At 38.8% G+C, this 144,179-nt stretch overlaps 2 protein-coding genes and 1 non-coding gene across 6 annotated transcripts; 2 read left to right on the top strand and 1 right to left on the bottom strand.

The window, feature by feature from the left end:
• Positions 1 to 10,034: 10,034 nt before the first annotated feature.
• On the top strand, positions 10,035 to 17,706 carry LOC131960589 (microsomal glutathione S-transferase 1-like). The gene is made up of 4 exons (XM_059325840.1): positions 10,035 to 10,101; positions 11,775 to 11,904; positions 14,790 to 14,881; positions 17,338 to 17,706. Exons 2-4 carry the CDS (start codon positions 11,788 to 11,790, stop codon positions 17,582 to 17,584), a joined length of 456 nt encoding a protein of 151 aa, XP_059181823.1. The 5' UTR covers positions 10,035 to 10,101; positions 11,775 to 11,787; the 3' UTR covers positions 17,585 to 17,706.
• A 14,766-nt stretch (positions 17,707 to 32,472) lies between these two features.
• trnay-gua (transfer RNA tyrosine (anticodon GUA)) lies at positions 32,473 to 32,578 on the top strand. Its single transcript has 2 exons — positions 32,473 to 32,509; positions 32,543 to 32,578. It is a non-coding gene; the product is annotated as a tRNA-Tyr (tRNA).
• A 37,951-nt stretch (positions 32,579 to 70,529) lies between these two features.
• On the bottom strand, positions 70,530 to 142,881 carry lmo3 (LIM domain only 3). 4 transcript variants are annotated; one of them, XM_059325837.1, is made up of 4 exons: positions 142,371 to 142,881; positions 134,333 to 134,546; positions 84,122 to 84,247; positions 70,530 to 71,594 (listed from the first exon to the last, which is right to left on the bottom strand). In XM_059325837.1, the coding sequence occupies exons 2-4, from the start codon at positions 134,536 to 134,538 to the stop codon at positions 71,489 to 71,491; spliced, it is 438 nt and encodes a 145-aa protein (XP_059181820.1). In that variant the 5' UTR covers positions 134,539 to 134,546; positions 142,371 to 142,881; the 3' UTR covers positions 70,530 to 71,488. The 4 variants fall into 4 exon arrangements, with proteins under 4 accessions (XP_059181820.1, XP_059181821.1, XP_059181819.1 ...); XM_059325838.1 differs by lacking the exon at positions 142,371 to 142,881 and adding an exon at positions 140,115 to 140,713; XM_059325836.1 differs by lacking the exon at positions 142,371 to 142,881 and adding an exon at positions 139,522 to 140,001.
• Between the last annotated feature and the right edge of the window lie 1,298 nt (positions 142,882 to 144,179).

Here is a 144,179-nt window from a genome sequence, read left to right as displayed (position 1 = left end):
GGTCTAATCCCTAAGGCCCAATGGATTACTTGCAAAGTGTGAAAATTAATTCATTTCAAGATCTGAAATCTGAAAAGTTGTTGATTTCCATGACTTGATCTGTGAATTATTATGCCCTATAATGAAAGTGAGTATACTGAATGTTGAAATTGCACTTGTTTTATTTCTAATACATAGATTGTGATGGTTTTCAAAATGTACTTTTACACTGAAAGAGCACTGCAAAAAAGGTGTGTCTAAAAACAAGATAAAAACACTAAATCTGAGGGAAATGATCTTGCTGCGTGGACAGATAATTGCACTTGACAAGATTTCTTAAATTAAGATGATTAAATCTAGAAATAAGCATGTTGAACACTTAAAATAAGAAATTAACTCTTAAAACAAGATAAATTATCTAACACTTCTTAATCTAAAGTTTTTTTTATCTTTGTAAGAAACCAATAATTGTCAGTGCACTCTGCTTGGGCCAGTGCATCGCTGCTTGCAGCTTTAATTTATCTTGTTTTAAGAGTTAATTTCATCATTGTGTCTTTTTAGTGGTCATTTTTACATCTATTTTTGGTCATTTCACGTCTTTTTTGTCCATTTTGTGTCTTTTTAATGGTCATTATATGTCATTTTTTGTCAATTTGTGTCTTTTAAGTGGTCATTTTTACATCTATTTTTGGTAATTGTGTGTCTTTTTTGGCAATTCTGTGTCTTTTTTGATCAATTTGTGTCTTTTTTTGGTCAATTTGTGTATTTTTTTTAGTGATTTTTACATCTACAGTCATTGAAACATTCTTGACCAACCAACACCAACCAAAATCATTATGAATAAAACCATGGAAAATGTCTAGATAGACACACCTTTTTTGCAGTGAGAGTATAATGTTTTTACTGGTCGAGCCCACTTGAGATCATACTGGACTGTATGTGGCCCCTGAACTAAACTGAGTTGGACACCTCTGATGTATAGGCCCTGTGAGCAATCTCGCCATCTGACAACTCGAGGCAGCTGTGTGACTGCAGAGCTGGTCCTGTGAGGGTCAGCTCCTGTGCATCACATTTCATTAAAAAAAAATAATTTCAACTTTTCAGTTTACCTCAGCTCAAATACAAACACTCAGACACTTTAGAAAAAAGTATTAAACCCAAAACATGATCCCACGGTCATAAAAGGACAAAATTATAAATTTGATTGTATTAACCTTTAATCTTTAATCTGGCTTCAACTCAAGTTTTTACTACTTTCATACAGATTAAGTCGCTTTCTTGTCATGTTCCCTGTATTTCATAATGCTTTTATTTTGTGTTCCTGTTATTTTTTGTCTCGTTTTAGGCCACGTTTATACATAGCAGTGTATTTAGAGAAACGAATATTTCCCCCCCTCCGTTTTCAAAAAAGTTGTCATTTACATCAACCTGCATGAATACGCTGTCGAGCACCATTATAAGTATGCCAAACCTATTATATGGGCGGCAGTGTAGGGAGAAGGATAAAGCCATGCAAGCCAATCAGAATCCTCAGAAACAACAACAGCGAATAACACGAGCGACTTCCTGTTCCTTTCAAAACAACTAGATAGAATGAGCGTGAAAACCTAAAACCCCATTTCTCCCAGTTGACACGACAACACATAACCGGAGTTTTTCAAATTCTCCACTTTGCTCTGAGTTTTTAGAAATTATTGTTTTCTATAATAGAAACGGGGTTTTCGTGTAAATGAGGGGCCAAACCGCATGGAAATATCTGCGTTTTCCCTTTGTGTAAACGGGGCCTCAGTTCTCTTCACTCCCTGTGTGTTTCCTGCTCCCTTGATTACCTACACCTGTCCTAATGTGCCACACCTGTGTCTCAATGGCTTTATCCCAATGTCAAGGAAGGATCCTCAAATGGCACTACGTCAAAGGACAACTACGTCATCGACATCTGCTGAAGGACTGTCCCAACGTCCAGGATCCTCCAGAGGACAGAGTCCTTCTTTTGCCCAAATTCCAAGGATGCTTATGTGTATCCTCCCCGCGTACTCTCAAAAGGGGGTCATCCCTATGTTCCCTGGGCCCTATGCTCCCGACCCTTATTCTGGAAAAAGAACCCTGCTTCCATTAAAGCATGGGTCTCAAACTCACGGCCCGCAGGTCAAATGTGGCCCTTGTGACGATATTTATGTGGCCCTCACCTTGATATGAAAGTTTAATGTGAGTTTTATATGAATGGCACTTTACCATGTTGTGTGTGGAAGGTCCCTTTTATTACTTTTTTTAAATAATTCTGTGTCATTTTTGGTAATTTTGTGTCTTTCTGGTAATTCTGTGTCATTTTTGGTAATTTTGTGTCTTTTTTGGGTCATTTTGTGTCTTTTAAAAAAAATATTTTATGTCTTTTTTGGTAATTCTGTGTCTTTTTTGGTCATTTTGTGTCTTTTTTAAGTAATTTAGTATTTTTTCTGTCATTTTGATACTGCCTCTAGCGGCCCCCAGGTAGTTTGAGTTTGAGACCCCTGATGTATTTAGTTATTTAGTGTAGATAGCTTTCAGTGTTTTTCTCCTTTGGACCGACTGTTCTTTGCTAGATTCAGAGTCAGGAGTTTCATAGCCCTTTTCTTTCACTCTGTGAGGTTTTCTTTGCTGCATTTTTGAATAAAGAGACTTTAAGTTCACCTGCTCTGAGTCCTGACTTGAGCCCGGCCTGACATGATGCTTTCTACTGAGGTGGTCATATCATGATGTCTAAATCATAGTTAACTGACTGCATTCCTGTCTTCCTGGTTCAAGTATTGAAGTATAGTCATAAAGCACGCATAGCAACAAAATATGACCTTGTAATGGCAAGTATAATATTCCACAGATCAGGCATAGTGCACATTACCTGCTCCTTCATTCACAATTATATAACCACCTTCAATTTAATCCGAAAAGGACATTTTAAATTAGTGGAATTAAAAATGCATTAAACTTAACACACTCCTCATATGCACTAGTCATACACACTCCTGATCCCTACTCTCTTTTGAATAATTCACATCGTTCAAAGATCCAAATTTATTTTTAAATAAATGCACAAATAGCAATCCTCAAATACTGAACTAATTATCTCTTTTGGCATTGGAAGTGCATTTTAAAAAAATGCCAACCTTAAAAATATGTAGCGAATGAAGTGGGATAATAACTGCCTATTTAAGTCATAATACAAAAAAAATATTGCTGACTAAATCAAGTGGCTATAAATGGCTTAAGGCTTGAGGGAAAGTATTACTAAGAACTAAGTATAACTGATTTAGGACTACATGGCAGTCAGTGGGACCCCAAAGCACAAGTTCCATAATGCTTTAGCTTCCTTTGTTCAGTTGTTGTGCCAAAATAGGACCATATCAAGAAAAACAGGTCCCAAGTCAGGGACCAAGTCCAGACCAACAAGCCCCAAGTCAGGTCCCAATTCCAGACACCTGATTTAAATGTTATTAAACATGGGCGTCATAAGCCGTTTTCAGCCCCTAAGTATAGGCAGGTAGTAGCCTGCTCCACCTGCTGGTAGGTCTGGTAGGTCTGGTAGGTTGTTATCAGCCCATTAAATGTGCAGTTATATTAAGGAAACTGAGGCTCCGTTTACACGATGACGGTCTGAACAGAAGACGCAAAAGTGCCGTCGTGTCTTCACTTTTTATTCCACGTTTAGACGAGCGTTTTCAGGAGGAAATCTGCGTGCATACGGTGACGCAAACGTGTGTGAATTGGATTGGGTATGCATGCCAGGCGGCATCACTTAAAGTGATAAGAGCATCTTTGGGCATGTGGAAGTTTTCACGCCACACATTTTCATCAGCTACTCCTTCCACAAAGTTCTCCACCATCCACTAGATCTCCCAGGTCTCGTCCAAAGCCGTCTGGCTCACCTCCCACCAACTGAGCTATGGCTAAGTCACTTCCCCAAACGTGATGAGCCAATCACAGTGCGCATAGCTAACCCAATACACTCGGACATTCTCTGTTTCCACGTCCATTGAAATGCATTGGAGTTAGTCAGTTTTCATTTGTTTTTTCATGTTTTTTCTTGTCATTTTAAGTTTAGAATGGTCAAACGCTGGGCCACAGGGCGGATTTTCTACCCTTTCCCAAGCCACATCTCAACCCAGATAAGTGTCTGCTCTGGATAAAGTTATGCGGTAGACCACAACACCAACTAAACGTGGATAAAATTAACAAGGATGTCTACATCTGTTCTAAGGGAAGTCAACAACGCATTGTCACTCTGCTAGAGATGTTTAGATGTTAGAGATGTTAAAGTTATCTGTAACACTCCTCCTACTGTGACAGCTGCCATAGCGCCTGTCACTGAATGTTGACTGTTTGTCCGAGTGAGTGGAGGGGGCGGGGCTTAGCCATAGGTTAATTGGTGCATCCAAAATGTGATAGAGGTTATTACAGATCCTTCTCTGTTCAGGAATGCTATCTGTACATATCCTGTACATTTGGTGGAAAGACTCCTATAAGTTTATTAGAGCTGCCAGAGCAGCTTGAAGGTCCGACGCATGGAAATAATCCCACATGTTTCTTTATTTCCCTGTACTGGAGCATGTATGTGATGTAAACACGTACGTGACGTGAGCAGATCTGGGCAGAGTTTTGTGTCTTGGCAGTGTAGACGGAGATGCTACGGTGGAGCGGATTACAGTTTTACAATCTGGAGGGTGGTTTCACATTTTTGCATTTTTAAGCCCAAAAATGTTGTCACCGCCGAAACGAAAGGCACTTCCCATAAAATATTTTGTCATTTTTACCCGCAAACATCCTTGTGTAAACGGGGCCTGAGAATGGTAAATGGTAAATGGAGTGCACTTATATCGCACTTTTATCCAAAGCGGTTTACACTACACACTACGCTCATTCACCCATTCACACACACATTCATACTGTTGGCCGAGGCTACCAGGGCACACTGGTGCCACCTGCCACCATTGGGAATTCATTCACACACTGATGAACGCAGCATTGGGAGCAATTTGGGGTTCAGTATCTTGCTCAATGATACTTCGACATGTAGGCTGCCATGGTCGGGGATCGAACCACCAACCTTCCGATCAGAAGACGATCGCTCTACCATCTGAGCCACTGCTGACAAAAAGACCAAAATGTCCCTGGGGACACTGCAAGGGTGGATGGGATCACACACACAGTCACCCCCTCCCCCTCTGTCCGAAATCTTGGCGTCACCATGGATCCAACTCTCTCCTTCAAATCTCATATCAAGAACATCACCAAAACATCCTTCTTCCACCTCCGCAACATCTCACGTCTTCGCCCAATCCTGTCCTCCTCCGCTGCAGAAACACTGATTCATGCTTTCATAACCTCCAGACTGGACTATTGCAACAGCATTCTCTACGGCCTCCCCTCCACCAACCTTCAAAAACTACAATATGTCCAAAATTCAGCTGCCCGTTTGCTCACCCAATCCTGCTCCAGAGACCACATCACGCCCATCCTTCAGCACCTTCACTGGCTCCCTATCCAGCACAGAATCCACTTCAAGATCCTGCTCATCACCTACAAAGCCCTCAATAACCTTGCTCCCCCATACCTCACAGATCTGCTCCAATGTCACTCCCCCACCCGCAACCTCAGATCTTCAGACGCCAACCTACTGACCCCCATCACCAGGACCAAGCACCGCACCATTGGCGACAGAGCCTTCTCCACTGCTGCCCCAACCCTCTGGAACTCCCTCCCTATTCACATCCAATTCCGACTCCCTCCACGCCTTCAAAAACCAACTCAAAACCCACCTTTTCAAAATAGCTTACAATACCTGAACTCATAATCTCTCATCTCTGTTTAGTTATTTTCTTCTGTATTTTGTGTTTGTGTGTGTCTAATTTCCTGTCATGTAAAGCGTCTTTGAGTACCTTTAAAAGCGCTATAAAAATGTAATGTATTATTATTATTATTATTATTATTATCAAGTTGTCCTTGTAACACCTTAACTTCCAGCATTTATGTGCATTTATTTTACTTTTTAAACTGTCTTTTGTGATACCTAACCAGGAAGATTTTTGCCCTAGCCTTTCAGAAGTAGTTTTGTAGCATAATCGAGAGAAAATTGTGGCCTTTTAACTAAACGTAGTATTGAATGATACCAACCTCCTCAACCTGCCATCAGGTGGAGCAGGCCCTTACTTACCCTTTTGTATTGGAAATGAAAACTGCTGATAACACCCATTCAATGGTGTGATAACATTTGAAATAGGTGGTCCAAAACCAACAAGCAATAAGTAATAAATGATCATCTCTGAGCTGAATGTCTTGCATTTTGCAGTCGTGTTTTGTTGATCACAGTCTTCCCAACAGAATGTAATCATCTGAGGAATCATCTGTTGTCTCTCTGCTGCTCTGACTGACAAACAGTCCTGTTTGTGCAACCTGACTGGCAGCTGTTGGACTGATTAAAAGTGTGTCTGTTGTCAGTTAATTAGTTGCATACTTCGTTATAACATCATTTTTCATATCTTTGAGCTTGAGTTAGCCACAAATTGGAAACTCCAGAACAATTTTTTCAAACAGGACACATTTCTGTTTGATTAGTTGCCATTTGATGTGCAGTTTGATGTTGTGTAGCCAGACTGATCATTGATCTTGTTCTTAGACAATGAATTTCTGGCAGGTAAGGAATTTTAATGGGCCATCTTGTAGTTTGAGAAGTTCTATGTTGCGGCCAAAGATTACAGAGGTCTGCATCTTCAGCCATCTAGACTGCCGTACAAAGTCTAACTGCAGTAACTACATTTTTGATCAAATTTGAGTTATAGCTAAAAATCAATTCCTTGATGTTTGTTTTATCTTGTGACAACGTTTTAGATTTCAATTTGGCTTTATTTCAGATAAATTTTGATATAGCAAACACAACACATCCAACTCAAAACCAAGCAGTAATTACACTTACCACGGTCTGCTTTGGCTATAGATACTAATTTAAACATAAAAATAATAGAGATTATAAATTTATTTGAAAGGGAAATTATTATCTAGATAGTGATGAAGTAAAAAAAGTGAGACAAAATTATATTAAGACTAAAATATAACATTACTTTATTAACTCTAAAATAAGCACAACACTTAAATACAGTCATAAGACCATCAATTTCAAAATGTTTATTCACTGAAAACAAAATATAAAAGCTGAAAGAAGATAAAAAATATTGTATTTACTGCACTCTGTTTTTGCATTACTATCAGAACCTTTTTTCCCCTTTTTTAGCAAAACCAGAGTGCACTAACTACATTTTTGGGTTCAAAGGTCAAATAAATCATCAAGATTTTTGAGTGTAAAAATTACATCATCAATACATGTAGAACTTATTTACACTTATCTACCTATAACCCATTTGGCTGGCCAGATAAAACACATTGAAAAACTTTAAAGCAGTTTTTCTCAGTTTTACCTTTTGCCTAGTTACTGCAGTTAGACTTTGTAAGACAGAATAGATCTACTCCATTCTTTAAAGCAGGTAAGTGCGTTTAACAGCTCATAAACAGTTGTAAATCCTGCAGTTCTGCAGTTTCCAATTTATTTCTAGCTCCTGTGGTTCCTGTTATTACCTGTACATGACCTCAGTTGGACTTTTTAAAGTAAACCTGTTTAATTACTTTTTTTTATAGGTTCCCATGTTGCTGTTTTGCCTCCTTTAAGTATTCTACTTTGCTTTCTTTTTCTTAGTTTGGAATTGGGTTTGCAATTTAGTCTGTATACCTTTTTCTTTAACCTTTGTTTATTTTTGCCACTTTCCTTCAGTCTTCCTTGCCCTCTTCATAGTATATTTCTTCTTTTTGTTAGTTTTGTAGTGTTTTTTGTTTGGTTTATTTTGTTAGCCAACTGGGAGTGTTTTATATTTCTCCTTTGTTACAATATTTCTGAGAAGCTGGATGCTACATTGAGTGGCTGGGCACCGTGGTGAGGTCTCCCCACAGTATTCAGACTGTTCTTTTTGATTTGCTGTGAGCTTTGCCATGCTGCACTATTGGTGAGTATGTGGTAGCACCCCTGGGCGCTCTCCTGTATAGTCCGCCACTCACATGTAACACCTGCTGGGTTTTGTTTTATTTCCTCTGGATTGCTAAATTTGAACAATTACAATTTCATGTTTTATGTTAATCTTTTAGCAATTCCAGTTCACCCCAGTTTAATTGCACATTTGACTTGTAATAAAATGATTTGATTATTTCAAGCCACATGTGTCTATTGCCTGGAGTGAACCTGTGAGCTTTGAGTCTTCCTGAACACCCTAAAATTCTTAGAACTGGATTTCCTGGGGCTACATCCCCTGTGGTGTTGTCGGTTCCCTCATCCCTCGTTACACACCCTCGCCACAAGGAAATTATTCTATTATAGATATTGGTTTAATTGGTTATTTTGCATACACAACTGCAATGCTCAAATTGACAGTCTCTTAGAACTGGCAGAATTCAGCAGTGATTAGGCTAGTGTTTGGCTAGCAAGTTCCATGGCACCTCAATCGCACACCAGGGTTGGGGTTATTCCTCATCTTTAAGAACATATGAAGTTTTTTAATGTTTCTACACTGACAGGAAGTCGGGCATGTTGGATTTCATTAAGATCTTAAAAACCCAACAACTTTAAGGATGTTCAAACTAGTACTTTTTCAGATCATAGACTGTATATAAACAATGGACGTAGTCACCATGACGTCACCCATTGGTTTGTGGCCCGTTGGAAGCCTCGAGTTCAGCGTTACACTCGTCGCCATCTTGCGTCACCATCTTGTTTCTGACACGCGGAGCAGACCATATCTGGACTGTGGAGGAGCGAGAGGGATCTGATCACTGACTACAGCCTCTCTACACCTCAATCTGACTGAGAGAAGTCGCTGCTAATTCATGTTAGCATTAACTGGAGCATTAACTGGGATGTTAGTTTTGGCTAGCAAAAAAACAAAAACAAAATGTATGTTACTGACCTCAGAAAACTGAGCAGCGACTCCTTGGAGTGTCTGTTAGTCCAACCAAACACTGAACAAGACATTTTTACTGAACAAAACGTTCAAATAAACTGTCATTAAGTGAAAATACAGTGAAAGGGTCAAAGTTATGAGACCAAACCGCTACACGTCCTTTTTAATATCTATATAAGGTTATATATAACTGTATTGACACGTTGCCGTGGATACGCATTGCTCTGCTTCTCTCCTGATGACGGCTCGCCTTGTTAGTGACCTGTAGCCATGCCCCAAATCATACGATTCTTTATCTTCTATTTTCTTCTAAATGGGGCCATTATTAGAACTATTAACATCAAATTGTCTTGAATAAGATTTTTTTTACTAGTGATTGAGACCGTAGTGTTGTCCTGAAAAACATTTCCGAGGTAATAAATCAAGTGAGGAGTTTTCTCATTTTGCACTGAAATTAATGGACAGAAATGTTTTTACAGCTAAACTTAGCACACCCTGCTGGAATTTTGGGGAGAATGCAAATGCCTTTGAGAAGGAAACTCAAAAGGACAAAGCAAGACAAGCTGTGGCAAGAAGGATATAAGTGGCTGGTATGGTGACGGGGTCAAACACGCTGGACCAAGACAAGGGAAAACACAGACTATTGGAACACGTGGAGGGAAGGGAGCACTAGGTGAACACAATCGGTAATTAGGGGAGACTATTAGACAGATGACTCACTGGGAAGGGCAAGTGACCTGAAACGAGAGGAGAGTTACTATTTCAAAATAAAACAGGAAATAACAAGACCAGAACACAAAATAAAACACCACCTCACCGTGGTGTGACATTGCTGTGGTGAGGTGGGAGTAAATAAACTAACAAGATCAATAGAACCTCAGCATGTCAACAACTTTTAAAACCTGTTTTACAAAAAAATCATCTTTATACAAGTTATTCCAGAATGTTTTATTCATTATTTACACTGCATTGAGTGTTTAATGCTATGGCAGAATTTGGTCCTCACAAGTGGAGAAACACAGTAACAGTAACACCTCCAGGAAATTGTGTGTGTAGTTGTCCCGCCTCCTTAGTCTCTCGGGGAAGGGTCAGTTTGTTTTTCATGCAACAATTCCAGACTTACTCCACTTCTGCAGAGTCACCACAGCAGGAAGTAAGTTGAGCTGCTAAACTCTCAATGATACTGTATAATTGTGGGTTTATTGTTTTTTTTGTGTATGTGTGTTTCATTCAGACAAGATTGCTTTGAAATGCACAGTAACAAACTCAAACTTGAGTGTTTAATGTTGCTCTGGTTTTACCACTGTAACAGGGGTGTGTCTGTTTTCCTTATCTGTACACATCCAGTGCAGTATTACACACACATACATGCTCTGCTTCTGTACTAATACTACATTGTTGTCGAAGCTTTGAGACTTTTTGGAAGCAAATAAGTGTATTTCCTAAAATGTTAAACTATTTCGTTAAACTTTAAGCTAAATGTGTTTCTCTAAATATGACTCTTATCTAAAATGAATTCATAGACACCATAAAATGACATGCTTTTTAAATGAGCCTGTTTTTTTCTACATGAAAATTCAAAATAATTGTATAAGTATCTGTCTTATGGAACATAATTGGGCCAAATTGCTTAATTTCAAAATGCTACACTGCAAATGATTTGGTTCTTACCAAGATAAAAAAAACAATCTTAGATTTAGAAGTGTTATATAATTTATCTTGTTTTAAGAGTTAGTTTCTTATTTTAAGCGTTCAACATGCTTATTTCTAGATTTAATCATATTAGACACACCTTTTTTGCAGTGCACCCAAAGATTTGGGTCAATTTGGTGATTTTATTTTATACCGTCTTATACGCACCAGCTTGGATATTTATTCAAGCAACATTTCATATATTTTTTTTTTTCTTGCCAGCTTTCAGGAAGCAAGAATCTTTTATATCTGGTTATGAAATCAGAGACATCAGCACATTCATTGGTTTTAAATGTAAAATAAAATCATGGCTTAAATCCACTCAATCATGCACCTACCAACTATAAACTCAAACATTAGCTCATTATTTTGCAATCTCTTTAGTGTTGTATTTTAACATTGTTTTGTGTTGTGTCTTAATACTGTGACTTGCTGTTGTCATGTGTTGTATTGTGTTTTTTAAGAGTGTGAAACTTTGTTGTTGCTGTTTGAAAGGCTTGTTTGTTTGTGTTAGATTTATGGGTAACACTTTACAATAACCATCTAAGCTGTTAATGCTATTAATAAACTAATAATAGTTATAATGTAATTGTTTCCTAATGGTAAAGTAACTATCAACTTACATTAATATACCATCTATTTGGCATTTATAAATTATAGTTCAACATTAATACATTTTCTATTTACCATTCTAAATGGCCTATATACGGTTTATAAATGATTAATTAATAAATGATTAATAAACTGTCTGTTTACCATTTATAAATGGTTTATTTACCATCTATAAATGATGGTTATTGTAAAGTGTTACCGATTTATGTTATTTGTTCCTGCCCAGGGAATACAGATGCTAGTTTAGCTAGTAGCTAGTAGCAAATTTAGCTAGTAGCTAATTCTGGTACGGCTGAGAGCCATGCACTGTCCCTGTTAAATAAACGAATACATAAATAATTAAATGTATGCTATTTGTTTACTAAAACTGCATGTTTCAGTAATGTGCTGCCCACTGCTCCTTGCATGGTGTGTTCACTTGTGTGTAAAAAAATGATGGGTTAAATGCAGAGGTTGAATTTCCCCATTGTGGGATTAATACAGTAATCTTCTTCTTCTTCTTCTAAATGTATTGTGATTCAGTTCAGCAGCAGAGATGGACACCCTGATGAAAGATGAGGTATTCAAGGCTTTCACCACCTATGCAGCTATTGTTGTTCTGAAGATGTTGCTGATGGGGCCAATGACTGCATACCACCGCATTACCAAAGGGGTAAGTAACAGCACCAGTGTCTAGTAGTACATCTGTTAAACCAACAAGACTGTTTGACTGTAGTTTTCATCATTGTATGAACAGGGCAGAAAGCCCCAGGAGGTGTTTAGCTCCTCACTTCAAAGCCTGTGAGATTGTGTTTTAACAGGAAATGAAAAAATCCAATGCCTATGGCAGTTATAACTGCCCCCCCGAACGACCCGAATGAACCCAGCCTACACTCAAAAAAATGTTTTGTTGAATGAACATCATTTTATTACGGCAAGTGGTTGCACGAAATAATTTTATCTGAATCTAGATATTTTTATTATGTTGACTGGACTTGTACATTTTAAGTAAATTTAAATAAATTATATTATGTAATTCTTTCTCAATTATTTTGAGTTCATTTTACTCAAATTTTCTTAGTAAATCCAATTAAAACCACTCTAAATGAACATAAATAAATTGTGTATGATTTTTAAAATTATATTGTGCTCTTTCAAATCAATTGAAATGTTTAAATTGCACCTCTTTTTATTAGGTTGATTCTAATTAAATATTTTTTAGCTATCATACATGACAGAGAACCACAAGATGTGTAGACCACCAACTTTAATATGATACAAACAATACAACACAAGAAAGAAACACACTGCTCAGATTCTGTCAACCATAATCATAAGGATGGAATGTCAAAAAACTGACAACATTTTTTAAATTTGGTTTAACTTAATTTTTTCTAGCTACATTTGATTAAATAAAACAAGATTGTCATAATTCTGACAATATATGTTGAACTTACATGTATTTTATAAGTGGAGTTAAATAACACATAATTTCTATTAAAATATGCTTAAATAATATATTTACTAAGGGTCAAAATCACTTTTATCAGGTTGTAATGGAGACTTATCCCCTTTGTGCATGGTTGTCTGCCACATGCTGTCATAAACTGACTTTCTATCCAGTAAGCCACATTTTTACTTCCCACTTAGATAGATTTTAACTGTACATTATAACTGGATAAAGGATTTTATGCTTCGGATGGCTGGATCTTAAGTAATCAGGAAAACCAGCTGAATAAACACTGGCAGCAGCTCGTCTTGCAAAGCCTCTGGGACGTCCTGATTCCACCAAAGAGCCAAGGAGAAACACTTCTCCAGTGAAACTGCTTTATTCAGTATTTTCACTGGTGTTAATCAGCAGGTCCGTTGCTTTTAGAGAAGCGGAACTCTGCACTGCAAAAAAGGTGTGTCTAAAAACAAGATAAAAACACTAGATCTGAGGGAAATGATCTTGCTGTATGGACAGATAATTTAACTTGACAAGATTTCTTAAATTAAGATTATTAAATCTAGAAATAAGCATGTTGTACGTTTAACCCTTGAGGCCTCTTTAAAATTAATTTATTTAGGAATTTATTACATTATCAGGTTCTACAGTCCCTCTCATACAAGTGTCAAAAAATGTGATACATAAATATATATGTTTTCACTTTCACCGCATCAAACCTTTTAGCAGCTTCAGACCTAACATAGATGTAAAAATGTTTTTATTTTATTTTTTCATTTTTTATCTTTTAATGACATTTTTGTCATGAGAACCCCTGATTTTTCTCAAGGGCAAAAACACAAAATATGCAATATTTTAAAAAATAAGGTGGAAAGTGGAATATTTGGGGTGAGGTTATTACAGCCTTGACTAGGTCAATAATTGATGACTTATATCAATCCCAACACACCAAGAACATTTTAATGGTGTTCATCTTTTTCATTGCCATGCATTGCAAGGTAAGAGAAGCAGGCCTCCATTGAAACTGTATGTGATTTAGCTCTGCTGCCCCTGGTGGTTTGGGGGGGGTCATCAGACCTAAAACCTATTTTCCATGTGTTTTGAAGGGAAAGGCTTAGATTTATTAGGTATTCATGGGAAAAGCATTATATTATGTCAGGATTACAGTGTATGAAAAATATGCGTTTATAATGGGAGTCAATGGGACCAAAAGGGGCCTTAAGACTCAAAGTGTGAGAGTTATGTGTATCTCATGATTTATACACCTTGCAAAAGAGGCATTTTGGATTTTTTCAAATTATAATTAATAACAAACCCTGGCCAAGTTTCATACAATTAGCCTTTAAACTGACCGATATATTGAGAATCAAAAACACAAAATTATCTGAATGTACACGATTGGTCCCTAAGGTGCCTTGAGGGTTAAAATAAGAAACTGACTCTTAAAAGAAGATAAATTAAAGCAGCGATGAACTGGCCCGAGCAAAGTGCACTGCAAATTATTTGTTTCTTACCAAGATAAGAATTAGATTTAGAAGTGTTAGATAATTTATCTTGTTTTTAGAGTTCATTTCTTATTTTAAGCAATCAACATGCTTATTTCTAGATTTAACATTCTTAATTTAAGAAATCTTGTCAAGTGAAATTATCTGTCCATGCAGCAAGATCATTTCGCTCAGATTAAGTGTTTTTATCTTGTTTTTAGACACACCTTTTTTGCAGTGTGTGGATAATTCGGCTCCCGTTAGAACCTCCCAAACAATGAACACAGAAAGAATCCTAACCGGAAGAAACGGACTGCAATGACTGCTGTGGTGCTGTAGACAACAATTCCCAGTATTATAAAGTTCTTTTGTGAAGTGACCAAACTTTGTCTTGACCCGTGGCGGCATACAATGACATATTTTGCATTTAATTAGACTGAATTATTATGGAATGCCCTGCTTAGCCTGCTGCCACTGTGACCCGGCCCCAGATAAGCGGATGAAAATGGATGGATGGATGAATTATTATGTCCAATGAACTGTTTTCTGTATTGCTTTTGGATTTTGCGATAAGTAGCCTTTAATCCTAACTTCTAGAATAAACAATGTATCTAATGTCTCATTTAGGCTTTTGCAAATGAGGAAGATGTGGCCAGGCACTCTGCAGATCAGAAGAAGAAACAGCTGAGAACTGATCCTGCTGTAGAGCGAGTTCGACGGTGAGATGATCCAACCCAGTCGCCACAATAAATTTTGGCATTGTATGTTTCTACAAACCACAGATAATCTTTAATGTCTTGACTTTTTTAACCAAAAATGTTACATTTGAATGTATGTTTGACCAACACAACAAATTGTAAATGCGTTGATCACAGAATTACCAAAAAAGACAAAAAAAATATTTTAAAAAACACAAAATTACCCCCCAAAACATACACAGAATTAGAAAAAATGTTAAATTTGGATGTATGTTTGACCAACACAACAGATTGTAAATGCATCAATCACTGTTGTAAAAACATGACAACATAACAGTTTTAGGCTTAAAAAACATTTATTCCAGAGATAATGTCCAATAATACACGACATGTGCACCAATGTTATTATAGTTAACGAAAACTAATAAGTAACTTATTATTATAAGTAACTGAAACTGTATTTTGTGGTTACAATACTAACTAAAATTATAGTGAAAATGTCCTTCGTTTTCGTCTTTGTCAACTTTTTTCATACGTAAACCTTTTTGGTTGATATGAAATCTATTTCATCCGTCTGGTTTTATAACTTAACCCTTAATAGGGCACTCATTGAAATACTTGCAAATTCCAAATTTCAACCCTAGAGAATATTGGAGGATATTACATACTGACAGAATGTGTAAAAAACAACAACATATGGACCCGGGGGAGGGGCGTAATATTTTGTGAAATAAATTGTGAGAAAAAAATGTGCAGATTTATGAGATTTAAAGTGGTGAATCTGCGAGAAAAAAGTTGCTTTTTTCCCACTTTTGTCTTGTATTTGCCACTTTAAATCTCTTAAATCTGCAACTTTTTTTCTTGTAGATTTGCCCCTTTAATCTAGTAAATTTGCAACTTTTTTCTCGAAATATATATATTTTTTATTTTTGATATCCGCTGAAGTTAGCAAATACGGTTCTTCGGCCGATAAAGGGTTAATAAACTAATTGGGGCTGAGATGGATCAGAAAAAGGAAATAAAGGAAACATTTATTGTGACCTTATTGAATCTGGCACCCAACAAATACCCCATTACAAAAAAACCTAAAACTAATAAAAACTAAGCCTCCATAGGTGTGTGTAGCGAAAAACGCATAAAGTTACCTGTGTGTGCGTGTGTGTTTGTGTGTGTATGTAATTAAAATCACATAAAGTTACCTGTGTGCGTGTGTGTTTGTGTGTGTGTGTGTGTGTGCGCACGCGCGTGTGTTTGAAGCATGTGTATGCATGTGTGAGGAGTGTGCGCGCTTACGCGTGCGTGTGTGTATCTGTAACTGTAATCACATCAAAGATCAAAGGCAATCAGAGCAAAGATCAAAGGCAATAAGAACAGAGCAATCAACAGAATTAACTGCCACCTGAATGTTCCAGAAGAGTGACAGCAGAGGTGGACAGACTGGAATTTCTGGCCTCGAACAGAAAGCATTTTTGGCAAAACCATAATACCTATCATTGATCCGACTTCATTTGAGCGTCCTGAGTTCTTCCTGAACGTCTACATATGTTTTTTTTTAAGAAAAATGAAAAAATAGCTTTGTTAGGCCAAATGGCCTAACAAGATAAATTAAGATTATTAAATCTAGAAATAAGCATGTTGAACCCTTAAAATAAGAAATTAACTCTTAAACCAAGATAAAAACACTTTTAAATCTAAAGTTTTTTTTTATCTTGGTAAGAAACAAATTATTTTCAGGTCACTCTGCTCGGGCCAGTTCATCACTGCGTGGAGCTTTAATTTATCTTGTTTTGCTTATTTCTAGATTTAATAATCTTAATTTAAGAAATCTTGTCAAGTGAAATTATCTGTCCATGCAGCAAGATCATTTCCCTCAGATGTACTGTTTTTATCTTGTTTTTAGACATACCTTTTTTGCAGCGCATTATATAATCTCTGTAATTAAACCTTATCAGAAAAGTTCTAAATCAGGGGTCTCAAACTCAAATTACCTGGGAGCCGCTGGAGGCAGTATCAAAATGACCAAAAAAGACACAAAATGACCCATAAAAGACACAAAATGACCAAAAAAAGACACAAAATTATTTAAAAAGACACAAAATTACCAAAAAATGACACAGAATTACAAAAAAGACACAATTATTTAAAAAAAAGACACAAAAATACCAAAAAATTACACACAATTATTAAAAAAGACACAAAATGACCAAAAAATTACACAGAATTACCAAAAAAGACACAAAAATATTCAAAAAATTACACACAATTATTTAAAAAAAGACACAAAATGACCAAAAAAGAGACACAATTTTTTTTTAAAAAGACCAAAAATTAATTAAAGGGACAATTGGCCCACGGGCCGCGAGTTTGAGACCCATGATCAGATGAATGACTTCCCATGGATAATATGCTGTAAACTAATGGATGAACAACAATAGTACTATGTTAATAGAAACTGAAGGTTAGTATTTGTTGTCCAGGTGTCACCAGAATGACCTGGAGAGCGTGGTCCCGTTTGTGCTGATGGGCCTGCTCTACACCCTGACTGGACCAGAGCTTTCATCTGCTCTGCTGCACTTCCGGGTCTTCACCGGCTCCAGGATCTTCCACACCATCTCCTACGTGTGCACCCTGCCCCAGCCCTGCAGGGGGCTGTCCTGGATAGTGGGCATGGTGGCCACCCTCTCCATGAGCTACAGGGTGCTGAGCACAGTTCTCCTCCCTTAGAGCCAGTAGAAGACCAGCAGGCATCTTCTACACAGCTCACATACATCTAGGAGCTTGATTAGTCTTTACTGGGAATATTGTCATGGATGGAAAAGGTGTTTTCAATAAACCTTTTTATCAAGTTTGAGTCCAGCTAATTACTTCTCAAGGTGATGGAACAAGGTACTGAAACTCCAATAAAAAGGAATGACTTTAACTACAGCTGTTAATTCAGGCAGTGGAGAAGGTCATTAATATTAAAAGATTTAAATGCACCATACATTGCTGTAGATACTACTTCTAAGTAATTAAAATGAGCACAACCGTAAACATCTCCAGCAGTAAAATGTAACATACACATTAATATAGCAGTGATATTAATCCAAAACATCATATACACTACAGGCCAAACATTTGGAAGCAAGATCAAATTTGTACAAAAAAGTTCATCATTGCTATACATTGCAACAAAATAAACATGATTAGTATATAAAGAGTCACTTATTAGAACACATTTTGACTATAATTATCAGGTCTTTGTGTTTTTATTGCTTAGACTTTGTGTATCCTTCTTTCCTTAATGTATAAATCTGGACTCTTGTTTCTTTACTCAGCTGCTTCAATTTGAGCCATTTCTGTGGTAGTTTGTCAGAGATATGAACACAGTTGAGATTTATTGGGATTTTTGTATCCAAACTCTCAAAAGCCAAAGAGCTAAAGTGAATAATGCAAACTATGATTTGTTTTTTGACTTTTGCACTGAAGTTGTGACTCTTCCAAATCTTCTCAACCCTAAAATATATTTTCTTTTGTTAACATTTATTCAGCAATGATCTGGTAACATTAATGTATACCTAAAGGTCAATTGAGGAAAATGGATTAATTCAATAAAGGTCAAATATAATCATGCAGTAAACACATCCAAAAATCCAAAGAATCCATACTGGTTTTAAGATAGCCACTGTGAACAGAAAATTTAAGTTGCTGAATGCAGGAGCTTTACTTCAAGTGTAGTATTAGTAATCTTACTTAAGTAAAGGATCTAAATGCTTCTTCCACAACAGGGTAAATTGTTACTTTATTGGCATTATGATAAAAAACGAACCCCCCAAAAACGTAAAACTTAATGTGAAACTATAAATGTATTGCGCCTTTAAAAAAAGACACAACATTACCAAAAAGAAGGCACAAATTACTAAAAAAAGACACAGAATTACCAAAAAAAAAGAGATAAAATTACCAAAAAAGACACACAATTAAAAATTACCAAAAAAAGACACAAAAGTATTAACAAAGACACAAAATTACCAAAAAAGACAAAATTACCAAGAACATAAAATTAACAAAAAAAGGACACAAAATTAAAAATTACAAAAAAAAGACACAAAAGTATTAACAAAGACACAAAATTACCAAAAAAGACAAAATTACCAAGAAAAAAAGACATCAAATTACAACAACAAAAAAAGACATGCAGGCATTTTTCCCAGGCGTTTTAGGCCTAAATGGGTTAATACCAGCTTTTACAAAATGCCTCTACCACTTTTCAAATGAAAATCCACACTCTTGTCCACTCCTTATCTCCTGAGTTGTTACGAAGCCAACGGGCCCTGATGGTGGGGGCACACTGCTCACAAGGGGTCAACATGTCTGCTATGGAGCCTTGTCCACACGTTCTATGAAAGTCAAAGTGTAATGTCATTACAATCTTAAAACCAGTTCTAACAGGGAGCCAGTGGAGAGAACCACGGCTGGGCTGATGTGATGTCATTAAATTCAGTGAGAAGTGACAGTAACACCTGTACACTGTAAACCAGCTGACACAGGAAGTGTTATTTCAGGTCAGGGTTGCTCTGAAAGATTACACAACCCCAGGATACATTCACGTCATTCTGATCTTTGGACTTGTTTTTTGCTGAATCACTGTGAACAGCAAAAACCAAGGGAAGATACACATGGTAGACACTCAACCACACACCACTTGTTCTTAAACTATATTCTGTTTGTTCTTCATGCTGGACCACAATGTGGTCATGTATTTATTATTGCACAATGTTTAACCCTCTTGGACCACTCAGGACATTTTCAGCCATATTTTTCTGAACTTTTGTTTTGGCAATCATTTTGGCTGTAATACTGCAAATGGCTAGCCTGGGTATACCCATACTGCCTTGCGCGCTCGATTTCATTTCAAACTGCGAAAGGGTCTGGTGTCTACGGCCGTTTCTTAGCCGTGTTTTAGGGATCCAATCACAGAACGGGGAGGGACGGCAAGACGATGACGCGTACTATTGGACAGATGGAAGCTTGTAGTTTTGTAGTTTTCTTACAGATCCAACATGGCTGCAGCAGACGCGAAGCTCTCTTGCGATCTAGCTGTAGACAGTGTTCTAGATAGTTTAGAGCCAATGTTTATTTTAAAAGAAGAACAACGTTTCCTGCCCAGAGACCTGCAGCAGCTCGTATATTGCCCATAAAATCAATGGATGTGTGGCTGAATGACATGAGGGGGAAATAGGGTGTAAAAATAAATAATCTTGCAGAAAGCAAGAACTGGAGAAGCAAAGCAGCAAGCAACACTCTCTCACAGACACACACACACACACACACACACACACACACACCTACACTGCCGGTAGACTGTGAGCAACCAGAGTCAGAACATGCTGCAGAAAAACGTTGCAGAAGCAGAAATCAGCATTTTAGTCTCAAAGTAGAGATGGGCTAGTCTGGCTATGTAAACATCGATGTCTTTCGCTCTACATACGTCATCTGGTATAACTGATATGATTGGCTACATACAGACGCTTATGATAGACATTCATAGCGCCCAATAAACGGCTCTGGAGGATCGTAAACCACGCCTCCTCTACGGAGAAATGAATAGGTGGTCTCCAGACTATATCTCATTTGTCTGGTGTTAGCAAATGGCATGATTTTTGGAAGGTTTTTTTCCTGATATATTTTGAAGTTCAAATTTCGATTTCTCTAATGGGTCTATAATACAGTGTGTACAAATTCACTACCCTTTCAGACCCTTCGGGCTGAAAATGTCCACTTCCAAAAAATTGCTATAAAAACTTTACAGATTAATATTTTTTTCAATTTTTTTCTGCATAAACCTCTTAAACAAATTCCGCCCTGCTCAAAACTACCAAAGACTCAAAGATTTTGATGATTTTAACCCTTTGAATACCAGTTTGATTACATAATGTCAATGTCAAAGACATTTTTTTTCCAAATAATAAATAATTTTTGGCTGGGGCATTTGTTTTTTTATTACAGCCTTGGATATGTCAAAGATTAGAAATAAAATAGTTTTGGATGTATTTTTAGTTTTTGTGTAGTGTCAGATTTAAAATGTAAAAACCCCTTTATGGCCACTTGATGGCAGACATGTCCACTGAAAAAACGCTATAAAAATATTACTGATATATATATATATATATTCAACTTTTTTGGGTTAAGTCTTTCAATCAACTTCAGTCCTGATCAAAACCATCAGCAAACAATTACTTATATTATATTATATGGAAAATAACTAAATTTTTGTGTTTTTTTTCATAAAGAACAGTGACAGCATGCAATCAAACTGGCATTTGAAGGGTTAAAATACCAAAAATGTTTAAACATTTGGTAGTTTTGAGCAGGACGGAAGTTGTTTAAGAGGTTTATGCAGAAAAAAGTAGAAACAATGTATCAATCTGTAAAGTTTTTATCGCATTATTTTGGAAGTGGACATTTTCAGCCTGAAGGATCTGAAAGGTTTAAATCAGAGTGACCAGAGTGTTAAACTTCATCGGCTTTGTTGTATATACCGCAGATATGTGGGGAATAAATAATGTGAGCACAATATAAATAAAAGCTTCTAGCATAGCGTTTAAAGTTTTCTTCAATTTAGTAAAAAAAAAAGAAAAGTATAATGCACCAACTTGTAGTTTTGGTCCTATGAGGCTCTGGGGTGGCTGTCCATTTGTCCAGGTGGTCCTCCAGCTGAACTTGCCTGCTTTTGGACTATATATATACATATTTATACCAAAAAAGCAATGTAGTAATGACATATTGAACACATTGTGGTGTTAACCCTCTGGAGTCTCCAAAAGCGCCAAAGCATGGCTTCTTCATCACATCCAGACTAGAAAACAAAGCAGACCAAACAAAGACACAAAATGACAAAAAAAAAGGACACAAAATGACAAAAAAAGACACAAAAGGACCAAAAGAAGACACAAAAAGACACAAATGACCAAAAAAGACACAAAATGACAAAAGAAGACACGAAAAGCCATGAAAAGGATTCAAAAATGGACAAAATAGACTCCATTGAGTTAAATGTTGAAAATATGAACACACTTTGGTTTAATGTTGCTCTGCAGATCACAGGTCAGCTTTCTTTCCATCAGGCGATAATATATATTAATATTTACTGTATGTTGTAACTGAGATGATGTAGTGTTACACACATTTGATGATGTTCTGACATCACACAGAATACACATATTTGGTAATATGTATTTGCGTTCTCGTGTGATTTTTAACGGAGTCATCACTGAGCAGTGATCCTGAACATGATGCTCATGTACGGCTGGGCGATATCGCCAAAATCTTCTATCCCAATATAGGTCATTTTCAGTCACGATACATATCACAATATAGCATGTTTTCTGGTATGTTCTATAAAAAAAGCAACATTATAGTTCGCTCCAGCTTTGCCCACAACTGCAAGGATCAGAATGTAAAGTGAAATCTAATTGACATAAAACTTGCCGTAAGGCATTTGGGCCGCTGGTTTTTGACATTGAGATACAAACATTATAGGAAACTATATACAACAAGTATTTTTATATTGTTTCAGTGATTGCTTGTTATTGTGGTATGAGTTCAGTATTTTGCCCGAGGATACTTGGACATATGAAAATTTGGTCAGCGATCGAGTCAACTGAGCCACAGCTACCATAGACATAATTTCGATAATAATCTCAATATTTGCTTTTATCACAATATGATGCCAATGAAAGACGATAGGAGAGAGCTTTGGTTGTGGCCCGATGTTTGCAAACCTACAAGACAACAAACATGTTTGAGCTACAGAAGACAGGAAACTGGTTTGCTGACCAACAGATAAATTAATACATTGAAGATTGAATAAGTTAATTCAAAATCCCAAATTCCATTTAAACCCAATTCAGAAAACTCACAGGATAATTTACAAGTACCCTGTCTCCAATTTTAACATTAAACAATTTTAGAAGGCTTGCAAAAATGTCTGCAAGGGGACTGAAAGTTACACTAAAAGAAGAAAAAAAAGAAGAAATAAAAAGGAAAACCAACATTTTTTCACATTTTGTTATGTTTCAGTCTTATGGTAAAAATGTTAAATTATTTCTTCCCCTCATCAATCTACACTCAACACAAAAATGACTCTCCACAATTAACAGGATTGTGTCTGAAAACAAAATGATTCCAACTCTATGGGCGGTGTATTTAAATGTTTATTCCCTAATTTTTCACGAGATATCGTATCTATCCCTAAAGGTTTTTTTTAAAACCCCATTTGTTTATTTATCTTATGGTGGGGTTTTGTCTCTTTTCCCTTAAAATAACACCTGCTGTATCTCTGTTTACCCTCTGGAGTCCACAAAATCGCCGGAGCACGACTTCTTCATGACATCAAAACCTATAATGAAGCAGCATGGAGCACTGCTGTCAGCTTTTCTCTAACGTTTTGGCTTTTCCACAAGTTTCCATGTCCAATTTAGTGCGTCAACTCTTTTTCAGCAAAGGTAAAAATCACCACAACCAAGTGTAAAGTGTTATTTTTCCTTTTTTGTAGATATTTTTAAATTCTGCAGTGTGCATTCAGCATTTCTAATGTAATATTTCACGTTCAATGTTTTTTTTGTGTATTTTTATGTGTGTATTTTGTTCTACGTGATTTTTCTATGTTCTATGTGTTTTTAGTCATTTTTTGTGTGTGTTTTTTGTAAAAAAAATGTGTTCATGTGTGTTTTTTGTCATTTTTTGTGTTTTTATGTGTGTTTTTGTCATTTTTTGTGCGTTTTTTATGTGTGATTTTTTTGTCATTTCTGTGTGTTTTTGTGAAAAAAAAAAAAGAAAGAAAGTGTTTTTGTGTGGTTTTTGTGGGGTTTTATTTTTGGTGTATTTATGTCTTTTTAATGTGTGTTCAAAATATTGATTCAGTAAGTCAAAATGAAAAAATGATCAGGTCATATAGGTGAGGTTGTGCTGAAAAAAAAAACCGACGACTGGTTCATACAGACAGAACAAAAAGGAGTCAAAATAGCCCCAAACTCCAAAGGGTTAATATTACATGTCTTAATATGGCTATATTCAGGCAGCCACTGTAAATGGAGACTTTGCGATACACTGTCCAACCTACATTTTATGGCATGTAATTGCTTTTGTTATCTACTTCCAGATGTTCTGTGGTAGAGTGAATAGTCGGTGCTGCTCATTTATTCACTGTGACTTTTTCAACTGCGTGTGAATTGGCTGGATATTTGCTCCTCCTACTCAATGTGGATGCAACTGAAGACACTCCCTTTTTGATGCGTCTGTCATATTGAAATTTCAGTAAAATATAACAAAATGTTCTTTTTTTTGCATCGTGGTTATGAGTGTGTGGATATTTTTCTTCTCTCTTTTTGAATCACATCTCAAACCTGACATATTCTCTCTATTTCCTCCCAATATAAGAAGACAAAGTATTATTAAAGGAGCTATTGGTACTTTTAATAGTATTATACTGTGAATGAAAATTATAATGTATTTTACATCCTGTCATCTGTATTTTAATTAAATGAGGAATAGCCTCATTTTTCCATTAAGAGTAATTTCCCACATTTGATTTAAAGTTTTTAATTATAGCAGACTGAAAATCAGTGTGTGACTTTTATTTTATCTATATATTTTTTAAATATTATAATACATTTTTGCTTCATTATTCATTTCCTTTATTGACTGGAACACAGATAAAATGAATCATATTTTGATTACCTCAGCAGCTCATGTCAGAATGAATAATGTGTAATAATGTGCTGCCAACTGATAAAACAAACACAAAGAATGGAGCCGTGTGAGAAGGAGCTAAACACTGGCACGTATTAACCCTCTGGAGTCCACAAAATAGCAGGAGCATGACTACTTCATGACGTCAAAACCTATAATGAAGCAGCATGGAGCCCTGCTGTCAGCTTTTCTCTAACGTTTTGGCTTTTCCACAAGTTTCCATGTCCAATTTAGTGCGCCAACTCTTTTTCAGCAAAGGTAAAAATCACCACAACCAAGTGTAAAGTGTTATTTTACCTTTTTTTGTAGATATTTTTAAATTCTGCAGTGTGCATTCAGCATTTCTAATGTAATATTTTATGTTCAATGTTTTTTGTGTATTTCTGCATGTATTTTGTTCTGCGTTTTACTAATTTTTGTGTTTTTGTATTTTTTGTGTTTTTATGTGTGTTTTTATGTGTGTTTTGTGTGTTTGTATGTGTTTTTGTCATTTTCTGTGTTTTTTCTGTGTTTTTTTTGTCATTTTTGTGTGTTTTTGTGTGGTTTTTGTGTTTCTTTTTGTGTGTGTATTTATGTCTTTTTAATGTGTGTTTTTGGTGTTCAAAATGTTGATCCAGTAAGTCAAAATGAAAAAATGATCAGGTCATATAGGTGAGGTTGTGCTGAAAAAAAAAAAAACGACTAGTGGTTTATACAGACATAACCAAAAGGGGTCAAAATATCCCCAAACTCCATAGAGTTAAAAAAAAAAAAAAAAAGAGCTGTTTCTGAAATTCACACTTTATGTTTTACAGCAGATGTGTCGCTACTGTCCTACATTCACAGGTGAAGGAGTATTCACATTTAGATATGTTTCCTTTTTTAAAATTTATTTCTATGAAGTCATTCATTTTTCAGTATTCTTAGAAAGAGAGAAATACAGGAAAAGAACAAGAAAGGAAAGGCACAGATGGAGAAAATATAAAAATGCAAATATATATTATTGGGTGAAGCTTACTTGGAACATTAGAGGGGAGCATGTGTTATTGGAATGTGACACTTTTATAGGGATGGTTGCTATTAAATAATTACTGTATGATGTATGTATGACACTGTACGACATTGTATGATGTAAATACTCCTTTTTTAAATTTAAATTTAAATGTATTTATTTTTTATTGTGCAACAATACAATACAGTGACATAGACAGACAGGGAGTGTGTGTGTGTATGTGTGTGTGTGTGTGCGTGTTTAAGTTATAGATCTAGTAGTTAAGTATTAATACATCATAATAAATATTATGTATCATTATTAGGAAGAGAAAGCGATACTACTAAAATGTAAATAGAATAAAAAAATAAAAAAAAATAAAAAAAAATATATATATATATTATTATCATTATTATTACTATACTCCTGACATGATAACTTTTTTACTTTTGCTAGTTTATGTTGGTAATCAGTCAAACTATGATGCAGTATGTCATGATTGGAATAAATATACTCGTCATTTTATGTGAATATATATTTTTAATTCTATTTATGTATGTTTTAAATGTGGACCGAGCTAATGGTCGAGCTAATGGGGATCCTTCTAAATAAACAAATAAACAAATAAATTACATAGGGAGTGAAGAATCATTGTAACAATGTGTACATTTCAAGAGGTAGGTCCTAGGTTTAGAGATATTTCAGGCATTTTTGTTCCATTTGGGTAGAGGTAATGCTTGATATATATAGAATAAAGAAGCTGACTTTCTCCTCTAGACTAAAAACAGATACTTTTATAATCTACTGGAAAAACTGGGTTGATTTTGTGTCTCCATTGAGAGCAGACTTTGTGCAGTAAGGGCACTGTGTATTGTAGATTATTGACCCCCTTGGTTCAGGCTACAAACTTGTTCATTGTTCATATGTTTATCTGATTTGTTTACCCTCCAACGGGAGAAAAAGGGATAATGCAGGAAAGGTATGAAAATAAGGACAGGAGTGGAAAAAGGTTTCATTTTACTTCACATTTATTCCACTGTAACTTTACTTGAGAATTTGTGCCTAACTATGTCTCTGCTCCGTGGTGGAGAAGTATGGGAATACTCTATACTGTTGGAAAATTGTACAGCAAATGTAAAATGTCGATGGAATATTGATATGTGGAATCAATAAAAAATCAAATCAAATCAGTTTTATTTATATAGCCCAAAATCACAAATCACAGATTTGCCTCAAAGGGCTTCACAGACTGTACATGGTACGACACCCTCTGTCCTTATAAATAATAAAAAAGATAATAAAAAAAAAAAAACAGGACAAAAACATTGTCACACTAGTGCGCATCAACACTGAGTGAGCACATCAAACAGGACTAAGACATGTTTCTGTTGTATTTGTAGGAGACAGAGCAGAGACGGGTGTCAGTCTTCCACTAGAGGGAGACATTTTAAAAGTCAACTGAGTTCCTCATTAGGAATCATTTATGGACCAGGTGCAGCTCATAAAAGTGCTTCAGCTCAAACAATTAACTTAATTTGCTTTGCTAAAAACATTCCCCTGCATATCCCACAATGCAGCTTTTATTTCATTCCAACTGAGCACAAACACACTAACACATTTAACAAAGACTAAATGCAGAGAACAACAACAGCTTCAGTATCATTTAACCCAATTTGTTCACATTTTGATCCAGAATAACTCTCACCAGCAGATTCCCACTTGTGTTGTTGTTGGGAAGTAAAGTGTACTGACACTTAAAACCAGTGGTCATAAAACCAGATAGATGAAATAGATTTCATATCAACCAAAAAGGTTTACGCATGAAAAAGTTGACAAAGATGAAAACGAAGGACATTTTCACCATAATTTTAGTTAGTTTTGTAACCACAAAATACAATTTCAGTTAGTTATCGTTTTTAAAAACTCTTATAATAACTTTGGCTCAAACATATTTTCAAATTCTGCAGTATGCATTCCGCATTTCTAATGTAATATTTTATGTTTAATGTTTTTTGTGTATTTTTATGTGTGTAATTTGTATTTTGTTGTACGTTTTACTAATTTTTGTGTTATTGTAATTTTTGTGTGTTTTTCTGCCATTTTTGGTATTTTTGTGTGTTTTATGTTTTTTGTGTATTTAAGTCTTGTTTTTGTGTGTTTTTGAGTGTGGTTTTTGTAAAAAAAAAAAGTGTTTTTGTGTGTTTTTTGTGTTTTTTTGTGTATTTATGATCAGGTCATATAGGAGAGGTTGCGCTGAAAACCCCCCAAAAAAAACAAAAAAAACCGACGAGTTGTTTATACAGACAGAACAAAAAGGAGTCAAAATAGCCCCAAACTCCAAAGGGTTAATATTACATGGCTTAATATGGCTATATTCAGGCAGCCCACAACAACAGCTTCAGTATCATTCAACCCAATTTGCTCACATTTTGATCCAGAATCATTCTCACCAGCAGATTCCCACTTGTGTTGCTGTTGGGAAGTAAAGTGTCCTGACTTGTTTAGATGTGTCAGCTGCTGATATGATGAATGCCTCACGCTTCACATGAAGGTGACTGGCTCCGACACAGAGCAGTGAAACCCATGGGTGGGCATTGTAAATAGTGGAGTGAAATTACCATGAAGGCTGCTTTGGGCGGTTGCTCGTCTGCATTGTGTCCTGTCCCTGTATAAGTAGAAGAGTTTTATGGGAGCTCATTTGTTCGGGACCCTTGGCCCTCCAGGGTCTCTCATTCCTCAGACAAGCCAGGCATTTCACAGCTGGGGTGGGGGGGGTGGGGTGGGACACCCCGACCACCTTCTATAACTAACAACCACAGACACACCCAGGACGCCTTACTAATGCTGCATGCAGCGTAGCTGGACTCTGTCTGCTACATCTCCAATGAATTACACTCTGCTCATATGCAACTGTTTTGCATTAGCACGATATGTTTCAGCAATTCTGCCTGGATTGTGTTTTTCTAAAATAAGACTGAATATTAATATTGAATGTATTTGCGAAAAGGTTGGTGCCTACACTTTTCAGTTGGACATTTTGTTAATATCATACATATAATAATAACTTAAGCAGTCTGTCCTCATGAAGGTTTCGTATGATTTCATATGAAAAGTAATAAGCACTGGAATTTGTGGATATTCCACACAAGCAATAAAAGTAAAAAGTGTTTGTGTTAGAGTTTCACAGTTTTTCTCAGTGGCTTTGGTGCATTTACTTACATCACTTTTAACATTTACACAACACTTAGTTCAACCTCCACAACATTGAGTCATTTGTGCTCATCATAGTAGCAGTTTCTCATTCCTTTCAACAAATACAACAGTCATCAAGTGCTTTCATACAACTCTCTGCTGTTTTATAACATTATCATTGCTTATGTCATTGCTTATGTCAGTCAAAATTAACTCTACTTGTGAATGCTGAATAGTCATTCAATACAACACTAATAGTCATCATTTCATTGCTTGAGTCATTACATACAAAAATGTTGAACTAGTTGTCAAAATCTGTCAAGCTAATTTTATAAATTTTTTTCAATCTTTATTTTTTTTACTGACAATGTCTCCAGAATTGGACAATTTCTCTGAGGTGAAGCTCAGCTTTCACTGATGAGAAGGCTGTGTGAAGCATTAGTTGAACCAATGATAAGCCACTTCTCTACAATCACTCAGAGCTGAATCCATAAACCATAAACACTTTACAACATATATGAACCAGCAGGACATAGTGTGGACCATTTCTACAACACTGTGACACTGGGCTGTCACAGCTCTACCCAAAGGGACGTCATGTTTGTTGTAAATAAGGCTGTTTTTTAGGGATGCACGATATTGGATTTTTTCCCGATATCCGATATGCAGAATTTTTATAACTCATTTAGCCAATTACCAATACCGATATTTTTTCCCCGCACAACTAATACCCACAATCAGAGCAAATTTAGCCAATAACCCAATTGACATAAGTGGGAACATGTGAAAAGTGCAACTGTACAGTAATTAAACCCAAATTGAATAAAACAACATGTACCTTACAGACTGCTGCTTAAACTCAAATTTAACTTTAACTCTTTATATTTGCAAAACAGTTAGTTCAACCTTCACAACATTGAGTCATTTGTGCTCATCATAGTTGCAGTTTCTCATTCCTTACAACAAATACAACAGTCATCAAGGGAAGTCATGTTTGTTGTAAATAAGGCAGTTTTTTAGGGATGCACAATATTGGATTTTTTGCCGATATCCGATATGCAGATTTTTTACAACTCATTTAGCTGATTACAGATACCAATATTTTTTTCCCGCACAACTAATACTCACAATCAGGGCAAATTTGGCCAATTTCCCAAGACTCTCTGCCATCTCTCTCGACAAAGTAAACTTTCTTCCTTATATACAAGATTTCAGCCTTACATGATCAAAGAAAGGAGAAAGTTACAGGTGAAGTAGCGTCTTAATGAGATTAACATACAGGAACCGGACATTGCAAAGTAGTGAGACACATAAGCTTCACAGAAACAATTGAAACGTGGATTGGGAACCAGTTCAGTTAATTGCCATGCAATACATATGTTAATCCCCTGCAGTTGGCCTGTCTGCCCATTTGTCTATGAGACATGATTCAATTAAATGTATTAATGTTTATTGTTTAAATATCAAGAATCTAATACTATTTTTCCACAATTATATTGGCGTGTTGGCCGATGTCCGATAGTTCATTTTCAAGCCAATATCGGCCGATACCGATAACGTGACGATAATATTGTGCATCCCTAGTGTTTTTTTCTTTTGCACAATGCTGTAAACAAATTAGAATTGCAAAGATCATATGCAGTAAAATGTGAAACATACATATTCAGTGTGTTGTACTCAGTTACCTCACTAAATACAGCAATGTGTAACTTTACTGTAGTTTTCAAATGGCTGTGTAAATAGTATATAGTGCTGTCTGGAGTATTTTCAGGTAGCGTCACCAAGATCTGACTTTTCTGCATTGAAAAAAAAATTTCCAGAGTAAACTGTCATAATGAAAACATGACAGAGACATTTGACTATCTTGTTCATAAACATGGTGTCAGGACTTTACTAGATAGATAGATAGATAGATAGATAGGTAGATAGATAGATAGATAGATAGATAGATAGATAGATAGATAGATAGATAGATAGATAGATAGATAGATAGATAGATAGATAGATAGATACACTGTAATAAATGATTCTGTAGTCATTTAATTTTACTTAATATATTTAATAAAATGTATTAAATATAAATGCGTTCTTGATTTTGAGGCAGTTGTTTAAGTCACTTTAATATAAAAATGTTTCAGATAGAATCTACTTATTTTGATCACATTAAATATAATCTTTATGTGTGTGTAATTCTAAATCAAGAGAATTTTGAATGAATCCAAGCAGGTTATCAACTAGGTTTTGCAGTTTGTACTAATTGCACAACAGTTAATACATTTCTTATAACAAATGTTAATCTGTTCTTTTTTTGCACACCTTCCACCCTTAAAATTAAAGGTTCAAGTTAGAAACGAAAGGAGTTATTGGTCCCATAGGAGAACCTTTTTAGGTTCTGAAGGACCTTTCACCTATTGGTTCTTTAGAAAGCCTACACAAATGATTCTGTATAGATCCTTAAAAGTTTCTCCTTTTAAGAGCCTAATGGTTCTCTGAGGAACTTGAAAAACCAACAGTTCATAAGATTTCTAGCAAAGAATAAAAAGGGCACCCTATGAAGAAACACTTTCGGTTCTTACTTCTTACTACCTTTGTTCCAGTCTGTTGGGTGCTTTAAAAAAATAACACAGGTTTTGAGTCATAATTTCAAAAGGAGCCTTTACTGGTTCCTTCATGAAAGGTTCTTTGTGTATCTGGAATAGTTTTTTAAGTCAGTCAGTATCCTTTAAAAATGCTTAAAGAACCATGTTATACTTATTTTGTTTATTTTTTTTACCTTTTTAATAATAACAATCATTCAATAATAAACATAAATACATTTTTCAAAGCACTAAAAAAAGCTGAATGGTGTAGCTTACAGAACAGTTTTTGCCATCCAGCTCCCCCAAAAATCCTTAACTCTGTGGAGTCTGGGGCTATTTTGTCAATTTTTTTTTATCCTCTTCATGTCTTTTTGTGTCTTTCTAAGTCTCTGTTGTTGTGTCATTTTTAGTTATTTTGTGTCTTTTTTGTCATTTTGTGTCTTTTTTAGTCCTTTAGTCCAAAATAAAATGTGATTTTGAATCTTTTTTTACTTTCAAAACACTATCATGCTCAATAAAGAATTTGAAATGTTGCAAATGTGAACAAGGTTGCAAATATAACATATAAGAGGGTTCCATCCAGTTCTATCATTTTATACTAAATATATTTGAGCTTGTTTCCAGTTTTACTTGGTATATCATCATCAACCTGAAACTGGCCTCATGGAGTTTACAGCCAGAACTTCAGAGGTAAATTTACAGTAGGGCTCCACGCTGCTTTGTTTTCTAGTCTGGATGGAGTCAACAAGTCTGGATTTGGAGCTTTTGGAGACTCCAGAGGGGTAAAAGGTTCTTAAGCATAAAACAATACATCAGAGCACTTACCAATTTTTCCTAGAGTGTAAGGAAGTGGTTTTGATGGGTAAACCTAACCATTATATGTATTTCTTTTTCTAAAAGCATTGTTCATACACAACTAATTTACAATGGCAACACAAAATGTTTATTGCCAAAGACATTTTAATTTGACTTGCCCCAGGCCACTAAAGCATAATTCAGGGTTCAGTTCGCCTCTTTTTGTTGTTGTTTTGTGTCACGCTGTCTGTCTTTGTCATCCATCCATGATGAGAACTACTTAGTTAACAGTGACACTACAGTTAGTAAGAATGTTCCCGTAGTGGCTGGTCCCTACTCGTTCCCCTTCGATAGCTCAGTTGGTAGAGCGGAGGACTGTAGAGGAAAAAAACGCACTTAGTGTTAATCGTGGAAATCCTTAGGTTGCTGGTTCAAATCCGGCTCGAAGGAGTGGCTTTTAAATGTACATACTGACTGTTCAACAAATAGTAGATTAACCCATTTAAGGCGGGAAAGCATCACCGCATTTCTACCATTCAAACCGGGAGTGCTGTTGCATTATTCTACCATTAAAGCTGGGAAAGCAGATACGTCGTTTTGTGGGAGTGTCGCAATGCAACATGGGACTTTTCCAGAACTTTGAAATCATGGCGGAAGACGACTATAGCGGAGGGAGCTCAGAAGTAAGTGACGGAAGAGATCTTGATGAAAACAGCGCCGATGATTTTATTGCTGATCCGGACTTTGAACCCTCGGCATCAATCGACCAGGATTTATGGATGAGGAATAGATTTGTGGCCATCTGGAGATAATAACAATAATAATACTAATTGATTGTGATAATGATATAAGAAATCAAGATTGTTTATGTCTTATATTACTTTATGCCTCGTTGAGTACCCTGAAAAGTGCAATATGTAAAATGTATTATTATTATTATTATTATTATTATTAATAAAATATATATATATTTTTTATTACAGTAGGCTAATGAAAACTATGTATATTTCTTCCAATGGTCATATCATGTTTGCATCTTGCTAATGGGCATGTATTAGTATTATGCATAGGAGTTTTATTCAGTCAAATGTAACATTTGCTGAGTTTATTGATTTAAAAAAAACTTTATTGAAGGTTTGGACAAATAAACTCAACTTCTCATGAAAGCCACGGGTATAAGCTCTCAAATACTTTACCTCTTGATCATTGGTCACAAACTCGCAGCCCGCGGGCCAATTGCGGCCCTCGTGACAATATTCTGTGGCCCCCACCTTGATATGAAAGTTTAATGTGAGTTTTATATGAATGGCACTTTACTGTGTTGTGTGTGGAAGGTCCCTTTAATTACTTTTTTTGGTAATTTTGTGTCTTTTTTAAATCATTTTGTGTCTTTCTTAAATCATTTTGTGTCTTTTTTTAAATCATTTTGTGTCTTTTTTTGGTAATTTTGTGTCTTTTTGTAATTTTTGTGCCTTTTTAAAATAATTCTGTGTCTTTTTAAAAATATTTTTTTGTATTTTTTAAAATAATTTTGTGTCTTTTTTAATAATTGTGTATTTTTTAATAATTTTGTGTCTTTTTAAAATAATTTTGTGTTTTTTTTTGTAATTTTGTGTCTTTTTGGGGTCATTTTGTATCTTTTTATAATAATTTTGTGTCTTTTTTGGTAATTATGTGTATTTTTTTGGTCATTTTGTGTATTTTTTTGGTCATTTTGTGTCTTTTTGGGGTCATTTTGTGTCTTTTTTTAAATAATTTTGTGTCTTTTTTGACAATTCCGTGTTCCGTAATTCTGTATATTTTTTTGTCATTTTGTGTCTTTTTTTGTCATTTTGTGTCTTTTTTAAGTAATGTTTTCTCAGTCATTTTGTGTCTTTTTTTGGTCATTTTGACACTGCTTCCAGCGGCCCCCAGGTAATTCCAATGAGTTTGAGTCCCCTGCTCTATATGGATGTCACATGTTTCTACCTCTAATACACTCTGAGAAAGCTAATTTACAGTAACATATTTAGTTGAAGACAGGGTTAGTATGGATATATTTGCATGTGTGTCTACTCTGTGTGAAGATGTTCATGTATGACAGGCTGATTAGATACAGTAGCGTCTCCAGTTGAAGATTTTACCTCTGTGAGTCTGTTCGCTTTGCTTTGTGTCTGCGTTTCATTAGCTGTCATCCTCATGCCTAAGATCTGCCCTGCGCCTTATTGTTCAGCTGGTTAACTATACAGCCGCTTCATTAGGCACAACTTCAAAGTCACACTCCACACCGCTGCTGAGGTGAGCCAGATATTTATATCGTACAACGGCACCCAAGGTCCTGAAAAATTAATGAATGGTTAGACGGAATCCAACTCATGGCTGGCGGAGAGAATTATGAATCAATTGGGTAACACCAGGTGGACATTTTGAAACCACATTTTCTTTACTCTCTTTCTTCTAACCATGGGAAGACAAAGGAGAAACAGCATGTGATCCTCCTGGATATTTTCAGCATGGAAGACCTCAGCTCTCTTGAGAATGAGGCTCAATGTCTCAGTGAGATTATCTAAATAAAGGTTAAATTGTTTAAAAAAAGCTTGCTATAACACCAGCTTCTGCCAGCTGTCTCTGCTGTGGTGAATCCTTTCATACAACACAGATTTAACCTATTCCTCCTCATACGTAAACAACAAAATAGGTTGTTTGCTAATTCATTCATTCATTACCTTTAGCAGTTTATTGGCACTCAGGTAGCTGGAGCCTATCCCAGCTGACATTGGGCTAGACCAGGGGTCTCAAACTCAAATTACCTGGGGGCCGCTGGAGGCAGTATCAAAATGACCAAAAAAGACACGAAATTGCAAAAAAAAAGACACAAAATGACAGAAAAAAACTAAATTACTTAAAAAAGACACAAAATGACCAAAAAGAAATAAAATTATTTGAAAAAGACACAAAATTACCAAAAAGACACAAAATTACTAAAAAAAGACACAAAATTCCCAAGAAAAGACACAGAATTACCAAAAAAGACATAAAATATATATTTTTTAAAAGACACAAAAGTGTTAAAAAAAGACACAAAATTATTGAAAAAAAAGACACAAAATTCCCAAAATAAGCAATTAAAGGGACCTTCCACACACAACACGGTAAAGTGTGAGTTTTATATGCCATTCATATAAAACTCACATTGAACTTTCATATCAAGGTGGGGGCCACAAAATAGCGTCACGAGGTCCGCAATTAGCCCACAGGCCGCGAGTTTGAGACCCATAGACTAGAGGGTACACCCTGAACAGGTCTCCAGACTATCGCAGGGCTGACACATAGTTACAGACAATCACGCTCTCATTCACACCTACTGGCAACTTAGAGTCAACAATTAAACCTAAGTGCATGTTTTTGGACTGTGGGAGGAAGCCGGAGGACCTGGTGAGAACCCACGCTGACACGGGGAGAACATGCAAACTCCACACAGAAGAGTCGCAGGCTGGAATCAAACCAGTGACCCTCTTGCTGTGAGTCAAGAGTGCTAACCACTAGACCACCGTATGGCCCTGGTTGTTTGCTAATGACTCCCAAAAGTCATATGATCATCTTGCTGTGAGCTTTTAAGAGCAAACTTAAGACTTATCTTTTTAATTTGAACCACAGCTGCCAGTTTTTACCGTAAAAAAAAACAGTTTTTCTTAACAGTTTGCAATATTCTTTGTTGGTGTTCATTCTTGTTTTAAGCTTCAGGTGCTGCTAGGTGTGTGACCTGATTTAATTGGCATGTTTAGCTGTGTTGCTCATTCCACAAATGCACAATCCTTACAAGTTGTACCTCATTGTAAAGGTGACAGTAACCTGTTATATCTCCACCCTCTCGCCCAAATATGGTCACTTCTGGCTCCAAAAAACCAAGATGGTCATGGAAAAAAAGGTCAAATTGCAGGTTTCAAATTGGCAGTCCACAAACCAATGGGTGACATCACGTGGCTACGTCCACTTGCTTTATACAGTCTATAGCCATGTTTCGATTAGGGGGAAAAGTGGCCACCAGGAAAGTCTCAGGCCACGCCCTCTCAAAAGTCCGCTCACTCTGCGTGTCTCCACTACAAGTTAGCCCCCAGAGGGATTTAGAGACTCTGGAGGTGACATATGGTTTTCACTGTCGCTAACTGTGCACAACGTCAGCAGCTGAAAGCAGCATGGCTAATTATGCACAGAGTCTCTGCTGATCATAAACATAGTGATTGTGAATTAACCGGCATCGCTAACTGTGCAGAGTGTCTGGTGCTTGTTGTAAACAAACAGAGATCGCTTAGTGAACACCTCCTGCAGCAGCAGCACATACACACTGTACTGCTACAGAGCTAACTGTAGCTAACTGCCGCTAACGGCGGCTCTTCTTAACAAGCCAAAGAAGAGTAAGAAGGAGTCGCTGGATTTGTCTCCAGTCGCTTTCTTGAAAAATAGTCACGAATCGGGTCTGAAAAGTAGCTAAATTTAGCAACAAAGTCGCTAAGTTGGGAACACTGTGTTGCCGGCTTTTACAAATGGCGTGTGTTGTTGTTGTGTAGAGTACTACGTCACATCCTGCTTAGCGATCTATCCAATCAGCAACCAGGCTGTTTTCAGGGGTAAAAAAAGACCCTGCTCTTCTACAAGGACGAAAAAAGTCCCGACAAATGACCACTCTGGACTGATCATATTCAAATTAGGGGCGTTTCGGCGAGTGAGACCCGCCTCATTGCCTGGTAGTGGAAACAGCCCTAGTGGTTGGAACACAAGGACAGAGATAAAATGTAAAAAAAATCCTCTCTAATTGTTGTTAAATGGACATTACTTTGGAGAAACCCTTTTAAGGCAGTCTACAAGGGCAGGGTTAGCTTTGAATAACCTTTTAAAAAAACACATCTCAGCCTCTCTGACCTCAAAACCTTTCACTTTCATCACCACATTTGAATGTCCCAAGACACTCTGTTTCCAGCAGGTCTCCTCCTCTTCATTACTTCCTAGTGGGGAAACTGATTTCTCCCACTTTTACTGCACAGAGCAGTATTTGCATTTTAAGACATTTTACTAATTTAAAAAAATGTCATGAGACCCGACTGGCGCATGCACACCCTCATCCACACTTGCGCACGCACACACACACACATGCACAATCCAGGTTGACCCTTCCAGCCAGCTGACTCCTCTTCATATGTTTCAATCTGTGGCTGAGCAGGGCTGGGGTCAGCAGATTGCTTATGCTGATCCCAGTGATTGGGGGTGTATTGCAGGTGATTACCATAAGCAATTTAAATGTTATTGATTTAACCTCCCAGATGCTGTAATTGAACATCGTGGCCAAGCACCAAACATTCCTCCCCCACCTCCTGATTCTCTTCTTCATTCCACTTCCAAGGTTTTTCTTTCTCTTTTACTGGACATTTTTCAGCTTACCTTTTTATTAATTCTCTTCCCCCCCTTCTGTTCTTCCTCTGCTCACAACAGTCTCCATGCTAAATTGTAGACCTCTCTGTCAATCTGTACCCCCAGGCGAAGGGGAGTGGTGGGAGCACCAATAGCCAATCAATAGGCAGTCTGTCATGGTAACAATGGAAATGTTCAATTAACAACCAGCAGTGGATAATTTACAGTCTCACCATCATTACTTTTCTATTGTGTGTGTGTGTCTTAGAGAAGGCTGGGGAGGTGGCACACAAAACAGTGTTTTTTGTATTCATAAGAATCATTTTCTGATAATTCCACTCTTCAATAGACCGTCATTACTAATCACCAAACTTAACACAAAAGCCCAATTTCTTACTTAATTACAATTTTGCTGTTTTCAGATAACAGTGTGATTGTAAATTACAGAGTGGAATTGACAAAAAAGGCAATTCTTTCATTAAAATATTCCCAAATCTGTTTAATATCTTCTTCATTATACAGAGCCATAATAGAGGACTAGATTCAGCACTCAGATCAATTAATAAATGGAGAAAACTCCACCTGGGAGACACACTTGTGCATTCTCCATTTTTCATCACGCTCTGTCATTCCTCATGAGGGATCACAATTTCTTGTTTTAATATTTTAGTGTTCTAACTTAAGCTTCAGAATTCTCTCCAGGTAGCACACTAGATCATCTTGACATTTCAAAGTACTGAAACCTTTGGAATAAAGTGTTTTTTATTAAATTCTATTAACATAATTTATGCTTGTCAGGCACCCCACCTCAGTGGCAGCTGAGTTGGGGCTGTGGAGACACTCAACCGCCATATTTCATCCTCTGGTCCCCTCAGATGGAAGACTGGGCTGCTAAGACACATGTGACACAGTGGTGATGATTAGTGCAGGAGACAAACTGCCCAGCACTCAGTGTCATCATTCACTTCCTGCTTCAGCATGGCATAAACCACAGGGAGTGTCTGAGGAGGATTAATACATAGCTCTTAATTCAGCTATCACTTCAACAACGAACTTAGCAACATTGTGTTCACTAATCAGTCAAATGTTTCTTTTCAAATTAGCAAGTTATGTGGAAAGGGTCTCATTTACTACAAGACACAACCACTTTTCTACATGACACGCCCCCTGTGACAACTTCTGTGATAATGTATCTATATTATCCCAAATCACAATTTTTTCCTAAACCTAACCAAGTAGTAACCGGCGAGTTACGGCCAAATTTTTTTTTAGGACAACACTATGGTCTCAATCACTAGTAAAAAAGCGTTCAAATAATGGCCCCATTCAAATAATGGCCCCATTTAGAAGAAAATAGAAGATAAAGAATAATATGATTTGGGGCGTGGCTACCTTTGATTGACAGGTCACTAACAAGGCGAGACATCATCAGGAGAGAAGCAGACCAATGCATATCCACGGCAACATGTCTTAAGTTATATACAACGTTATATAGATATAAAAAAGGACGTTTACCGATTTGGTCTCATAACTTTGAGCCTTTCACTGTATTTTCACTTAATGAAAGTTTATTTGAACGTTTTGTTCAGTAAAAATGTCTTGTTCAGCGAAAGTAACATGTTTTTTGCTAGCCAAAACTAACATCCCAGTTAATGCTCCAGTTAATGCTAACATGAATTAGCAGCAGCTTCTCTCAGTCAGGTTGAGGTGTAGAGAGGCTTTAGTCAGTGATCAGATCCCTCTCGCTCCTCCACAGTCCAGATATGGTCTGCTCCCCATAGATGGCGACACAAGAAGGCGACAAGTGTAACGCTGAATTCGATGCTTCCAACGGGCCACAAACCAATGGGTGACGTCACGGTGACTACTTCCATTATTTATATACAGTCTATGGGCAAACATCACCTCAGTTAGTGTGGAGGCGGTCAGAGTTCGATCTAAACCCTGGTCACCCAGTGCCCATATACTTGTCCTTACCCTTATTCTACCCAGATGCCCATTTCACACAATAACCATCATTCCACTGTTGCCAGTCTGAGTATGTTTTCAGCTGTGCCTACAGTGCAGCAAACCAAAGCTCAGTGTTGCAGAGGCGTAGCATTAGCATGATTCATGGCACCATTGGGTTAACCTGTAAAACATATCCCCATCAGGAATCACATTGGATAAGGGAAGAGATTAAAACTGTGTCATAAATACTTGTCTCTTGCAACATTGTATAAGTTTGTTTCAGTCTTGCTTCCTTTTACTAAGTAAAAGTGACAGACATTCAAACTCGTATCATCTTGTTCTTGCAATAATTACATGGAAACCTTCCCCCTTAACTGCAATGAAAGCTCTTGATTTCCATCCACATGAAATAATTTGATGAATAACAGGCTGAAGCTCCAGCAACATGGGCATCCCATGCAGTGTTATGAAGCAAACTGCAACCATGCCATTGAGGCGGCCTGTTTGGAGTTAATGAGTTCTGCGGGAGGAAAATCAATAACCTGGAGGGAGGCTAATTAACTGCTAATCATTCAGTACCATTTTGGCAAGACATAAATGTTGCCATTATGAGAAGCCAAGTTAATAATAGATAAATCTGACATTTTTTTATTAAAGAAATAAAAGCCTGCTTATCAGCTGTTAGATGTTGCTGCAGGGAATATGTGTCCAGCCTCCAGCAGGATGTCTATAATGTACCAACCAAGATTGCAAAGCACTATGTAGCTGAAAGTTAGTAACATGTCATCATTATTACTATTGCCAATGTCAGCTACTGTCGGTGTAACCATGAGAGCCTCTACAGTATCAGGTTAAAAGTTAAATTAGAGTAACAGCTTTTCTCTGACCTTTGCCTCCTTGTGACAATAAAAAAGAAATTCAATTTTATATTACTAGTTATTTAGTTATATAAAATACATTTATTAATTTGCATCATACAGAAACTTTGCAGAATAGCAAACAGAAGATTGGTGTCAATGCATTTTGACCACAGGATGTATAAAAGTAATGGATGGAGTCACTGTTATGTCACCCATTGGATGAGGATTCCACTTTTGAAGCCTTGAGTTCAGCATTTTGGCTGGTGCCATCTTGGGCTATGTTTACATGATGACGGTCTGAACAGAAGACGCAAAAGTGACGTCACGTCTTCACTTTTTATTCCGCGTTTAGACGAGCGTTTTCAGGAGGAAATCTGCGTGCATACGGTGATGCTAAAGTGTGTGAATTGGATAGGGTATGCATGCCAGGCAGCATCATTTAAAGCCATAAGAGCATCTTTGGGCATGTGGAAGTTTTCACGCCACGCATTTTCATCAGCTACTCCTTCCATAAAGTTCTCCACCATCCACTAGATCTCCCAGGTCTCGTCCAAAGCCGTCTGGCTCGCCTCCAACCAATTGGTGCATCCAAAATGTGATAGAGGTAATTACAGATCCTTCTCTGTTCACTAATACTATCTGTACATATCCTGTACATTTGGTGGAAAGACTCCTGTAAGTTTATTAGAGCTGCCAGAGCAGCTTGAAGGTCCGACGCATGGAAATAATCCCACGTTTGTTTATCTCCCTGTACTGGAGCATGGATGTGACGTAAACGCGTACGTGACGTGAGCAGAGTTTTGTGTCTTGGCAGTGTAGACGGACACGCTACGGCAGAGCGGATTACAGTTTTACACTCTGAAGGGTGGTTTCACATTTTTGCGTTTTTTAAGCCCCAAAAACGTCGTCACCGTCTAAACGAAAGGCACTTCCCCTAAAATATTTTCACGTTTTTACCCGCAAGCGTCCTCGTGTAAACGGGGCCTTGGTTTATAGCCATCGCCATTGACGTCTGTGCTATTTAAATAATTCTAGTTATGAGGGTGAAGTGAGCCACGGAGTTACGTAAGTAACTCACAAACCGTGATAAGTTACGTTTTGAACAACACACCACAAAGCTTGTGCAATCCTGTTTTTATCACCTTCGAAATATTTCTAAAATACGATGTACACTGTCATAAATTATTCTGTAGTCATTTCATTTTACTTAATATATTTGGTAAAATGTATTAAATATAAATGCAACCTTGATTTTGAGGCAGTTGTTTAAGTAACTTTAATTTAAAATGTTTGAGATGGAATCTACTTATTTTGATCACATTAAATATAATCTTTATGTGTATGTAATTCTAAATCAAGAGAATTTTGAATGAATCCAACACAATAGAATTAGTCCGTTTTTAAATGACAGGCACTTCCTGTAAAGTTTTTATTAACTCAACTTGTAATATAGTTAGATTTAATTAATAATATTGCGTGCAATCTGTTGACTCAATTTTAATGAGTAGCTATTGTTTATCTTTTTTTTTACAGTGTATGCTGACTTTTAAAGACACAAAGACCATTTTACATGATTTTATCTCATCACGCTTGGATTACTCCAACAGCCTTTTTACCTGCCTGAATCAAAAATCAACTTATAGACTCCAGATTGTCCAGAATTCAGCTGCCAGACTTTTAACCAGAACCAAGAAATATGAGCACATCACTCCTGTTTTAGCCTCCTTACACTGGCTCCCAGTATGTTTTAGAATTGATTTTAAGATTTTACTGATTACTTTTAAGGTCCCTGCTACATCTCTGACCTCTTAACACCCTACACACCAGTCCGTACTCTGAGATCCTCGGGCAGAGGTCTCCTGTCTGTTCCAGAGGCTGAAAACTAAGGGGGACAGAGTGAGCAGTCAGGGCCCCGAGGCTCTGGAACAACCTGCCCAGCTGGGTCAGTGATCTCTTTTAAATCTCTCCTTAAAACATTCTTTTATCGAAGAGCCTTACCTGATTTTACCTGAACTTTACCTTACCTTGATCTGTCTTTTAATTGCACAGAACTATGTCAGGTAACACTTTACAATAACCAACTAAGTAATGTTTATAGATGGTTTATAGACCATTGTTAACCATTTACAAAGTGCTATATATATTTAATCATTAGGTATTGGTTTAAAACATTTAAAGGTATATGAATCATTTCAAAATCATTAACATAGTTAATATGGTGTTAAAAATGTTAAAATTAGTGCAACTAAAACTATTGATAAACTTAATTTTAATTTAATTGTTTGTTAATGGTAAAGTAACTATACATTTACATTAATATACCATCTATTTGTCATTTATAAATCATGTAGTTAGTTAAGCATTGATAAATTATGTATTTACATTCTAAATGGCCTATATACGGTTTATAAATGATGATTAAACATTAATAAATCTGTTTACCATTTATAAATGATGGTTATTGTAAAGTGTTACCCTTTGTCATTCTCTAACATTAGTTGTTTCTTTGTAAAGCACTTTTTAACATGCATTTTGAAAAAAGCTCTATAAATGAAAAAATATTATTATTATTTATTATTATAACTTTTTCCAAGTATTCTGCAGTCTCGTGCCGTTTTATGGGGATTGGCTGGGCATTCAGCTATGCTCATTAGATTCATCCTGCACACACTTATATGAGATGGGAATGATCATTCTTAAAACACAGACACAGACAATTCAGTGGATAAAGAAAGCCTTCATGACATAGAAAACTAACTTAATAGGGTTAAATTGCTTTATTCCATTCACCGGTATGAAATATTCTGCATTTGTAATGTTTCTCCTCTCAAATGTGTGTGTGTATATATATATATATATATATATACACACACATATATATATATATTACATGAATTATACCTATATGTATATGAACTAAGGTACACATTCACACCAACAGGCCATTTAGTTTCCAGTTAATCTAACCTTCCCAAATGCAGGAAAAAAGTAAACAGTTTTCATAAACTTTTGACAGACAGTGTGCTCTGCCTAACTTGAAGACTTTACTTAGATATAAGTAATGGATGATGTCATCATTTCAGGTTGCACAGTGTGCTGCAGTGATGTAACAGACTATTAAAGCAGTTGGTGTATGATCATTTCAGGATTTCTCCAGGCCGAGGAGGCGTTGACAAATCAGCTCCTGGTAGGCAAAGACTGAATACAGGAGGATGTCAGTGTGTTGGTTGTGTTGCAAGCCCTTTGACAGATCAGATTGTGAAGAAGAGGGGGGCATCTGTCAAAGCCAGATCCCTCATACACTGTGGAGATGTCACTGATGCTGCGGGTGGGACTGCACTGCTGCACTTGGGAAAACGGGAGCTGCTGAAGGTTTGAGCCTGCTGGCAAAACTGGGATCTGGAAACGGCAGCACGAGGGAAAGAAAGATGGAGACAAAGCCTAAAAAACTGCAAACAGATTTATTTGGCCTGTGCATGGTGTGCTCTGGTTTTCACCCTGTGGCACTCGCAAATCAATAATTGAACAGAGCAAGGATAATAGCTACTACACACATCGTACACTCGGAGCGTGGTGAGGAAAACTCATTTGGAGGCAGAATAAATCGCTGCATGGTCCAGAGTTGCTCATCACCTGTCTCCTTTCTGAAAGATGGATGGAGAGGGTTGTGGGTTGCACACACATTAGCTTGTATGCTGGGATTCCGTCAATGCTTTACATGTCCTCCAACACATAAAGCACTCATCTGTTTCCTATCCCGCTTCCTGTCACAATAACTCTTAAAGGTGTGACCTGATCCCTCGTCACACAGATTAGAAAAGCAATCCAGTCCTGGATCCTGGTGACATACTTGTGGTGAGGCCTGCTTTACTTTGGTCATTTCATAATGACTTTATAAGTATTGGGAGGTAGGTACATTTTTAACCCTTAATAGGGCACTCATTGAAATACTTGCAAATTCCAAATTTCCACCCTAGAGCATATTGGAGGATATTACATACTGCCAGAATGTTTTAAAAAAACATACAAAAATAATATTTTCAGAAAAAATGTTTACAAGATTAAAGTGGCATATCTACGAGAAAAAAATGCGTAGATTTATGAGATTTAAAGTGGTGAATCTGGGAGAAAAAAGTTGCTGTTTTCTACCTTTTTTCTAGTAAATCTGCGACTTTTTTTGCGCAGATTTACCACTTTAAATCTCTTAAATCTGCAACTTTTTTTCTTGTAGATTTGCCACTTTAATCTAGTAAATTTGCAATTTTTTTCTCAAAATATTATCTGAAGTTACCAAATATAGTTATCTGCCTGATAAAGGGTTAAGCTGAATTTATGGATCAAGACAATACTGTCAAAGATATGCTCAGCTGTTCAGCAATAACAACCCCTGATTTGCACTGATTTTCAAATCAACAATACAAATGTATTGTTGGTTTGGGGCTTTTAATGGGATTTCTTGACTTGAATAATATTGAACAGCACCTTATCCTTTAGACCCCTTGGCGTTCCAATGGCCTGCACATTTTACTATTTTTTTTTTTTTCAGAGGCTATATTTGACTCAGTTTTAGTGCCACAGTGAATATATTGGTATCATATGAAACTAGAAGATCTAACTAATCCTTTTTTTTTCAAATGCTCCAAAGTAAGGCTTAATATTAGTGGGCAAAAAACTAGCATGTCAATTTTCAAAGCACTCCCATGACCTTTAACCTCTAGATAACTGAATACAAAAATGGGTTCTATGGGTGCTCGTTATACCGTTAGCCTCTTTACAATTCCATGTAGTTTAATAAGGCAAAAACCACAGTTCTTCTCATGCAGTAAATTGTTATTTTCACCTACTGTATTGGGATATTTCTGCATACAAGGGACTTTAAACGGTCTTGGAATTGCAAAAATATGACTGGAAAGTTGAGACTCTTGTGAATTCAAGGAGCCCAATTTTATTCATGTGTGAGGATGTTAGTCATATTTTTTTTGATGAGAGAAGTTTGTGAAACGTGACCTCACTCAGTGATCTCACCTTTGTGAAACATCACAAACTAAAGCTCCGGGGCATTCATAGATGTAAAGCTTTCCTAAAAATATTCACTGAATCGCAGAAAATAGAGAAATCTCAAAACCAAACCACAGCTTGGATTTTTCTATGGTGTTCCTCAAGTCAAATCTACAAATTCATCTTCACTGTCTTCAGTTATGTGTCTGAATTAAATTGTCCCTGCAGAGATAAAACAGGGTGTAAAAGATTGTAAAAAGTAAAGTGCAAAAATTAGCTCATATGAAGAATCTTAGATTGCATCGTGAGAAAATAAAATGGTACAATGGAGGTTGGAAAGCAGCACAGATGAGGGCTGTTCCACTAACTGCTTTGATTTCTTTACTTTCCACCAGCCTTGACAGGAGGAGCAGAGAAGCAGATTCATTTTTGACGATGGGATCAATAAAGAGATTTTTGCCCCCTTTTCCTGTCCTCCTGACACAGACACATCTAATTTATTGTTTACCTTGCACTTATTGAGTTTTGAACATTGTTAAATCATACCTTTCAGCTGTTTAATTTCACCTTGCACCAGACCTTCATTCCCCTCGAGCATTCTGTCTTTATACATGCTATCTGCTCCGAGTATAGAGGAGGGATGAAGAGAAGGAGAGAGAGAGAGAGAGAGAGAGGGAGAGAGAGAGAGAGAGAGAGAGAGAGGCAGATGAAACCACCCACAGGGTGCTAAAAAATCTTTCCTCCATTATTTGGTCTCTCCTCCCTCTCCTATGGCTTAGGTGCTCCTGCATGAAATGCTGATGCGGTTCCCCCCTTCCTCCCTCCCTCCCCCAGGCCTTTCTTCTCCATCTTTTCCCCGTGGCAATAGATCAGATTTCCTCCAGGGAAATCATTACTTGGCATCATTACCATTTCCAACACTTTTATCTACTACCCCTTGTTTCCTCACTCCATCGCTTGATTTAGTTTAGGGAGGGGAGGAATAGGGGGGAAAAGGAATACCTTTTAATGCCAGCCTTAATAAATAGGTCTTGGAGGAGTTACTTTGATTGGGGTACTTTGAGGTGTGGATGCTGTCTTATGGGACAACTCCTTTCCATCCAAATTTAAAATAAAATGTTTCCAATGAGGGCCATGAAAAACTCCTGTTAATGGTGGAGACCACTTGCAGCAGATATTCCAGTTCTACCTTTATTAGTGATTGTAATGAATTTAACAGGCTGCTGACTACGAGGAAGATGCTTGTTACAGCTGAATGTAACAAGGACATGAGTACTGTTCTTCATCTAGTTAGAGGGCGAACTCTCAGATGTGTGTCTATATATATATATATATATATATATATATATATATATATACACTACTCACAACAAGTTAGGGATATTGTGAGGTCCTCAGTGGATTTCATACTTAAGGTGTTTGTGTCACTTGTGATTTTAGGGATAGGGAGGCAATTGTATTAGGGCGATAGACACACCTCATTTTGTGTTTTCCATGTAATGGTCTCACTGTATAAAGTGCGCCTTACATATTGGGCCAATACCAAAAAATACAAAAAGACCCTTTTCAATGTGACATCAATTTCAACATTCTGGGGGTATAAAAAGCTGGCATTGTCAGTAAGTCATTCCCAGTTCATCATTCAAGCAGCCATGAACACACGACATCACTTAACAGATGAGCAGCGCCACCTGGCTATAGCGCGCCTTCAGGTTGGTAGCAGGCAGTCAGATGTTGCTCGTGAACTCGGTGTGTCTGAAAGTGTCATCAGCAGACTTGCAGCAAGACACAGAACTACTGGCAGTGTTCGTGACAGACCCAGGAGTGGAGCCCCACGAGTGATGGACCGCAATGATGACCGGTACCTAAGGACCTATGCTCTGAGACACCGCTTTGCAACTGCCACACACCTTTTACACCTTTTACGAGAAGTGAGGGGTACTAGGGTTTCCAGACAAACCATTTGCAACCAACTCCACCGCTTTGGCTTGAATGCCAGACGACCGTTGCAGGTGACTCCACTGACACCAAGACACCGCCATGACCGTTTGCAGTGGGCACAAGACCATGTGACCTGGACAATGCAGCAGTGGTCTACAGTCCTGTTCACTGATGAGTGTCGGGTCACCTTGCACAAACGATGGTCGTCAGCGTTGCTGGAGAAGGCAAGGTGAGCGATACGCCGAAGTCAACATGGTCCCCAGGGTTCGCTTTGGTGGAGCAGGTGCAACAGTTTGGGCAGGCATCACCAGTCAGCGCAAAACAGATTTGGTGATTGTAGATGGCTCAGTCACTGCACGTTCTTACCTCAGAGACATCACAGAACGCATCATCATCCCCAAATTCCACCATCACACCCCCAACTTTCTGTTCATGGATGACAATGCTCCACCACATTGTGCCAGAATTGTCACAGCTCGACTTCAGGAAGTCGGAGTGCCTCATATGGTGTGGTCAGCAATGTCCCCTGACCTGAACCCCATAGAGCATGTCTGGGACCAGCTGAAGCAGCGACTGGATGCTCGTACCCCACCCCCACGTGACCTGGCAGAACTGCGTGTAGCACTTGTGGAGGAGTGGAGCGCATTGCCTCAGAACAACATCATGAGGCTAGTTAGGAGCATGAGACATCGCTGTCAAGCTGTCATTGCGGCAAATGGTGGAAACACCCGCTACTGACTTTGTCAATTTTGGTTATTTGGGGCTATCTTTGTTATTGTTTAAATTGTTGGGGTAATAAATATTGCACTAATGAAAATCGTGCTTCTTCTCATTCATTAATAGTAATATCAAAGGGAACCATTACTTATTTCATTAAAATTCAGACCAAATATATATATACCACCTGCTCCCTGGCAAACTCCTCAGCCTTCCCTCCGCGACCATGAGTTTTGCCTCTGCTGCTCCTGGTTTCTGTTTGGCTTTTTCCTTTCTCCTTCCTTCTCCTGACCAACCTAACTGAATTTACCTGTACGCCCTCATTTGGTTCATGCCTACTCACCACAGCCTTGGCAGCCACACTCTGTGAACTGTTGTGTGTGTGTGTTCACACACTCACCTTGCTGTAAATGGTAAATGGAATGCACTTATATAGCGCTTTTATCCAAAGTGCTCAGTTGGTAGAGGTTTCGTCCAGTAACCGGTAGGTTGGTGGTTCGATCCCCGACCAATGCAGTCGAATGAATTCCTAATGGTGGCAGGTGGCACCAGTGTGCCTTGGTAGCCTCGGCCACCAGTATAAATGTGTGTGTGAATGGGTGAATGAGCGTAGTGTTTAGTGTAAAGCGCTTTGGATAAAAGCACCCCACACACACATTCATACTGGTGGCAGAGGTAACCCTAAATGGTGCCACCTGCCACCATTGGGAATTTATTCACACACCAATGAACGCAGCATCGGGAGCAATTTGGGGTTCAGTGTCTTGCTCAAGGATACTTTGACATGTAGCTGCCATGGTCGGGGATCAGACCACCAACCTTCTGGTTACTGGACGAATGCTCTACCTGCTGAGCCACAGCCGCCCTGTAGTCACCTGTTGGCTCGAGTGTCCTGGGTCTCCGAGCCCTGCCCTACTAGACTGTAGTTACAGGTTTATGCCCATATTCATAGAACTGGAGTTACATCCAGTAACTATTTGTCATGCTAGTTAAAATCATGTGACATCTTTTCCCATGTGTATGCATCAACATGTCACAATTAGAATTCTATGTCCATTTGTCAACAAGGAGGGGCTGTATTTATGACCTGGGGGGAGGGGGGGGGGGGGGGGGGGGGGCTTCCAGTAGTCGGTAGCAGTATATGTCGGCTGCGATGCAACAAGACATGCCATTGCAGAAATGTATGTTTGAGATATTCAGAAAGTGTTTCAATCACAGGTTGTCCACTAGAGAACACCAGTGATTTTTTAAAAACAATTTTACACTGAAAAGAGTCGGTATGTATTATTGACACTATAATTCATGGAATCCTCATCAAAACATTGGTTTGTGTTTAATGAAAATATCCATCTGCCATTGGCATCTCTCAAATATTAAAATTGGTCACACAAATACAGTGCAAATCATTCTCTAATGTGTTCCTATGCTTGTTAAGGCCACTCCCTCCTGGCCTTCAGTAACCCCCCCAGTACCACTCACCTGACCTTCCCCGCCGACCAGTTTCCATGTTCCTCCATCTTTCACCCCTTTCAGTCAGATTGTCAGTGTTGCCCAACTGTTTTTGTACCTGCACCTTGTTCTTGCCCCATCCCAGTTACCTGTGGATTATCACTCTTCTATACTACTTTCTCCCAGTAAGCCTTTAAAACTACATTTAAATCATTAAACTGTCCCTGCCTGCCTCAAATGTCTGGGTTTGGCTCTTTCCCCTGGTGCCTCATGCTTAGATCTGCATGACACTTTGATATTAAACTGAATATCTTCGGAGGGTTGTTCAGACAAAATAAGCAATTTAAAGGCATCACCTTGGACTCTAGAAAAATGTCATTGCCATGTTTCACAATTTTCTGACATTTCATTGACCTATAAATGAACAAGAAACTAATCATCAAATGAAAATGCATTGCAGCTCTAATTAATTACATTTTTCTATCATGTAAGAGGGACTCTTCATCTGATGCTCTTCAAGAGGTATACCTTTTTACTTCTTTTTTTAAATTATAATTTTCTTGTTTATGTAACTAGTTTTTCTTCCCATTTTTTTTTAAAATTATGGTTGTTATGGTTATGGTTGGCAGGTTCAAGCCCCCCCTTCAGCCAGTGAATACCTGTGGGGTGGACATGGAGGTGGTGCCAAGTTATAAGTATCTAGGTGTATACTTGGATAATAAGTTGGACTGGTCCCTAAACACAGACGCTCTCTACAAAAAGGGGCAGAGCCGCCTCTTTTTCTTCTTGAAGCTCAGATCTCTGGACATGTGTAGTAAGATGCTACAGATGTTTTATCAGTCTGTGGTGGTAGTGTGTTGTTTTATGCTGCAGTCTGCTGGGGAGGCAGCATCAGACACAGAGATGAAGGCGGTTGGACAGACTGGTCTAAAGAGCTGGTTCTGTGGTTGGAGCCAGGTTGGACACACTGGAGCAGGTGGTGGAGACAGGCACTGTCAAGATGTTCGAGTCCATCCTGAAATACCCAGATCATCCGCTACACAAAACCTTTATGGACCAAAAAAAAAACAGTGGACGGCTCCTCTCTCTCTGTTGCAGGACGAAGAGATTCAAAAGATCTTTCTCTCCTACTGCCATCAGGCTGTCTCATTCTAACAGAGATTCTAACAGACTAACCGAATTTACCCTCGGGGATAAATAACGTCATTTTGTTTTCTTGATTTGATTTGATTGAATTGACAAGGCGTCTCCTTCATTAAATATAAAGTTAACGTAGAGTGATGATTGTTTTCTCCTCCGATGGGGGCGGGGCTGAAATGCGGTCTAACAACGCCCTCTAATGTTTATAAAGAATATTGCGTTTCATTTTTCACCTCAACTGAATAAAATCGTCACACACTTGTATTGATTTTTAACTGTCTCATGCATCGTTACATCTCCATTACCTACAGTAGATGGTGGTCGACACACCCCCAAGGATAAATGTTGACTGATTGAGGACCTTTAGAAGTTTTTCTTATACAGACCGTTGCACAGTGACACTGAAACTGTTTGACTCACTCACTATGAGACATGTTGGGCTTTACGCAACGTTAGGTGATGCGGTTTAGCTTTTCCCGTTGCACTGTAGCCAAATCAATGTCGCACACAATTGACGGCAAATGACACAGAAAGTATTTTCTACCAATTCATTGTTATGTAGGTAAACATTGACATGACTTAACCCAGTCACTATTTACCTTCACGTTGTCGTACAACGCCAGGTGGTTATCCTGCAGGTGTTGAAACATGTTTGATGTCTTGCCTGTTTTAACTTTTTTGTTTCATGTTTTCCACCTGGGCAGACCGTCTTCAACAATGACAACTTGGTCATTTTTTGGGTAGCCAAAACATTCCCACACGGATAATTTGACACGTTTTTTCAGAGGGAATAGCTCTTCCCCTTCCATGCTTTACCTCCTGTCACCTCTGTCTGCAGCTGCACCGACCCAAAACAAAGCAACACAAGTGGTGACACGCGGTTGTTGTGTAACTCTTTTTTCGTTCCGGGAAAGTTGCGCTGATGTACCAACATGGTTCCAGCATAATATTTTCTGGAAATTGGCGGTATTGAGGAAACGTTCCGATTAACTAATTGTAACGTTTAATACCGTGATTAATCTTGAAAACGGGTAATCGTGACATCCCTATTTCAGAGTATTTTACTCGCTCTATGAATGTACTGTATACAGAGCACATATCTGGTTAAATATAGGCCTTCAGTGTGTTGCCTGTGCTGATGCTTTGAAAACAATCCTTTATGTAACATGTTGATTACCGCTGTAACTCACTCCCTGTGTTTCTGTATTGTTAAGCAGCTTCCCTTTGTGCCACATATCTATAATTCATAGCCACAGTTTTGGTTTCATTGTTGTCCCTGCAGGCAGTCCCAGGTAAGTCCTGGTGCCTCAGTGGAGCTGTATGGGGCTGGAAGGCCCCGGGGTAGAGCCTCGGGCAATGGCTTTGGCCCGGCCGCTCTCCAGAGACAGCCCTGCTCAATCGTTCCGCTCCGTCTTCAGAGACAGATACAAACACTCCAGTATCCAACAGCAGCCACTTTCTCTCATATTCTGTTCCTCTCTCACTCTGCCCACGTATTCAACCCAAAGTGATTTACACCCTACAAGTGCTGCATGTGGGTGTGCTCTTCAAAATTGTGTAAGTAGGGTCAAGGGGTCAACGGTGGAGGCGGCCAAAAGACGTCTTTCATGACTTCACCGATACAAATACATCTCACCAAACAAATTTAGAGAGGAGGGACACGATGAGAGGCATGCAGATAGCTGTATGATTATATGAAAGTAACATTTTATCTTTAACAATAGCACATACATCTCTCCTTCCTGTGGGGCTGACTCTAAACAGCAAACAATCACAAACTGTCATGATAGAAACTCCCACGTGACACTTGAATCCAATGCTAACGCAAGCTAACGGTGCAGTTTCTCGCGTTGGGGTAATTTCTGTGACAGCCCTGTAGAACCTGATAATGTAATAAGTTCCCGATAATGTAATAAAAATCTGCACTTGAGTCCATTGAAAATGTAATCAAACCTGATAATGTAATAACTTCCCGATAATGTAATACACTTTTTTACCAATGATGTAATTAAGTATAACATTAATGGGAGGTTATTACATTATCAGGTTAGCCTTCATTTCGTCCTGATAATGTAATAATTCCCCAATATTGTAATAATTTAACAGCAGACCACCCATTACTTGGGTTCAAGTGGTGATACTGTGTAGGCAACTCTAGCTCAAGAGCTCTAGCGCCACCAACAGGTCAAAGTTGAATGTTTATTAACTTTTGATCCGTTCATACGTTTTTTCCCAAACGAGGTATCCATGACACACGAATGCATTCAACAGCTTCTTGAAATCTGAAGGTGCTTGGTTTTGTATTTTATTACATTATTGGTAAAAAGTGTATTACATTATTGGAAAATGCACTTTATTACATTATTGGGACGTTATTACATTATCAGGTTTCATTACATTTTCAATGGACTCAAGTGCAGATTTTTATTACATTATAGGGGTTATTACATTATCAGGAATTTATTACATTATCAGGTTCTACAAGCCCCACAATCCAACTGACTTTTTTGCCATTCCTGCTTTTTGACGGATAAGAAATGAAGCTCTCTCAGGCTCTGCAGGCCTCTGTGGGCCACCTTGGCCTTTCAGGCTGGGGCTTGCCGGGGTATTAGGGGTGTCAGGTTCTGTGACGGGACGGTGAACAGTAATTACAGCGAGGCCCCAGCCCCCATCAAGATCCCCTGGTGTCAGGAGGACAGCGCTGGATTGGCAGGAGGAGCACCAGCTCTGGAGTCTCCAGAGGACCCATTAGGACGGAGGCCTAGTGTCCTGATCAAGCCAACCCCTGTGCACTTCCACTGCACAATTACAGCTAGGCCCGCTCAGTTGTGGAGCTCACTGTTGTTGTTAGCGTCACCTCAGTCCACAGCCTCCTTAATAACGCACTCAGTAGAGAGGGCTTGCAGACCAGCAGTCAGCAGGGCGAGACGTGCAGGTTGAGTTAATGATGGGGGTTACAGCTTTCGTGTGATGTTACATGCCATCTGATTGGTAGAGAGATCCTGACCTTGTGGTGCACTGGTCCTATTATTGAAAAAGCAGGCTGCAGGCTTTGTAATTGCTCAGGGTTTATAAGTATAGTTCACGTTAATATTCTATTCAAGACACATTCTGGATGTCTCATTACTGGAATAAAGACACAACAGGTTTCGACTGAGGGTTAGAGCTATTTCCTTTTATTGTATTCTTATACACTTCCAGTTTGTTTATAAGTACATACACTTTATATATAGAGCAGGGATTGGCAACTTGAATGCTGGAGGGGGCCACAGTTTTTCATGGACACTAACACAGGGCCACATATAGGACCGTGCACTTAACCAGATATGAGGAAACTGCAATTTTAAATATGTTTACAGTGCAGTAACTTAACATATTTCATGCTCAAATGCATGAACACTCCAAAAAAGGTGTGTCTAAAAACAAGATAAAAACACTAAATCTGAGGGAAATGATCTTGCTGCATGGACAGATAATTTCACTTGACAAGATTTCTTAAATTAAGATTATTAAATCTAGAAATAAGCATGTTAAACACCTAAACACCTAATTTCTTGAGATAACTAGGATATGAATTGCACCATATAGCAATACAGTAATTCAAATGAAGCTCAAATACTGGGAGCAGCAAGCATCCATGTAAAAAATACAACAGAAGAGCGGCTGGTATAACCGTTTACAGTGCAGCTCATCTTGTTTTACTAAAGATGTCAGTCAATAAATGGCCTTTTCTCGATAAGCTATAACCATCTGAGTAGTCACACATTCAGTGGCTAGAGCTGAAAACTACTGACCACAACTGGTATAAAAAAGATTATACCTTTCAAGTATCAAAAGCTGAACATAAAAAGTGATTACACATTATGAGACCAGCAATGATAAAATCATTTGAGCTGATAATATTATATACTATGTGCTAGATATGAATATTTCCTCCAGCTCTGTGTATATTAGATTACAACACTGTTGCCAAAATGTGTAAGCAGCATTCTAATGTAAAAAGTACAATGTTTCCCTTTGTAAATGTAATTCAGGAGTAGAAGCATAAACACATCTAAACTGTTTGTAAGTAGAGTCAGCCCTGCAGCCAGCTTCCAAAATACTGTGGAAAGCCTTCGTAGATGAGTGGATGCAATTCTGGCAGCAGATTAGTGCAGATGCTTTTTGAATCACTTCTTCATCTATCACAGGTGGCTTGACATATTCAGGTATTCACATAATGCTCACGTGTCAATATCAGGGGTGGGCAACTGGAGGCCCGGGGGCCACATACGGCCCGCATCCTCAAGTGGCCCTCAGTACAACTACATGCATTTGAGCATGAAATCTTAAAAGCACTGTGTAAAAATGCACAAAATCACTTCTTGCAATTAATGTTGGTCTGCTGTTCTTGCACTGAAAAAAAATCACAGTAAGTGATTAGTTTTTTATTTGCTTCAAACCTTTTGTATTCCTATTTATACTGTTATACACTTAGGGATGGGTACCGAATTCGGTACTTTTATAGGTACCGACCGAATTCCATCGGTACTACCGAGTACCGATTCATGTAAAATCAAACTGTACCATGTTTCTGTACCTAAACGGCGTTAACTTTAAACTGATCATTGATTTCAACCTGTTTTCATTTGACGTCTTTGATTAACAAGCGTGCTGACGATCGCACTATTTTTTATTTACCTCCTCGTCTGGTCCTGTCTGCTCACCGCGGCCACTAGCTGCTGCCCTCGTCCACCCTGGCGCAGAGAGGAACAGCCGGCTCTAGGCCTGCTAGCCGCCAGCTGCTATCTCTCCAATGTCTCTACCCGGGCTTGGCCTTCATCTGCCTCCAGATTGGACCTTCCTTTGCTCTGTCCATTCTTCTGTAGACCAGTCATTAACAGCTAGCAGCTAGCTGCTGCATCTCTGGTCCTCCGCTTATACTCCACTCTTCAACTCAGGAATATTACCTGCCACTTTACTCCAAGCTGCCTCGCTGAAATTAAATCCCTCGGACTCCTCGATATGTGCACAGAGCAGCCCGACTCAACTTTGTATATTCCAACCATGCTATGCCCCCAATACTGTCTGACCAGTGCTCCGCCGCACAGCTACAACGTCATCACAACAAATCACACGTGCACTTGCAACCTTTTTTTTTTTTTTTTTTTTCGTGCACTTACCACCCGAGAGCGCTCCTCTGTGTTGACAGCATCATCCACCTCCCAACATCTGTTCCGGCATCCTTTGATAACACTGCAACCTTCATGTTACAAAATGCACTTTCACTCAACAAAAAAGCACTGCTCATCCTGGATGTTATATTGTTTTGATATATTTTTTAAAGTTTATATTTTGAGAAATAAATATGTTGAATTGAAAAATTGAGATTTTATTATTAAACAAATTAAATTTTGTTTACCACATAAACAAATGCAAAAGTACCGGAAATTGGTGCCGTTGAGTACCGATACCGATTCCCAGGTACCGGGTATCGGTTAAAACGTGAAAGGTACCCATCCCTATATACACTGCAAATTATTTGGTTCTTAAGATAAAACAAACTTAGTTTTATGGAAAAGGGTCCTATGCTCCCAGGTAGGTATTGCTACAGGGGAACATAGGAGCCTTTTTGGGAAAAACGAGGAACATAGGACCTTTTTTCTTAAAAAGGGTCCTATGTTCTCTGCTCAGGGAACATAGGACCCTTTGGGAAAAACGGGGAACATAGGACCCGGGGAACATAGGGATGACCCCAGCACATCATTGTGAAATGTGAAATGTCCTAATATTATGTTGAAGCTTTCAGATTTCCCTTGAAAGAAACTAAGGGCCCTAGAGCGAAGCACAAGTAGGCCTAAAGTACACGCTGTCCACATACTTTTGGTCATATATTGTCTTACACATATTCCTTTTGATTTCCATTGCCTGCTTGTACATTTAACTGGGAGTTTGTGAGCTTGTGTAGTGTGTAGGAGGCCTATTGCTTTCTGTATTTTCTAAAACTGCACCTCTGTTTATCGCTGATACACAGTTCTCCTCAGATCCCCCATCTGCCCTGTTTGATTACACTCATCCTCCAGAGAGAGAGAGAGAGAGAGAGAGAGAGAGAGAAGGAGAGAGAGAGAGAGAAAGAGAGAGAGAGAGAGAGCAGTGCCTTTGAGTCTCCTCCGCCATTTCACACAACAAAATAAGACGTTTCATCGCACAACGCTCCTCCACCAAACGAGCTGGGTGGGTTGGAAACAGAGAGAAAATTGCCTTTTGAATAATCCACTTCTTGATTTTTTTTTCTTTTTTCCTCCTGAAAGGTTTTCTGAAGGTTATTGTTGAGAATAATGCAGCTCCTGCCCCCCTGCAGATGACAATCATCTTTCCAATTTGTTTGAGATTAGGTCATATGGAAACAGCGCATCGTAAACACACAGGGTCGGCACGCCGGCAATGGAGGATGGGGAGGGTGGCACCGTTTCCCCGTTCTGGGTGCATCCAGCCTTGATTGCCATGACACTGGCAGTAGGAGAAACCAGGGCAACAAACAAACAGAAATCCACAGATCTCTGTTACTAACTGGGAGAAAGAGAGAAGCCGACCCCCCACCCTCCTCCCGAAGCAGCATGACCAGATTGGATGTTTGATTTGCGGCTGGATCAGTAAACACACTACGGCTTTGGCTGTTTCTTTTGATTCAACATAAATCATATCTGAACAAACAAACGAGTTCTCAGTGTTTGAGATACGACAGTATTGACATCAGCGCCGCCATCTGAGAAGAGCATTAATATTTCTCTTAGCACTACTAGAGGCCCACTTTTATCACTAAAACACTTAAAATAACATTGCAGTGCATGGCTTCTGTTGGTCAGCTGTGTGTGTGTGTGTGTGTGTGTGTGTGTGTGTGTGTGTGTGTGCGTGTGCGTGTGCATGGGAGGTGGATTGCAGTAATTTTCCTTGCATGGTTGAGCTGGTAGACTGGGGCCTAAATGGGCATCTGGTAGAGGTTACCCTGCTACATCAAAAGAAAGATTTCTGAGTCCCAGGAAGCTGAATGCCTGCAGAAGCCTGCATCTCACCCACCATCTCACCGCCTCTTGCTACGCATCCTGACTGCACTGTGGCTAATGACAGGCAGATTCCTCAGTGATGATAACTCGCTTAATGCCTTCTACGAATAGAGGATCAGTTGACTGGGTCAGATTAGTGCTGGAACATGTGTTTGAGATGCAGCTACACAATCAATGGGTGCTAATTGTGTGTCTCAGTGACATTGACATCTTTTGCTATCAAGAATGTCAATATTCAGGGTTAGCTTGTGACATCAAATAGCCTTTCCTTAAAGACAACATGATGCTAAAGAATTCGTTTTTCTTTTGTTTATCTCCCCCAGTGGCGGACTCAGACTGTTTGAAGGGCAGGGGCGGAAAAATAAAAAGGACTCATTCTGCACCACATGGGGCCCACCAGCAGCAAAAAGCTATGATGCATCACGTATGATGAAATAGTCCTCAACCTTGATTATGATTAGCATTAAGTTAAAGGTGATCCAGTCAAAGTAATTATTGATATGGTACTGACAATTAAAACCATCGAACCAAACCATCTAGGGCAGGGAAAAAAGTTGTACATTTTTAAGTAAAATGCATCAATCTTGTACACTCTGACAGCTAAATGAGAGCAAACACCTCACATAACATTTTTTCGCAGTTGGGTGATATTGTATTATGGAAGCTTTATTGATGTCCTACTGTGACATTTTTGTATCACTGCAGATCATTTTCATTACTGGGATTCTTTTTCTCTCTATTCCAAGGGCACTTTATTGTGTTTTCTAACTTGGCATCTAATTGCGCTTTTCTACTACGCATAGAGGCAGACTAATAATCTGCTTTTTGCTTTGTTTATTTATTATATGAAGGGGCACCCTATAGGGCACCCATTCATTTTTTGCACGTGTAAAGGGCAGCCAATAAGGCACTACAATTTGATATTCAAATGTGCGCTGGGCAAGCTATATTAGGTATGTTACAAGCTTTTTAGAGTATTATTAGTAGTGTCTGGAGGGGGATTTTAACAATAGAGATTAACCTAATAATTAGACAAAATATAATTCAAACTCCTGCAAAAGCTGTAGAGAAAATATGTTCAGACATTCCACCACAAAATCTAAATTTTAAGGCCCCATTGGTGACCATGGAAGGCTGTGTTCATTGTCGTGTATGGCAGTAAACAGCATACTGATTTTGTTGTTTTAAGAGCTCAGTCAGCATTAACAACAGCCACAACTTGGGATAAATCACTTTAAAGGTAGATATTTTACAAAGTGCAATCAATTAGAGTAGACTGGGCTTTTTTTTAATACAGGTGCTAAAACCAAGAGTTTCAGACAGAGGTTGAATACAGGTATATACAGACAGACAGTATGAGAAAACTAATGTTCTACAAGGAACCCAAAATACGAGTATGAACCTATACTCAGCATAATATTTTCCCTTTCAGTAGAATTTCCTGCTAATAGTGGATTCACTCTCATAGCCCTTTGCAGAATTTAACTCTCTTTTAAGTTTCCTCGACAGGAAACAGCATAGGGTCATTAAACTCAAATTGTTTTTTATTTAGTATCCCCGTTAGTTATTACAGCACTAACAGCTATTCTTCCTGGGGTCCACATTCCTGAGGTTTCATCCTTTTGCAAGCATTAACCTACTTACCTACTTAACTCTAAAGGGAATCTGCAAATGGAAATTTTGTACCTCATGGTGGCATCAAGAAAACACAAAGGGAAATATTTGTAGTGTACAAGGTAAAATATTATTCTTTTTAAACACTTAACAGGTCAGGGATCCTTACACTACGTTTCCTTCTTCAGTCTGACATTACTTCCACTCTAACCGATTTCCATGTGGGAAGAGGATTCACTTTTCCCTAACCGATCACTAGAAAACAACGTGTATGCCTGAATGTCATTTTAAGTTGACACTGTATCCATGTCAACATACTTGTTTATCTCATTTTTTAGAGTGAAGTGATGCAAAGTAAGAACAAACCACGATGTTGGGTTACAGTGTGAAGACATGGTGTCTATGTAAAGCACAGCTTGAGTTGAAGGCTGCACTCACACATATACAAATACAAATGCAAGCCAGTGCTGAGGCCATATTTGTGTTGAATGTGGGCAGTGCAGGATGTGACACACCAGATGGCTGCTGGTTTGTCGTCCATTTTTATTATTATTACATGTCATTTAGCTGACACTTTTGTCCAAAGCGACTTACAATAAGTGCATTCAACCTGAAGGTAGCCTTAGACCACAGGAATCAAGTAAGTACAGAACTTTAAGAGCCAACTGCTACAGGAGTGATATACATTAAAGAAGAAGAGCATTTTTGTTTCCTTTTGTTTCATTTTATTTTTTATTTTTTTTAGGTGACTAGGTATTGTTGGAAGAGGTAGGTCTTCAGCCTGCGGTAGAAGATGTCTAGGCTGTCTGAGGTCCTGATGTCAGTCGTGAGCTCGTTCCACCATTTGGGTGCCAGGACAGAGAAAAGTCTGGAGGTGTCTGTCCAGAACACAGTGGGTCCTCGACAGAAACCGCTAAAAACCTTGTTGTGACTTTGGACAACCAGCTGTCCCTCATCACAAACATTACCGCTACCACCAGATCCTGCAGATTCTTGCTGCATAACATCAGAAGAATTCACTCGTTTCTCACTCAGAAGGCAGCTCAGGTCCTGGACCAGGTCCTGGTCATCTCACGCCTGGACTACTGCAACTCCCTCATGGCAGGTCTGCCTGCCAAAGCCATCCGACCTCTGCAACTCATCCAGAATGCAGCTGCTTGATTGGTCTTCAATCTTCACAAATTTTAACACACAACAGCCCTCCTCCGCTCCCTTCATTGGCTACCGGTGGCTGCACGGATACGCTTCAAGACTCTAGCTCTGGTCTACTCTGCTGCTAATGGTTCAGGTCCTGCTTACATCCAGGACCTAGTCAAACCCTACACCCCTACTCATCCTCTCCGCTCTGCATCAGCCAAACAGCTGGCGACTCCCACCCTGCGTGGGTCAACTCGCCTCAAAACCACCTCCAGACTTTTCTCTGTCCTGGCACCCAAAAGGTGGAAGGAGCTCCCCACCGACATCAGGACCTCAGACAGCCTGGACATCTTCCACCACAGGCTGAAGACCTACCTCTTCAACAATACCTCGGTTAGGTCATGGTCACGTAAAGCACTCCTGTAGCGATGACAGTTGGCTCTTAAAGTTGATATTGATTCCTGTGGTCTGAGGCTAGTACCTTCAGGTTGAATGCACTTATTGTAAGTCGCTTAGGACAAAAGCGTCAGTTCATGCTGTTAAGTTTTTATGTTTATCTATAAAAAACACTTCCTTAAGCCTTAGTAAAAAGAACTCTACTTCCAGACACAACTTCCAACAATGGGACACAAACATTGGCCTCCTGGTTGAAAGACTCAGGGTTTGACCCATCCACCACCCTTCCACCCAACCAAATTTGAGGGATACCAAAGAATACCAACTCTTCACTTCACGTTGGAAATCACATGAACCGTTAATGAGGGCATCCTGACCTGAGAAGTGTCACTTTGAAAGCTTTAAGTTCATGAGTCATTTATGTAGCAGGTTCAAATGTGAATTCCACAAAAACATTTATTTTCGTCTATTATATTTTTTGTTTTAATCTCCTGCCTGTATGTAAGTTTTGCCTCAGTTGTGTGTATGTGTGTGGGGTCTGTCACCATGATGACGTAAGACCGTACGTGCATGCACGAGTCAAATTTGTCTTCTGTTTGACCGGATATAAGCGCAAAAGTACCGTTCTCTTCCATTAAAAGCTCATATAAACATCATATACGGTTGAAACAATGTCGGATTAACATATATAATGGATGATGATGTCATGGATGTTGCCTGTTAGTTTCGCCGTAGTCTGTACAGTTTTTTGTGTGTAATTAACTGCCGCTAAATGTGCTAGAATTGCTTAGCTCTGTTACTAACGGCGTCCGTCTTGCTTCCGTCAGAGCTGAGAGAACACACCACGCCGCTCATCACACTGTACCACACTCACGCTGTTTTTGGTGCTTGTGCCACTGCAGGTGGATTATTTTGTTATTGTTGTGTAATAATATTTGTACTTAGACTGTTTTGTGCTTGAACTGTTTTGATTGAAATTGTTTTCTGTGTAAAGGGCGGCTGTGGCTTAGTTGGTAGGATGGGTTACCCACCGATCGGAGGGTTGGTGGTTCGATCCCTGACCATGGCAGACTACATGTCGAAGTATCCTTGAGCAAGATACTGAACCCCAAATTGCTCCCGATGCTGCGTTCATCGGTGTGAGAATGGATTCCCAATGGTGGCAGGTGGCACCGTTTAGGGTAGCCTCTGGCACCAGTATGAATGTGTGTGTGAACGGGTGAATGAGCGCAGTCCGTAGTGTAAAGCGATCTGAGTGGTCGCAAAGTGACTAGAAAAGCGTTATATAAGTGCAGGTCCATTTACCATTACCATTTAAATTGAAATGTTGTTAATATGTAAAAGTAAAAATCTGTCTTCTGTTTGACCAGAGAGCTGAGAGACAACACATCACGCCGCTTATCACACTGTATGCTGTTTTGTTTCTTGTGCCACTGCAGTAAAGTATCGTGTGAGGAAATCCTGGGTCTCCTTATTCTTCATTTACCAGAACACAGTGCAGAGAATATACAGACCGGTTACATTTACACGACTTCCAATGTCCAAGCCATTATTAGTTTGTTTTCATACATTGACACACGTTGCTCTTCCTAACATAGGTAGCGATTCCATGGGGACCATAAATATCCATATTAAATTCAGCATGGAATCTCTCTACACCTCAGTAATGGATGTCAAAGCAGCTGCTTTCCCTCAACTGTCAAAGTCAAAACAGCTGCTTCGACAGACAAGACTGAGGTGTAGCAGCAGCTGCATTCCAAACACCACAGCTGTTTTCTCAAAGTATTGCTTATGAAATAAAAAAAACATTGTATGGAATGAGTTTACTGTTCCTTGCTCCCTGTTCCCTCTCTCTGTTGTGACTGCAATGGGCTTTGGATGGGTCAAAATCTGAATAAGGCCTCAAAATGGCTTTTACTGGCCTTAAATACTGCCAGCGGGCCAACACAGATGGAACATCTACATAATTAGTGCTGAGATACTTTAAAAATAACTACAGGGAGCCCCAACTTTGGTAAAAACAATCATTATCCAGACAATTATATATTCATCTGATGCTTGTCTTCTTTTTATAGAGCAAATGTCATAATTTGTTTTGGCTACCACTCTGATTGGTGAATCAGTAATGGTGACCTGAGTGTTATGTATTGTTGCTGAGAGCTGACTAATCTTTCAGGGGGCTCTACTCAGTTGGGAAGTACACTCAAATCAGACCAAAAATACAAAAGTCCATTATCCCTGCAATAAAGAGCTAATGACCCAACAACGGGAATATATTTGCCAGGGCACCCATCTCCTTGAAAGGGCCAAAGGATAAGGAGTCATTAAAGCAGCGTTATCTGGTCCAGATAGCATTGGCATGTCTGTAAAGATCATTATTTTTGCCCCTGGAGCCGTTTGGCAAAGGAGAGCAGGGCTAACTGCACACCCAGCGCTAACTCCAGGGTCAGCTGTAACACAGGGATGAAGACGCTAACGATACGCAGCCTGGCAGCTAATGCTTTTTCTAAATGCTCTTAATGACTGCAAACCCTAATGTGGGAGAGTTCGGGATCTCTGTTTTTCTTTGTGCTTTGTCAGCTCCCTGTAGCTGACAGGGACATGGCCAAGTTGTTGCTTTTTCTTTACTTTTATCAGAGTTTCTTCTACTTTGATATATATATTTTTTACCCTCTTTTTGGGTAGAGAGGAGAGTGCACATTTCACTGAAGACCCCAGTGAGCTGTGAGCTTCGTATATTGTAATAAAGACTCTTAAATAAAACACAGTCTTGCAGTCTAGCGTTCCCTTTGGTAAAGCTGAGTGTTTATGTGGAGAACTACTCCAAATTTCAGACATACGCAAGGGAGTAAGAGGAGGCTGACTTTAGCTCACACACAGTAACTTTCTCCAGTCTAGTCTGTCTAGTCTGAACAAATGTTCCATGTGGTTCACGTCTCTATCTATTTAAATACTGCTGTGGCGATATAATACAATGTATTTGGTTGACTTCAGGGCTTAAAATGATAATAAAGAAGGGTTTTGCTTTAACTTATCAATATGAAGTAAATAGTCCAAGACAGTCAGGCTGCAGACCTGCAATGTCAGGACCGGAAGGTGATTCGAAGCCTTTCAAAATAAAATTGAGCATACTGGAAGCACGTTTTTTCCGTTCCCTGTGTTTATTTCTTGCGTCTTTATTTTACGTATACATTGTGAAAATGTTCATGTGTATTGATGTGTTCAATTAAAAAGATAAAAAGAATGTATATCTTTCTTGTTCAACTGGATGAGGTGAAAATACGCAAGAAAATATCAAGATAAAAACCAAACAAAAAGAAAGTCTGGCTGCAGACCTGCACTGTCAGGACCGGAAGTTGATTTGAAGAATATCAAAATAAAAGCGAGTCTACCAGAAGCATGTACTTTTCGTTGCGATTTTTTGGGGCCGATCTTGAATATATAACAAATGTTACACAAGTCTCAATTTAAACAAAAAAAGAAACATTTATTAACAAAATGAAAAAAACATAATTATTAACAGTTGGATAGCAAACAATGTGTATGATGTTCTAGGCCTCGAGGTGGTGGCGCCTCAGATGATCCACATATTTGATGTGTTTTTCCTTTTTCTGGTATCAGCAGCAGCTCACCAGAGAATGCCAGATGTTGCACCGAGCCTTGCCTGCTGTTGGCTCAGTGAAATCGGCTAATTGATCGGAGAACGCATGCACGTATCGGCCAATGCCGATACAAGTGAAAAACCCAAATATCGGCCAGATATATATCGGCTGGCCGATATATATCGGTCTATCTCTAGTCTGTAGTAGTGGTCGACCGATACAGGTTTTTTAATGCCGATGCAGATTATTTAGACATCAGTCTTAATTGATCCCTGATATGTGCTGCCGATTTTTTTGGCCCGATTCTTGAAGCCGATATTGCCTTTTCTCCCTCCATTTACATGAAAAAAATGACACACTGTCAATATGTTTTGTTTGTTTTGTTAATAAACGTTTCTTTTTTTAAAAAATTGAGACTTGTGTAACATTTGTTATCATTGAGTGAAATGGGTTAATTGATCAGCGAACGCACGCACATATCGGCCGATGCCGATGCAAGTAAAAAACGCAAATATCGGCCGGTCGATATATCGGTCTATCTCTAGTCTGTAGTATTCTAAAATAGATATCTTCTCGATCAAAAGAAAAGTATTCATCTGCATACATTGTAACGGTGCAGACAGTCCTCGCTTTGTGTTGGATCATCCAGACAACACGGTGGTAATGATGCTCCATTATCAGCAGCAGGATTCAGGGGTTAACATCTGACTCCAGAGCAGCTGAGCCATAATAACACATGACACATGTCTGCCATTAGTGAGAATTCTCCCTATGGTTGCCACACTTCCTTTTAATTTGACTAGGCTGTAATCTCCATCTACTCAGTGTTTTCATCTGCTAAAGAACTTCCAACAGCTTGAGCCTAATCAAAGAGTTTCTCTCTCCTCTTTGTGTCTCTGGATAAGGAAATTCAATTAGCTTAATTGGCCTGGATATTATGCTCTGTAATGTGATGTAAGCATCAGTGTCGACAAACTTCACAGGGCACTTTAGAAGCACCTCGCTAATTAGAGCAATAACTTTAATCCAAATGTTTTACTTCGACATTCCAGATGATTCTAAATTGAAATCCAGGTAATTAGTTGAAACGACCCACGAGGAGATAGCTGGCGCTCCTTCTTGAAAGCTGCTGAAACCAAGGTATAATTGAAGGGTTGGTTTTTCTCTCGTTCCATGTTTGACACATGACAGTACCAAAATAGAAAATCCACTTTTTCCCCTGACAAGATGAAAGCCCATTGTGTTTTTAGAGCTGAACAAAGGATGGATTTGAAAAATGAATCTCATTTGAATGGGAAATTTAAACCCGGCAACCAAGGCTCTCTTTTTTTTTTTTGAGGTTTTGTGAGCTCCCTATCATCCAGACAAAACTGAAAAGGGCATTTTACAAGCAGCCGAGACAACAAACTGAGGAAATGATTGCACTTTAGATCAATCATATATCATAGGCTGCAACATGCTCTGCTGGTTAGGGTAATGGACAGGGAACAGGCTCTTTCTGGCGGCTGGTTTGCATCTATTGCTGTGCCCTTGAGCTACATACTTAACCTTAGTTGTTTCAGCAAACACTTTATATATCCATTTAGAAGTCAAAGTCTAAACTTTGTTTCTCAGCCTGAAAACTATTGAGATAACAGTCAGATGGCAAGCAAAAAAGCAATCTCAACAATAGGAGAATGGTTAGATGTGGTCTATGATATATATACAATGGAGTCGAAATGTTATGCAATGTAATTTTGTGTCCTTTTTTTAATAATTGTGTGTCTTTCTAATAATTTTATGTCCTTTTTTTGGTAATTTTGTGTCTTTTTCAAATAATTTTGTGTCTTTTTTTGTCATTTTGTGTCTTTTTTTGTCATTTTGTGTCATTTTGATTCTGTTTTAAGTAATTTAGTTTTTTCTGTCATTTTTTGTCTTTTTTGGTCATTTTGTGTCTTTTTTTAAATAGTTTTGTTTCTTTTTCTTGGTAATTCTGTGTATTTTTGGGTCATTTTGTGTCTTTTTTTTTGGTCATTTTGTGGGGTTTTTTTGGTCATTTTGTGTCTTTTTTTTTGTAATTTCGTATTTTTGTGGTCATTTTGACACTGCCCTACAGCGGCCCCCAGGTAGTTTGAGTTTGAGACCCCTGGTCTAAATGGACTAGGTATGTTGAACATATAGGCCTAGGATCAGATTTTGTTTAAATCTTTTTTGACTTCTAAATGGATATATAAAGTCTAAACTTTGTTTCTCAGCCTGACAACTATTGAAATAACAGTCAGATGGCAAGCAAAAAAGCAATCTCAACAAGGTGGTTAAAACAAGATCCACCTATAATAGGAGAATGGTTAGATGTGGTCCATGATATATATACAATGGAAAAGTTATCCTACTCCCTCAAAATCCACACTGACAAATTTTCTAGAATATGGTCTAAATCATGGGTCTCAAATTGGTGGTCCGCGGGCCAATTGTGGTCCTTGTGACGATATTTTGTGGCCCTCACCTTGATATGAAAGTTTAATGTGAGTTTTATATGAATGGCTCTTTACCGTGTTGTGTGTGGAAGTTCCCTTTATTGCTCCAGCTGGAGCTTTGTTTCACCTGTTTCTATGACGATGTTAACAAAAAGAAAGGCAGCTGCTACTGGACAGTTTATTATCTGCCGTGTTGCTGTTACCGGAAGAAGTGGAAACGTTATGTGATGTCATTTTGTGTCTTTTTTTGGTAAATTTGTCTCTTTTTTTTGTAATTTTGTGTCTTTTTTTAAAATAATTTTGTGTCTTTTTTATTTGTAATTTTGTCTCTTTTTTTTTTGTAATTTTGTGTCTTTTTTATTTGTAATTTTGTCTCTTTTTTTGTAATTTTGTGTCTTTTTTATATAATTTTGTGTCTTTTTTAAAATTATTTTTTGTCTTTTTTTATTGGTAATTTTGTGTCTTTTTTTGTAATTTTGCGTATTTTTTAATAATTTTGTGTCTATTTTTAGTAATTTTGTGTATTTTCCAGTTATTTTGTGTATTTTTTTGGGTCATTTTGTGTCTTTTTTTGGTCATTTTTTAAAGTAATTTTGCCTCTTTTTTTGGTTATTTTGTGTCTTTTTTTGGTCATTTTGATACTGCCTCCAGTGGCCCCCAGGTAATTTGAGTTTGAGACCCCTTGTCTAAATGGACTGGGTATGTTGATCATATAGGCCTAAAATCAGATTTTGTTTGAGTCTTTTTTTGTTTTGCTGTAATTGTTTATGTATATGCTTGGCTCTTTTTCTTTATTTATTTTCTTCCAGAGAGTTAAAGTGAACTCCCCCTTTTGTTTGTACTGTTCATAATGTTAATACATAAAAATGTAAAAAATTGGGCCTGGGAAGAAAACTGATGTTTATATATAACTATGGATAGAGATGGAAAATCCTGACGGTTCTCTTTTCTATGATTTAGTTTTTCTTTTCCTTTTCTTTGTTCCCAGCGAATATCAATGTTCAATGTGTATGTGCTGGATGGTGTGTTACCTAATGGAAAGTAAGTGTTTTATGGAGTTGCAGACATTGTAGTGGTAAAAAAAAAGTTAAAAGTGTTTAACAGCTCTATTCAAAGATTTGTGTATTTTAGACTTAATATCATAAAGAAATGTTATATTTTAGTCTTAATATAATTGTATCTCACTTTTTTACTTCATCACTATCTAGATAATAATTTCCCTTTCAAATAAGCTTATAATTTCTATTATTTTTATGTTTAAATTAGTTTATATATCCAAAGCAGACCGTGGTAAGTGCAATTACTGCTTTTTACTACTTTGCTTTTCCTTTGTATCAGGAACCTGTAAATCTAAGAGAAATTATGTTTTGTTTTGTTTTTAAAAAGGAAAAATATCCTACGTTGTATGAAACCTGTTTGCCTCAATAAAGATAAAAAAAGAAAAAAAAGAAATAACAGTCAGAGAAAAAAGACACCACACTCACTGGTAACACAATAAAACTGTATTACATTTGTGCTTAAAATTATTACAATTACAGTATTTACAAGCGTTGTCCTAAAAATAAACATCTCATGCTGGATGACACATAAAAAGAAATCATTGTACAATAGCAAGCAAAAATGAATATTTCTTTTATGTACACCCACAATTTACAAATTAAAGAATGTTGTTTTTTTTCCAGCTACAAAATGGTGCTGAGCGCTGTTGCACACGGTCAGATGCTGATATTTAATAACTCCTCTGCAGCAGGGAGCCACTGTGACTGAGATGAGAGAGTCTGAAGGTGGCTGACCTGCTGCAGAGTGCAGTTAACTGAACCCGAAGCTATGTTGAAAATCACACAGCCACCTCAACATAACGGTGTTTGAGAAATCATCGACTGGATTCAAGTATCAGCATGTGAAACAATGTCAAATTCTGGACAACAGGTGATGCACTGAATGCTTATCAAATAAATAGTATACAAAAAGTAACCAACCCACCATCCCCAACCAATCCCTACACCCTACAACCGCTACAACAACCTGCCTCCATGAGCATTTCTGTTAGACCAGTGTGAAAGCAAGGTTTTCATAAAAAGGCTGTCTCCAGCAAAAAGTACACAGCCTCGTAGAACCTGATAATGTAATAAATTCCCGATAATGTAATAACCCTGATAATGTAATAAAAATCTGCACTTGAGTCCATTGAAAATGTAATAAAACCTGATAATGTAATAACTTCAAGATAATGTAATAAAGTGCATTTCCCAATAATGTAATCCACTTTTTACCAATAATGTAATAAAGTATAACACCAAGCACCTTTAGATTTCAAGGAGCTGTTGAATGCAGTTAATAAACATTCAACTTTGACCTGTTGGTGGCGCTACAGCTCTTGAGCTAGAGTTGCCTCCACAGTATCACCACTTGAACCCAAGTAATGGGTGGTCTGCTGTTAAATTATTACAATATTGGGGAATTATTACATTATCAGGACTTGTGAAATGAAGGCTAACCTGATAATGTAATAACCTCCCATTAATGTTATACTTTATTACATTATTGGTAAAAAAAAGTGTATTACATTATTGGGAAATGCACTTTATTACATTATCAGGTGTTATTACATTTTCAATGGACTCAAGTGCAGATTTTTATTACATTATCGGGGTTATTACATTTTCGGGAATTTATTATATTATCAGGTTCTACAAGCCTGGAGTCAGAGTCCAAACCTAGGCTGGCAAATACTGCTCAAAGTAGCTCTGACGGAATGCATTTCAGGAACGGTGACTCCTGCCACCCCATGAAAGATAGTCTCACACCACCATGTGTTTGTCTGCAGGCAGTCGGTCTGGTCCAGAGCGCTTAAAGCTCTAATTGGTTTTTGACCACTTGGGGTCAGTAGGACAAACTGAAAACACAACATGTGAAAAATATTGTATACCTTATTAAGTTGTTGCCCAATATCGGAGCTAGAGCCTGACCGATATCTCCGTCTGCTGATTTTATCAGTCTGTTTAATGGCCTGTCACAGATATATTAGCATTGGAGTAATTGTTGTCAGAACTGCACTGATATTATTATTATTTTTTTTACAGAATATAATGCAGAGAAAAGACGCATGGGCCATTGCTAAATTGTGTCATCAAATAGTTTGTCCAGCAGAGCGCCAATTCCAAAAATGTTGGGAAATTACAACAAAAATAAAACGTGAATGTTATCATTTGCTAATCCTCCAATAGAAAAGTGAAGACAGTATATTTTATGTACAAACTGATAAACTTTTTCTTTCTGTATATGCATTCTGAATGTAATGCATTCTGTTTTTTTAGCATGTGACACATCATCTCATCCTTTGGAAATGAGAATTTTACTATATCGGCTGATATATCAATATCAGATTTCTTTACTCCTAAATGTTGGTTTCGGCATTGGCCGGAAAAATTCAGAATCGGTTGGGATCTACTCCGAATCGATCAGCTATTGATCTGACAATTTGGCCTCTGGGAGCAACCTCCAGTATTAATGGGGTTCCAGTTGTTTGTCATAGTTTACATTAGCCTGTTTACACATCCGGCATTAGCATCTCATTGGAGTGGTGTTATTTTGGTTTCTGATATACACTCTCCTTTTAGCCCTGTTTCTGCTATTTAGTTGCTAGTTTCTGGGACAGTCAGGTTTCTGGGGCTTCATCTCTACATAGATGCCTAGAAGTCATTTTATTAATCATTAATATAAAGACAAATAATTATCAGTGCAGCTTTAAATGCTGCTTACTTTTGGTTAACATAAAAAGGCAATCACACGTTTAATATGTGCCACCAAAAAAGTAGACTGTGACACTGGTGGGGGTTACCAGTCTTCTAATGACATAGTGGTCTCAAATATATTTATGTCGCGCTTGTGTGAGTCCATCCATCCAGAGAAACGCATTGATTATGTAACAAACTTTGATCATCTGTTCATGTTCATTACTGACCAATTTTGGAAACTGAGGGACTACATGGACCAGACCGAGCCTCAAGACTGCATGACAGATAAGTCCTCAACATGCTCTCTCTCTCTCTCTCTCTCTCTCTCTCACACACACACACACACACACACACACACACACTCAAATAAACAATTTAGTCATCAGCGTAACATTTTACCGATCTTCCATTTACATTCACTGTGTTTTAAATCTGATATCATACAGTAAAAAGGTCTTCATCTCAAAATTACATTGATTGACAATACCTCAGTGTGTTTTAGATTCAAGTAGAAGTTGTCTGTCCTTGTCAGATAACATGAGACAAGACTGCTTTTGGGTGGGTTAATTTTTTTGCTTTCCAAAAACCAGCTGTTGGTTTGAAATCGCTCTGAGGCCGGTGTTTGTTGGCCAGGAGGAAAGAGGCAGCATCCGTCACAAACAAAGAAATGGCCCAACTATTTTTTTCATATTTGTAGTTTGTTGTAGGCTTCCAGGGCCTTTCCTTGCCACACTGGCATCTCTATGGCTATTCTGTACAGCAGAGTGTGTCCCCTCCCCTCCCAGGGAAGCTTGCTTAGTTATGTACATGTGGGGGTCAGGAGCTGGACAGGAGGCAATAGTGCTTTTTGTTGTGTGATTGCAAACTCTCCTTCAGTCTCTCTCTTTCTCCCACTCCTCTTCCTCCTCCTCTTCCTTCTCGTTGGCCTGCGAGGGTCAGCGGACCTGGGGAGCATAGCCCTCCTTCATCAGCCCCTCCTCGTAGTCTGTCTGGCACAGGATCATGTTGTTCTTCAGGAAAAACTTGTCTCCCACACAAAACCTGCACCACACAAAGAGACAGAGGAGAGAGAGGGGGGTTTACATAAGCATCAAAGCAAGAATCTCATCATTAGTGGTGAGCTGTAGGCTAGCAGGCCTAGCCAGCTGCAGCGCTAGCTTCCTGACACAGTGCAAAATGTAGCAACCATAACCTCAGTGCCAACACCCCCCTTCAGCTGCATCGCTGCCGTGTGCAAGCAAGGTTCTCCTCGAGGAAAGAGTCAACTCAATTACAGGAGGGGGGGGGCAGGTGGTGGAATTATCTCTGTTTCAAGCCGGGGTTCCTTTCCACCTGCAGCTCTTACAGAAACCCCCACCGACCTCAGCAGCGGCCCGTCCTGCTCCAGCCAGGGGGGGCCACAGTTATGCTTGACCTTTCAGCACAGTGCCAAGTGGAGATTATATTGAACGCGTAAGAGCAGTAACTCTCCCTGTATTGTCCTGAGGGCTGCTTATCTCACTCAATGTGCAGGTTAGACAAGGTCGGCAAGCAGCGGTGCCAGTGTTTACCAGGGGGGAGGTGGAGCTGGGGTAGGGGGAAAGGGATGGGGACAGTGAGCCTCGCCTCCGTTTGACTTCCTTGGATGTTAAGAATGCTGAGTTCAGTGCTGGGAGCTGCACACAGAGGATGGAGCTCAGGTACCTGACAAGCTCGGGCTGTTCGCAGCATTTATTCAGGGCTGCAGGGCAGATTGAGAGCATGATTTGTTACATCCATTTGGGACCAATTAGCAGGATTCAAATACACCGTAGGTGTTGGCACAAAATACCAAAAAGTGTGAGAATGGTGTGTTTCTGGAAATAAATCCAAATGCTCTGAGGAAGAGCTGACATTTATTTTGAAGAAAATATCATGTAAAGTTGCAAACTCTGATGTGTTTTTTTAAAATTCATGAACATTTCAGTGGTTATATACTCATACAGTACTCCAAGGTACTACAGTAAAACTCCAAGCTGATTTTAGGAGCGCCATCCTGCCGAACTTCTCAGCACTGTAGGAAATTAGTGCCCTTGTTGGCTCTTCATGGAAGCTTTGTCCTTGCAGCATCCTACCAGGAAGTGCTTTTAAAGCTACACCCATTAATACCCCAGCCACATACTGTTCAAAAGACACAGTAAAAGGCACCCTTTGCACATAAAATCAGCTTCACACTTAGAGACCTAGAAAGACCTATTTTTTTCCTGCTTTTTCTGGGGGTGGGTGGTCTTTAGTGGGAGATAGCAGATCAACAGTACAATAGACCAAAATTACACACTTTGTTTGCTGCAGGATTTCTGTCCCTGGGTTTAACATAAAGTGGGCATGTCTGTAAAGGGGACACTTTTGGGTACCCATGGAACCCATTTTTCATTTAGATAGCTTGAGGTCAGAGGTCAAGGGACCTCTTTTAAAATTGTCCTGCCAGCTTTTATGGGCATCCACCTTCACAACGTTCATCATGGTATGGTTTGTATCAGAAGATTTCTTATTTCTAGTTTTAAACAGAATCTTCACCGTGGTATTTTAACAGAGCCCTCTACAGCCTCTTGTCAGCGAGGATCAGTGTGTTAAGCTGAATATTTTCACAGTCATAACTGACAAAAATGTATACTTGCAGAAACTAAAGAAAACAAGGGCAGTTGAACACTTAAATCGGCCTAGTGGTAGTACGGGTATAGCAGGCGGCAACCTCCGGGTCTGAGCATGGAGGCAACAAGGAAGTGCTTTAAGCTGTTTTTTACTGAAAATTCCAGCAGGGGGCACTAAGTTTGCCTGCAGAAAAAATCTGTCCATTCATTTCAATGCAAAATCTGAAAACTTCTCACTTGATTTATTACCTCAGAATTTTTTTTAGGACAACACTATGGTCTAAATCACTAGTAAAAAATCTTCTTCAAGACAATTTGATGTTAATAATTAAAATAAAGGCCCCATTTAGAAGAAAATAGAAGAAAAAGAATCATATTATTTGGGGCGTGGCTACCTTTGATTGATAGGTGGCTAACAGGGCGAGCCGTCATCAGGAGAGAAGCAGAACAATGCGTATCCACGGCAACGTGTCAATAAAGTTATATATAACGTTATATAGACATAAAAAAGGAAGTTTATCGGTTTGGTCTCATAACTTTGACCCTTTCACTGTATTTTCATTTAATGACATGTCTTGTTCAGTGTTTGGTTGGACTAACAGGCACTTCAAGGAGTCGCTGGTCAGTTTTCTGAGGTCAGTAACATACATTTTGTTTTTGTTTTTTGCTAGCCAAAACTAACATCCCAGTTAATGCTAACATGAATTAGCAGTGACTTCTGTCAGTCAGGTTGAGGTGTAGAGAGGCTGTAGTTAGTGATCAGATCCCTCTCGCTCCTCCACAGTCCAGATATGGTCTGCTCCCCGTATCGGAAACAAGATGGCGGCACAAGATGGCGACGCAAGATGTCGATGAGTGTAACGCTTAACTTGATGCTTCCAACAGGCCTCAAACCAATGGGTGACGTCACGGTGACTACGTCCATTATTTATATACAGTCTATGGGGTATAGCCAGAACTGCTGAACTAGTGAATCCAAACACTGGAGTTGGACATGATAGGTATTTATTTCTCTTATTGCCCTAGGATAGCTTTGGCTAGAGACTGAAGGAGCAGTTTCTTTTGATAAAACACTAATAAATTATGAAATTGGATTGGAGTTCTAAGCATGTGGCTATCTCTCCTAAAGTTTACAAGATGATCCAATAAGTCAGCAACCCAAGATTTACTATTTTTTCTTGGAAATATTAAAGTTAAGCCAGCCATACACTTTTTTTTTCTACTGTGGTTAATGCCATGGATGCTTGCACACCTTTATTACCAAACTAAACACAGGACGACTAATACCCATTCATCTGGCTGTTTGACATAGTGATTAAGCAGAGGCAGAGGTATGTTTCATGTAATGGTGTCGTCCACTCTAATAAAAATGTCCTGTTAAAATGACACATTCTCTCCTAGAATCTATTAGTGTCTGTCTTTACTGACACCAAGCCCACTCCCACTTTAACTTTATCTCCCTTTATTTTTTTTACACCCTCTCTCCACGAGCAGTTCTGTCTCTCTCTGTCATCCACATCCTCCTCCCCCTCCTCCAGCTCTTATCCCTGCCCTCCACTTATTTCACACAGCCAAATTGTTTCTGCTCGGTGAAATGTCAACAGCATATGTGACATCTGTGCACCAATTATGATGGGGATATTACACTGGGCCCATCACAGGCGTGTCTAATAAAGGACCTTGTGTTGTCCTACTATTTCCACTTTCTTAAAAACAAACATGTTCTATGCAGCTCTCTATTAGAGAATGCTGACATATTGGTTCGATGTGACTGGGCTTTAAGTAAAAATGTAATTATCAGCTAGTTTGTGTTGCTCACTGCTGATATAACAGACAACAAAAGGATTTTACGGCATTAGCTTCAGCAATATAAGTCTATAAAACTTGCAATGACGTCTGATTAGCACTGATTTAAAAAGCTGATCATCCACATTAAACTGTAGCCCGACTTTCATTGGAGGTTTCAAGTGTTCCACGGCATTTAAGAAGCCTTTCCCTACTGTAACCCAGTGGTTCTCAACCTTTTTACCTCGAGTAGCGACCCCCAATTTAACATGCATGTTTTCCTCGAACCCCCCATAGTGTCATTTGAAAGGGGAATGGTTAAAACAGTGTTAGATATTTTCCCCGCATGCATTGCTCTTGTCATCACTACGGCTGTGGGACGGATGAGACTCTCCGCGATCGTGTGAGCCTTTTTGGATTGAGCCACCAGATATGCCACTTCATATGAAGCTGCAAGGGCCTTAGCAGGGACAGTAGAATATTCACTCACCACTGTTTTTTGGCTTCTAAGTTCTTGCTCCCTGCGCTGAAGAAAATCAATTGACTTATCAATCAAGCTGCTGTGTTTTGTCTCTAAATGTCTCTTCAGTTTTACTGGAGGCCGGCTCGTTAAGAAGAGCCACAGTTAGCAGCAGTTAGCTACAGTTAGCTCTGTAGCAGTACAGTGTGTATGCACTGCTGCTGCAGGAGGTGTTCACTTAGCGATCTCTGTTTGTTTACAACAAGCACCAGACACTCTGTGCACAGTTAGCGATGCCGGTTAATTCACAATTACTCACTCACTCGACTTTATGATCAGCAGAGTCGCTGTGCATAATTAGCCATGCTGCTTTCAGCTGCTGACGTTGTGCACAGTTAGCGACGGTGAAAACCATACGTCACCTCCCGAGTCTCTAAATCCCTCTGGGGGCTAACTTGTAGTGGAGACACGCAGAGTGAGTGGACTTTTGAGAGGGTGTGGCCTGAGACTTTCCCGGTGGCCACTTTCTAGTGGAAACACAGCTAATGTGTCAATCAAAATACGATAGCTTTTCATTTCATAGCAAAATATAATGTGTATGCTACTTTTTCATGTTTGGAAGCTAGCATTACAGTGTGGCACAGTGAATCATGCAAGAATGATTGCCCATGACATGTGAGAGCTTGTCTTGGGTTTGATCACCTGTGGCCTGAGCAAATAACAGGCTGGTGGTCTCCAAGTCTGCTCCTCCATCTGCCTTACAAAACAACACAATGCAAATTGTGTATGCAAATCACGTTGTTGACCGTCAAATGTAACCTTTTTCATATCTAATGTTAGCTAAGCTAGTTGGCATTAGCTAACTTCATGACTGTTAACCCTTTGGAGTCTTGGGCTGTTTTGTCCATTTTTGACTACTTTTCATTCTGCCACTTAGAAAATGTTTACCATGCCATGTTGGTATCTTTCTTTCAGCACAAGCTCACCTATGTGACTTGAGAATATTTTTTCACTTTGTCTTACTGATCAACATTTTTGAAAAAAAGTGATTGATTGCTTTTGAAAATAATGTTGTTTTTTTACTTTTAAAAAAACAGTCAAAAAATAAAATAAAGAATTTAAATGTTCCAAATGCCAACACATACGGTATGTAACATATAATAGGTAAAATGAGGATAACATCTAGTTCAACATTTTTATACTAAACTTTCTCTTTGGTTTTACTTGGATTATTATCATCAAACAGAAACTGAAATGGAGATTTAAGCCAGAGCTTCAGAGGGAAGCTTACAGCAAGGCTCGACGCATTTCTGTTTTTACGTTGTGACGTCATGAAGAAGTCATGATTTGAAAAACATTGGCGTGATCTGCGACTCCAGAGGGTTAAGACCATAGTATAGGGTTCATTTCATTTTCACACTCATCACACCATCACTGAGCCCCCAAACCTTGTATGGAAGCATCTGCTTTCATAATTTTGTACTTACTCACTTAGGTTCAGGTTTTTCCTTTACTTTGTCACCCATATGTACCCATAACACATTGAGTTACTGAATGAGCGGTTCATTAAAGGTCTCCCTTAACACCACATCTGTTAGTATCTATACAGCTGTGCAGTCATACCATGGTTTGTAAGTGTACAGTAAGTCAGCTTGTGCTGTTGCTGTCTTCCTCTCTCCCTGTACTTCCTTCACTTTCCTCCCTCCATCTTCCTTCCTTTACTTAGAGGTGACTGTGACTAATGAGTCTTTAGAGACCTCTTGTTGTAGGAGGAAGAGAAAGAATGCCTTCCACAGGCACACACTTAAAAGATGTATTGCGATGCCAGCAATTTGCCTCGGAGGCCCATGTTAACTAGAGTATTCACTTTCCACTCAAATGAAGAAACAGGGAGATTGTCAAAGAGAGAAAATAGTCTCAACTGCACCAAATCTAATTACTGTTAGGATGCATACAGGTTCAGAAACACTTGGCCCTGTGACACTGATGCTTAATTGTAACAGCATGTTGTAAATCTTCTCTGGCAGATTGCTGCTGGGCAATCAGACAGCAGCACAAGGACACACTGAAGATGAGTTTTCTATGGGGAGAGTAATGTAGAGAATATCATTTCACATCTGGAAAGGAGGAGATGGACGTTTTCTTTTTACTTTATCTCCATCTTTGGTGCTAAAAGTCCACTGCTGTTGTGTTTTATTCATTTTGTCTGTATATGTATGATGCTCAGCACATACGGATGTCAGCATCTGCACTAAAAAATGTTAATCCAACAATGTGGCATGAGCAGAACATGCTTTTTAAATAATTCCAAATGTTAAAAATCTGTGATTTAAAATGTATGTGTATGCAGCAAAGCCTGCAAGTGCATCAGTAACAGCTGAGATGCAGAGTGGAACTGCAGCATAGAAAAAAAGAACCGTTTATGAAGGAAAAACTGCAAAAGTCACAAAAGCACCACAGTAACTTTATGAAACCTTATGCTGTTTGTGAAGAGAATGTCACTCGGTGGCCTGCTTTCTCCTTTGTCCATTTTACATTAATGAGAAACACTTTAAAACATGCTCTTTGGTGGATTATGTGTTTGCGGAATTATCCCACTGCAGTCCTCTAAAGCAGACTGCTGCACAAGGATGCATAAATACATTCTGCTGTGCCGGTTTCTGCTGTCACCATTTTAAATACCTAAAATAAGAACATTCCCCTTCCAGACGTTCTCCCAAATCCTTTCCACTTATGCATCCTTAAAATAGACGGCCCCTAAAAAGGGAATCAAAACTAAATGAGTGACATTACTAGTCAACCCATTATGACAAGCTCAGGTTCAAGAAGGCGACGTTGAACGACGAGGCCTCTAATGGTGTACAGCTCGGATCTTTAGAATGCTGGAATTGTATGAATTGTTTATTGTTGAAACATTATTCTATCTTGTCCATGAGCGGAGAAATACTGACATTTATTTGTATAAAATGTGTCATTTTTACTGTAAATTGTGCAGGATTACGTAGTTAAATTGTGTTCTCTAGTAGGCTGGCTGCACAGGCTCTGAGTTCTCAACACCAATCATACACAAAGTGACAACTGTGTCCCTTATTGGCTATTAGGCTCCTGTCTAACAAGCCTAACTCGTGACATACAAGGCACCAGTGGCTGAGCTTAGCTCTGCTGAACCCAATTGGTGTCAGTCTCTCGTTCCAAAGCTCCAGTATGGAGCATCCTCTCTTATCAGCACTGACCTTCCCCTGCCCTGTCACCCATCCTGCTCTCCTCCGCTCCCCTCTACTCCAACCTTCCTTCAGCCTCCCTAGACTGTGGCCTCCAGCTCATCAGGGGGAAATTGGGCCAGCACTGGCTAGATGATGAGGCTGGACGACAGCCCCATCGATTAGCTGTCCCCCAGGGCTGATCTGTGGCTAACTGCTTGCTGGATGGAGTCTCATATCTCTGTCCTTATTCCCAACACCCCCACCCGCACCAACACCCCCTCTCTTCTGAGAACAGGCCCCCTGTCCCTTTGGCTCTAAGACCACGGTGGTGCTCCCTCCCTGAGCTCCGGTAGGAAAAATAACAGGTCCGGCTGTTGGGAAGGTCACGACGGTAGATTTATGTCCAGTTTAACAGAGTAAGGCCACATTGGGTGCAGACATGAGCAATCAGAGCCAATGTAGGATCCTATATTTTCACTGATAGACCAGGGACAGGAGCTATTCACTCCCCTCAGCTTGATACCATTTCAAAGTCATGCACAGAGCGAAGAAAGGGAGGGCGGGGGCTTTTGCTCTCTGGCAGATACACAAGTAAGATAACTGGTGAGGTTTTTCCATTTATCTTATTCCTGAAGCAGGTTCAGCTCTCAATGCTTCTTTCGTGGCAAGCAAGAGATTGCTGCCAATTTGATGGTGATGATGACAAAAAAGAAGGAAGCAGTTGCAGGTCATGATTGCAGTGACATGTCCACTCTCAGCTAACGGGCCAGTCTTTCTATCTCTGCCCCGCACTAACTGGCCTATAACTTAAGCAAGGCCCCTTAATAGCTGAGCGAGGCAATGACCATTAGAGGACTGCAGTGAGTTCCTGATGAAATCAGAATAATCACCAACTTGGAGTTCCCCAGCCTCGCTCTGTGGGACACAGTAGGGAGACGTACCCACAAAGCAGCTGATGGCGTGGATAGATGCATGAGCGAGTATGTTTGTGTGTGGTGGGGGTGGCGGTATGTTCATACTTGATTGTAGCAATTCAACCTTCAAACGGCAACAAGAGCTGCGGCTGACCTGCAGGAGCGACGGATAATTACACTGCGTGACCCCTGCTGACCCCGGGATCGCCTGCTCTGTTTATCAGATTTCACATTTTCTGATGATGTTCCGCAGAGAAATCTCTGGGCCATTTGCGAGATGGATTAGATTGCTTTATTGAAGGGCCCGTAGGGGGGAGGGGGTCGATGGGGGCTTTCATGTTTGTTTGAGGCTGGGAAACGAGAAGGGACAGAGCTGGTGTAGATGAACAAGACGGCAGATCGGTATGCCAGACAAAGACCAGAAGCCCATTTCCAGGCAACAAGATGCTGAGAAACTATTCAGGAAATCTTAAGTGAGATCTCCTGATAGATCTCAGGCTGAGGCTGAGAAAATTTGTAAAAGGTCATTCCATTAATCTGGATATAAATGTTGAGAGACTCACCCAGACTAGACTTATTTAGCAATGTTGTGGTCATCACGGAGAATGCATTAAACCTGCTTCGAATCCCAAATCTAACTATAAATCAAGAATCTTTGTGTGTGTGTCCTTCGCATATCTCCTAAAACGTTTTTCCGATCTGCTTCACACTTGGTGGGTGGATTGATGGGGACCCAACGGAGCGCGTCTTCAAATTTGGTGCAATTTGGCCAAATTGTGGCACTATAACTGCATTTTGTCCTGTAATTATTTTTGTAATTATTGAACAGTCAATATCTCTATGGGGCCAGACAAAGCTATCCATATAAGACACACTATTTCTGTCAACGTACATTTTTCATACCCTTTTGAAATATGTTTTTTCACTACAGCTCTTTTAAATAATTGGCACAGAAGCTTTTTTTTGAGGTACCATACAGTTTTGATAAAGCTCGACCTGGGCTGTGGGCAAGGTTTGTATTTAAAAAAATGTCAAATCTCTTGATCTATTGCACCCACATATGATGTCTTAGTAACCATGACAGATTTTGTGCCATTTGTTAAAATAGATGGTAGCATTATTCCTTTAACTATAAAGGATATAAAGAATCTGTAAGTTTGTTTGTGTATGTATATCAGACTGTCCTTTGCATATCTCAAGAACCATTCGTTGAAACAACTTCACACTTGGCTGGTCTATAGCTGAGGACACAAGGGACTGAAGTGTTGAGTGTTCATTTGAACAGATAAGCTGTTCCCGAGTATGCTGCAAGGAAAACAGCCCGTTCCAAATGGGGACACACTCCAAGTGGCCATACCCCCAACAGTCATTGCAATAGTCTTATAATAATACACATGAAATGATGTGGCATCAGTTTGCATCACAACTTGTCAAGTTTACATAGCCATTAAAATTGGTTTTCTCTTGGATGTATCTCATTAACTCAAGGCAAAAAGATTGACCCTTTAATTCATATTGCTGCACAGGTATTTCTCCCCCAACAGCTCTACCAATGTAATGAAACAAAATGGAAAACAAAAAGTCAGAGTTGAGGAACAGCTTCAATTAAAGTCGGTGCCACACCATAAATCTTGGCCAGGCCCCGGTGAAATTGTGATGGGCATCTGAACGGTGCTTGCAAGGCCACAGCGGACCATGTGAAACACACTGGCGTCGATTTTATTCAACAGTTCATCAACTGGCCTAATGTAAAAAGAAAGATTTGCTCGCGCTTTAATGGGTTTTAATGTGGGAGAGCAGAGTTGGCCTGCCTGGGCCTGGCTGATGAAGATTAGCTGACTTCTTCCATTAGGAGAGGCTGTCTGGTGCAGCCGGCTGAAGTGGCAAGACAATAACCGAGTGCTAATTGTGCGTAACCAGGTCCTTTGCCTGTAGCATGCGCGATGTGTCTGCTTCGTGTGTGTGTGTGTGTGTGTGTGTGTGTGTGTGTGTATGCATGCGAGTGCTTGTATATGTGCCTGCAACAAAGCCAAGTTTGGGAAAAGAGGTGAGAGAGACATAGGAACCCAGCCAACACGTAACCTTCCTGACATTCCCCTGAGGTTTTTCTGTTTGATAGCATTTCTTGTAACCTTCAAAAAACCTTTGATAACATTCTGGTTTGTTCATTAGCTCCAAGAATATTCCCAGATAGAAACAAGGAAGAATAGGACGTTTGGAGAATAACTATGGACAGGTTTTTGACATATGTCAAGAATTTTTTGGGGCCCATGGTAAACTGGGGCTAGAGGCTTGAGTATGTTTTTAACAAAGAGTTAGATTTAGACAGATCAAGTTAAATTTCAGTTTTGCCGGTGCAGTCCACTGTACAGTTTTAAATGGTAAATGGACCTGCACTTATATAGTGCTTTTCTGGTCGCTTTGTGACCACTCAAAGGGCTTTACACTGTAGACCACGTAGATCACCCATTCACACACACATTCATATTGGTGGCAGAGGCTACCCTAAACGGCGCCACCTGCCACCATTGGGAATTCATTCACACACACATGGCTACCCTAAACGGTGCCACCTGCCACCATTGGGAATTAATTCTCACACCGATGAACGCAGCATCGGGAGAAATTTGGGGTTCAGTATCTTGCTCAAGGATACTTTGACATATAGACTGCCATGGTCAGGGATCAAACCACCAACCCTCCAATCGGTGGGCAACCTGCTCTAAGAACTGAGCCAACATCATGCCACTAAGTTCGGCTTTTATTGTATTAAAAATAAGAATGGTGATCAACATAAAAATATGTGTGCTTATAAAAGGACTAACAGAGCCATTTTATAAGCACCACCCAATTTACTGCTGAGCAGAGGCTGGCAACAAGAAGGTGGTCAGATGCGCGAATTGAATTCTTTGGGATTACAAGATGAGACATGGCTGAGTAAGTCTCAATGAAAATTTAAACTGCACCAACATGACTTGATTTTTTTTTTAATTTTAAGCTGACACGAGGTGAGTCTGCTTCTGTGTCTTTGTCTTGTGTTGCTGTTCATTTCTGGTTGGTAAGCTTAGAGGTGTATTACTGCAATCAGGTGGACTTGAGTACCTGCAGCCTTATTTCTGGCCTCTTTCAGTCTCATTATGTTCCACTTGGGAGCAGCTGCTGAGTCAAATGTGACATCTAGTGGTAAAATTTGGTATACCGATCTAATTCTTAGCATATATTCCTGCTGCAGCGCCAAAAGTCTGTTGTATGATGAAATGTTTCTCGTCATCTGGCAAACCTTTGCTGGCAGGTGGAGCTGCCCAGTTTCTCGTGTTTGTTGGACATGATACCCTTTCTTTCCAATGGCATTTCAGGGGATTAGTTGTATGTTATTTACACAACCGATTCAGTCACTTTTCATGTGTACAGCTACTTTCATCATCATGAATGGCTTCAATGGAAAGTGCATTCTGCCGTCTCCATCTTTACACTTATTCACAGCAAGACGACAGATACATGCAAAAGATTCTGAATTCTTGGAGAGAGACTGGGAGGCAGCCAGTATGAAGGCATGCTTTTTGGCCTTTTAGTGGCCATTCAGAATGGTATAGACACTGTTGCCTTTAGACATGGTTGACATGAAGTGTCATATGTACTAGCTAATTTGGAGGAGACACTGCATACCGCTGCAGAGACCAATGTTAAAATTGGCAGCAATTCTTTTTCAAATGGTCCATCAAACACTACTGTCAGGGTGGTTGCGGGTTGGAAGTCCATGAGGGATTGTGTCTTGTTGTTGTATTAACTTGGGGCACTTTGACAGTCAGCTCTAAAAGTGACTTTCCGCAATCTCCTGTGAGGGAAGTATAACTGTGAGGCTACTGGTCATTCCAAATAGACATTTAAGATAAGAATGCTCATGTCATTGTGTCACTGTGAAACGTTTGTGTTTTTTTTTTTTGTTTTTTTAATACTTCCCTCATGTATTTAAATGAGGGTTAACAAAAGCACTTTTACAATTCCATCCACCACTACGAATATGAGCTGATAGTGAATATTATAAGCTTCACAGAGATGGGACGTATTGCAGGGCTGTTGTATTGGATTGTAATAAATTGTAAATGTGTACATAATAAAGTCATTGTAGAGGTACCAGAGAGATTCAGTGAGGAGGACACTGGAGTTTATTAAACAAGGGTTTTTCTATCGCTGAGTACAATGCCTCCAAACTGCTCCCTCTCCTCTGCTGCTGTGGTGAGAAGCAGTGTGGTGAAATCTCTGACCACATCCTGTCCACAGGATGCAGGAGGAGGCCCAGTAATGAAGACTGATGGGAAACATATGTACAGACATGAAACTGCACCTGTAGCTCTAGACAGACACTGTACAGAAGTAGTGCAGGATTATAATCACTGTGCTAGGTCCAGCAGGTGTCCCTAAGGCCCCGGATGTGTCTTCTTGGTCACTGGTTAGAGTGATAAATCTATGATGTGGGATCTTTCTTCAACTTTCAGCAGTACTTGAGATTCACTGCGCTGCAATCTTGCTTCCCTGACCAGCCATCTGCCTAGACGCAGGTATGGGAGAGGAACAGGAGTGTGGTCCAATCACTCACCTCTGATTGCAGAGCTGGCATGCGAAGCAGTCCAGGTGGTAGACGTTCTCCTTGGCCCTCATGACCATCTCGAAGGCTGGAATTAGTTTGCTGCAGGCTGCGCAGTTCCCCGTTACACCAAACAACCTGAGACACACACAAAGAAGACACATAATGTAAGTCACAGTAAATCTAGGAGATGTGTAGGTTAACTTAGCACAAGGTAAAGTGTAGTGGTCGACCGATACGGGTTTTTTAAGGTTGATGCTGATACCGATTATTTTGACATCAGTCTTAACCGATCCCCGATATGTGCTGCTGATTTTTTTGGGCCGATTCTTGAAGCCGATATTGCCTTTTCTCCCTCCATTTACATGATAAAAATGACACAATGATAACAAATGTTACACAAGTCTCAATTTTAACAAAAAAAGAAACATTTATTAACAAAACGAACAAAACATATTAACAGTTGGATAGCAAACAATGTGTATGTTTGTGTATGTGTTTTTCATTTGTCCGGTATCAGCACCATGCTCACCAGCGAATGGCAAATGTTACAAGTAAAAAACGCAAATATCGGCCCGATATATTGGCCGGCCAATATATCAGTCTACCTCTAGTAAAGTGACATGCTGGCAACATGGAAGAGCAGTTTTTTTCCCTTTATCATTTGTTGTTTCCACCAGGCGTAACATCATTTGTTCAGTCATGTGTGTGTCAGTCATTGGTTTGATGAGTGACCCTGCTAACTGGCAGCCTTCAGTCGAATGTAAACTTCTCGTAGTAACTGCTGTGAATGTTTAACATAGATAATAAAAACTGAATTTTAAATTGATTAATTAAGTGAAGGCTTAAACACCTCCATGTTCTGTTCATGTTTTCAGGAGCTGCCAATACTATAACCTACCAAGACACATTCAGCTGAGACTCACCAGTTAAAATTGAGAAATAACTGTCACAGGGCTGTCCTGAATTCCATTCTTTGGGCTTCAGAGCTTTGGTAGTAATCAGCAGTGAATATTTGGAGCAAGACATTTCCCCATTCTCCGCTGAACAGAAATCCTGTAGCACTTTTCACTGCATAAATTAGCTTAGCGGCTAGCAGACTTTTCATCTACTCATAACTTAATCCAGTGAGAACACCATGGTTGAATTTCAGCCCGCATGAAAATTTTTTAAGCTTCATATTGTAGAAACAGAGTAGCTATCGATGGGAGCAAGAGCAACAACTTAGCAGAGTCACTGCTTCTCTATCTCCGATCTGCACCGAGTGCAGTGTGCGCAAAGCCCCACCCTCGGTGAAACACAGAGATCACAGGAGAGGATAGAAACTAGCCAATACATAGTAAAGACACACTGAGCTGAAATAAAAACATTGTGCTGTGACAGTTAAACTTTAATTAAAGTCATTCTGTTATTTTACTGTATTGAAAAAAAAAATCTAAAACCCCAAATTAGACACAGAATACCAACCCAAAGAGGTTCAGCACTAAACAGATAAACACTATTACCTTAGCTTGATTCCACCTGTCACTGTGTCCCACCCTAACATCCCATTATAATCGTAAATACAGCAAACAGAATAACAAGAGAATTACTGCTTGTGCTGTTTCCTGGTGCCTCTGAGAATTAGAGTGACAGCTGTCAAAAAGATTGTGGTAAACACACTTACACGAGCTGTTGAGACAGATAGGCTCTCTGAATCAGTCACAAAAATAGGTTGGACAGAGCCGGGCTACGGTAGCCCAGTAAAAAATAGCAGGGCCACAGCTTGTGCCATAGAAATAGATGGGACATGGCTAGCACTACTGCCCAGGGAGGACCCTATTATTTCTTCGCCTGCTCCGGGGACATTAATGTGAGTATTCATTAGGGATTCAGGGCTGTTACTACACAGCGACCTAGACCAGACTAGCAAGGGAAAAAATATCTGATAACGAAATCATATAACAAAATAACCTATTAGGCAGACTTCTTGAGGCACTTTTAGCCGTCGTTGTTAAAATGATAAAACGGCATGCCACTCTCAGAGTCTGTAAGAGATCGCAATCTGATAAATGATCTCAGGGCTTGGGAAATGCAGGGTTGTTTATTAACCTTCAGAAAGTATGTTTCCCAGAGGCAAAGGAAGCAGATAGATTGTGCCCTCATGAATATCTACAGAATTAAGAGCCACTGTCAACACACCTTGAGACAATGAAGGATATCTCTTGTAACATGGTAGGTGGGAGAAAACAAAGAGGGCCAATTCGATGGATTAGTGCTGACTTAATTAAAAGAATTGTGCCTTTTCCTTTGAGCAATCTAAATTTAGATACATTTGTGGTATCTCTTGTCCTTTCTCTTTTCTGCACAAATGTGCATTGCCGGAAGGCCTTCACATAAAATAGATATTTCATCTATTTCTCTCCTTACAAGCCGAATAATTGATCTAAAAAAAACTTTTAAAAAAGAACAAGAAATGATAGATTTAGTGCGAGATAATAAGCACGAGTGTTTGAGCATAACAGCAGCACTTTGTATGGCATCTTACGACAAAGAGTCACAATGCGGCCGCCTCTCACTGTGCAGGGGCGAATGTCCTTGTCTTCTGGTAATCTGAGTCATTTTCAGATAGCATGCACTCAAGGCTTCGTATTATAAATGACGGAAGGTATTCGTGTAAAAAAGTGATGTTTTAAGCTTTCTGCCTGCCAGCTTGAATCAAAACACTATTCTGTTCCACTGTTCACCGTGTCTGTCCATGCTCTTCTCTCATCTCTTGCAAATTTAAGGTGGCCTGCACAGTTGAAAAGGACTTTCACACTAGTTTGCTCTGAGAAAATCTAAATGAAAGTGTCTTTGCACAACCAGCATTTGTGCGTGTCTTCCATCCGGTCGGCACTTGAATCAATAAATAAGCCAAAAAACGAAAATGCCAGAGTAAGACCATCATCAAAATCTGTCTCAATGTAAAAGGTTTGCACACTGTGCAAGCTCACACATTTATTAACATCTTACAAATTTTTAAGAGGAGCTGAACGTTGTGGCTGGGGAGAGGGACATCTGGAATGGCCTGCTTAGCCTGCTGTCCCCGCGACCCGGCCCCGGATAAGCTGAGGAAATGGATGGAATGGATGGATATACTGAAAATTCAGTCAGTTCCATGGCTAGGGCATCAGGTAAAAAACAGGAAAGAAAGAAAGAAAAAAATGCACATTGAGCAGATTAAGATTCTTTGGGTCTTATATGTCTTGTCCTGCGTGAAAAAGATCAGTATGGCTTCCCATGCTAGTAAATGTGTGTCCAAAAACAAAAAAAAATCTATAATAAAATAATCATATGAATGAAGCTCTACTGGCTCTACCCAAGGTTATAATAGTTTTGGATTTTTCATTAGTTTTAGTTTTAATTTCGTTGTTTAATTTTTGGTTTCAAATTCAGTTAGTTGTAATGAGTTTTTTGAGTGTGTTTGCTAGTTTTAATTAGTTTTTATTTTTTGGAAAATGCTTAGTTTTAGTTTAGTTTTTATTAGTTTTAGTGGTAGTTTTTTTGTAATGGGGTATTTGTTGGGTGCCAGATTAAAAAAAGTCACAATAAATGTTCCTTTATTTCCTTTGTCTGATCCATCTCAGCCCCAATAAGTTTATTAAGTCATAAAACCAGATAGATGAAATAGATTTCATATCAACCAAAAAGGTTAATGTATGAAAAAAGTTGACAAAGATGAAAACGAAGGACATTTTCACTTTTATTTTAGTTAGTTTTGTGACCACAAAATAAAGTTTCAGTTAGTTAAACTCTCGTTTTTATTTTTATTTCAGTTAACACAAATGTTTTTTCAATTCTAATTTTTGTTATTTCGTTAGTTTTCATTAACGATAATAACCTTGCTGCTACCTACTGTTTGTGTTTTTGTGTGACTTGGTCGTTCAAATTCACCAAAGTCACAATAACGCAGACAATCCAAAAATGACTGTCTTCTTCGATTGGAGTCATGGTTGGCTGAAGGCAAGCAAAAGCAATGAAAAATTATTATTTTTTTAAATTTTATTTCCCACATAGACCACTCACATGACAAACCACAGAAAAGGGGAAAAAAATAAACAAATAGCACAGCATGCAGACAAGGAATACACCAAAAGAAATAAAAAGAAATAAATAAGAAAAATAAGAAAATAGAATAAAATGAAAAATTGTAAGTTACCACTGTGTTACCTATACATCTTTCATTTACTGTCAGTCATTCAGTCATTTGTACAGATATATAAGGCCGTACAGTTTACATGGTGAAAAGAAATAGGAAAAAAAAGATGATCACGGAAGCAATGAAAAATTACAAATACACTTATGGGCCACTCTATGAGGCGAACAACTCAACGCATTTAGGCATGTAGAAGACGAGCTGCTGAAGTTTAAAGCAGCATCAGAATGGGGAAAAAAGGTGATTTAAGTGACTTTGAATGTGACATTTTGTTGGTCTGAGTATTTCACAAACTGCTGATCTAACAACCATCTCTAGGGTTGACAGAGAATGGTCAGAAAAAAAGAGAAATATCCTGTGAGCCTTGATGCTTGTTGATGCCAGAGGTCAGAGGAGAATTATTCAATAATAACTCAAATAACCACGTGTTACAACCAAGGTCTGCATAGACCATCTCTAAACCAACAAGTCAGACCTTGAAGCAGCAGAAGACCACACTGGTTGCCATTTCACTAGGAACACAAAAACCTAAGTTTTTATATTCTATATATTTGCAATAAATTAATTTCATCATTCAGTATTGCAGGTTTTCCTCAAATAACTTCTTTTTGAACATCATACATCCTAATTTTTTGTTTTTCATTTCTTACTTTTTGAATAAAAACTCTTTCTTTATCAATACGCTTCTAATGCACAAGCTCATTTTTGAGCCATGTTGTGCATTAGAAGGTGTGTATATGTTATATGACAAAGAAGACACAAATATTAACTATCCTATTGTGTTAAATTGGTGTTTTTCCAATGGAAATTATTATTTGGTGGCTCTAATAAGTCTCAAATGTTAAAATATTTGATTTTCCAATGTAATCTGGTGGTTCTAACAACTCTTTTAAAGTTAAACCTTCAAAATAAGACAAACATAGTTACACATATACTCAAATTATTAATTTAGTGTGTCACTTTTTGTATCACTACGCTTCTAATGCACAAGGTCATTTTGACCCATGTGTGTAAACTTGATGTAATGTGGGAAATGAATGTGGGTCATTTTTGACCCATGTTGTGCATTAGAAGGTGTTAATATGCTGTGCATCAAAGGCTTAAGTGGACAGTGAGTGTATAGAGTCAGTCAGTACACTTAAAAAAATACAAACTTTCCTCGTAACTGAAAGTTAGAGACCTTAGCACATCAATTCAACTGAATTTCTTACAGAGGTAGTTGCATTAGGAAATGCTTTTGCCTGCAGTAAAATGGACCATATTGGACTCCAACATTAAACCTGAGTTACTGGACTTCAAAAAAGAAAAATTTCCACTTTTTAAAAGATTTTTCCACCAATACATGCATTGATTTTTTCCCTACACATAAAATGGAAGTCATGTTAAAGACCCATTCAATAAATTAAAATAAAATACAAATCAATAAATAAAAAAATCCCCCCGGGTTCCAAAACAGAACATCCAGAACATCTACTTGCTGCTTCTCATCCACTTTTTTGCTGCATAATTCATCCGTTACCTTCCTGTGCTGTTCTACCCAGCACTGTAAATCATTAAACACTACCTTATGGGAACAATACATACATTCACACTCAAATCAAACTATCTTTTTCGTGTCTCTGACAAGCTGAGTGGCTGGTCTTCAGAGATCTACCCAAACAGTATCTGTGGCAGTGCCAGCATGTAGCCAGCCGGCTCGCTGGGCTCTTGTGTGGCAAACACTCTTCAAACCGGCAGCGCACAGGAAGCCGGGGCTCACCCTGTGGGTAGGGAAGATGGATGGAGCGTACCTGCCACTCGTCTTTCGCCGCTCCGCCAGTTTGATGCCACAGACGCTAATGGCTCTCGAGGGAGGAGGCAAATTAAGCGTGGTTTGGTTGCAATGAATTCAAAGGCGCAGCCTCCAACACAATCAGAGGATGACGGTTTAGAGGCCTTGTGTGCAAAACCCAGGGCCTGGGACTTAATGCTTTGGATTATAATATTATAGTTGGTAATAAATATATACATTTCTAATGCATCTCTCACAGTACAGCTGTCTGCCATATCTAGAAGGCTTCAGTTTTAAAAAAAGAAAGGAAACAGAATAACATATGTAGAATAGCAGGCTTGACATACACTCCATATCCATGGCTGACAAGACAGCATGTATATTTAAAGAGGTTGAAGATACAACATGAAATTAAAATTCATGCTTTGCTCAAATCTGAATTTGAAAGAGAATAGAGGCAGTCGGTGCCCAATACCTTGTTTCAGTCAAAAGGCATTCACTGTGCATTACAGCCTGGTACGGCTCAGTGGTACCTATTTGATGAGAGAAAAACAGACACCAATTAAATTATTCCACAAGGCTTTAGCCCAGTGGACCCCAAAACCCAATCTGAGTGTGCAGACCCCCGCCCCTTTTGGAGAGTGGTGTCATGCCAATGCTTTCTATCAGCTTTGTCAAGCTAAATCTAAAATACAATGACCGTCCAATTACTTGGGGGTAGGAAGTACAATGCATTGTCCTGGATACATGGAGCCACATTCTTCTGATTATGGAGACATTATGCATGTCTGACTGCAAATAGTGTCCATGGTACGGCTGGGCGATATTGTCTATAAATAGTATCGTAATATTTTTACACTATATCATGTTATACAGTATTAGGGCTGGGCATATGGACCAAAAGTCATATCCCAGTATATTGAATATCGATACTGAATATCGATATATGATAAATATCCCGATATTTTTATCGCAAAGTGAGAGCAAATCTTCAGTCAAAGTCAAAGAAAAATATGACATGTCACAAGTAATTTTATTGAAACCGTTTTATTTAAGTGAACATAAATACTGTATAACATAATTTTTTTCTCCATAAAGTGCACATCTAAAAAAAAAAAAATCTAAAATAAAAGCTGCAGCTTGCCTGGAGCAAGGATCACAGTGCGCATTTGAACTATATCGATATATGCGATAAGGTCTAATTCCATATCACATTTAAAAATATATCGATCTATCTTTTATATTGATATATCGCCCAACCCTATTCAGTATATATCTCAATATATTTATAAATCTCCATCTCATCTAAAGCACTTCATAAATGTTCAGTTAAACCTTTCAGTGCCTGCAATCACACCAGTATGATAAAACTGGTACTCCCCAAAACGTGAGCATTAAGACACTCTTGTTTAAATATATCAGTAGTTTCTATTGGAGTATTCTGAAAACTTGCAGAAATGGAAAAAAAAAATAAAATCAGGTTAAATTTAACCAAACAGTATTAAATTATCCCAGCAGGCATAGCCTTTTAACAGCTAATAAATATGACAGCGGATTAAAACATTACATGACGATATATCGCCCATCCCTAGTTCATGGGAATTATTTGGTACTGAAGAAATAGTCTGAATAATTGTGTTCTATGTATTCCGTGACACTGTTCCTGGAGAGAAATGTTGCTGTTGGATGTGATTTTCAATCCTGTGATGATAACAGAATACATTTTGTTGTGTTGGGGAAGAGGTAGAAATCTTAGAGACAGATGCCTCTAAACTTGAACAGACAAAACCAAAATGATCTGCATGGACAGATACCACAAGAGGGAATAGGTAGGGCTGGGCGATATGGACCAAAAGTCATATCCCGATATATTTAGGCTGAATACCGATATACAATATATATTGCAATATTTTAATCGCAAAGTGAGAACAAATGTTCAGTCAAAGTCAAATATGACATGTCACAAGTCGTTTTATTAAAACTGTATTAGTTGTATTACCAGTATCTAAGTAAAATATAAATACTGTATAACAACAGGAGGACCTTTTTAAAAAAATCAAAGCTCCTATAAAGTGCACATTTAAGTAAAAAAATATCTGAAATAAAACAAGCCTATGAAGTAAAATAGGGCAATCTTTTTTCTGAAATAAATATATACTAGAATAGGTAAATTTCATTTTCATTGAGATTTATGTATATTCCAAATATGATGAGTTTTTGGATATGATAAAGCCCCCAAAAAGACAATTCATTTGGGAGAAGAAAAAGAATAATAATAATAAATGGACCAATTACAATGGGGTCCTTGCACTTCAGTTCAGTGCTCGGTCCCTAAATATGAAATAAATAATCTGTAGTGTAAAGCACTTTGGATAAAAGCACTATATAAGTGCAGTCCATTTATTGAAAGACATTTTTTTTTTAACTATATCGCTATATGCGATATGGTCTAATTCCATATGACTTTTAAAAATATATCAATATCTTTTATATTGATATATCGCCCAGCCCTAGGAAGAGGGGGAAGTGTTTCTTTTGTGATTTGGGACCAACCCTTTAAAACTACAGTCTGCCAACTGAACAAACTTCGGCCAAGAGGATCAATCAACTTCCTCAAACATTTACCTGACTGGGTTTTCCAGCACCACCGAGAGCATTTTTTGTAGGATGGCGGGGGGTTAATCCATTTTTTTAAGCAGGGGGGGCACTGACAGCACCAGCGCGTCTAGTCGCCATTTGAAATTCCGGTGGCAGCTTTGCTCTGCTCCTCCCTCCCCCAACCCCCATCTCTTCCATCCCTCCCACCACTTCAATTGCTCCAGCCTCGGCATGCATTCATCAGCTGCCGGATTAGAATTTGTTTCCTCACAAACCATTGATCATCGGCCTATTACTAGGCAAATGACAGTTAATTACCCACTACATTAACCACCGGGACCCGGGGACCGACTCCCTGTGCCATCAGTCAACATGATGAATGTGGCAAGTTCAGTAATGCACGGCCGTTCCCTCGTCCGCCTGCCACGCTGAGAACAACCCCTGGATCTCACTTCCAAGCAACCAGGGAAAATCTATGGCAATCTGCATAATCACAGGCTCAGGGTTAATAACAGACAAATGATTCGTTGCATCTCAACACAGGCTTTTTTAATGGGACCATGCTTTGTCCATTTGATAATCTAGCCTGGCTGGAGACACGCTGGCGTCCCACTTGGAATGTAATCACAGTGAGAAGGTAAAGCTTGGCTGTGCAAACAACAGTGTGCGATATGGTTTACCCATTAATGCTTCATCTCCAGAAAATCTTGACACGAGCAGGAGAACATATGTTATTTGTCATATTTTTAAGAGCAAACTGAAGACTTATCTTTTTAACTTGGCTTTTACCTGAACCACTTTTATAGATTTTTCTGCTCATGCATCTTAGTGTTATAACATCTTCCCTTTTATTTATTTATTTATTTGCTACTATTTATTAGTCTATATATATATATATATATATGCTCTATTTCATATATATGCTCTATTTCATATTTTAATCTAGCTTTTTATTGTATCATTATTTATATATATATATATATATATATATATATATATATATATATATATTGATGTGCCTACCATTGTCATTATTGACATTTACTTTCCTTATTTATTTATTTATTTTTTTTTAAAGATATTTTTTGGGGCATTTTGTAGCTTTATTGATAGGAGAGATATTTAGAGTGAAAGGGGGAGACAGAGAGGAAGACATGCGGGAAAGGGCTCCGAGCTGGATTCGAACCCGGGCCGCCCGCTTACGAGGACTGGGCCTCTGTGGTACGCGCTCTACCAGGTGTGCCACTGGGAACGCCCACTTTTTTTATTTTTTTATTTTTATTATTATTATAAATATATTTTATCTTATTTTATTTTATTTTATTTTATCTTACTTTATTCTTTATCTAATTCATTTCTAACCTACCTCCAGTGTTTCCTCACTGCTCCATGTTGAGGTTTATAATAGGATGGGTGGGATGAAGGTGGGTGGGGTGGAGGGTTGGGGATGGGTGGAGGGTGTTTGCTTGTTTCTATGTTTCGTTATCTTTTTATTATTATTATTTTCTCCTTTTTTATGTAAAGCACTTTGTGTTGCATCTCTCTTGTATGAAAAGTGCTATACAAATAAAGTCCGATTGATTGATTGATTGATGATTGAACAGGAACAGAAAGTTGGAGCTGCAGAAATGTGGTGTTGATGTGAAGTGTGGCGGTTGGGGGAGGGGAGACGGTTAAGGGTGGCAGATGTAATCAGACTCGTGCGTTTCTCAATTTTGTTCCCCCTGCATGTGTGACTGTCAGTGATTAAACAACTCTAAGGGCAAAATTATTTCAATTACCACGGCCATGACCTGGGAATTGTCCCTGGGATAAGATTTTCCTCCTTGAGTGCCCCGACTTGCCTGGCTGCCGGCTCTATCAGTTCTCATCTGCACCTGGACTCTGATATCCTAATGATGAATTATGGCCTGCTTTCTGAGAGACTGCCGACCATACAGAGGAACATTCCCCTGAACTGTCAGCCTGAAGAGCAGCTGCAGAGTGCTATCTAATTAGCTCCTATAGAAACTCCTCCAAAAGGTCGAAAAACACTCACCGTTCACATTCCAAGCTCTGTAACTGTGAGAAGAAGAGATAAACTGCTGGTGGCAGCCCCGTCCTCACTTACTATCATCACATTTCATTTTCTCAAAAGCAGATCTCACCGTTAACACCCTCTACCAAATCTACTCTCACTTAACATCACCAAAGTTCCTCTGTCCTTAACCCTCTGGAGTCCACGAAAGCACCGGAGCACGACTTCTTCATGACGTCAAAAAAAGACACAAAAATGACCAAAAAAGACACAAAATGACAAAAAAAAAGACACAAAATGACACAAAATAACTAGAAAAAAGACACAAATTGACACAAAATAACTAGAAAAAAGACACAAAATGACCAAAAAAGACACAGAAGACACAAAATGACAAAAACGAGACAAAATGACAAAAAAAGAGATAGAATGACAAAAAAAGACAAAAAATGACCAAAAAAAGACACAAAATGACAATAAAAGACAAAATGACCAAAAAAAGACACAACAACAGACACAAAATGGCCAAAAAAGACACGAAAAGTCATGAAAAGCATTCAAAAATGGTCAAAATAGTCCAAGACTCCATAGAGTTAAACAAGAAACAACTCTTTTAAAAAAAAAATGCAACAAACAAAGTAAGCGGGAAAAGGCTTTGAGCACAGTGTTTTGGCACTGCTGTGTTTGGGTCCATTTTGAAGAGGGTGTAATGAAAGATTTTGAACCCCACAGGGGCCAGATGTGCACTTCGATAGGCACTTCCCTTCGCCAACCCACCTGCAATCCCAAACTGGGTGCCAGGCTGTGGCACACCAGCCCTGCAATTATCTGCACCAAACATGCACAGTCCCACGAGTCATTGCTCTTCACAGCTAATTTAGCTAATCTCAACTGGAGGGGACGGTCCAAAAAATTATGTGTCCAGGCGACTGAACTGAAGCATGTTAGTTAAAATGAAAATACCAGTGTTGTGTCCTGCATGGAGACAAAATGCTGGCCCTAGTATTACTATTCTAAGGGAAGTGAGCATGTCCTTTAGAATGTAATTATATGAAACAAGGTTTTTGGAAAATACTGAAAGAGAATAGAACCATTATGTATGTATATATATATATATATATATATATATAATATTTATGTGCAAGGCCTAAGGGCATACTGTATACCATATTCAGGTTCTTATTGTTATATATACTATTTTATTTTTATTTATTTATTTTTATTTATTATTTTTGTTGATTTTGTATATATTTTTTATTTCATTTTATTATTTCTTTGTTATATATTTTTTATTTATTTTGATCTTGTGGTTATAATTTCAACATGTTTTTCTTATACTTATTTGGTGGGGGTATGCGAGGGGGAATAGGGAGAAAAAGTTTGCTCTGCTCCATCTAAAAAATTGTCTTGCTGTTTGATCTGCTGTATTTGCAAACAAAAACTAATAAACACACCCATTTAAAAAAAAGAAGAAGAAAGACAACAGAACCAGTGCAGTAACTGCCAGTTTTAAAAAACAGTGTATATGTTGTCCAATATAAACCAATATGAAAACGTATCTTACATTGATTTAGAAATGGTGTTAGCTACTTATTTTATTCATGTTATATTTATTTATAAATAAATATCCTAAATAGATTATTAGAGATTATTAAATATAAATGTGTTTTTTTCCCAAAATTAAATGGTCATACTACACTAAGCATATAGTGATATGACTAATGTTTATTTTGCTATCTATTCTATTTGTATTTTTTCTTTTATGTCCTTAGAATTGGTTGATAGATTATTAAAACGTGTGTAAAATGTATAGTTATGTTAAATAATTTCTTAAATCATTTGTTTAAGACAGCAGCCTCATTTGTTTAAGGCAGCAGCCTTCTGAATATCTTTTCAGAGTCATATCAGAATCACAAAATCACATAGAAAAGGTCTATTTTCATTCCAGTTAAAAAATAAAAATCTTTATCTGCCGCCATATTGCTTATCAGTAGGGCTGGGCGATATGGACCAAAAGTCATATCCCAACATATTTAGGCTGAATATCGATAAACGATATATATACGGATATATTTATTGCAAAGTGAGAGCAAATGTTCAGTCAAAGTCAAATATGACATGTCACAAAAAGTTTTATTGAAACTGTAAATTTAAGTGACATAAATACTGTATAACAACAGGAGTAGCTTTTTTTTTTTTTTTTTTTTAAATCAAAGCTTCATAAAGTGCACATTTAAATAAAAAATATCTTAAATAAAAAAAGCCTAAGAAATCTTTTTCTGAAATTAATATATTTACATGAGAAAATAATAAGGAACATTACAAAATAACTAAAAATGACAAACCCCAGTAAGGGCAGCATTTATATATAAAGATAGTTTTTTTTTTTTTAAACTATATCGATATATGTGATATGGTCTAATTCCATATCACATTTAAAAATATATCGATATATCTTTTATATTGATATATCGCCCAGCCCGACTTACCAGTGGATTTTCCTTCGAAAAGGACTAATTCTATATACTGTAGCCAACAAATCAACAACAGTGTGTTAGTTTGCCTCTAGATACTAAAAAGACAAAATACTGCCATTGTTGGGGACTTTTTTAGCTGTGGGTAAATCCTCATTTGGTACTCTTGTGAGTATTTCCAGCAGCAGGACGGTGTGTGTGTGTCACTTTTTCCAGTTCGAAAGAATGACACCTGACCTGTAATCTGTTTGAATTAATTTGACTGCAACCCCAGTAAAGTAATACAAACCTAGGTTGCAAAATTAACATTGCCTTCTGCCTCACTTGAGTGACAGTGTAACCTTATTGTAAAGCGAGTCAGCAAACTGCTTCTCCACAGTTTTCCCTCTGTGGTGGTAAAGCCAGAACTGCTTCCTCACATTACTTCTCTGACGGTTTGATTTCATGACTATCAGTTCAGCACTGTTCAGCAGGTTTCCATTTTGCTGTTAGCAAAGAGAACAATAACCTAGTTTACTTATATGACAGGGTGTTGTTGCTATGAGTCAGGAGAATGTGCAGTTTGAGAACACCACTGAAGAACACAGAGGACTACAGGGAGACAAAACTGTTACAGCAACTTTTTACTAATACATGTTTTGGTTTCATCTTATGGTAAGGGTACATGAAGTACCATAAATCCAAGCATGACTAAACGCATTAACGAGTTAATGCATGAACAAAACATTAATTAAATGCAACAATAAAGCTATTTGAATCATCCTGATTTATAATTAATGGTGTTCAAAGGGTGGTTAAAGGGAAAAAGTCACATTGTAAAGGTCTATTTTCATTCCAGTTAAAAAATAAAAATCTGATATGATAATTATCCCAATATTTTTATTGCAAAGTGAGAGCAAATGTTCAGTCAAAGTTAAAGCCAAGTATGATATGTCACAAGTAGTTTTATTAAAACTTTTTATGTAAGTGATTATAAATACTGTATAACAGGAGTACCTTTTTTAAAATCAAAACTCCATAAAGTGCACATTTAAATAAAATAAAAAAATCTTAAATAAAAATAGCCTATAAAAAATAGGCCAATCATTTTCTGAAGTGAATATATTTATATGAGAGAAGAATAACAAACATTACAAAAGAACTAAATATGACAAACCCTTGTAAGGGCAGCATTTATATATAAAGAAAGAAAACTAAATTGAACTATATCGATATATGTGATATGGTCTAATTCCATATCACATTTAAAAATATATCAATATATCTTTTACATCGACATATCGCGCAGCCGTAGGATTAACTAAGAATCACTTTTTTTTAATCACTCCATCGCGTTTATGGCCCTAATTTGCATTTGTAACATGTAATTTGTTCAAATATACAAAATGACTGATTATTACACCACCGTTAATCACATGTTATATTATAATATATATATATATATATATATATATATATATATTATAATATAACATGTGATTAACATATATATATATATATATATATATGTATATTATATGTTATTGAAGACAGACCAGGTCACCATTTTATTTAACTCACACACATGATGAAGTCAAAAAAATACTTTAAGTTAATCCTGACTATAACACTTGGACTTCAACATGTGACTGACCTGTCCCTTTAACTGTTCAAGAACATCATTAATAACTCAGAAATCATGATGATTGCTTAAATCTTGCTTTGATTAATGCATTGTTCTTGCATTAACTCACGTGCATGAGTTACTATAAGTTCTGCATTATTATACATTAACCCTTTATCGGGTGAAGAACTACATTTGGTAACTTCAGTGGATATCAAAATGAGGTCCCCATGTCTCTCTGTTTGGTCGTAGAACCACATGGATTTCTTCCAGCTAATCAGCAAAGATCAGGCTACGTCACAGATGGTGACACCATGACATCTGACCAATCACTATGATAATAATATAATAATATTAACTTTATTGACTTCCAATGTAAAAATGAAAAATTTAGAAAAAAAAGCTGCAAGAAACAGTCGTAAAAACAGAGTTATTCTTCAGTGACTTGTACGAGCAGAACTTGACTATGGCGGCATATTAGGGCCAACTATGAAAAAAAAATAAAAATACAAACCCGGGGGGGATTAAAGTAGCAAATCTACAAGAAAAAAAGTCACAGATTTAAGAGAAAAAAGTGGAGGAAAAAAAGCAACTTTTTTCTCGCAGATTCACCACTTTAATCTCGTAAACTTTTTTCTTAAAATATTACGCCCCTTCCCTGGGTCCGTATGTTTTTTTTTTTTTTTACACCTTCCACAGTCAGACACATTCTGGCTGTATGTAATATCCTCCAATATTCTCTAGGGTTGAAATTTGGAATTTGCAAGTATTTTAATGGGTTAAGGGTTATTAAGGGTTAATCATGACAATTAATACCCTTACCATAAAGTGCTACCAACTCTTAGTAAAGGCCATGAAAGAACTCTTGTTTGGGATTAGCCCACTCAAGGTGAAGAACATGTTTATTAATGGTTGAGCTGCTTTATTTAGATATTGGAAATGACTCCTAAGAGCTTTGGTTAATAGCTTTCTTCCCGCATCATATAGGCTATAATTTAAATGATATTGTCATTGAAGGCCTGTCATTTATTCCATCAAATGACATTCCTTGTGTGCTTTTGGGAAACAAAACAAAGGCACCCCACTCTTGACCTCTCCTTAAGGAAATGTGACCCCTCTCATCGGGACAATTAAGCGCTGGATGGAAACAGACCCTCCAGTCTGTGTGACCCTCCTTCAGACTCAATCGTTTGTGATTACCCGTGCCCAGTTTGACCCCTTAGCATTTTCAGATTACATGTGAAAAGCCCAATTTAATTACAGGAACTCCAGAACACACGCATTTGCGAGCTGGGGCATTATTGCCGAGGTAATTGCTAGACGTGTGAAGTGAATTGTGGTGTTGGGAGGTTAATGGCAGCCAAGCTTTCCTAAGCACAACATCACAATTATAGGGTGCTTTCAGAGCTTTTAACATCTATGTGCCATTTCATTAAACTGCAAACTGAGGTGGAAGCTCCTGCAGAGCCACACACACACACACACACACACACACACACACACACACACACACACAAACAATTTAGTCATCAGCGTAACATTTTACCGATCTTCCATTTACATTCACACACTTCTTTATATTACATTTCTGTCATTTGAACCTGTAAAAGCAGTGGCTTTACACATTTAGCAGAAGAACAAAAGAAAGAAAACATTTCCTGTTGGTTTGACTGTGTCCGGTCTGGTTCACTTTCAACAGTTTAATTCTTTTTTTTCTTATCTTTGACAGAAAATGAATGTAGAGCAGCTGAACGATGCCAAACCCCAACAAGCAGAGCTGAAGCCTGTTATAACACCTCCTAATCAGCATCTGGAACATGTGGGCTTGACACACGGCCCATCAGGTGAAATCTGGCTGATTGACACGTTGTTGAAACACTGACATGGATAGGAGGAATATTATAAATATTCCCACCGCTGCCTCCATGCCAACTGTCACAGACTGTCAGCAGCAATATCTTTTCATATTTATTGCCTTTCCTTATTATCCTATCTGCTATGTATCACAGGAAATCTCTCAATAATCTACCATCAAAAAGGTCAACATTTTCCACTGACAGTCATTCTTGGATAAATACTAAGGCTTATTCTGTCCTTCAAGCAAATCGGTGGAAAGTACACTATGTCTTATTCTTAACAACACCACCAGTTCAGCACTGTGTTCATTCAGTTACTCAGTTTTTACATCAAGGCTGTTAAGGGACACTTCATGTAGGAATTTACATGGGATAATTTTCTCCATTATATATAGGGCTGGGCGATATATCAATATGTCGATATAACTTTAAATGTGATATGGAATTAAACATATCACATATATCTTTATTGTTCTAATTTGCACTGTGATCATTGCTCCAGGCAAGCTGCAGCTTTCATTTAAGATATTTTTTATTTAAATGTGCACTTTATGGAGTTTGGATTTTTTTCAAAAAGGGTGCTCCTGTTGTCATACAGTATATTATGTTCACTTCAATAAAACTACTTGTGACATGTCATATTTGGCTTTCGACTTTAACTGAACGTTGCAATAAAAATATCAGGATATATATATCGTAAATTGCTATTCAGCCTAAATATATCGGGATATGACTTTTGGTCCATATCGCCCAGCCCTAGTTATATACAATCATATCAACGGAGGAATGGGCAAAATTTATTAGGTTATGATGCTTTTCACAGCAGCAGGCCTGCAAATAACAACTAATATCATTGTTGTTTATCTCCCAATTAGTATTTAAATGAATTGGTACTTTTTTAAATTACTGTAAAGTAAAAAAAAAAACTGTAAAACACTCATTAAAAGTTCCCAAGTTGACATCCACAAAGAGCTTTCTTTGTCAGAAGAACAGTTTAATACCATAAAAATTCCTATACAATAATATCTCCAACCTAAATGTCAGAATAGACCGTCAATACCAGATTCGGTACAGTTTCGTTTTGAATATAGGCTCCAAAACCACTGACTTAGTTTTAGGGAATAAACCTCCTTGGTTCGGCATTAGAAAAGACAGTTTGAACAGTAAATAAATGTACGGAAGTTAAATAGTTATGAGGGTGACGTGAGCGGAGGATGGATTTTCGTAAAAAATGTAAGTTACATTAAAAAAAATGACAATGACAGAAAGCATGAAGTAAAATGTTATGCTCAGTAAATAAATGAAAGAGTTTGGGATCAGCTTTGCTAAGTCTGAGAGCAATTTGGCTTCATATTATCAGCTGTAATTTCATTATCGGAATAATACACAATAATACATTAGATGATAATTTATTGGCCCCATATATGTCATGCATCCCTAGTCTGCAGGTGTCCTTTTTTAGGCTCAGTGCTATGGACATGGAGACGTACTAGCATGGCTGCTGGAAGAGGGTGGCTGGACACTAAGAGGACACTGTTTATGGGATAAATTAAAAGAGGAAGTTAAAATGGCATTCTGAATGGAAATGATGTCCTTGACTGTTATACATTAAGTCACTGACACACAATGATGCGACTAATGATGAAAGCAGATGGAGTCTCAATACATTTTTCTTCCAAATGTTATAAAATCTAAATATTCATATCAGTCAGAATCAAAAGCCTCCTACTTTCTGATTGAGTACATGTGGGTATCACAGTGAGGCATTATGGGCAGAACCACCTACGTTTCCTGGGGTATAATGGCTCTTTATTGTTCAAGAAACGTGGTGATGAGGTAAAAATGTGTGAAAGTGAAACCAGGCAAGCTGTGGAACAAAGGAGATCTTGATAATGAATGGACCAAGTGCAGCCAATTAAATTAATGAGAGCCTACAAAAGCCTCAGGTCTGGCCAAACCCAAATATGGAAAACCATTAAAGTCTGCAAAGCTTTCTATAGCACTGATGTAGAGCAACTTTTAACAGTTTGTGTTGGGAGCAGCTGGGGGAGAGCTGCTACATCATGAGCAACAAAGCATGACTAAACCATCATTAAGACCACTTGTCATGTCAAACCACAAAGACAACTGTGCTTTGTGTGAATGAAGAACAAATGCTGCCCTGACAAGAGCTTAAACGGCTGATAAAGTGCTCATTACCTTGATTCTACTCAAGTTGTGATCCGATATTAATATGCATCACATTTACACTCATTGGCCACTATGTTGGGTACACCTGTTCAGCTGCCCATTCAAGACGAGCTGCTGAAGTTCAAAGCAGCATCAGAACATGCACATTCATACTGGTAAACGGTGCCACCTGCCACCATTGAGAATTCATTCACACACCGATGAACGCAGCCTCAGGAGCAATTTGGGGTTCAGTATCTTGCTCAAGGATACTTCGACATGTAGGCTGCCATGGTCAGGGATCGAACCATCAACCCTCCGATCACTGGACGAACGCTCTACCAACTGAGCCACAGCCACAGATGTTGGCATGTTTTTGGTATCAGAAGGGTTAGTCTGAGTATTTCTAACAACCATCTCTAGGGTTTACAGAGAATGGTCCCAAAAAGAGAAAATATCCTGTGAGCCTTGATGCTTGTTGATGCCAGAGGTCAGAGTGACATCAAGTGGTACAGAGTGGCGTGAAATCAATCGGTCCCGCACTTTGGTTCTTGAGAGTGCAGTTGGTCCAGAATTAAGCAGCAAGAGTAGCTCTTTCTTGTGGATGGAGAACTAATGTTATTAAAATGCACAAATCATTAGGTTGGTTGGATGTAAAAAATAGATTTTTGTCAATACTGATGGTTTTATTAAGAATTTCATAACAAAATCACCTCTTATTATTTATAGAAATTTGTCTTTCAGTTCAAAGGCACATGATTATTCAACAAGGCATGCAGATCCAAGACAATGACACAGCCAGCCAGGGCAAAGAGTAGCCAAAAGCAGTTGCAAGTGTGGTAACATTCATCAAAACTAAATGCTGAGACCAGTTGCTGCAATAATTTGAAATTTACAGGAGCCATGGTAGCGTGTCTAACCTGAGGAAACACCTAATCAAACTATATCTTAAAGCCAAAATGTATATAGTGCTACTTGATCTTTTCAGAGCTTCTTGAAATGTGAAAACGTAACAAGAAATCTAACAACACATCTGCAAAATTGGATCAAATGATGATCAATGTTGAGAAAAATGCCCGTCATCAGCAGCACACTGTCAGATGGTCACACCATAGACAAAACAGAGCAGAGTTGTTATTTTGGGCCTGTGTGATGTGTTGTGAAGTCAGATGGCAGGATGATTTCTGCAGCTCACCACCTCTGTCTGTGTGCAGGAGAAGGCCTGGCTCTCCCACCCATTGATCAGGCCTTCTTAATGCAGTGGAGGTAGCTGAGAAATCACCAGACTGACACATGGACGCTGCTCTGACAGCACGGCTGCAGATGGCTTTGATTGCCTCTTTAGCATTTCACAGATTAAAATGCTATGGAAAAGTGGTGGAAGGTGCAATCAATGCAGCAGCATCAGCCCTCTGCAGTCTCTGCTGTGTCCTCCAGCCTCACCACCATGTACTCACATACACATCAGATATACAGGAGGCAGGCGTGACCTCAGCAACACATTGATTCTTTTATACCTCCAAAACCAATTATAGATTGGATGTCTTTTCAATAATGAGTCTTTGAATGGATCTGGCCAGACAGGTTTCAGTCACACTGTAAAACCCAATGGTGCTTGTTTGTTATCATTTTTACTTTTCAGTACAACAAATATTTGTGCAAAAAGTCATTTTAACTTAAAATATTGAGTCAAATAGCAAGATTCATTTGAGTTAACTCCATTGTCTTTGTTGTCTTGACGTAAAATTCTTTTGCAGCATGGACAATCAAATATTTTAGTTGAAACAACAAGTTGGTTTCACCACTTATCAGGTTCTTGGCTTGGACAAACATCCTGAGATGATGCCTTAAAATTAGTGATGTAATGACACTTTCATAAAGCAGTTCATCTGCCAAACATCGTGACGATTCATATTGGTGAGATGAAAAACAAATTCTGTCAGCCATTGACGTACACTGTAAAACCCAACTTGCTGTTTCAACTTAAATATTTGAGTGTCGATGCTGCGAAAGAATTTTATGTCAAGACAACAAAGACAACGGAGTTAACTCAAATGAATCTTGCTATTTTGCTATTTGACTCAATATTTAGGGTGAAAATGGCTTTTTGCACAAATCTTTGTTGTGTTGAAAAGGAAATAAATGTTATAATGACAAATAAGCAACATTGGGTTTTACAGTGTATAAAGCCAACTGGTTACAGTGTTAGAGGCGGGGCCCTGTTCATTCCTATGAGACTCGCTCAGTTGGGCATGAAGCCCAAAAAAGTTCAGAGATGGATGCATCCAGTTTAGCGCTCTGCTAGCTTGAAGGGGAATTAAATTATTTTTATTGTATGGCTCTTCTAGACTTTTCAAATGTTATTGGACCAAAAAGGATTGACTCTGACTTACCAACGTTACAAATTGATTAAACTCTCTTAAGTTAATTTAATTGAAAAAAATTGAAGATGTATATTTTTTGTATTCATGTATTATTATTTACCTTTTATTATGTTATTTTATTCATTTTTTGTTTTTTCTTTTTCTTCATTTAAATGTGCTACTTGGAATTCATGTTGTGTGTTTAAGAATGATGATTTAATAAAATTTGAAAAAGTTATATACAATATTTTGGTTTCACTTTTGTCAAAAAAAAGTACTGCAGTGATACCCTACCTCAGAAAGAAAAACAAAGACATTTTTTTATGTAATATAAATAACGAGAACATATATTTTAATGTTTTTGTATGCGAAACAACAGACCCTTTCACTCATAAATTATCCTTCTAATCTAATTTTGTTAAGAAAAATCACATCATGGCCCCAGTATGATGAACTGTATTGGATGTTGGGTTGAGTATATGGTAACATCCCTACTTTAAACAGTTTAAGGTTAAATGTGAAGCAGCAGATAGCTCTTGCATCAGCCAGCACAGACACAGTGATGCAGGGCTGCATGTGCCAACACTGTCAGGTAACTTAATGAAGTTGTTAATTCCTTTGCTGAGTGACTTGTTTGTTGATGTGCCCTGGCCAAGGGCAAAGCAGTGTGTAGCATTAGCATTCCTCTCTTTCTTTTGGCTTCCTCATGAATAACTCAGCCTGTTAAAATTGCCGCATTTACATCTCATTTTACACAAGCGCGGCGCGGTGACGACGACCGCTCGGTTACGCAAGCCGGGCTCCTTTCCCTCCTCATTGTGGCGAGCCTTATCGCAGAGATTCAGGTTGGACGCATCACAAAGCATCACACTCCTCCATTCTGAGCACTATCATGAAGCAGAGCACAACATCAGAAACATTCGAGAAAACAACAAGAGGCTGATAAGTTGTTTTCAGCCTTCTCCCGCATGTTTTTAACCAAAAGATGGTTTACAAAAGGACTCTATCAGAGCATGTTCTCACCAAGTCAGCGCAGAATAACTTGACCAGCGCTGATCACTATTGAGATCTGGGTGCCGTGCGGCCTGGGAGGCAGCGGCTGGATCAGGGCGGGGTGGGTGAGAGGTGGTGGAGGGGGCGCACAATAGTGTGTCTGGCAGTTCCGCTAGGCCGCCCACTAATTGAGAAGTCGCTCAGGGGTTCAGCGCAGGCCTCACAGCTCTGCCTATACCATCCAAATAACGCCTGTAAGTGGGGCTGACACCAACCAATCAGCATTTTGAAATCCTGTTTTCCACAGTGCTGCCCCTGCCCCTGCCCCCCGTCCTTCCCCCCCACCACTCACTGTTCTAACAGCTGCAGCCAGCTCCAGTCTCCCTGGCTAGCACTCATCTCCTCCTCCTGCACCCCCCCACACTTCATCTCCATAAAGGCCTCATTAACCAGGGGGTGGCACAGAAGGCCTGGCTGAAGCCCACCACGTCCACACACACCGCCCCCGTCCACACACACCACCACACTAATTGCTGGCAAGCTGAGCAGCTCGGGTTCACGCAAGCAGACGTGCTGCTTCCACGCTTCCATGCCAGAGTTTGACTCCATCTCACATACTTATATTAACAATATGAGGTGACCTCCTGAATGGGAAACACCACCTCTGACACAAGGCTGCTATCACACACAATGTTCTCATTGTTTGAGTTAGAACTGAGTGGAAGACAGTAGCAGATTACATGGGGGAAGAAGTATTTATGTTGTTTTTGGTAAGAGTAGCAATACAATGTAAAGTCAGTTTTACACAGAGGATAATAAGTTGTTGAAACTTTTATGTCCTTAGTCGACTAACACTCGTGATTTTGTCTTTTAATCAATATGTTGACTGAGTTTAGTGTCTCCACAAAGAACCATACAATAACACCACTTTTAATCTTGTGTACATATTTGCATGAAAAAGCCTAAAAAAAAGAAAAGGAATCTTAGTCGTCTAACACTAATATGAGACATGAGGGGGCATCCCTACAACCTAGGGCTGGGCGATATATCGATATAAAAAAGATCAGTCCTTTTGTATATTTGGACAAATTACAAGTTACAAATGCAAATTAGGGCCATAAATGCGATGGAGCGATAAAAAAAGTAACTCTTAATTAATCCTATGGCTGGGCAATATATCGATATATAAGATATATTGATATATTTTTAAATGTTATATGAAATTAGACCATATCACATATATTGATATAGTTCAATTTTGTTTTCTTTCTTTATATATAAATGCTGCCCTTACTAGGGTTTGTCATATTTAGTTCTTTTGTAATGTTCGTTATTCTTTTCTTATATAAATATATTTATTTCAGAAAAAGATTGGCCTATTTTATTTCATAGGTTATTTAAGATATTTTTTTATTTAAATGTGCACTTTTTGTGGGCTTTGATTTAAAAAAAAAAAAAGGTACTCCTGTTGTTATACAGTATTTATGTTCACTTAAATAAATGGTTTCAATAAAACTACTGAACATTTGCTCTCACTTTGCGATAAAAATATCGGGGATATATATCGTATATCGATATTCAGCCTAAATATTTTGGGATATGACTTTTGGTCCATATTGCCCAGCCCTACTACAACATCTACTGTTTTTTGTTGTTGTTTTTTTTACTTTTGTACATCATTACAATCAGGAACTACATTGCAGACGGACCCAGACCAAGGCCAGTGGTGCAGTCACATGCTCCTCGGATGGTCCTATATTTCAAGTTGGGATGTCATTTTTTAGTGTTGCACATTTGGATAGCTGTTTCAGTATTTGCATAACAACAGGAGCAAAGGAAACACATCAGGTGAGTCATGAATCGGGAAAATAATTATTCTTATTATTACGACACCACATGAATGCAGCTCAAATGCCCTATCTTACATTGTCAATGAAGTTGTAATGAGTATTTCTTTGGCCAATGCTACACCCTTCTACCAAGTTTTATGAAAACCAGGGCAGCATTTTGTCCATAATCCTGCTGACAGATCACACCGCAAAAAAAAAAAAAGAAAAGAAAAAAAAACCCTTCTTGGCAGAGGTAATACAAGACTAAACACAGTGACCTCAAGGATGTCAAACTGTCTAAAACATGGGGAATCAGATAAACTGTGGGTCAGTGGATGCTTGATTAGGGTAAAAAGCTCATGTGGACATGAGTTAGGGCTGGGTGATATGGACCAAAAGTCATATCCCGATATATTTAGGCTGAATATCGATATACGATATATGTCCTGATATTTTTATCTCAAAGTGAGAGCAAATGTTCAGTTAAATGTTCAGTCAAAGTCAAAGTCAAATATGACATGTCATAAGTAGTTTTATGGAAACCGTTAATTTAAGTGAACATAAATACTGTATAACAACAGGAGTACCTTTAAAAAAAAAAAAATCAAAGCTCCATAAAGTGCACATTTAAATAAAAACATATCTTAATCCATTAAAACCGGGAAAATGGATACGTAGTAGTCGTTTTGTAGTATTTGTAGTTTTTGCCACCTATTTTCGGTCTCTTGGCCAATGAAATGCACCAGAATACACGTGGGAGTGCCGCAATGCAACATGGGACTTTTCGAGAACTTTGAAATCATCACCAAAAAAGGACACAAAATGACCAAAAAGGACACAGAAATGCCCAAAAAAGACACAATTACCAAAAAAAGACACAAAAATTATTAAAAAAAGACACAGAATTGCCCAAAAAAGACACAAAATTATTAAAAAAGACACAAAATTACCCAAAAAAGACACACAATTACCAAAAAGACACAGAATTACCAAAAAAAGACATAACATTACTAAAAAAAACTTCAGGTTTTAGGAGCTTATTTTAAAATCGCCCATAGGTTTTACAGGCATTTTTTCCAGCCGTTTTAGGCCTAAATGGGTTAAATAAAAGCCGCAGCTTGCCTGGAGCAAGGATCACAGTGCAAATTTGAACTATAGTCTAATTCCATATCACATTTAAAAATATATCGATATATCGATATACCTTATATATCGATATATCTTTCATATCGATATATTGCCCAGCCCTAACATGAGTACACATGAACAGATTTATCCACAATGCTATGGACACAGCCTCACTGCGGTAAATCTTTTCCGTCTCTGGACATGGACACTAATCAACTACTAATCCACGTCCTGTTGAGGCCTCAGCCCGCAGCGATCACTGGAACACCCCAGTGAGTGTGTGGAGCTGGAGCCCTGAGCAGAGAGGATGATGGGAGAGCAACGGACCTCACCACAATCACTGGCGCTCTGAACCTGCAGCAGCAGCCCTCGACACCCTGAGCCTCAGCAACCTCAGCTGATCCCAGACCAGAGCCCTGGTCTCTGAGCTGCTCTCAGCCCTACAACTACCTCTGCCTGGATTTTCACCTCCACACATAAGGCTGGACAATATAACAGTTCATACTGTCACAATTATGTAAAAATGTCAACTTTTATAGAATTTTCCCTCATGATGTCAGAAAAACAGCAGCTGAAATGCATTTCAGGAATATTTACATCATTGGATGTTGTTTTACTATAAGCTTTAACATGATTATTTTATAGTGTCTCTACCCGGCTCGAAGGAGATGATAAAAACGGGCGAGACGCAGCGCATAGCCAATATATAGATTTATTTAGATGAAGTAACACAACCTAAAGTAACGCAAGCATGAGGTGTGTACGTCAGTGGTTTCAGTCATGAACGTAAATATGGGTGTATTGATCATGTATGGTAGGGTGTTGTGAAGTGGAAATGAATGAACGTCGGCTGCCTTTTTATCCAGCTGGAACACCAGACCAGGTGCTCCAGATCAGGTTGATGGAATCAGCTGATCACCTCGGAAAAGGCAAACAATTACGTCACCAGAGTGAAAAAATAAGCGGGGCCGTCACATAGGTTATATGTTGAATGGCCAGATTTAGATTTTATTGCCTCTCATTTATAAGGCAATATTGTGACTGCTGCCTTCAAACATTTGCACCTTAATTACTGTGAGAAATGCTGGATCTTATTCTCTTCATTCACAAGATCAACTGTTGCTTTCTCTCCCGTACGGAGTTGGGTAACAGGGCATTTGTTTACTCTGCACCTTATGCTGGAATATGCTACAGAAAGACTGGAAACTAACTGACTTCATTTCTTTGAGTGCTTTTAAATCCAAACTGAGAGTTATTGAAGCCAATTCCACAATATGCATTTGTTTCTCATAACGCGTTTAAGGTCTGTGTCTTATGTAAATATGGAACTGTATTTTGTGTTTGCTGCCTTTATTTTATATATATTTTATATATATATATATCATTATCAAGATATGAAATGACTCATATTGACAAAGGTGGGTTTGGATATATCCCCCAGCCCTTAGCACACATATACACATGCAGAGGTTAAAGGTCATAGTAGAGGGGGCGTGTCTGACTACCAGGTGCTCTATCTGTCTTTCTGTCCTCCACCCCTCCTCTGCTCTGCCTTTTCACTCCATCCTCTCCTCTGCAGGCATAAAGCCAGACCCTTTTCTGCTCTGGTGGGCCACATTAATCATGCATGGCCGTATTTGATCCTGTCCGCCTCAACACATCTGCTTTTGTCACTTGGAGCTATTTAGCATCAATAGTTGAAAAGAGAGAGAAGTGCAGGTTCACAGGGGAGAGGCATCACACGGGTTCCCTCCACCACACTTAACTTTTCAGAGGTGAGGGCATTTTTTGTTTTGTTTTGTTCTGTTTTTGGACTGACTATGTGAGTGTGATTGTATACAGGCTGGAAACTGTGGACGGTTCCCAAACACATAGCCCTGAAACAAAACAAAAGCAATGCCAAAGCCTGTGGGGCTGATGAGGGGAGGGGGTGCTGCATATCACTGTGTGTCAAACAGCAGGGCTGTTATCATACTCTCACATGCCTGCAGAAGAGAGGTGGCAGCCAAATATGTGGCTGTGCTGCAGCCAGCGGTGTGTTCCAGACGAGGCATGGGGCCGGGTTGCAGAGGCAGCAGCGCAAAGGGAGCTTTACATACACATGACAACAGAGTTCAGCGGCGACGCTTAAAAAGATGCCTTGGTTTTCTTCCACAGGGTCAGATTAGCAACACCCACATCTGTCCTTTTTTCACTGTTCCTTAATTATTGCAAAACCACCATTGGGGTGTCAAGACGCAACATCCTAGACACAGAGCTAAGAGGAGAGGACAAAAGAGGTTTGGAGTAGAAGTTGTAAAAGTTTTTTGTAGGCTACTTTAGTGCTTACATAGTGTTGTCTGTAGCCAACTGTTACTTTGAAAATCTAGACTTCAATCCATCAATAACTGACCAAAATTCAGTCAAACTTGGACTGAGCCTCTGTTTACACAGAGCTAAGAGGAGAGGACAAAATAGGTTTGGAGTAGAGGTTGTAAAAGTTTAAATAGTCCAATAAATGCTGCATGTGGAGCTAGGGCTGGGCGATATATCGATATAAAAGATACAGTTACAACATTTAAACATAGTGATTATGAACAATTAAATACAAATACAGCATCACAAAAACACTGAGTGAGCCTCAGTAGAAACTTATGGGGCAGTCACACCGACCAAGGGAAATTACTTCTTTATCCTCTAGAATCGATTTAAATTCACCGATTGTGATCAAATCAGACAATTTCAATTCCTTTTGCAGATTGTTCCATGATAAAGGGGCATAACTAAAAGCTTTCTTACCTTATTCATCATCATCATCATCATCTTGTATTGTATAATATCTTAGTACAAATAAGGCTCCAACATAGTTCTGCAGAGAGAACACTGTCGTGAGCTATATGCACTGTTGTATTCTGGGTAATAAGGCTTAAAAGTTACTACGAATACTTGCTTAGGCAATATGGTCAAATTTATTCATTTTCACTCCTGCTTTTCATTCAATAATTGAAATATGAAGCTCTTTTTGATGGATTTTGATTCAAAATTTAAACGGTGACACCCTGAGTAGGAAATCATATGAAGTGATCATGAGGACAGCCTGACACATTATGAATTGATTCAACTCTGATTCTCACAATAAAAATAAGATTGCCTTGAAGTGAGAAAATCTGTTTTAAAGCCTTTAAAGGGAAAGTGAAGGGAAAAACCAGGGTTCAGAAGGTTAACCACCGCTACAGACAAAACACATCACTTAAAATACACTTTCGCTTAACCATTTTAACTAAAGTCTAAAACATTTTCTTCTTCTCTATCAAAGAACTTCCTGCATAGCAGATTAAAAACGGGCAATACTCGAGACCCAAACCTCTCCTTAATCTGTAACACTCGTGATTTTGTCTTTTAATCAATATGTTGACTGAGTTAAGTGTCTCCACAAAGAACCATACAATAACACCACTTTTATTCTTGCATGAAAAAGCCTAAAAAAAAGAAAAGGAATCTTAGTCGTCTAACGCTAATATGAGACATGAGGGGGCCTACAACCTATAGGGCCCTAGGTTGTAGGGCCCAGCCCTACAACCTAGGGCTGGGCGACATATCGATATAAAAAAGATCAGTCCTTTTGTATATTTGGACAAATTACAAGTTACAAATGCAAACAAATTAGGGCCATAAACGCGATGGAGTGATAAAAAAAAAGTTATTCTTAGTTAATCATAGGGCTGGGCGATATATCGATATAAAACATATATCGATTAAATGTGATATGGAATTAGACCATATCACATAAATCGATATAGTTAAATTTTGTTTTCTTTCTTTCTATATAAATGCTGCCCTTACTAGGGATTGTCATATTTAGTTCTTTTGTAATGTTCGTTATTCTTTTCTCATATAAATATATTTATTTCAGAAAAAGATTGGCCTATTTTATTTCATAGGTTATTTCTATTTAAGATATTTATTATTTATTTAAATGTGCACTTTATGGAGCTTTGATTTAAAAAAAAAAAAAAAAAGGTTCTCCTGTTGTTATACAGTATATATGTTCACCTAAATAAACGGTTTCAATAAAACTACTTGTGACATGTCATATTTGACTTTGACTGAACATTTGCTTTCACAAATATCAGGATATATATCGTATATTGATATTCAGCCTAAATATATCGGGATATGACTTTTGGTCCATATTGCCCAGCCCTACTACAACCTCTACTGTTTGTTTTTTTTAACTTTTGTACATCATTACTATCAGGAACTACATTGCAGACGGACCCCGACCAAGCCAGTGGTGCAGTCACATGCTCCTCATCACTTAAAATACACTTTCGCTTAACCATTTTAACTAAAGTCTAAAACATTTTCTCCTTCTCTATCAAAGAACTTCCTGCATAGCAGATTAAAAACGGGCAATACTCGAGACCCAAACCTCTCCTTAATCTGTAAAGCCTCGTGGATCATTGCCTAAGAGGAAAAGGGAGGAGGGTGAGCCATTAATATATGCATGGAAATGACCTGCGGCACTCCCCATAAAGAGGGGCCAGCAAAGGTCAAATAGCCTCCAAACTGCACTTGAGTTTAATTAAAAAGACAAAGAAGAGCATAATTTCGAAGAGGACAGGCACAATTACTGTTCGGTGAGAAGGGGAGCTGGGCTCAGGCTCTTTCAGGAGGCCCGTGTTCCCTTTCCCATAAGGCATAGCGCCATCCTTCCCATCCCTTTGATGTCAATATAGACCATTTATTAGGGCCATAAAGGTTAATCTGGAAGGAGAGAGGATATCAAATAGTTGGGATGAGGAGAGAAATCCACACAGCTACCACTGTGGAGGGAAGTTAAATTTAGCCTGAGTCCAGTCTGCAGGTAATGGACTTACCAACATCAACTTCTACACTGTTTGAAAATTAAATGGAAGCCTTGAAGAAAAAAAATTGAACGCTGACACTTTGGCGCCCGTGACCAGAGCGGGGCACGGCAGGTTTGAGACATTTAAAAGGTTTGATTTGCTTGAATGGATTGAACGCAAAACGAGTCAATATTCATTACAAAGAGGTCTGCCTGGTCAAAGGGGGTTCATGACTGGGACGGTCACATGATTTACAATATTACAAAGCATCAGGAGATGATGGATGTGTTCAATTGCACAAAGTAACTGACTCAATGAATTTTTCATTACCCTGGTTGATGTGTTTGGGACACTGAATTAGATAAGCCCACTGATGAAACACAGAGCTGTGGCTGTGTATGAGGCGGCCCTCAGGGCCATACAGGAGGCAACACACACAGAAATATGAGCAGGTTTGGGTGATTGTACATGAGGCTGTCCATGTGTACAGTTAAGCTTGACCTACACTATAATGAGTGATGGAAGGCTCCATGGCAACACTGAAAAGGTTCATTAGCCTCATGTCAACACTAAGAAAACAAAAGCTTTTGTTCTGGTGGGTTTGAAAAGTATGTTTTCCTTAAAAAGCAAATAACTACTCAGATGTTGTTGTTGTTGTTTTTTTTTGTGACAGTCCTTGATTGGAACATGTGTGACAAACCCTTTTGTTAGAAAAACTAACCAAAAGAAAATCTAAAAATTGTGACAACTCTTCCTAATTGTATTCTACATGTTTCATTGACCATTACCGAAAAATATTCCATTTGCACTGGCCACATCTTGCAAAAAACATTAAATTATGCGGTCCTCAGCGCTACTCAGACCAACATTCATGTGACAAATATTCAAATATTTTTGACTGTATTATACTGCACACCAGATATTTTTTGCTGGACTTATATATTACAGTGGAAAACAAGGCCACAGTAAGTAAAATGTGACAGGAGCAAAAAACGCCCCAACACTGTTTGGGGTTCAGAGAACCAACAATATATCCAGATGATCTAAACCACATCAGGAGTCAATCTGGAAGTGAGTACACCTGGAATTTCCCCAGCGTTCCCTCACTGCACAGGAACACTGTGCACACAACTACAGTGAGTAGAGTAGGTCAAAGTTGAAGCAGGAAGTGGATCTGTAAACTGATTTTGTTTACAACAGACAGTGTGACTAACATGGGGGGGGGTTGTTTACTTTATGGCGTCTTGGGTTATTTTGTCCATTTTTGAATCCTTTTCATGTCTTTTTGTGTATTTTTTGTGTCATTTTTGGTCATTTTGTGTCTTTTTTGTCATTTTGTGTCTTCTGTGGTTTTTTTGGTCATTCTGTCTTCTCATTTTGTGTCTTTTTTTAGTCACTTTGTGTCTTCTCAAGCCTTGGCTGTAAAGAAATCAACAAACAAAGCACAGCCCACTCTGATGCTCAGTCACTACACCAAACACTACACTCAGCTAGCTACTCACACTCAAGAAAATAAAACATCACACAGCAATGTTAGAAGAGACTAGTACGGCGTCATATTTGAGTCGTAAGTCGCGCGAGCGATAACACATGTTTGATTACTGTTTCAATAAAACTGCTTGTGCCATGTCATACTTGGCTTTGACTTTGACTGAACATTTGCTCTCACTTTGCAATAAATATCGCGATATATATCGTATATCGATATTCAGCCTACATATATTGGGATATGACATTTGGTCCATATAGCCCAGCCCTATATGGACCAATTTTTTTTTTTGCCTGAGTGTCCCCCAGGTGTTGCAAGTTGAGTATCCCTGATGGAGAGCCCAGGGGTACTCCACTCCACTGTAGTTTTTGCATTTATCTTTAAAAAAAAAAAACTTTTTCTCACTGTTAAATGTACTAAACACCATATCTCTAACAAAAATATACTGTAATATTTAAGGGTCTTTAATTTATGCAGCATTTCTAAAGTATTTTCTTGTCAATTATATGGCAAAACAGCGTTTCTTTTGATGGAAAAACTTTTTATTCATACGGTAAAAAATTGACTAAAATTGAAATCTTAAACGTGAAATCAACAGTGCCAAAATCTTTTTACCATAATATTTTAAAAAGTTGTACCGTGATTATTACGGCAAAGTTCTGGCAACCACAGCTGCCATTTTTTTTACGGTAAAAACAAATGGTTTTTTTGACAGTGTGTGTGCTAGGGTTGTATTATCAGTGGTAGAAAACACAAGCGCAAACAGGTTTGTTAGAGAGTTTCAGCTGCCATTCTCAGACATCTAAGAGTGAACAGGATAAATAATGTAGGAGTATTTCCTCCTGATACAATCTTGAGATCATCTCTCTCACCACCAGACTCCTCCACTGACCGTGTGGGAGGAATCTCTGCAGCAGGACACGTCTGCTCCCGTCAAATCCCCAAATCAAACAGTAAAAAGAAATGCAACAGTTTAAGGCCTTGACGCTGAGCCATGAAAATATAAAGCTATAGGTCTGATAGCTGCATGGGGGAGAATTACCCCATTTTATTCCTCAGCACAGATCAGATCAAAACATAACATAGACCACTCTGTGAACCTTGACCCCAGCAAAACCAATTTCATTTGGAGAGATGGAGGGGTGAATTGTGCCGTAGTGTCGAGGACGTTGAAGCTGGATTTGTGATGCATGCAAACTGAGTGAGGCCGAAGGAAACCTCATGAAAGGTTAGAGGGAGGAAATTGCAGTCTCATATTTCCCTCAGAAAGAAAGAAATGTGAAAGAAACAGGAACATGTGGGATTCACATATACTGTGTTTCAGTATGAATCATGCTGTAAAGCAATTTCAGGCTGCAGAATACCCTCCTGCTTTTAACTGTGTTTACTCACAACTGGTGACATTCAGGCTTTCACAACTGTTTTCAATGAAGCTGTTGCCATGGATAGCTGAATGGCTATAAAACCAGTGTTGCCAGATCTTGTGAGAGAAACAAGCACACTGCAAAAAAGCTAACTTGTATTTTTTGGCCTGAAACAGTGATTTAAGTTGGTAAAACTTGGAAATATAAAGTTAGCACAACAAAGCAAGCCAGTTGTATGCTCAGAAACAAGTTGATGAGTTGTTGTTACTTATATCTTTACGTTGGGGTTCAAAACAAGGAGCAATAGTTCTGCCAACTTTTATTTCTTTGTTGTGAAATGCGGAAAGCCAACTTTCCGAGTTGCACTTGAAGTGTTGTTGTGGCTGTGACGTGCTGCCTCCAGCTGGAGTCCACACAGGTTAACAACCCTTAACGTGTTTCAACTTCAACTGTTTCAACTTTAATTGTCCAACTTAAAATTGTATCAGAGTTTGTTGCCTTGAAATTTTGAGTTCACCCAACTTTTCTTTTTTTTACAGTGCATGTACTTTTGTTGTCCCCAACATGGTGAGCAAAGTAGCTCAAGAATAACCTGATCTCACAAAATTACATGAAATGAGCACAACTTCTTAACACAGAATTACGCGCTGGTGGCACGTGATGTGTGAAAATTACAACCTTACCTCACAGAAATCCGTGAAATAGCCACGGAATCACTAAAATTTCCGAGAAACTGACACGGATTTCGCTGCAATGCAAGTTAATGACAGTCATATCCCGTGGCTATTCCAACATACAAAGTGATTATGTACATTCACTGAGTGAATATTTTGAAAATAAAACATATATTTCTCACTAGAAATGTAATCAAAATCCATTTTTATGCAGAAACTAAGTCAAAATATAGATTTTTTTTAGAGAACTGTCCGCCGTGTTTTTTGTTCTGACCGATAGGACCTTGAAAGTCACGTGACTTGGACACAAACCAATAGGAAAAAAATATCCATGGAAAAGCATTATATATAAAAGATAGAAAATTAAACGTTTTCAGCTCAGATAAAATCATTAGAGAGAGACATCTGTAAAAACACTGTTCAGTAATGACAACATATAAATACTGAATATAGATTGGCCTATTTTATTTCATGGGTATCTTTATTTATTTTTCACAGTAATTTTTTTCATTTAAATGTGCACTTTATGGAGCTTTGATTAAAAATAAAGAAGGTATTTTTGTTGTTGTACAGTATTTATGTTCACCTTAATAAACGGTTTCAATAAAACTACTTGTGACATGTCATATTTGACTTTGACTGAACATTTGCTCTCACTTTGCGATAAAAATATCAGGAAATATATCGTATATCGATATTCAGCCTAAATATATCAGGATATGACTTTTGGTCCATATCACCCAGCCCTAAAACAAGCCAAAGAAAACACCACATGCAGATACCAATATTTGTATGAAAAACTTGCCTAGAATCCCTAATAATGAGTGGACTTCCCTCTAAAACCCCTATGACTTCCATTAAATGTCCCATAATTTGACTGGTGATAAGCATTCCTCCCTCCCCCCGGTGGCTCTGCACTCACAAGCCATTTGAATTTAACACTGCCATCAGAAGTTTAACGACAAAGCAGGGGTGCAGAGAAAGAGACAGGGAGAAAGGGTGTTGAAAGTTATAGCCTCGACCTATTCATATTCTAATACCTTCAGCTCAGTGGTAAAGGTATGCTTAAAAGCGCCAGGTGGTGACATCTTAATTTTTCACGGCCGAAAAATGTGGCTGCGGCTCTCTCCCCCCTCCCCTCTCTCCCCCATGCATTATTCTTGCTTTAAGCAGTGCGTCTCCTCAGGGGGAAGGGGGGTATTGTTTTACAACACACCCAGCTGCGGCCTACTTGCCTTGCCCGCGGTTCTTTTCAAGGAGTTGTCTTGGGTGACCCCTCTCTCTGGCAGTTATTAATAATAACACGTGCCGGGGAATAGTTCACCTTGTAGCGCTGAGGCCGCCTCGCTTCTGTATGTCTAGCCTCATACAGAGGAGTCTCCAGGGGAGGGGGGGGGGGGGGGGGGGGGGGGGGGGAGTGAGAGCTATAGGAAGCCAGAGCGAGAAACACACAAAAGACATCAAACAAAGTTTCCTCCTTGTATGTAATTAGAATCAGGTAATCATCTATGGCCCCTCTAAAGTGATGGAGAGCCTGATTAGCAGCATCAAAGAAGGACAAGAGGGCTGAGATTTAAGAGGGAGATGGAGAGGTATGCTGTGTGTGTGTGTGTGTGTGTGTGTTTGTGTTTGAGAAAGATGAAGGAATAAGAAGGTAAAGTGGCAAGGCTGACAGACCGAGTGCTGCATTCTCCACCTTTAAGTCCCATTAAGAGCCGGAGCAGGAGAGGCCCTTTCTGCATGCTGAGTGTTCTATTGTAATAACAAGCAGCAGCGACAGGATTCAATCTGGAGCCTGAATGAACCGACGCATTCCAGGCAAATTCTCCCCCTCAAGTGCTCAAGTGATTCAAAAAAACTCAAGGCTGCTTCCTTTTGAGGGCTCAAAAAATGATTTGGTCCTAAAATGGAATCTTTTTTATGAAAGACGCACCCTCTGCATACCAGTTTTAAAACTTCACCTCGGGGTAGGTTTGTGCTATTTAACATGATACCGACTTCAATAAATGGGAAATTCACTTAATTTGAGAAAATCAAATAAGTGGATGAGCTAAAGCCCTGTTGGTGTGTCACTATGTGACTGACGTGACTTTTAGATTTAAACTACAGCTAACAGAGCACTGTTCGGCTGCTGTCACGCTAAAGAAAAAGTATAAAAGTGGCAAGGCACAAGGACAGAGTAAGTAATGATGGTGGCATTCACTGACACAGCAGGCACTGTAACCTTTTAGAGAACCACATCCTTCAAAAAAACAAAGCTTTTCTTCTATTCTTAAAAAAACACACCAAAAAACAATTATAGCCCAGGTGCTGAAATGCGAAAGGGAGACAGAAACCTTGGATGTCACACAATCGCTGAAGTTGAATATACAACACGCGTCAAGTTCAACTTTTATTGTGGGTTTCTCATAATTTTATATCAATAACTGGTTACGTCTTTGTGTTTTGGGCTGCTTAAGTCAAGGTGGTACGTTAAATCCAGCCTAGTTTTAGAATTCTCCTGGATTAATTTTGTTTGTTAAACGAAACGTGAGACTTTCACTCAGGAGACACAGTTTTTGTCCTGTGGGAAACAAAAAGTCAATGTTGACATATTTTACCATACACAAAGGTACGTTACATACGCAACATACCTTAATTACGTCCTTTACGTTAAAAAAAGTACCTATTTTAACCCTTCCCATGATTTCTTTTTTTAACTAAACCTAACCAAGTTGTTCCAATTTACAATGTAAACCACATATTTAGAACTGAAAACCTTTGTGTCCCGTGTGAAAACAGAAATAAACAACTTTTTAAGTAAATTCTGTGGCTCATGTCACCCTCGTAACTATTTCACTTACATTTACATAAATTTGTTTACTGTCTTTTATGACACCTAACCAGGACGTTTTGACCCAAAACTTAGCTCAGTGGTTTTGTAGTAACCACGAACCGTGCTTGTATTTATAATGATGCGTGTGCTTTTTCTAGAACTCTCCCCTCCTTACCGTAAGCCGTGAAATGCTCATATTGTTTTGACAAACAGTCATACCTGTCATTATGGATGGTATTGACAATTGGTCTATTCTAGATGGTCTTTAGCGATGTGAACTGCTGGATGGCACAAAATCTCCTGAAAGTAAATAACTCAAAATCTGAAGTCCTATTGATAAAACCTCTGTTTTAACAGACGACAGCACATTCTTCTGATTTTAGCTTCTCTTCACTGGCTCCCTGTTCATTTTAGAATTGATTTGAAGATTTTACTGATCACTTTTAAAGCTCGTCGAGGTCAGGCTCCAAGTTACATTTCAGAGATATTGACACCTTATGAGCCAGCCCCAGCCTCAGGTCCTCGTTGGGTCCCTTCTGGCTGTTCCAGAGTCCAGGCTCTAAACTAAAGGTGATAGGGTGTTTACCATCAGGGCCCCTCCACTCTGGATGCCCTGCCTGAGGACCCGAGGCTCTATGAATCACTGAATTATTTTACGTCACTTCTCAAAACATATTTTTACAGGCTTTGTGGTATATATATATGATATACATATGGTATATATATATATATATGATATACATATGGTATATATATATATATATATATATATACATATGGTATATATATATAGTGAAGTATATAGTATGACTTATGAAAACTATTCATTGATTCAGCGAGCCTTAGGTTATTATATATATATATATATATATATATATATATATATATATATATATATATATATATATATATATATAAAATGTATTATTATATATAATAAATTATATATTATAATATTAAATTATATATATATTCATTTTTTTTATTTTTATTTTATTTTATTTTTTCTTTCTTCATTTCTTCATTGTTATTTCTCATTTTTGCATGACCTTTTTTCATGCTTGTTCTGTCAAATCTCTTTGTGAACCCTGTTTTTAAAGGTGCTATATAAATGAAGGCATTATTATTATTATTATTATTATTATTATTATTATCATTATATTTAAGATTAGGAAATAAAACACTTAATTCTGGTCGATTTTAGGACTCCAGTCCGCTGCAAAAAGTGGGACATGCTCCCATCTACCTCCCTCACTGCGAAATCATCTAATACAATCATAATTCCAAGGGGTAGGGGGCAAAGTTTATATGGGAAAAACACATACAATTGTAACACAACTGCACACTTAACAAATGGTCAGCAGAGATGTGAAGTACTGTCTCAACAACACACAACAGTCCTCTGTCAGCAGCCAGCTGAGTAGAGTAGCTGAAGAGAAGCTCTGGTGTCATTGACCAGCGGCCGGGCTGAGGATGTCCCTGTGCCCTTCATGTTAGTTGGGAGAAGAGCTGAACATCTGCGCTAGTCATTAGAGGAAGAGGAGCTGGCCTGAATCTTTCAGCCTGCAGAGAATCAGGCAGGAGAGTGCTGATGACAAACTACACCCAGCTTCCTGCAACTCTCCCAGGAGCACGGCTATCGTCAAGTGAGCGGGATGTTGTGCACTGGCCACTCTCAAATCACAGGCTTTGGGCTCATTGTGGAGCGATTTGCCATCCGTCGCTGCCATAACAATGAATGATCTAGCTGGGAGTCCGCTCTGCTCTGTGGAATAAGACGGTGTCATTTGGGTAGAACTAAGCTGTATCTTTAGCCTGATATTCAAGCTGAATGGCCGTTTAATTACCACTCCATTCTTCAGTGTGACACTGACTACTCTTTGGCTGCTTCTCTTTTTATTTTCCAATCACTGCTGAGTGATGTGTCCTGCTGTTCTTACATCATTATCTGTAAAGCTACATTAGCAAGTGTACAGTTAAGTCTCTGAGGGGGGTCCAGATCGACCCGCCGTTTCTCTGTTAATTCCTGAAAAACATTTAGACTTATCGATAGAAAAAATAAATGCAGATTCAGAAACTGCATGCGTTATTTTTTAGCTCAAATATTACAGAAAAGTGAACTATTTTTCGTAATCTAAGAAATTTTGTCCAAAGAGCCGCCATGTTTGTCCAGCCTCGAGTGAAGGCGTTCGTCCAATCAGAGACAGCCAGTGACTGTTTTCTTTTGTTTTTTGTTACATTTTTTTTTAATGTGTATATTTTTATGTGCTTTTTGCTCTCAATTGTTTTATTCATGGGGTTTTATTTTTGGCAACATTTTAAATGACATATCAAAGCGATTTTGATGAAATATCTTAATAATAATTTCAAGCTAAATATAGGTTATGTTTCCTGATGAAGGCTTTCATCACTTATGACTCATTCACAGTCCGTCAGTGTGAAAATTCAATGATAATTCCTGTTTTTTGGCAAATATTCACTGTTGGGGTTCAAAGGGTACAGTGTGAAATACACACAAAGCAAATTTGAGTTGTATCACTTAAATGTGCGTTCAGACTGAATGTGAAGCTAATTTTAGGTCTTCAATTTTTATTCCGCGTTTAGACGAGCATTTTCAGGAGGAAATCTGCGCGCATACGGTGACACTAAAGTGTGTGAATTGGATAGGGTATGCATGCCAGGCGACATCACTTAAAGCCATAAGAGCATCTTTGGGCATGTGGAAGTTTTCACGCCACACATTTTCATCAAATACTCTTCCACTTCCACAAAGTTCTCCACCATCCACTAGATCTCCCAGGACGCCCAAAGCCGTCTGGCTCACCTCCCACCAATTGGTGCATCCAAAATGTGATAGAGGTAATTACAGATCCTTCTCTGTTCACTAATACTATCTGTACATATCCTGTACATTTGGTGGAAAGACTCCTGTAAGTTTATTAGAGCTGCCAGAGCAGCTTGAAGGTCCGAGGCATGGAAATAATCCCACATGTTTGTTTATTTCCCTGTACTGGACCATGAATGTGACGTAAACGCGTACGTGACGTGAGCAGATCTGAGCAGAGTTTTGTGTCTTGGCAGTAATGGTAAATGGACCTGCACTTATATATTGCTTTTCTAGTTGCTTTGCGACCACTCAAATCGTTTTACACTACAGACTACGCTCATTCACTCGTTCACACACACATTCATACTGGTGGCAGAGGTCCCACCTGCCACCATTGGGAATTCATTCACACACTGATGAACGCAGCATCAGGAGCAATTTGGGGTTCAGTATCGTGCTCAAGGATACTTTCGACATGTAGGCTGCCATGGTCAGCGATCGAACCGATAACCCTCCGATCGCTGGGCGAACGCTCTACCAATTGAGCCACAGCCGCTTATGGTGGAGCGTATTCAAGTTTTCCACTCTGGAGGGTGCTTTCACATTTTTGAAAAACGCCATCACTGTCTAAACAAAAGGCACTTCTCATAAAATATTTTGTCGTTTTTACCCGCAAGCGTCCTCATGTAAACGGGGCCTAAATGTGAAGCTAATTTCAGAGACAGTGAATATAAGGCCAATGCAAAGACAAGTACATGTGAATTTGCTCTGGGCATCCTTGCACATTCAAAGTGTGTCAACTTTGGCAAAAAGTGTGCGTATCTTGAGGCTTCTGGACTGCAAATCATTGAGGGTCAGAGAGAAGAAGAAATGCAGGGGGTCTGGAGCGACATTAGAGAAGTACTGGAGTTGCTGGTGAGTTCTGAGACCAGTCAGAGGCTAAGTGGTTACACAAGCACACACAAATGGACTCCACACATATATTCACTCCATCTGTACATTTGGAACTTTTTGGGGAAACTAAATCATTTTTGCCATATTTAATCTGAATACACATTAGGCCTGTTTGACATAGGAAATACAAATATTTTAAAATACAATCCAAAAGAAAGTATGAAAGCTGAAAAAAGCTGGAACCTGAAGATTAATTTGAGATGCAGCTCAGCACTGTGTGTCAAGATGTTCTAGTCATAAATGTGCAATAAAAATTAATTGATTAATTTATTTGTTAATTAAAATTGTGAACGTGTATAACATTATGATGGGAGTATGAAGTCCATTCACGTTCTCAATCATGTGTCTTAAGTTGTTGCAGCAAATTTTTGGATTGATGCCATTCATTACACAGATTTGGTGCTGAATGTAATAATTTTTTAACCACTTGAGAACTGATAAAATTGTCAATTGTCCCTCCAAAATACTACATTGGGACAAAAAGACCTTGAGGGACAGCATAGAAAAATCCATGCTGTGATTTGGTGTTAAAAACTTTTGATATTTTTTTCCGAGATTTCAGCAAGAATTCGTTTTCTGCGATGGTGAGCTCTGCTGAGAAACACCCTTGTTGTCAATGTACGTAGGAAAGCTGCACATCCTCTGAATGCTCTAGTTTTCCAGTTTGTGGTTGTAAAGTTTCACAAGGCTGTGATTATCCTCGAGGTCACTGCAGGTCATTTTATACACTGAGGGCAAGTTTCCACAAGAGTCTCAGCTTTCCCGTCATTCACAATGAACCTGGTCTCACAGGAATCCGTGAAATAGCCACGGATTCGCTTAACTCAAAATCCGTGGAATAGCCACGGAATCACTCAAATTTCCGTGAAACTGACACGGATTTCACAACAATGCAAATTAATGCATAGATGATAATGATAAATGTCATAATGATGATAATGTCATATCCCATGGCTATTCGTGTTCCAAGTCACGTGACTTTTAAGGTCCCGGCGGTCAGAACAAAAAACATGGCGGACAGTTTGCTCATTTTTAGTGAAAAAAATCAATATTTTGAATTTGTTTCTGCATAAAAATGGACTTTGATCACATTTCTAGCAAGAAATATATGTTTTATTTTCTAAATATTCACTCAGTGAATGTACATAATCACTTTGTATGTTGGAATAGCCACTGCTTGTGACATGTCATATTTGGCTTTGACTTTAACTGAATATTTGCTCTCACTTTTCTATAAGAATATCAGGATATATATCGTATATCGATATTCAGTCTAAATATATCGGGATATGACATTTGGTCTATATCGCCCAGCCCTAGCTTCTGCCCATGGGGTTGGCATAAAGAGGGCATATCTGTAAAGGAGAGACTCCTGGGTACACAAAGCACATTTACACTCAGATATCTCGAGGTCAGAGGTCAAAGATCCCTTTGAAAATGGGCGTGTACATTTTTCCCTTGAATTTAGGCTACACATATTTTGCTGCTTTATGACTAATCACAGCGAACAGTTGTTTTGTTTTAAAGGTGTGACACATGATCATAAGGAATAATGTATCTAAATGAGATTTGTGAGGAGAACAGATGAGTTTCAGACAGCCTGAGCCTCCTCTCCTGCCTCCCTGTCGCTCTCTGCAGATAAAGCTTGACTTGATGTCACAGTCATGCCTGACGCCGACATACAAGCTGACAATGCGTCATAAGCCTGATGCGAGATGAAAAAAAGATACATTTTTCATTTACATTAACATACGTGGTTATACAAGGTGGCTGTGGACTGCAAAGTTGATTCTGAAGGAGGAAAAAAATGTAAGTTATTACACTGAACCATGCTCTACATGTTGGTTATCTCTCACTGATAGCCAGCTTTCCAAAACGTTAATAAATCCAGCCATGTTGACGGCTCTGTGAGTTTGCTTGCATTTACAATCTTAGTAAAACCACTGTAGAGGAAAATTGAAGTTGGATTAAAAAAATGAATGAATAGATAGATAAATAAATAAGTGTTCTCCTGGTGCTGTCTTTAAAATGGATGCCTGGAATTTACAGTTTTCCATTAACTGATGCCCAACAGCTTTTTCACGCCTGCACCCGGCCTTGGAGCCAGCGCAGGCGTGTGTGTGTGTGTGTGCGGTGGCGCCCAGCAGGCCGCTGTGCCGCAGTCTTCATTTTCTCAGCGTTTTCTAACTTAAATGTGTCAGTCTGTCTGCTCTCCTCCCTCCTCTGGGCTTTCAAACATTATCGCTCTGTACTGTGAAAATCACACATCAGCATAAACAGTGGTGTCGCGCTATTACCAGTATCATCAATGGAAGCTTTGCTTTCAAAGGGATCATTTGTTGATAAAATGTTCTCGCTGCATTTCTCCATATTCACAGAGCAAAGCACAAATCAAGCTCTAGGAGATAATACCTGTAATTATGTTTGCAGTCGCAGGTTTATGAAGGGATGGTTTGGTTACACACACACACACACAGGCCTCTCTGTACATCATATTTGATCACACAGGGACTGCTGAAAGTTTTTTCTCCCTCGTATTTGTTTTTTTTCCTCAGTTGTTTGTGCATGTGTTGCGATAAAGGATTATTATTTCTCTGCTGGTGGGATCACATCGCTCATGGTTGTAGACCCCTGAAGAATTCTATTAACCCTGGTTATGTCAGGCCTAATAACATGCCACCCTGCTAAGCAGAAAAGGATTGACTTGGAGAAGGGGTGGGGGTGTGTAATGAAGGCCCAAATCATTTACTGTTAAAGCCAATGGAATATAAAAATGGACTAAATGTGTAGTCATCCTTATTTTTTCCTCTCCTGGTGCTAACCTGAGCTGACACACTGAGATAAACATAAGTAGAAATAATATATTTGAGGTTGCTTTTTGAGCAAGCGAGCGCGCGCGTGTGCGTGTGTGTGTGTGTGTGTGTGTGTAAAATTGTATTGCTTTTGTGATGCTGCTGCCATTGATTGCCTCAGTGATGGAGCCTGGCTTTCTTTGTTGCTCTGCAGATCAGATGTGGAGTACTGCGGTTTGCTATATTTGCCATTCATTAGCCAGCAGTGAGGAGATGTCAGGGCGCATTCGCGGGCAGGCCACTCGCGTGATAGCGAGCATCAAATCAATTCAGTCACCTTGAACTTTGAAGATGAAAGAATAACATGTTGGAATTGGTCTTCCTCTTAGCCTGCACGCCTGTTCAGAAAAACGCCAGCCGGGCCTCGCTGCCACTGAATGCATCGGTGTTGGGAAAACAATGTCCACATCAACTGATTCAGTGATGACATTTACAGATTTTGTTCTGAAGCTCTGCTGCACAGTAAGTGCCAGAGAGAAACGTTTCAGTGGGCCGGGGACACAGGAGGGGTGGGGGTCTCTAGGTACCTCACGATTCGATTCAGCGGGCTACGGTGGGATTATTATTAAATGTTCAGCATTTTTTTTTAGGAATACATACAAAGTAAAAACAACAGCAAAAAGTGGAGTGGAGTACCCCTGGGCTCTCCATCGGGGATACTCAACTTGCAACACCTGGGGGACACTCAGGAAAAGTGATAGGGGCCAGTTAATAAAGAAACTTATTTTTAAGTTATTTTTTCTGGACAAATTCAGCGTATTTGATGGTGGGAGTAGTCAGATTCAAACCCAGCACTGTAAAAAAAAACTGTTGTTTTTACGGTAAAAACCGGCAGCTGTGGTTGCCAGAACTTTACCCTTATAAATACGGTGCAACTTTTCTAATATTACGGTAAGATTATATAAACACTGTTGATTTCATGTTTAAGATTGCCATTTTAGTCCATATTTTACCGTAAAAAATAAAATAAACATTTCATCGAAAGAAATGCTGTTCTGCCATATGATTGACAAGAAAATACTTTATAAATGCTGCATGAATTAAAGATTTTAGCATTAAATATTACAGTATATTTTTGTCAGAGATATGGTGTTTAATACATTTAACAGTGAGAAAAAATATTTTTACAAAAGATAAATGCAAAAATTACAGTGGAGTGGAGTACCCCTGGGCTCTCCATCGGGTATACTCAACTTGCAACACCTGAGGGACACTCAGGCAAATTGATAGGGGCCAGTTAGTAAAGAAACTTTTTTTAAAGTTATTTTTTCTGGACAAATTCAGCGTAATTGATAGTGGAGAGGTACAGGGTGGAGACATCAGCTCTGAGTCAGATTCAAACCCGGGCCCGCTGCTCTTCAAGGATTAAGCCTGAGTGGTACGCAAACTCTACCAGCGATCCACCGGGACGCCATGTAAACAAACATTGAAGGTCCTGTACACAACATTCAGAGCTAGTGCATGTGAGTTCCTAGTGTATGAAATAGTAATGACAAATTGTGTGCTAGAGCGTCCTCATGTGACGAGTTGTCAATGAGAACCATGTGGAGGCAATCCCAGCACATACATTGAAACACTGATATGTTGTGTACAGCACTGCAGTATGTGATTCTGGTTGTTGAATCTGATTCCCAGGTCGTCCAACACAGATGCTTTGGGTCAGTGCAGCAAATGTACCTCAAACAGGAGGATTTGTTGGGGACTATTTTCAGTGGTGGATTAATACACTCATGGGGCAGCAGGGTTGTGTGTGTGTGATTGGGTCAAAGCAAACTATAATGTGTGTGTTCCAAGGTTATTATAGTTAACGATAACTAACAAAATAACAAAAACTAGAATTGAAAAATAATTTTCATTCACTGAAATACAAATAAAAACGAGAGTTTTTAAAAGAACGATAACTAACTGAAACTATATTGTGTGGTTACGTCTTTGTCAACTTTTTATATACGTAAACCTTTTTGGTTGACATGAAATCTATTTCATCTATCTAGTTTTATGACTTAATAAACTTATTGGGGCTGAGATGGATCAGACAAAGGAAATAAAGGAACATTTATTGTGACCTTATTGAATCTGGCACTCAACAAATACCCCATTACAAAAAAACTAAGACTAAAACTAATAAAAATGTAACTAAATATAAGCATTTTCTAGCTAAGCATATCTCTAACTGTAGTAACTGAGTCTGACTGCAGGATTATCAACCTTTTGGTTCTTTTCTGGCACAGCAGCTTCTCCTCAAAGCATGTTAGTCTACAGCAGCTAACAGTGTGTGCCAGGGCCTGCAGCAGGCACACGGAAAGTCACATTTTTTTCACATTATCTACAAATGTCCTGGGATTTCATATTTCTTCAGAAATATTACTTAAGAGTCATTTAACAATGACAAAAAAATTACTGTTTGCTGTTATGCGTGTCTGTAGCAATATCATACAAAAAATACTAAATTGTGAACCAATTTTAGAAATGACAGCTGAGAAAATGAAGAATACATTTTAAAAATAAAATAAACAAATATATCAGCACTGTATGTTTATTCAGTTGTTGTTTTTTATTCAAACGAGGAATACATAATAAAATAAAAAGTTGCCAACTTTTTATTATTATTATAGGAAGTATTATCATACATTATGTGACATTAGGAACCAGTGGAGAAGCATCTCAAAAATCAGGTTGTGATGTGACGGAAACAACTTTAGAGCAGGAATAAACTGATTGTGATATTCTGGGCCGGAACTGATTAAAATAACATTACGGCTGATATTTGATACAGATTTTGTTGTTGCTGTTGTTGTTGTTGTTATTTACGCCCCCTTTGTGCCAGGGAAACAAAAAAAAAAATTGAGCTTTAATTGGGCACAAATGATGTCTGTAACAACCTTTAATGTCTTTCCAGTGAAAAAGATCCTTCTTTTGAAAATGAACAAAAAAATTAGAAGCAAAAACAGGCCGATCTTTCACCTCGTGTTTTCATACAGAAGACAACGTTCTCAGAGACAGACGGCCATACATTTTCTTTCACTTCTCTTCTCTTCGCATGTCGCCTTCTTACGTCATTACGTATGCTAGCTACTGGAAAAAGTATTACATATTCTCCAGATTAGATTATTGCAACTCACTTCTTTCCGGCATAAACCACAAATCACTGTCTCGCCTCCAACTGGTTCAAAATGCAGCAGCTAGACTTCTTAGTGGTTTTAACAGACTAAAGCACATTACACTGATTTTAGCTTCTCTTCACTGGCTCCCTGTTCCTTTTAGAATTGATTTGAAGATTTTACTGATCACTTTTAAAGCTCGTCAGGGGCTCCAAGTTACATTTCAGAGATATTGACACCTAATGAGCCGCCCCGCAGCCTTAGGTCCTTATTGGGCTCCTTCTGGCTGTTCCGGAGTCCCACCTCTAAACTAAAGGTGATAGGGCGTTTACCATCAGGGCCCCTCCACTCTGGAAAAACACATTTTTACAGACTTGTATTCACGTGATGTTGGTCCTTCTAACTTGTATGGTATGTGTATATATGTGTGTATATGTATGTGTGTGTGTATATGAATGTGTGTGTGTGTATATGTATGTGTGTGTGTATATATGTATGTGTGTGTATATGTATGTATGTGTGTGTGTGTGTGTGTGTGTGTGTGTATGTATGTGTGTGTGTATACGTATGAGTGTGTATATGTATGTGTGTGTATATGTATGAGTGTGTGTATATGTATGTGTGTGTGTATATGTATGTGTGTGTGTATGTATGTGTGTGTGTATATATATATATACCTTGTAGGAAAAAAAAGTTGACTTTTATTTGTGTTTTGCAGTAAGGCCACGATTAAGTGACAGATTACTGACTAGACTCACTACTGTACATCTGCTCACTTAAAGATAAATTCAATTTAGATAAAAACAGAAAAAAAAGTAATGAATTATCCTTTCAGTCATAATAAAATGCCAATATTCCTGTGGGTTATGCACCCACTGTAAGTTAGGCTAACGCTTGATCTGATTGGTGCATCCCTCTGTCACTCAACACATCCATAGGATCTCTGTAGGAGCACAGTGAGCCATTCTGACTCGTTGTAATGACTCGTTGCATTGTGCTGCTGGACGTGGCTGACTGCACTGAAAACTGAATAAAAGCTATTTAAAGAAAATGTTAACCTTTATCATTCTCCACCTTATTGTGCCGTTTTAAGCTCACTCTTCCTGTCAGTTTCCCTAAAGTTGTATTTCTAGGACACACCTAACTCTACATGTACATAATCCATTCATATGACCCCAATTCCAAGAAAAGTAGTTGCAGTGTTAATAGAAACTGAATGCATCAAATTCAAAAACAAAAACACTTCGAACAAAAGTCAAGATATCAGACATCTTCTCTCTTTTTTTGCAGTATTTATTCATTTGACACAATTTTAGAGGGAGTTACTGTAAGCTTGTGTGCTGCTTAAGAACACTTATGAATTGAGAAGTGCGTCTTATTTTCTTATGACTGTTTTGTCATTGGTGCTATAATGCTAGTATCACAAATTAGAGCATCCTTTAGATAACATCAATGTTACTAATTGCTGCTTATTTATATACAGACCCAGGCTAAAATAGAATTATAAGGCTAAAATCAGTCATTTGGAATAGAGGCATCTGACTGAAGCTTTACTCCCTGCATGGCTACTGCTCTCTATACTGCACGTAGGATTTATTTTCCATGTAAAATACCAAAGTAGTCCACGGCCCTGATGCAGCTTTCATATTTAGTCCAGTTATCAGGATTTAAAACTGTAGAAAGTATCTTGTCTTTACACAGTTTTAAATTGAATATATGTTTCAATGGATTCAATTCTGTTGTCAGGGATGGGCAACTTAAATGCTGGAGTCGGCCACAATTTTTCATGGACACTACCACAGGGCTACATATTGGACCATGCACTTAACCAGATATGGTGAAACTGCAATTTTAAATATGTTTACAGTGCAGTAACTTAACATATTTCATGCTCAAATGCATGTATAACAGTATAAATAGGAATACAAAAGGTTCGAAGCAGATAAAAAATAACCACTTACTGTGATTTCTTTTTTTTAGTGCAAGAACAGCAGAACAACATTAATTGCAAGAAGTAATTTTGTGCATTTTTACACTGCACTTTTAACATTTCATGCTCAAATGCATGTAGTTGTACTGAGGGCCACTTCAAGTGAGGGTGTGGCCCGTATGTGGCCCCCGGGCCTCCAGTTGCCCATCCCTGATCTATGTTTTGGACAATGTCGCAACTTCTGAGGAATTGGCTTTAATATTGACTGCAATTTTTTAAACCAAATGTTTCTTCACTTCCACACTGGCCTGGTTATCTTGACAAAATGCCATTATATTTGAAGCTAATTTCACTTTGATAGACACATAAATTCAGTACAAACATGCAATGTGTGGAAAAGGAGTGAACCACACAACAAAAATTAAATAACTTGGAATGCCATTATATGCTGCCCTGCAAAGCAAAAAGGCAGTAACTGCATTTTTGGTCAAAAATGAGTTATTATCATTTTCATGACATTCAAGACATCCTTTGTTATGTGACAAAACATCTTATCTCAAATGTGTGTCGTTTTGGAGAAAAATGGTAGTCGTTTGTACAGTAACTGCAAAAAGCCCTAGTGAAGTACCAAGTACAGTAACATCCATTACTGTATTCTTGTTATGTTTTACCTAACAAAAAAATAACCGTATTGCTGCGCAAGTTACTGTTTCCATGGTGAACACACACAGCTGATTTTGCGGCATCCTCCCGAAAAATGATTTTGTTTTGCTCTGTTGCATTGGAGTTTAACTTGCCTATATTGCTTTGTTTTGCAGTGCTTTAACATTAATGTGATTTGTAGGTATAGCAGATACTACATTACATATACAGGAACACCCCCAGACACACAATAATCTAATACTCACACATAATAATGTGGTCCTATTCAAAATAAATTGTCCCCATTTGGGCCTTGATACAGCTTAGCAATGTGAGACTTTAAGCAGCCATTTCAGCACCAGAACAGCTTCCGGGTGGAAAATATTGACCTAAAATGGTCAAATTAGTTTGGGTTTGGTATATCCATGTTCAGGAAAACAAATGGTTCCAATTATTTCAAATACAGTGTTTCTAACACACCCAGAGCCCATTATGGCAAAATAGTTTTTGGAGAATCTACTACCTTTTTCCTTGGTATGGTGCCAAAATAGGAGTCAAATATAAAATTAAATATGAGCATTGATATGTACAAAGAATAAGCTAATATAAAGTAACAAAACAACCACGTGTCCAATAATCTACCTACAACTACTTAGGCTGGATGACAGGATAACTTTAAAGTCATTTTTCTCAGTTCTGCACTCTGCGTAGTTACTGCCTTTTTGCTTTGTAGGGCAGTGTAGAACCTGATAATGTAATAAATTCCCGAAAATGTAATAACCCCAATAATGTAAGAAAAATCTGCACTTGAGTCCATTAAAAATGTGATAAAACCTGATAATGTAATGACGTCCCGATAATGTAATAAAGTGCATTTCCCAATAATGTAATACACTTTTTTACCAATAATGTAATAAAGTATAACACCAATCACCTTTAGATTTCAAGAAGCTGTTGAATGCATTCGTGTGTCATGGATACCTCGTTTGTGAAAAACGGAATGAACGGGTCAAAAGTTAATAAAGATTCAACATTGACCTGTTGGTGGCGCTAGAGCTCTTGAGCTAGAGTTGCCTACACAGTATCACCACTTGAACCCAAGTAATGAGTGGCCTGCTGTTAAATTATTACAATATTGGGGAATTATTACATTATCAGGACTTGAGAAATGAAGGCTAACCAGATAATGTAATAACCTCCCATTAATGTAATACTTTATTACATTATTGGTAAAAAAGTGTATTACATTATTGGGAAATGCACTTTATTACATTATCGGGAAGTTATTACATTATCAGGTTTGATTACATTTTCAATGGACTCAAGTGCAGTTTTTTTATTACATTATCGGGGTTATTACATTATCGGGGTTATTACATTATCAGGAATTTATTACATTATAAGGTTTTATTATATTTTCAATGCACTCAAGTGCAGATTTTTATTACATTATCGGGGTTATTACATTATCGGGAATTTATTACATTGTCAGGTTTTATTATATTTTCAGTGGACTCAAGTGCAGATTTTTATTACATTATCGGGGTTATTACATTATCGGGAATGTATTACATTATCAGGTTCTACAGGCAGTATGATTATATGTCAGATTAGCAGCTGTTTTACTGCTGGTTGCTTTAAACCCCGCCAAAATAAAAAAGCTCCATTCACCAGAATAAAAGCAGTGTAAATGTGTGTAAACGGCCCTGTCCACACTGTGAACACACTGTTATCTGAACGCTATGCAGTGTTAGTTGAACGTTCTTACCGTAGGTAGTCTCTCCGGCACAGGATGAGATTGGCTTTGGTGTAGAGCGTGGAGCCCACCTCGCCCAGCCTGCAGTCACAGCAGGCACACTTGAGGCAGTCCTCGTGCCAGTACTTATCGAGGGCCTTCAGCAGGTAGCGGTCCTTGATCTTCCGGTTGCAGCCGGCACAGCCTTTTGGCTTGGTGTCCGGCTGGACGGAGAGCATTTGTATACCTGGGAGAAGCACACAGAGACGTTTCAGACACTCGGCCAACAGCAGCGAACACTTCCTTACCGTTAAAGAAACACACAGGAAATAAAAGACAAGATGAAGCTGAATGATGCAGTAAAATACCTTTTTTTTTGTTTTGCCCCCCCCCCCCACCCACACACACACTTTTGGAGGACAACTTTATTTTTATTTACAGAACAAGAAAAGGTCAATCAACTTAGACAGAAAATAAGGTAAATAATAAAAAAAAAATACACCAGGTGTTGTTAATGTTGATTTCTGATAGTTAATAGGTAGGAGGAGGGTTATTGTGTGGCCATACAGATATGCTGATAAATAAATCAGCAGACAGACAGACAGACAGACCAATGGGGGAATTTTATGTAAATGCTACAGATGCGTATGTGTGTGTGAGTGTGTGTGAAAGTGTGTGTGTACTTTGTATTTCTAAGTGTTTGTATATATGTGTGGATATTTCAGGGGTGGGGGGGGGGGGGGGGGGGGGGGGGATTCTGTGGAATTGGGTTCAGGCATTTGTAGAGGTGAATTTTTTTTTTTTAAATACCATTTTTTTAAAGGAAAAGTGAAGATAAAGATATAGATACTCGCTTGTTTTCATTGTGCTCCTCGATCTCTAAGCCGCAGAGGTGCCATAAGTCATATCCTATAATATGTATTTAACATTATTTCAATTGATACTAAAATGATGCGTGAAAATGAGCATTCAAACTACATCATTAATATATTTTCTTGTTGTTTTTAACCTGGGTTGCAATACAGAAAATTATCATATACTGTATGTGGGGAATTAATATTATCATACATTGAAAAAAAAACATATTTTTGTCACTGGTGTACAAAAACACTGATGTGTGGCTCTCAAATGATGTTACAGGGAAATTAAACAGAGCTTTGAGTCAATTCCACACAACAGAATAGACACACGGTTTTAAGGGACGAAATTAGGTAAAAACTTAGTACGCACACTGTGCAGATGTTCCTTTGCGCATTGTACAAGAGCTGCAAAAATACAACCAATTTGTAAGGGATGAAGAGAAAAAATTAAAAAATATCTTTCATTTTTTTGTTTAACTGACAGTCCCTGTTTAGCTGTGTCCTCATTCCAAACACACCAATTTTGAGCAGTTGGTGTTCACACTAAGTGTACTAAAAATGAAGTCCAGCATAATAAAGGCTACTTAAAATTAAGGCTGCCAAAAGTATGGATACTTTTTTCAATACCATGTTTAAAAATATGTGACAATACCGAAGCTATAAAAAACAGATCAATGAGAATATCTTAATTATTAAAAATGTACATTATTATTACAAATGTGTCATGACTTATTCTTCTGTGTGCAGGTTGATAATAAAAATAAAAATAAAAGAATCATTCTATTCTGTGTGACTATAACTTGTTTTCATTTTGCTGTGGTATGGTGTTAGAGTTTTTAATACTCGTACTGTATCGAAGTTAAGCTTTTGGTTTTGTGACAACCTTACTTAAAATTAACCCCGCGCTTTTTTGACTTAAAAATTAAGTGTAGTTAAAAAATAATCAGTATGCATACTCGAATAAACTCGAGAAAAAAAGTGAGTTAGAGTTTGGACACGGTCCAGGCCTGTGTTAACCCTTTGATGCACAACATGGTCTAAAGTGACCCGACTAAGATTTATATTCTATATCTTTGCAATAAATTCATTTCATCATTCACTATTGCAGGTTTTCCTCAATTAACTTGTTTTTGATCATCATACATCCTAATTTTTGTTTTCATTTCTTACTTTTTGAATAAAAACCCTTTTTGTATCACTGCGCTTATAATGCACAAGGTCATTTTAATCATTTTTAATAATACAAAAACTATTTTTCTTCATAAAGTATGAAAGGAAAAATGGATATAATTATCTGTTGTAATAAAAAATAAAAAAAGATATTCAAACACACAGCCAGCATGAAATAACATGGGAAATGAATGCGGATCATTTTTGACCCATGTTGTGCATTAGAAGGTGTTTATATGTTGTGCATCAAAGGGTTAAATACAGAGAATAAATCTAACTTAAAGAACACACGTGAGCTTTAATCCAGGTGCATCGAAATTGAAATTTACAGTAAGGATTAGGGTAATTTGCAAGGAAAGAATGAAAACACACTCACACACACACATTCTTGTACTTCTATCTTTGTGAGGGCCCTCATTGTAATAGTGAATTCCCTTGCAAGGTTATAATAGTTTTGGATTTTTCAATAGTTTTGGTTTTAATTTTGTTGTGAATTTTGTTTTCAAATTCAGTTAGGTTTAGTTAATTTTTAGAGTGAGTTGGCTAGTTTTAAGATGAAAACGAAGGACATTTTCACTATAATTTTAGTATTTAGTATTTTAGTATAAGTTTTGTAACCACACAATACAGTTTCAGTTAATTATCATTATCATGTAACCTTTAACCCTTAAAACAAAGTCTGAAATCTCCAAAAAGTCTTTAAAGAACTGAGGACCGGCTGAAATGTCCTCACTTTGCAAAAATGTCCTCACTCTGTTAAAAACATGTTCCGGTCCTCACTATGTAGGAAGTACAAAAACACACACACACACACACACACCATGGAGAACAATTTGAGAAGAGTCCTGCACTGATTTGAGAAAACATCTGTGGAGGTCAAAGAAAGAGACATTGTTATGGAAGATGACACTACCCGCACTAACTAATCCATAATTTTAATTAATTGTAATTTAAGGAATTATTTAAACAACAGATATGTGATTTTGCGGCTGGGATTAAAGCAGCAGCGATGGACTGAAGGAGTCCGTCAGATCACTACACAGCAACACTAACAGCAGCCCACACAGACACAAAGCCACAGTTTCACATTTCTTCCAGGACACTTTTTTTTTTTAGACTGACCTCCTCTGTTTAAAGGGGCGTGGCTACAGGCAAGGGGCTTTGCAGCAGCCTGTATTGTTTGGCCTGAGCTGACTGGGGAGAGTCTTTGTTGGCCCATTGGGGGCATGGAGGAGGTGAGGGGGGGGGGGGGACAATGTGGCTTCGCACCAGGCTGGAATTAGTATTCTCCTACCATTCCCTGAGGCACACCCCCCACTCCCCTTTGTCCCCCATTCAACACACACACACGCTCAATATTTCTTACTTTGTTTCTTTTTAAAATACTGAAACTTCTGCTTTCAATCATGTCTGTCCAAGTAGAAAAACACTTTTTACTGCAAATAAAGTGCAGAAAATTGATAAAAGGACGCTGTAGTGTTTGACTTTTTGCATGTTTTTTTTTTTTTTTTTACTTTTTTTCACTGATTTGCACTAATTTCCCAACAATTAACACACAGGAGCCTAAAAGAAAATCTAACCCCCAAACCCCCCCCTTTCCCCCTTCAGCCTCTATCTACTCTATTCTGTCCTGTACAACCACATCTATTGACGTCTGTCCGTCCTGGGAGATGGATCCCTCCTCTGTCTCTCACTGAGGTTTCTTCTTCTTTTTTCCTGTTAAAAGGGTTTTTTGAGGAGTTTTTCCCTGTTAAAATGAAATTTTGAGGAGTTTTCCCTGTTAAAAGGATTTTTTGAGGAGTTTTTCCCCTGTTAAAAGGGTATTTTGAGGAGTCTTTCCCTGTTAAAAGGGTTTTTTAGGAGTTTTTCCCTGGCCGCAGAGGATGTCGTAACATGTACAGACTGTAAAGCCCTTTGAGGCAAATCTGTGATTTGTGATTTTGGGATATATAAATAAAACTGAATTGAATAATCTGTCATTACTGCGTGTGACACAGCACTGTCTCCGACTTGATTTTCCTTTCATCTACCAAAAGCAGGTTCCAACTTTCTGCAAGTTTTAATCTAACGTTTTAAAACAATAAACCAGTATCTACTTTAAAAGTTAAGCAGGAAAAGCATTTTCAAACTAAAAACTGAGAGAAAAACTGTCCCCGAGTTGCATTACATGGACTTAAAGCATGCAAAAACACATGCTTTCATTTGAAGGATCAGTTTTCCTCTCCTCCACCCATTCTACACCCACTAATCCATTCTCAGAGAGAAATGAGAGTAAAGGGTATCAAACAGGTTGCAGCGTGAGCAGCTCAGCTCATTTGTTCCAGTGCGTTGGGGCTGTTGATTTGTTAATTGGCTGGATTTAGAGAGCAGGGCGCGCGGCTGCTCGGCCGGCTGCTCTCCGCTGCGCCCGTTCAGCGGCACTGATCCGTCCAGCCTCGTTAACACTACAAAGTCCCCGCGATACTCATTACCAAACCAAAAGAAGGAAGAGTTTCGACTCCCCCTTTTCTCTTTTTTTTACTGTGCAATCAAGTCGGGGGAAAGGGGAGAAGCATGGCAGGAATGTGACCACTTCGCTCTTCCGATTGCCGAGGGGAAGTGCTGAACAAAAGCTTCATTTTCCATAAAGGAAGGGAACTCACAGCTGCTCGGAACCCTAATGATATCTGTTTTGTTTGCGCGCTGGCTCGTATCCTCCCTTTCCACTCTCTCATTGTGGGCTGAAGGCTGCTGCTGCTGCGCGTCTGCGGCCACATGTATCATCATCTGAGCCCGGAGCGGATGGATGGATGGATGGATGGATGGATGGAGGATGATGGAGGGATGGAGCGGAGAATAGCCTTGCTATTTCAGTCCCAGCTGTTCGGCAACGAGAAGCTGACATTTCACCCTATCCGTTTAATTACTGTTGCCATGGCAGCGGAGTGCTGGTAAAGGCCAATAACAGATTTAACACAGAGGCTCAATTTGCCATGCAGCTTTGACAAGCTCCAGAGGCGCTGATGTGTATGATCAGTAACATAACATCAGTCTTAATGAAAGCTTATTCACTACAATAAGACATGATGGAGCAGCAACAGCAGGTCAGACCCGGACGCGTCGCTTTTCGACGCAGAGAGATGCTGCAACTTAGCGTCGCAGAACACACCAAACACACACGAAACGTGCCCTTCATATAAGTAAGCGTCTTACCGAAACTTTTCTCCCTTTTCTGCATTTGTTGAAGCGATGAAGCAGCCGAAGCACCACCATGCAAGCCGGAGCCGCCTGGTCCGGAGAGCAGCTGTCTGCAGGCAGGCAGGCTGGCAGGCTGGCTGGCTGGGGTCGGGCTTTGTTAGAGAGAGAGAGAGGGAACAATCCAACACGGCGACCGGCGAGGAATAGAGAAAAAACACCGGGGAACAAAAAGGGCAGGCGGGGGAGCGTGAACACGGAGCTGATCGGTGGTTCCACGGCGTGTGAGACGCGTTTAGCCGCGGAGAGGAGATGTATGAGCGGAGAGGTGCAGGCAGCGAATGACAGGACGACAAAGAGATGCTTCCCCCTCCGCGGCGCACAGACCATCTAATCCTACTGGCCACAGAACACAGCGGCTCCTGCTGCACGCTGCTTCGCTAATCAGCGCTTTGACGTACCACCGGGCACCTCCACACACACAGTCCGCTCCACACCACCGCTGGAACACTTCACCTCCAAAACTCCATTTTTTCCCCCTTTTACGCGTGAGATTTCAATTAATTTCAGCTCCTTTTTTAACGATGAAATGCATTTTAATTTTCACTCACCTTTCTCAACAACTTAAACAGAATCCTGAACTCCAGCAGCGGCTGCAGCTACGGATCTCTGAGCTGAGAAAAGTTCACCAAACTGGCATAGCGGCACCGCGGCACCGCGCCGATCTTCACGATGAAAAATAATGAGCTCCACGTGGATCAGAGCGGCCAGTTTGTAGGAGACTACCCAGCTACAGGTGTTCAGATGCCCGCTGTGGAGCATGCAGAGAGAGTGTGCGGGGCTCAGGGCCGGTGTCCCCAGTGAGAGTGGCGAGAGACGGGGGGGAGTCAAGCTTTATTATCTCCAAAACCCCCCAATCCCTCACCGGTGAGACATTACACCGCCACGATAAGGTCATTCACTTATTACCAGCCGCTCCACCATATGACGGAGAGCATGTATCGCGTGCGCGCCCCCGGAACGCCCATTTTTTCCCAACGTCCTTCAATCTAGAAGGCGCGGGTGCGCGCAGACGCACGGTGCTCATTCTATTATGGAGACGGAAACACAGGTAGGTGTTTAGAGGTGCGCGCAGAGCAAGTTCAGCATGGCTTTAAGTCAAGTTGAAGGTGGACGTGGTGCGTTCAGTGGCACATTGTTGTCACATGTCACTAACCAGACATTATTCACATGTAGAGTTTAACAAAATCAGAGTAAAACACAAGTTTAACCGCGATACGGTATCGATTCTGTGGACACCGATCCGATATTTGATGACATCGCAAGTCTGGTTATATTCAGCAGGGCTTAATATGAGATGATAGCCTATCACATGTCCTTATCTTTTTATTGCTGAGCTCTTCCACACATTTAAACCACAAACATTGTTTTCTTTTTAAATCACAAATTGAATTGAGGCTTTCTTGCCTATGTTTGCATTATATCGTATATATTTTTCTTTACATTTACTTATCTATGTATGTTTATGTTTATATTGTATATTTTATATATTTTTTATTTATTGTTGCACTGCTTTTTGGAGTCAGCTTTCAAATCCCATTGTCTATAGTGACAATAAAGGCATTCTATTCTATTCTATTCTAAAAACAAATATAAAGTGGGAATTTAAAAATAAAGGCGTAGCTTTAAGATGATGAAATAAATGTACCAATATTTTCACTTTGCATCTAAGGTATTGGAATGATCTTTGAATGGATATATGATATAAATCAATGTATCCCTGCACCACATAATGTGTAAAATATATACATGACTGTAGGTTTATTAGGAGCTCTGATGATTAACCTTAAAACAATTAGTCCGTGCAGAGTACAGTCAATCATTTGCTCCATCATTTTTGGTTAATAGGTGGTGATTTTGTATCCACTTCAATGAAGGAAAAGTATAAGGGAATAAAACACCTTTTTAGTGAGAATATAGCGGAGGCAGATCTAACATGGACAATTAAATCAGTCTCCACCAGGTCATTGATTCTCTGGCATTCTTTCCCCAAGCGCGCACACGCAGGCGTCATGTGAGGTCCCGAGCCTCTCCACTCATTTATATCATTCCTCTACTTTTTCTTTGCCTTGTTATTGCACCGGTCCGGCCCAGTTTGGACTAGAAGAGGCCCACATGTTAGGGTACGGTGCCCAACACCTCCGCCTCCCTATTGCAAACACACCACGCAGTGTTCCAACACACAGCCTGACAAGTGTAAGTTATTCCCTTAAATATTCTGGTGAGGAGAGGGAGGGAGGGAGGGAGGGAGGGGGAGGCTGTGGGAGGAGGAGATACAAGTCAATAGTTGGCATGCGGCTCCAGCCTAAAATGCAGCGATAATGAGATGGGTCATAAAATGCTCTCTGCGCCATTATGAGTGATGAGATGCATTAAAGCTGACAGGGTATTACCTGCCAGTAATTAGGTTTTGTCATGGATTGAATTATTTCAAGGCGGCCTATCTTGGTAATCATGCAATTTTCTGCAGAGTGTGTGTAGAGTGTGTGAGGCTGCCTCCTCTCTCTCCCGGTGCCCTTCCGCCGCTTATTCATCCTCCGTGTGAATGGAAGATGGAGACAGAAAGCAGCGGTGGATGAGGAGGACGGAGCGGATCAACACCTGCACACAGCCGCCATACATGCGGATAGAAGGATGTTTGGACCTGACCCCAACCTGCCTTCTGATGGAGGACTAAAAAGACAGCGGGGACAGCTCCACAGCCCCGTTTAAACAGCTACATTTGTGTTTATGTGTCCCTGCGCCGACACTTTTACGCGCTCTGCGGAAAACACAAGCCAGAAACACACAGAGGAGCGATCACGTACCTTTAAGTACAGCCAGGGGATGCCCAAAACAAATCTCCGTCTCTCTGCAGCGCGCTTTATCTTCTCCGCTGTCTTGACTTTGAATTAAAGTGTCCACAAGGCAACTTTTCTCACAACTCCAACTCGTCTAGAGAAAAACTTGTCGACAGGAGTTCGGAGACTTCTCAAGTTGTTGGGATGTGATAGGCTATCACCCCCCAAACTCATCTGATCCCCGTGCGCGGCTTTGCGCGTCCCAGACCCGGCTCACAGGGCGTCTTTCTCCCTCACCTTTCCCTCTTGTCTGTCTGTCTGTGTCTGTGTGTGTGTCTCTAGTTCTCTGGCAGGAAAAAGCGTCGGAGAGTCGAGCCTCCTCTCCTATTTAAGCCCCTCCACCAGGTCCCCAGTCAGCAGCACACTCCAGCTCATCCAAGAAGCTGACAAGCACCGTTAGGGAAGGCAGCGCATGTTGCTCTAATGGACCTCATTAAGCTCTACTTACAGATGTTCTCTTAACATAATTGATCTGCAGCGAGTTGAGAGGACGGCAACCTATTCCCCAGCCCCCAATTATGGCCCGGTAATTAGATCCCCAACCTCCAGTTCTCCACATTCACCCTTCTAACATTCCGAAATATCAAAGTATCTCTTTCTCTCAAAGCGACCGCCCCCCCCCCCCCCCCCCCCCCTCACCCCCATGTCTCCTCCCCCCTCCCCCTCCCACCCACAAGACACTATTGACAGTCAGATCTGCTAACCTTTGTAGTGTAGCCAGACTTAGCAGTGCACTCACTCCAATTGACAGAGCTCACTCACTCTTCTATTCCTCCTTCCTCTCTCCTTGCCTTTTTTTACCCGTTGGGAGACAGAGAGAGAGAGAGAGAGAGAGAGTGTGTGTGTGTGTGTGTGTGTGAGAGAGAGAGAGAGAGGGAGAGAGAGAGAGAGAGAGAGGCACACATGGAGAAAGAAAGAGGGAGGAAGGGAAAAAAGTAACTTAGCACTTTCCATAAAGGGTTGTAATGATAATATCTGTCAGGGGAGAATCTTTTTCCATAGTGTTTTTTATCTTAAATAATTCCTCTGATGGAAACTTTGAACAGAGAGGGATAGAGGGGGGAAGAGAGAGGGGGGGGAGTGATAGTGCAGCTTTTATAATGCCAATCAGTGCCACTCCTATCACCCATCTAATTAGCCAGAGTGCTAAAACAGAAAGCACTTGGGGAAACGGTAATGTCATGCTTTTGCATGTTAAAAAGGAGACAGTTTTCACAGTGACATATAAAAAGTATTTGTGATGGGGTGTAATCAAGTGTTTTCTGTTGGATAGAAAATGTTTTCGCATTTTTATGTTTGTCACGGATGCACTGAACGTCATTTTTCAGGATGACCCAGATTAAAAACTGCATGTGAAACTGTAGCACTTGCATGAGGCCTGCAGCTCCTGACGAGAGGACATGTTTCCTCAAGTGTGATGCTGGCAGAGTGTGCAGCAGTTATGCATTATTAGCAAGCACAGGTGTATTGATTGTTGTTTTCGGCGGTTTAGAGCTGGCAATATCCTTTATTTTCCTCATAGTCAGCAGTGAGCAAGTATTTGATACAGTTTCTTCATGTTCTGTGCCATAGAGCTACATTATTCTTAAAAACACATCAATGAGTGACACTGTTGCACTGGGTGACATGTTCCTTCATTACACTGAAAAAAGTGATTTTGACCCTTAGTAAATGTTACATATATTACTTAAGCATATTTTAATAGAAATTATGTGTTATTTAACTCCACTTATAAAATACATGTAAGTTCAACATATATTTATGTTTTATATATTA

Source organism: Centropristis striata, chromosome 22 (genome assembly GCF_030273125.1).
Source record: "Centropristis striata isolate RG_2023a ecotype Rhode Island chromosome 22, C.striata_1.0, whole genome shotgun sequence".
In the NCBI taxonomy this organism is placed as follows: Eukaryota; Metazoa; Chordata; class Actinopteri; order Perciformes; family Serranidae; genus Centropristis; species Centropristis striata.
The sequence above is the reverse complement of the archived record's forward strand: the minus strand, read 5'-3'. Positions and strand labels throughout refer to the sequence as shown.

What these genes read in the sequence shown, in the direction of transcription:
- LOC131960589 (XM_059325840.1), top strand. Translation starts at nt 11,788, where the DNA reads ATGGACACCCTGATGAAAGATGAGGTATTCAAGGCTTTCACCACCTAT. An exon ending in ACCACCGCATTACCAAAGGG is followed by an intron (nt 11,905 to 14,789) that starts GTAAGTAACAGC and finishes TGTCTCATTTAG; the next exon opens with GCTTTTGCAAATGAGGAAGA. An exon ending in GCTGTAGAGCGAGTTCGACG is followed by an intron (nt 14,882 to 17,337) that starts GTGAGATGATCC and finishes TTTGTTGTCCAG; the next exon opens with GTGTCACCAGAATGACCTGG.
- lmo3 (XM_059325836.1), bottom strand. Translation starts at nt 139,546, where the DNA reads ATGCAGAAAAGGGAGAAAAGTTTCG. An exon ending in TGCCGGAGAGACTACCTACG is followed by an intron (nt 84,248 to 134,332) that starts GTAAGAACGTTC and finishes TGTGTGTCTCAG; the next exon opens with GTTGTTTGGTGTAACGGGGA. An exon ending in TGCCAGCTCTGCAATCAGAG is followed by an intron (nt 71,595 to 84,121) that starts GTGAGTGATTGG and finishes TGTGTGGTGCAG; the next exon opens with GTTTTGTGTGGGAGACAAGT.